The following is a 144,179-nucleotide window of genomic DNA, read 5'->3' as shown; positions in this document are numbered from 1 at the left end:
AAGAATTACATTAACAGGGTTGGAGAGATGGCTCAGTGGTTAAGTTCATTAGTTTATGAGTCCTTTTGATATTTCCACTTCTCTTTTCAAGGACTTCTTTATTTCCTGGTACCTCAAGATGTTTCAGGTTCAATATGTCCCTCAAATCAAGTCCTTTTAATTAAAGAGCAGTATTGAGGAACCAAGGTCTGGGCATGAGGTGTGCTCATTGCTATAAGTTCTCACTATTCCTGGTCTGTCTTAGTGAACAGAAATAGTGAATTATATGTATGTATTAGTTAACATACACACATACTCACATTTATATTTCAGTCATGTTGGATATTGTGGCTCACACTGAGTAGGCTGAGACAAGAACATTGCCTCAGGCTGAAGGCCAGCTTGACCTACACAGTGAGTTCCAGGACAGCCTACCAGACTTTAAAGAATTAACGTCAATATTTCTCAAACTATTCCACAAAACAGAAAGGGAAATAAGACTATCAAGCCAGTATTATCACACTACTAAAACCAATTAACCAGACACCACCAATAACAAAAGGAAAACTATATAGTAATTTCACTGATGAACAGACACAAAATTTGTCAACAAAATAATCACAAACGAAAGGCATTGGGCAACATTTACATACCTGTAATTCTAGCCCTTGGCATGTAGAAGCAAGATCAGGAGCTAGTTCAAGGTCATTTTAGGCTACTTTTTTGTTTATTTGTTTGTTTTTTGAAACAGGATTTCTCTATGTATACCTGGCTGCCCTGGAACTTGTTTTGTAGACCAGGCTGGCCTCGAACTCACAGAGATCAGCCTGCCTCTGCCTCCTGAGTGCTGGAATTAAAGGCGTGCACCACCACCACCTGGCTATCAGTGTTGTTCATCCAGCAGCATGCTAGGGTTTTCTTCGTCTTCTCCAACATCATCTTTCATCTTTTGACAGAAGCCAGGTGGCATCTCATTGTGGCTGGGCTTGCACTTCTCTGATGATTAGTGATGCGGAGAATTTTTCACCTAGCTCTTTGCAGTTTGTATGTCTCCTTTTAGAAATGCCTGTGCATATTCTTTGGCCGTTTAAAAAGTCACGGCATGTGCTGCACCTTTGACGGTGTACACATAGAGGTCACAGGACAGCTTGAGGGAGGTGGTTCTCTTCTTCCAAGCATGAGATCCCAGGGTCAAACTTGAGTCACAAGCTTGGCGGCAAGTACCATTATCCATTGAGCCATCTCATTGGCCCTAACCTTTTCTTTCAAAAACTTCCCTGAAACACAACCCAAACAAACGGAAACAAACCTCCTTTCCATAAAACTAGGAGCCATGTGTACCCAAACACAGAGGAAGGGTAGTTACTAGGAGAGCAAAGGAAAGCCACACGTCCCAGGAAGACACGGCAACTGAGTGCTGGAAGATGTGTTAGGGATGAGACACTGCAAACAGCCAGCGGTATGCTGGGAATGGTGGGTGCACCTGTAACCCAACACTGGGGAGGCCGAGGCACCAGCATTGAGAGTTTGAGGATAGCCTGGGCTACGTAGTAAGTTCGAGCACTGACCACTAAGGAAGGGAGGGAGTGAAGAAAAGAAGCCTGGGAGAGAGGGAAAGAGGGAAGGAGGGGGGGAGAGAAGAGAAGCGGGGAGGGCCCTGCATCAGTTACACAACCTTCCCTCCCCACAAATCCATTATCTAAGGGGAACCAAATGTGTGGCCTGAGGCAGGTGGGCAGATTCCCTACATCCTCCCTTCCGTCCTCTCCCTGGACTACAGCCCCAGAAGTCAGGGTTATTCTTCCTGGCAGGAGGTTAGAGACTCTCTCGCCTGATTAAATTGCCACAGAGAAAACACCTAGATGAACAGGCACGTGCGGGGGAACACCCCCGCCCAAGCTGGTTAGCTATCTCATCGATCTAAAAATAATCTCACGAGCAACAAGACCGGCCTCCTCACACCCAGCTTCCAGTTAGATCTGCCACAAGTCCACTGAAAGCCAAAACAAACATCCGTGGATCAACAGACCTGGAAGGCTTAGAGGAAAGCTTCCAACAATAAAGATGGACACCAAGACAAACAAGCTGGAGGAGGAAAACTATCTAAGAGATCACAAAGATAATCCAGGGAGCTGAGGAAAATTTTGAAAAGTAAGTTAATATGGTTCTACACCAGAGGACACACATCCTGTAAGGAGAAAAAGAAACGGGGGATGGAGGGATGAGGAGAGAGAGCTAATGAAGAAAGGAGAAAGGAGGAAATGGGCTGAGCTCCTAGCTCAATTGGTAGAGTGCAGGTCTAGCCTCCACTAAGCACTGAGTAGAGTCCCCCCACCACACAAATTGGATGTGGAGGCACACACAATGTCAGCACTCAGGAAGAGGAGGCAGGAGGATCAGCAGTACTTGGGTCATCCTCAGGGACACAAAGAAGTGGAGGCCAGCCTGGGCTACATGAAACCCATCAGGGACACAAAAAAGTGGAGGCCAGCCTGGGCTACATGAAACCCATCAGGGACACAAAAAAGTGGAGGCCAGCCTGGGCTACATGAAACCCATCAGGGACACAAAAAAGTGGAGGCCAGCCTGGGCTACATGAAACCCTTCAGGGACACAAAGAAGTGGAGGCCAGCCTGGGCTACATGAAACCCTATCTCAGGGACAAAATTATCTTAGGGGAAAAAAGATACTATCTTAAAGTTTTATTTGGGGAGTGGGAGGGGTTGGTGTTACTTTTGCTGTTTTTTGTTGTTGTTGTTGTTGTTGTTTTTTGTTTTTTAAGCAGGATCTCACTCTATAGGCCAGGTTGACCTAAAACTCACTCTGTGCCCAAGCTGGTCTTGAACTCTTGGCAGTCCTCAGGATTCCCCCTTCCTGGAAGTTCAAACTTTCTAAGCACTGGGTAAAAGGAGAGGGGCAGCAAATCTTTAAAGGGGAAAAAAAGGAGGATAAGCCTGCTTGTGAGTTAGAATAAATTGAACTTCTCCATGACAGAACACAATGGTTCATTGCTCATCAACTGCAGAATTGGGAATAATTTTAACTTAGAGTATGACATGCACATAGCCTAAGGTTTCACTTCTTTGCCCCCCTTTGGGGACGATGCTGAAGGATACATCTGAGTAAAGTAAGAGAGCAAAAGGGGGGGTAAGCCATCAAACCAGGACAGGAAGTGGGGTAGACATGGACACCACACAGGAGTCCAGCCAACCAGAGAGGCCCAGCCGGCTTAGGAGGCTAAAAGGAGAGCTGGCTCCTCCTGCAGGCTCCAACTCCCACCTGCTCTGGCCTCCATGCTCACACACCAAATAAGATACATAAAAGTAATACAAGGTTTTCAACCAGCGGGAGAGATCTGAACGGGACAGGGACCTCCAAGAGGTGGGGCTGTGTGAAAGCGTACAGTGCGGTGAGAAAACGGAGTTCGTGGGCATTGGAAGATGGGGAAAGACTTCTGAATCTGGTTAGAGGATCAATGCAAACAAGAAGGAGAGAAAGTTACTACCATTCTTCTTTAATTGGAGGCCCAGGAACAAACATATAATGTGTATATATATATATATATATATATATATATATATATATATATATATATATATATATATAAATGGTATATATTCCTGAAATTCAAGGAAGTAGGAAGTAGCCCATATTCCAAATTCAGAAACAAAATCTACAGATAAAAATATCCTCCAGGCGGTGGTGGTGCACACCTTTAATCCCTGCACTCGAGACAGAGGCAGGCGGATCTCTGTCAGCTCAAGGCCAGCCTGGGCTACAGAATGAGTTCCAGACAGGCACCAAAACAACATGGAGAAACCCTGTCTCAAAAACCAAAAAGAAAACAAACAAACAAAATCCTATATATGGGGTGGAGAGATGGCTCAGTGGTTAAGGGCACTGGCTGCTCTTCCAGAGTACCCGGGTTCAAATTCCCAGCACCCACATGGCAGCTCACAACTGTCTGTGTAATTCCCATTCCAGAGGATCCAACACCCTCACACAGACATATATGAAAGCAAATCATCAATGCACATAAAATAAATTTAAAATATCCTATGCAGTAATTAATTATAAAATCAGGGTCTGGGGGTTGGGGATTTAGCTCAGTGGTAGAGCACTTGCTAGCAAGCGCATAGGCCCTGGGTTCTGTCCTCAGCTCCAGAAAATAAAATAAAATAAAGGTGTGTGCCACCAAAAAAAAAAAAAATCAGGGTCTGATGTAGCCCAGGATGTCCTAGAACTCACTCCTGATCCTCCTGTCTCTACCTTTTTTTTTTTTTTTTTTTTTTGGTTTTTTTGAGACAGGGTTTCTCTGTAGCTTTGGGACCTTTCCTGGAACTCACCCTGTAGCCCAGGCTAGCCTTGAACTCACAGAGATCCACCTGCCTCTGCCTCCCAAGTGCTGGGATTAAAGGCATGCGCCACCACCGCCCGGCCTGTCTCTACTTTCTAAGTGCTGGGGTTACCATGCCCAGCTTCCTCTCTCTTGCTTAGTTATTTGAATACATGTGGGATTTAGTGTATGCATTTATTTAGGACAAATTCTTAGAAGTGGAATTGGCCGGCCAATAGTCACTCCATTCTGTCCACTTCTGCGAGGTAGTTTTTAAAGCATTTCCTTTACTTTTATTTGTGTGTGTGTTTGCATACGTGTGTGCAGGTGATCACCAAAGCCAGCAGAGGGTATAGCATCTCCCAGAGCTGGAGTTCACAGGTGGACGTGAGCCTCCTGAAGTGGGTGCTCAGATCTGAACTCTCGTCCTTTGAAACAACACAAAGCGCTCTTAACTGGGAGGCGGGGTAGGGAGGTGAGAGGTAGACAGAAAGAAAAAAATCCAGCTCTTAGTGCTTCAAGGTAATAAATGCAGAGTAAAATATTTTTGGAGGAATATGCCAATAACTGGAAGGAATAGTTATGCCTGCTCTGGGAATGCATGAAGATTTCTCGAGGAATCTGGACTTTGTATCCTTCCACTGTCTTTAGGAGTCTGGTGGTAACCATGGCAACTGGCCTAGCACTAGAAGGTGTGTCATTTAGCAGGAATTTAATGTGTCATCTAGGTGGAATTGTGAAGCTCAAGATTGTCGTGGAGAAACTCTGGCAGCCATCTTAGCTCCTACCATCTTTGGCTAGTCCACCAGAACAGCAACTTCTGGCCTCCAGGCACCCTGCCCTCAAAGATAAGAGCAGGGTAGGGCTAACATTCCGCGGTCACTGAGGCAGAGCAAGCACATCAGTGACAGCGCCTTGCTGTTCCCAGCAGCTGCAAGCATGACGTCCTGAAGGCTTCTGTGAGGTCCGCGAGCTAAGAGGGAAGAGTCCAGGGCATAACTGTTAGCAACCCCGCGCCCCAGGGGTTCTAAAGTCAGAACTTTAATCCTGATGCAACAGGGCTGTCAGATGTTTCCATAACTGGTCAACTTTGGGTCTATCTTACCCCATCGCAAACAAGGTAAACCAAAACACAAGGCAAACATAGGTACCAACATCCTTTCCTTTTTTTTTTTTTTTTTTTGTAGTGACGGGGTCTCACTATGTAGCCCTGGCTGTCCTGGAACTCACTCACTCTGTAGACCAATCAGGCCTCAAACTCACAGAGATTTGCCTGCCTTTGCCTCCAAGTGCTGGAATTGAAGGTATGTGCTCCCACCCCCAGATACTTTTAGACAGCCTGGTCTACAGAGGGAGTTCTAGAATAGCCAGGGCAACTACACAGAGAAATCCTGTCTCAAAAACAAACAAACAGAGACAGAGTCTCGTGTAGCCCAGGCTAGCCTCAGATTTTCTCTGTCGATGAGAACAGCCCTGAGCTTCTGCTCCCACTGCCTGCACCTCCTGAGTGCTGGGGTTCCAGGGGGCATCATCTCACCTGGTTTATGCTATGCTGGAAATCGAACCCAGGCTTTCTGTATGCTAGCCAAGCACTCTATGAACCAATCTAAAGCCCTAGCCTCTACCTCGAATTTTCTTTTTCTTTTTTCTTTTCTTTTTTTTTTTTTTTAAGATTTATTTATTTATTATGTATACAGTGTTCTGCCTACATACCAGAAGAGGGCACCAGATCTCACTATAGATGGTTGTGAGCCACCATGTGGTTGCTGGAGTTTTGGATTCTTGTGAGCCAAACCAGGGTCCTCTGCAAAAAACGACATGTGCGCTTAACTGCTGAGCCATCTCTCCACCCCCTTTTTTTTGTTTGTTTGTTTGTTTTTTTTGTTTTTCGAGACAGGGTTTCTCTGTGTAGCTTTGCGCCTTTCCTGGAACTCACTTGGTAGCCCAGGCTGGCCTCGAACTCACAGAGATCTGCCTGGCTCTGCCTCCCGAGTGCTGGGATTAAAGGCGTGCGCCACCACTGCCCAGCTCTGATTCCAGGTTCTTGACCTGTCCATCTTCAAACAGACAGCCTCATTCCACCTCTGCATCTCCTCAGAGGGTCATCCCTGGGTCTACCTTCAAAACCAAGAATTCAACCATTCTCACATGAAAGTAAACAAAGCTTATTTGAATGAGAACAGAAGCCACTTCCTGCACACAACGCCTGCCAAGAGTTTGGCTGTCACCACTTGCTTTTGGCAGAGGCTGAAAGGTGAGCAGGAAGTTATCTAATGAGAGCAGAGAATGCATCAGGTTTAATGAGATTAAACATTAGATTCAGAGAGCATGAGGAAGCTGGAGTTGGGGTGACTAGGAGTGAGACATCCTACATGGTTGGCATAGAGAGCTTATTTAGTTTGGTCTTGCCTTGAATTTGAATGGAGAGACTAGAGATCACTGGCAGAAACCCTGACCCTCTCGGACCAGTTGCCGCAGAGGTAATTCAGCGTTCTCCTGTGGAACTTGGTTTGGCCAATGCTTACATGCATATTCAGTGTTTTACTATTTATTGGCTGTGACTGTGAGTTTTTTCACTTTAGCTTGTGCAGTTATTCACACTGGATGACTCCTTGCCTTTGGACTAATGCCTATCTCTTTTAATGATTTTCCTACTTCTCCATGCCAAGCCTTACCTTCTCTCTATTAGATCTTCTATACCTGGCCTCGTCTTTTCTTTATTAGATTTCCTCCTCCATGTGCAAATAGGATGTAGCCTTTCTCATAAATCTTGGTTTGTCTATACATGTTTTCAGTTGTGAATCTTCTGGAAATCGAATTACCTTCTTCTCTCTCCTTTGGGGTAGTCACTATTCTAAACATTGATGTGTGTCTTTTTCCGTGTGGATGGCTCCATCTCATGGGCTGAGGTTCTACACTGAGTATACGAAAAGCAAGCAAACTGAGTGCCAGCATTCATTTCTGCTTTCTGTTTGTGGACGCAATGTAAGCAGCCACCTCATGTTCCTGCCACCCTGCCTTCCAGTCACGGTAGACATGACATCTATTCATTCACTTATTTATGTATGACATGTATTCATTATTCTTTATTTGTGACAATTTATTCCCTCTTAAAGTGTGAGTCGCAACAAATTCTGTCTCCCTAAAGTCGCTTTTGGTCAGGTATTAGAGCACAGCAAGGGGAAAAGGAACCGCTACCGCCGTGGAATAGTCCTCTGTGCACTGTGAAGATGTGTTGCTGTCATTGTTAATATGAAGCTGATGATTGGCCGGTGGTGAGGCAGGATTTGGAGGCAGAGAGAATGCTGGGGAGAAGAAGGGTAGAGTCTGGGGAGACGATGAGACACAGAGCCAGCAGGATGGAGAAGTACAAAGATGAGGTAAAGGCCTCAGGGCAGCACATAGATTAATAGAAATGAGTTAAAGTTTATAAGAGCTAGCTAAGAACAAGCCTGAGCTATCAGCCAAGCATTTATAATTAATATTAAGTCTGTGTGGTTATTTGGGGAGTGGCTGGAGGGACAGAGCTGATCTGTGGTCTAGGAAGAAAACTGTGCCTACATGCTACCCCATCCTCAAATGGATTTTACCAGTAGATTTAACTATGCAGTGTTTGAATATTTAGTTATCTGGAATTAAAAACAAGCTCATTTCATTCAACTTAACATAAATATAATAGACATTAAATAATAGATCCCTTTTCCATCTCTAAAATTTGTCATTTGAGAAGACATAGAGGCGACTCAGCAGATAAAGGTACGCGCCACCAATCCTGAGTGGAAGGGCTCAATCCCCAAGACCCACACTGTGAAAGGAGAGAAACAAATTCTGTATGCTGCTCCCTGAACCACACGCATTCCCTCAGCACACAAAATAAATAAAATATAATTTAAAATCTGCCATTTTGAGAAAGTTTTATAAATCAAAGAACTCAGTGGATATCTTTTGAACTTGGCTTTCCTGCCACACAATGTCTTGAGATTCCCCCCAAGTTGTTGCTTGTGTCCTTAATTGTTCCAGGGCAGATAAAACAGCTCTGCAGATTAAATGCACTTGTGGAGCAAGCCTGGTAACCTGAGCTTGATCCCTGAAAGTCACATAAAGGTGGAAGAACCCACTCCACAGAGTTGTCTTCCTACTGCCACGTGTGCACTGTGGCATATGTGTTTACACAATACATACATTAATATACACTATATATACATATATACTACTAATAGTAAGTAATAATAGTTGTATCCAGGAGCAGGAAGATTGCTGTGAGTTTGAGGCTAGTCTAGGTTACACAGGTAATTCACAGCCTATCTTAACCTTGGAAAAACAAGAGTTCTTTTTTGTTTGTTTCTTTGTTTGTTTTTAAATATATTTATTTATTATGTGTACAGTGTTCTGCTTGCATGTATGACTGCACGTCAGAAGAGGGCACCAGATCTCACTATAGATGGTTGTGAGCCACCATGTGATTGCTGGGAATTGAACTCAGCACCTCTGGAAGAACAACCAGTGCTCTTAACCTCTAAGCCATCTCTCCAGCCCCATGTTTGTTTGTTTTCTGAGACAGGGTTTCTCTGTGTAGTTTTGGTGCCTGTCCTGGATCTCACTCTGTAGCCCAGACTGGGCTCAAACTCACAGAGGTGTGTGCCACCACCGCCTGGCTAGGAGTTCTTTTTAATAGTGAGTACCCATGGTCTTCCATGTCACCTATTAGGCACACTTTTGATGGTTTCCAGATTAGAGCTATTTCAAATAAAATAATTATAAACATTTATATGTAGCTAGTATGAAAACATGAATTTTCTTTCTCCCATTTGTTTTTTATTTGTTGTGTTTTGTTTTGTTTTGTTTTTGACACAGTCTCATGTAGCCCATACTAGCTTCAAATTCTCTATGGAGCCAAGGATGACTTGAACCTTCTAAATGCTTGGATTTTGTTTGTTTGTTTTTTGTTTTTTTGAGACAGGATTTCTCTGGGTAGCCCTGCCTTTCCTGGAACTCACTTTGTAGACCAGGCTGGCCTCTAACTCAGGGATCTGCCTGTTTCTGCCTCCCAAGTGCTGAGATTGAAGGTGTGTGCCACCATGCCTGGCTAAGTGCTTGGATTTTAAGAAAATAAGCTCTCAAACCAGTCCTAGAGTGGTTGGCTGTGAACTAGACAATGGTTTATTTCAGGCGGTTGTGACAGGGTCCCACACATCCCAGGCTGGCCTTGAACTTGCTATAGAACTGAAGATGGCCTTTAGCGCCTGACCCTCCTGTTTCTGCCTCCTAAGTGCCAGGCTTGGATTGCAGGCATATGCCAACATGCCTACCTTTGTATTCCACCCAGGTAATTGTATCCACTTGCACAGCTTCAGATGTCAAATTTTATCTCTATGCACAAGATTAATCTTCTGCTTTCCAGACCTTTATCTCTAACTCCAATCTCAACACCTCCACTCCAAGGCCACACACTTGGACATCTCAAAGCTTAATATTATCAAACATGTACTTCTGATAAGACTTGCAAACCTAGGCTGGCTCCTGTGTCCCATTCCTTGGCCAACAACCTCACAAAATCAACTGTTTCGTGCCAGAACCTGGGATTCTACTTCATAATGCTTTCTCCTATGTCCATCCTGTAAGTCTTGCTTTGTTTAGTTATTTGCCTTTTTTTATGAGACGGGGGGTGGGGGTTGGGGGGGTGGGGGTGGGGGGTGTCTTACAAAGTACAAGCTGGTCTTAGACTGGTTGTGTGGAAGACAATGACCCCCAACATGCAGTTACTGTAGTAACCCTCAGTTTAAGATGCTGCACCTATAGAAACAGAGTGTATGTGTGCATTCATATGTATGCTCAATTGTGAAAGTACATATATATATATATATATTCCATTTATATATATACATATATACTTTCCACATATATATATATACATACATACATATATACTTTCCATATGTATGTATGGAATTCTAAAAGGCTGTTTATTGATTGGCTGACACCATCACTGGGGGCTGAATGGTCTAACAATGACAGTCTGGACAGTGAGAGGCAGAGACAATGGTATCTGCTCAATCTGAGACGCGGAAAGCCTGAAGACAAGGAGGAAGTACTGCTGATGCTGGAGGCCTGTTGGTTTCCTGATGGTCACTAGTTCAAGGCCCACTGAAAGGCTGAAGAAGTCCGCAGTGTGATGCCCAGACAATGGCAACAGCAATAGACGCACTGGCTTAGGGGGAATGGAGCTTCCATTATACTCTGGCTGGCTTTCTCTTCCTCCACTTGTGTTCCAGCCAGGCCCCTGACTTGGTATTGCCCGCTAGATTCAGGGACTGGAGAGTGATTCTCCCCTCACAGCCACACCCAGAAGTGTGCTTTCCTGATCCTCAGCATCTCAGTCCATTCAAGGTGACAGTCGGTATTAAGTACCTGGAGCCTGAGGCAGTTTTGCTTGAGCCTAAGGAGTTCAAGGCTAGGGCTGAGCAGTGTCGCAAGACCCCACCCTATAAATAAATAAACAGATATAAATAAATAAATAAATAAATAAATAAATAAATAAATAAATAAATAAATAGCATACACCTTTAATTCCCACACTCCTGAGGCAGAGGCAGGCAGGATCTCTGTGAGTACAAGGCCAGCCTGGTTTCCATGACAACTTCCAGGCCAGCTAAGGGCTATATAGTGAGAACGTATCTTGGCGGGGAAGGGCAGAGAATTCGACCTTGGCTACATACCACTTCTTAGCCCAGTTCTTCTGTTCCCTCTGAGCCTGGCCAACTCCTCCAATGGAGACATCCTCTTTTCAGGGAGAGCTTCTCTGAGCCCACATGTTGGCTAGCTCCGAGCACATCTTTAACCGACGTTTTGGCATAATGATCCTACTTACAAATCAGTCATTATAGACTATATGATGCTTCATCTTAACTACCAGCTTGAGATGATTGAGAGTCCTAGAATCACCTAGGAGACGCAGCTGTGTGTGTCCAACGTGAGCACACTTCTAGAAAGGTCTAACTGAGGAAGATCCACAGGCCAGGGTCCTGTACTGAATGATAATTTAAAATAAGGTGAAAGCGAGCTGAGCATCAGTATTCATCTCTGATTCTGGGCTCTCGAGGAAATGTGACCAGCTGCCCATGCTCTCATCACTGCGTTCTCCCCAGCATGGTTGATTGTATTTTCAGTACCATAAGCCAAATGAAATGTCTTCTTCTCCTCTTCTCCTTTTTCCTTCTTCTTCTCATTGTTTCTGTCCTTTCTTTTTTAAATTACCATCATTTTAAATTATGTGCATTGTGTAAATATGAATATGTGAGTGCAGATGCTCACAGAGGCCAGTGGTGTTAGATCCCCCTGGATCTAGAGTTCCAGGTGATTGTGAGCCACCTGACATGGATGCTGGGAACTGAACTCAGGTCCTCTGGAAGAGCAGTGCTCTTCCCTCCCTCCCTCCAGACAAGGTTTCTCTGTGTAGCCCTGGCTGTCCTGGAACTCACTTTGTAGACCAGGCTAAACTTGAACTCACAGAGATCCACCTGCCTCTGCCTCCCAAACGCTGGGATTAAAGGCGTGCACCACCACGCCTAGCTTGCAGTTGTTGCTCTTGAACCCTGAGCTATCTCTCCAGCCCCAGTTTCTTATTTAAACTGCTTTTGACAGATATTCTGTAACTGCAATAAGAAAAGTAGCTGTTGGGCTGGAGAGATGGCTCAGAGGTTAAGAGCACTGGCTGCTCTCCCAGAGGTCCTGAGTTCAATTCCCAGCAACCACATGGTGGTTCACAACCATCAGTAATGAGATCTGGCGCCCTCTTCTGGCCTGCAGGAAGAGAGTGTATACATAATAAATAAATAAATCTTTTTTAAAAAAAAGAAAAGAAAAGTAGCTGTTAATACAGATAGTGTGTGTTAGGGGCCTACTCCATCTTATTTTGAGAGCACCATACTGTCACAGATTACTTACACCTATTTAGTGTTCTGTTACCAGCCTTCAGTTCAAAGTATAGTCTGAAGCTTTCCTGTGGACATGGACGTTCCAACATCCCTCTCCTGAAAAAGGCTTAACATTCTGTTCTCTCTGTCCCTTTCCCAGGCGCCCTGGGCATTCCCTGTAGGTCAGCTAGTTGCTTTTGTTCTGTTGCTCTGTGGTAGCTGTTGAAGCTTCCAGAACTACCATTAAAGACACACTAGTAATGCTTTAAAACATAATTTCCGAGGCATAGTTTTCATATAATAATATGTGCCTTTTTGTTGTTGCTGTTGTTGTTTGTTTGTTTTTCGAGACAGGGATTCTCTATGTAACAATCCTGGCTGCCCTGGATCCTGATTTGAAGACCAGGCTGCCCTCGAACTCACAGAGATCCACCTGCCTCTGCCTCCTGAGTGCTGGGATTAAAGGTGTGCGCCACCAGAGTCCGGCTAATATATGCCCTTTTAAAAATTTTTTTAAAGATTTTAATGAAAGTGCTGAATTGTGCAACCAACAAAACAAAACAAAACAAAACAAAGTATAGTTGGCAAGTGATACATATCTGTGGACTAAATGAATAATTGAAATGGACCACTGTATATTCCTATAGTTTTCAAAACTCTGGTGATCTTTAAGCACCCTTTTAGATGACAATGATTTCATAATATTATTTCTCTTGGAGATACTGAGGATAACCCAATCTCTAATCTTTATATTTTTGATGAGTTTTCTCCCCTTATTGCTAGCTTCTCAAAATTTATAATGACTGCCGGGGGCCATGGGAATATACAGCAGGTGACAACTAGTGTTTGACAAGTTGACCCCCCGGACATATAACTCCCCGATGGGGAGCCCCACCTGGCAAAGCTGTGGGGTCACTGACTGTGGAAACTGGTTGTTTTCTGTCTGTAACTTTCTCGGGTACCACTGTTATGCCTCCCGAATAAGAACAGCTGTAGGGTTCCTTCCCCAGCCCTTTGGTAGTAGTATGTTTTACATCTCTGGGCACACATTTAGCTGTGGATTTCTGTTTAAGCTGTATAATTCTGATAAACAGAAATATTACCAGAATATTCTTCACTGACACAGGAAAGTAACAGCATTCTCAGTCTCAAAGACAGCCTTTTACATATTTTGCAAAGACCTTAGAACTAGTCCAAAACAGACTAAACTGCCCCTACAGAAAATATGCAAAGATTAATTCCCAGGTATTGTTTATTGCTAAATCAAGGCCGGGCTGTTTACACTAAGATTGGCTCCTTGCAGTAGCTCCTTCTGCGTGTACCCTGGCTGCTCAAGGTTCAGCTAACTGTTTAATGTCTGGGACCGCTCACCAACTTAGAGCTATGTGCATGGGTCAATGTGACATTACTAGCCTAAGAGAAACTGTGTGACTTATCTTGTGTTTTGAGAATGGGTAGGACCCTGGAAATGTAACCTATAATTGTCCAGCGTTTGGCTATGAGGGAGCAGCAGTATGCAGAGAAATGTCTGTATAGAGCTATGTGAGAGCTGCTGCAGAATGTGAGTGAAGTGTGTGTGTGTGTGTGTGTGTGTGTGTGTGTGTGTGTGTGTGTATGCTGAGTGAGAGATGAAGAAGCATGAGAGAAGTGTGAGGGCGTGAGTGGGTGAAAGAGTGAGTGAGTAAAGAGTGAATAATGTAAAAGAAAGATGTATGAGTGAGTGTGAGAGAGAGAGCGAGCCCAGCCAAAGAGCTGCTGCTATGGAGAGGCGCTGTGCCTAGGAACCGTGTAAAGTGCTGTATGGTGAGAGAGCTGTGTAAATGAGACGTTCAGCTGTGGCCGTGTGGAGATTTGTAACTGTGTGGAGACGAGGAAGATGAAGCTGTATAGAAAAGAGATGTAGAAGAGAAATGTATGTAAAAGATAGATATGTAGCCATGTGAAAACTGATGGAACTGTATAGAGACGTATGGCTGTAAACATGTAAAGAAAGATACATAGCTGTGTGGAGACAGAGTCAGAGACCATCTTTAAGATGAAGTAAAATCCTTAAGATGAAGTAAAAGAGAAAGTTATCATCAGAAGGCATGTGTGTTTCCTTATTTCACCAGTCATAGATAGATTGAAACTTTTTCCTATTTACCCTCAGATAAAAAAGTTTCCTATCCCCGGCTACTCTGAGGCATTCCTTTTATTACCCTGAGCTGAGCTGGTCTCCCATGGGCCACGTTAAATGACACTTCAACTTGTTTTAGTAACATCCGATAAACTTTTAGGATAGTTGACAAGGTTGGGAACCACCCTCCACCCCACCCCAAATCAAGTTTCCCTCATGTATAAGATATAAATTTTCAGTCCGGTAGTGGTGGCGCACGCCTTTAATCCCAGCACTCAGGAGGCAGAGGCAGGCGGGTCTTTGTGAGTTGGAGGCCAGCCTGGGCTACTAAGTGAGTTCCAGGAAAGGTGCAAAGCCACACAGAGAAACCCTGTCTCGAAAAAAAAAAAAAAAAAAAAATTAAAAAAAAAAAAGATACAAATTTTCAATGCTCAGTCTTGAGGACAGCACAAACAAATGTGAAAATGTTACATTGAGAAAAAGAAGCCCTCCACAGGGAACAGAAAGATGGCTCAGCCTTTAAGAGCATTTGCTGCTTTATCAGAGGACCAGAGTTTGGATCCAAGCACCCACAGCTGGGCAGCTCATAAATGCCAGTAACTCCAGCTCCAAATGATCTGATCCCCGATTCTGACCTCTGTGGGTACCTGTGCGTGCGTGCGTGCGTGCGTGCGTGCGTGCGTGCGTGCGTGTGTGTGTGTGTGTGTAAACAAATAATAAGATAAAATATCTTTTAAAATAAAAAAATCTTTTAAAATTAAAAAAAAAAGCCAGCCAGGCATATTGGTACACACCTTTAATCGCAGCCTTTAGGAGTTCGAGGCTAGCCTGCTCTACATAGAGTTCCAGGACAGCCAGAGCTACAAAATAAATAAATTAATAATAATAATAATAATAATAATAATACCTACAGGAAAATGTGTATGTTTCAAAATCTCTTGGGTAGCAATAAAGCTTAAATACTACGTGTTGCTTTATTTTGTATCTGCAGTGCTGGAGAAACCAAACCCAAGATCCTGTGTAGGCTAAGCTAGTGCTGTCCTATTAACGTTCATTAGTGAGTTGCTATGATATAGTTCCTGGAAGCCACTCCCACGCTGGAATAAATTTATGTCATAAGGAAGCAGAAAAGTGAATGTAAACTACACAGATCTACTCCATTGAATCCCAAATAAATGTATCCGAAATTCCACTTCTCCACAGCTAACTCCCCAAATGTCTAAGGGCTTTGTAATGTTGCCCCTCATAAGGGTCATGCTAAACAGGGGCCTGTTGCAGAGTCTTTGGTGTGGGTGAGGGCTTGTTCCAAGTTTATAGCTGTTGAAGTCACTTAGTAAATGGACCCAGCTGTCATTTCCTTTTAATAAAAACATGAAGTTATCAGTAGTGGTGGCACATGCCTATAATCCCAGCCCTTGGGAGGCTGAGGCAGGAGGATCACAGCTTGGGAGTAGCCTGAGTTATACAATGAGATCTTGACTCAAGAAACAAAATAAGAGGTTGGGGATTTAGCTCAGTGATAGAGCGCTTGCCTAGCAAGTGCAAGGCCCTGGGTTCGGTCCTCAGCTCCGGGGGGTGGGGGAGACGACAAAATAACAAGAAACAAAATGAATGAAAAATTTCAAAATCCTTATACATTTTTTTTTTAAAAAAAGTGGGGCCCAGAGAGATGGCTCAGCAGCTAAGAGCACTGGCTACTCTTCCAGAGGACCAGGGTTCAATTCCCAGCTTCCACATGTTGGTTTACAAATGTCTGTAACTCCAATTGCAGGGGATCTGGTGCCCTCTTCTCACCTTCTCAGGCAACAGGCAAGCACATGGTGCACATGCAGGCAAGCACGCACACACATGAAATAAAAATATATACATATTAAAAAGATGAAGCACCATATACCTAAGTTGTTGCAAATAACTGGACTGCATCCTTTCTATAGGTACACAGTGTTCTATTCTGTGTACTGTGTTTTTCTCTCTCATTCATCAGCTAGCTGGTGGACACGTCTGTTGTGTGCAGCTCTCATCTATCCTGAGTAGTGCTGCATTGAACACTGGGATATAGATGCCTCAGCACAGCGACTTCATTTCCTTTGGATATACATCCAGTAGTGAGACTGGATTAAATGGAATGTTCTATTTTTAATTTTTTGAAGAACTCCCATATTGTTTTCCATATGGCTGTACTTATTTAATTTCCATTCCCACCAATGATGCTCTTACACATCCACATCCTCACCAGCGTTTTGTGTCTTCTGTCTTTTTGATAATAGCCATTCTCGCTGGCAACAGACTATTTTGATTGTTGATTTGACTCTGCTATTTATATATAGTGGCTCAACCTACCTCCCCTTTGGTGATCCAGTGCCACTGCTTGGCCACTGCCACCCTGGCATCTAGTCACTCCCATTGCATTTTGTTTTTCTGATTAAATTGTGTAATTACAGTTCCTGAAATAAGGTCTGGCCTGCAAGAAGAGTAATCACAGAGCTCTTCAGGGATGCTAGGACTCCTCCCATACAAACGTAATTTTCCAAGAATTTAATTTCTCAAAAAAGGGTGTATTTGGTGGAAACTTAGGCTGAGATCACATGGAACAAAGATTTGCACCAAGATATCATAAGCAAAGACATGTGTTCACTCTCCTAGACAGAGAGGGGCCAAGACACTAAGGATATTGGACCTCCGTTGCTAGAGGCTAGAGTCTGTCTAAGGTTGACAAAGTTAGTAGCTGCTTCCTAGAAATCGTCCACAGCGCAGTCAGTTGCTGGGCTGGTTCCAAGAAGCCGCCTGCAGGGTGGTAGGATTTCCCTCCTTTGTCTCTTATCTGGCTAGCAGACAGATGTCTCAGGGTGAACACAGTACTTTTCCACTCAGCTAAGACTCAAAGAAAAGGCAGCTTAAAGGCTGGGGGGGGGGGGAGCCAGTTTTGAACTTACAGACATAAGAAGTTTGGCTCTTTCAGCACTTCTTGGCTCTCCCAGTAAAAAGAAACAATGTTACTGGAGTTAAAGTCAGAGCTGGCAAGTCTGGGCCACTGTGCTGGCTACTTATGTGTCAACTGGACACGGCTAGAGTCATTTGGGAAGAGGAACCTCCATTAAGAAAATGCCTCGGCCGGGCGGTGGTGGCACACTCCTTTAATCCCAGCACTCGGGAGGCAGAGCCAGGCGCATCTCTGTGAGTTCGAGGCCAGCCTGGGCTACCAAGTGAGTCCCAGGAAAGGCGCAAAGCTACACAGAGAAACCCTGTCTCGAAAAACCAAAAAAAAAAAAAAAAAAAAGAAAGAAAGAAAAGAAAAAGAAAATGCCTCTACCAAACTGGCCTGTGGTACGTTTTCTTAATGAGTGATGGATGTAGGAAGACCCAGCCCATGGTGGGTGGTGCCACCCCGGGCAGGTTGTCCTGGGGTATATAAGAAAGCAGACTAAGCCAGCCCCAGGAACAAGCCAGCGTTCCTCCATGGATCTGCTTCAGTTCCTGGCTCGAGTTTCTGCCTCGACTTTCCTGGATGATGGATTACAAGATGTAAGATGAAATAAATCCTTTCCTCTCCAAGTTGATTTTGGTCATGCTGTTTGGTTTTAGTTGGTGTGTTTTTTTTAAGACAGGGTCTTATGTAGCTCTGGCTAGGACTCTATGTAGACGAGGCTGACCTCGAACTCACAGGGATCCCAGAGATGCACCTGTCTCTGCTTCCCAAGTGCTAGGACTAAAGGTGTGCAGCACCACACCTGGCTTTGGGCCTGCTGTTTTATCACAATAGAAATCCTAAAATAACCACCCATGCTGAATAGGCCAATTAAATGGACAAGAAATGGTGAAAAGCAGAAAAAGGGGATCTATTCACTGAACACTACAAGTCCATCTTTGGGGTCCTGATAGGAGGTTTAGGTCTATTTTGTTTTATTTTAATTAATTAATTTATTTTTGAGGCAGAGTCTCATGTAGCACTGGCTGGCCTCGACTGGATATATAGCCATAGACGACCTTGAACTTCTGATCCTCCACCTTCCCAGTGTTGGTATCAGAGGCATGCTCCTCCTTACCCATTAATTCCGTGCTAGAACTAGAACCCAAGACGAATGATCTACCCACTGAGTTACATCCCTAGTCCAATTATGACAGGTTTATTATTATTATTATTATTATTATATTATTATTATTATTATTATATTTGATTATTTGTGAGAAGGAGCACATGTATCACAGCATGCATGTGGAGGTCAGAATATAACTTTTGGGGGTTGGTTCACCCTGTCTACCATTTGTGTCCTGGTGGTCGGTGCAGGTTGTCAGGCTTGGCAAGTTCCCCGACCCAGTGAGTTCTCTCTCTAGCCCAAGTTTAGGTTTAAATGGAGGGCAAGAAGTGTGATTGACCAGTGCTGCTCAAGGTGTGGCTGGCCTCACCCACCATCATCTGCAAAGCGACCTGAAAAGTTGTCAGCCTGAAGTCTTCCTGCCAGACATGTTTCTCCTATGGCTGTCACCAGGCTTCAAAGACTTTTCCTTCTCCCAACATGAGATTTCTCGAGAAATTCCAATTTTTTAAGGGAATATTCTTTTAAAAGTCTAATAGCCAAAGGGAAAGGCACACGTATCTCTTTAGAATATCTTCAATTCTTGGTCTAGAGAGATGGCTCAGTCTTTGAGAGGATTTGCTGCTCATGTAAAGGACCCAGGTTTGGTTCCTGGCACCCACAACCATCTGTAACTCCAGTTCCAGGGTATATGACACTCTCTTCTGGCCTCCCTGGGCACCAGGCACACATGTGGTGCACATACATACATACAGACAAAACACTCATCTAAGTATATATATTAAAAAAAGAATATCCTTGACTGGGTATAGTGGCCATCCTGGTCTACATAGTGAGATCCAGGACAGTCACAGCTACATAGTGAGACCCTGTCTCAAAATGAAGAAAGAAAGAAAGAGAGAGAGAGGGAGGGAGGGAGGGAAGGAGGGAGGGAGGGAGGGAGGAAGGAAGGAAGGAAGGAAGGAAGAGAAATAAAAAAAGAAATTGTAGACCAGGCTGGCCTTGAACTCACAGAGATCCACCTGCCTGTCTCCTGAATGCTAAGATTAAAGGTGTGCACCACTTCACCCATCTGAATAGGTACCAATACCATGAAGTCATCAAAATACATTAAGTCCATATAACCATATGGACATATTAAAATATCAGGAACAACCAGGCCAGAGAACTTATCAGACCCACCAGACTGAAAAAAAGACACAAAATTGACACCTAAACTCCACAAAAAGGAGGCACCAGAGAGTAGGGGAGATAGGAGATAGCTTAGCAGGTAAAGTGTTTGCCATGCAAGCATGAGCTCATTTCCTAGGCACCCATATAAAAAATCCAGGCATGGTGGGTCACAACTGTAAGCCCGGTGCTGGAGAAGCCGAGACAGGAGCTTTGTGGCCAGGTAGCTGAACTGGCAGCTCCAGGCTCAGTGAGAGACCCTGCTTCAAGATGATAACAACAACAATAATAATAATGAGAGTAACTGAGGGAAGCATCTGACATCAGCTTCCGGCCTCTGCTTGGACACACACACACACACACACACACACACACACACACGCCTGAACACAAACATACACACACTAGGGAAGACACCTAACACTGTATGGTGACTGTCCCTACTTAGCTGTCGTAGGACCATACAGTTTATGTGTCCCGTCATGGGACCAACAGGCAGAGGACTGACAGGTAAGATCTGACTCTCCAGTCTCTTCAGCTCAGCTTGGTCTCCACTGCTGATATGGCCTATTCAAACTGCCGTGCATCTGTCTGCCTGTTTGTCCTACTGCACTCAGTCCTGAACCTCAGATAAGCAGCTTCGCTCAAGCCTGAGTCTTGTCTTTTTGTTTTGGGTTTGTTTGTTTGTTGGTTGGTTGGTTGGTTGGTTGGTTGGTTGGTTTTGAGACAGAGTCTCATAATGCTGCCTTGGTTGGCCTGGAACTTTCTATGCAGTCCAGGCTGGTATGGAGCTCAGAGATCTGCCTGCCTCTGCCTCCTAAGTACATCACCATGCCCGGCTCAAAATGGAGTCTTGGATCCACCCTGTGACTCTGGCTTTACTCCGTGGAGATACCTTCAGCAGCTGGTCGATAGACTTTGTTGTCTAGCAGCCTCCGAATCCTGAGATGCTCTCTGCATCTGTCAGCCCGCTGTCTTTGCCTCTGTGAACTTGAACTTTACTGTGGCCTCCTTAACCCTTTTTGTTTGCTTGTTTTTGTGTAACAGCCCTGGCTGTCCTGGAACACCCTTTGTAGACCAGGCTGGCCCTGAACTCACTGAGCTCCACTGGGATTAAAGGCATGCGCCACCACACCGGTCTGTCTTTAACTCTTTTATAGGCATTCTGTAACCAATATATATACACAAATACAATTAGTGTGTGATATGTAATACGTGATATGAGAGTTAATATTAGTAGTTAAGATTGAAATAAAAGGGATGGGGAAATGGCTGCCTGGGGAATGGAAAAAGTGTCTGCCACATAGCACAAGGACCTGAGTTTGGACCTCCAGAACACACACAAAAAGCTAGGTGTAGGGGGCTGGAGAAATGGCTCAGAGATTAAGAGCACTGGCTGCTCTTCCAGAGGTCCTGAGTTCAATTCCCAGCAACCACATGGTGGCTCACAACCATCTGTAATGAGATCTGGTGCCTTCTTCTGTCATGCAGGCATACATGCAAGCAGAACACTGAATACACAATAAATAAATAAACCTTAAAAAAAAAAAGCTAGGTGTGATAGTGTCTCTGTAACTTCAATCCCCTCAGTGTGGAGACAAGCAAATCCCTGAACCTCATGGGCCAGCCCACCTAGCTGAATGAATAAGCTTCAGATGTAGAGAAACCATTTGTTGATTTGTTTTATGTTATCTTGACACAAGCTAGAGTCATTTGAGAAGAGAGAACTTTTTGAAACGGGGTTTCTTTGTGTAGCCCTAGCTGCCCTGGAACTAGCTCTGAAGCCCAGGCTGGCCTCGAACTCACAGAGATCTGTCTGCCTCTGCCTCTTGAGTGCTGGCACTAAAGGCATGCTGCTTTTAACACCAATCCAGAGGACCTGAATTCAGTTCTCAGCACCCACATCAGACAGAACCACCTGTAATTCTATCTCTATGGGATCAGATACCTCTGACCTCAGTGGGTCCCTTCACTCACTCATAAATACATAGATACACACACGTATACCTAATTAATAACAAAATATGTTTGGCCTGCACTCATGTCTGTGCACTGGGGGTCTGGTGCCCAGGGGGGCCCATTGGATCCCCTGAAATTGGAGTTACAGATGGTTGTGAGTCACCACGTGAATCCAGGTCCTCTGCAAGAGCTAAGAGTGCCCTTAATCACTGAGCCATCTATCCAGCCCCAATAAATTTGTTTTTAAAAGGTGGAGAGTGATGCAGAAAAACAACCAGCTTCAGACCTCCACACACATGCATATGTGTATATACCACAAACATACATAATACCACACACCAAATTAAAAATAAATACAGATTGGGATGAAAGAATTTGTGTTCGTCACCATCATCAAGGGAAATTGGGACGACTGGCAGTTTTCAGCCAACAAAATCACTGTATCTTGTAAACTTATTGTTAATGAATTCTGACGTTGTAGAAAGACACAAACATGTCCATCTATGTTTCTAACACAGCAAATTCACAGTACCCAGGCTGGCCTAGAATTCTCTGCCACAGAGAATTCTCCCAGGACTGTGCCCATCTGTAAGGGCTTTGGGGACTCCCACGGTGACTACATTAAATGTAGGCTCTCTTAGTGGGTTCGCATCGACGGACTAGCCAGATTCAGTTTTGTGGTCTCTCACCATCATTCAACACCTTTAATAGCCACTCTTTCACGTGTTCCCTGGATCTCCACGCACGTGAATGTGTTTATTCACACGCTTCTTGCCAAGCCCAGGACACCGCCTCATGGGCCTCACTCGGTACCTCACTTTAGGGGACTGCTGGGGCTTGAATCTGGCTACAGCTCTAGAAGCAAAGAGCGGTGGTCGAGGTGGGCCTTGAGATCTTGCCTGACTGTTGCCCGGAGAGTGGCTGTGCTGGGGGGGGGGGGGGGGGACGGAGGGGAGGGGGCCCGCAGTTCTGCTAGGGAAGGGGAGATCTCTCACCAGCAAAGAGGATTCAGCAGAATCAAGGAACCCAAAGCCCTGATGGGCCAGGGGCAGTCTTGTCCCTGTTTTCTTGAGGGAAGAACAGACTTTCTGGAGGTCTCTTGAAAAAGTAAGCTGTAGGAGAAGAACTGGACTGCCTTCCGGATAATCTTTCGGTTCCTTCTCAGTTCCCTGTTGAGCTGTAATTTTACCCTGGTGGTGGTGGTGGGGTGTCTCAGAGGCACCAGGGTGTCTGTCTGTCTGTCACTCTCTCCCTCTTTTGCTGTCTGCCTGCTTATCTCAGTAGCTTGCTCACACTAGTTACTTTTCCTTTGTTCCTTACAAAGTGACCCAACAGCAGTGATGGTGTTAATACTTACGGTGGGTCAACATACACTTAAACACACAGTGGGTACAGGCACTGTGTCTAAGTACTTTAGGTATTTTATCGCATTAGACACAGATTTTTGTCTAGCAGGTTTTTTTGGTTTGTTTTTTGTGGTGTTGGGAATTTAACTCAGGACCTCAAAGATGCTGAGATCTGCCACAGAGCTACATCCTCAGTCCACTGTCTGTCACTTTCTATTTGTCTGTCCGTCCCTGTCCCCATGTCATGCCCCACCCCTACCCCATAGACTCTCTCTGTATCCCTGACTGGAACTCGCTCTGTAGACCAAACTGGCCTCAAACTCAGAGATCCACCTGCCTCTGCCTCCCAAAGCATTGAGATTAAAGGCATGTGCCACCACCACCCGGCTACTTTTTTCTTTTTTTTCTTTTTCTTTTTCTTTTTGGTTTTTCGAGACAGGGTTTCTCTGTGTAGCTTTGTGCCTCTCCTGGAACTCACTTGGGTAGCCCAGGCTGGCCTCGAACTCACAGAGATCCGCCTGGCTCTGCCTCCCGAGTGCTGGGATTAAAGGCGTGCGCCACCACCGCCTGGCTACTTTTTTCTTTTTTAAGAGGGGTTTTGTTATGTAGCTCAGGCTAGCCTTGATTTCACTATGTAGTCCAGGATTGCTTCAAATTTACAATCCTCTTACCACCATAGACATGATCTATGACACCTAGCTGTCACATTTTACTTACTTATTTTTATTTTTTAAATAACTTATTTATTATTTAAATTTTATATGCATTGGTGTTTTGCTTGCATGTATGTCTGTGTGAGGGTGTCCGATCCCCTGAAACAGGAGGTATAGACAGTTGTGAGCTGCCTTGAGGGTGCTGGGATTTGAACCTGGGTCCTTTGGAAGAGCAGGCAGTGCTCTTAACTGATGAACCATTTCCCCAGCCCCTACTTATTTTTATCTTATTTTTGTTTATTTATTTGTTTTTTGTTTTTTGTTTTTTTGTTTTTTTGTTTTTTCAGGCAGGCCTGAAAATACCCTGTGAAGACCAATGTCACCATGAACTTGCAGGAGTCCTTCTGCCTGTGACTTCCTCATACTGGAATCACAAGCCTGATCAACCACACCCAGCTCGTCTGACATTTTTTTCCTTTTCTTTCTTTTTTGAGACAGGCTCTCTCTGTATACCTCTGGATGTCCTAGAACTCCAGACCAGGCTGGCCTCGAACTCACAGAGATCTGCCTGGCTCCGCCTCCTGAGTGCTGGGATCAAAGGCAGGCACCCAGCGTGTCTGTCACTCTTGGGCCTGGCAGCGTGCACGCACACATCTGTAATCCCCTGGCCGCTGGGGTAGATGCAGGACTGCCCTAAACTGGAAGTAGCCTGATCAGCATAGTTTCAGGCTAGCCATAGCTACACAGCAAAATCTTTTTACCGGAAATGACAGCAAGAGCTGGGACGTAGCTCAGCTGGCAGAGTGCTAATGCTTGACTAGTATGCATAAAGCCCTGGGTCTGAGGCCAGGCGGTGCTGGCGCACACCTTTCATCCCAGCACTCGGAAGGCAGAGCCAAATGAGGCCAACCTGGTCTACAAAATGAGTTCCAGGATTGTTACACAGAGAAACTCTGTTTCGAAAAACAAAAACAAAATTAATAATAATAATAATAATAATAATAATAATAATAATAATAATGCCCTGGGTCTGATCTCCAGTATAGCATAAAAATCTAACACATGAGAGGTAGAGGTGTGAAGATCAGAAGTTCCACTACATAATGAATTCAAGGCCAGTGGGGATACACAAGAGATTTAGAGAGAGAGAGAGAGAGAGAGAGAGAACTTATTTATTCTAGAATTCATTGCACAGCCAGCAAGACAGACCAGAAGCTGTTAAGGCTGACCCTTGAGTTCGATCTCTGGGACCCGTGTTGGGGAATGAGAGAACTGACTCCCAAAAGTTGTCCTATGCCCTCCACATTCATGCTGTGGTATGAGTCCCCACCCCAACCAATCACTCAACTAAATGTAATTTTAAAAATTAAGAAACAGAGCCGGGCGGTGGTAAATGTAATTTTAAAAATTAAGAAACAGAGCCAGGCGGTGGTGGCGCACGCCTTTAGTCCCAGCACTCGGGAGGCAGAGCCAGGCGGATCTCTGTGAGTTCGAGGCCAGCCTGGTCTCCAAAGCAAGTTCCAGGAAAGGCGCAAAGCTACACAGAGAAACCCTGTCTCAAAAAAACCAAAAAAAAAAAAAAATAAAAATAAAAAAATAAAATAAAAATTAAGAAACAGACCATTGGTGCACGCCTTTAATCCTAACACTCAGGAGGCAGAGGCAGGCGGATCTCTGTGAGTTTGAGGCCAGCCTGGTCTACAGAGTGAGTTCCAGGAAAGGCGCAAAGCTACATAGAGAAACCCCATCTCGAAAGAAAAAAAAAAAAGAAAAGAAACAGAAACAGAACATTAAAGAAGCAAATAATACTGATAGGTGGTGGTGCACTCCTTTAATCCCAGCACTGGGAGGCAGAGGCAGTGGATCTCTCTGAGTTCTAAGCCAGCTTGGTCTATAGAGCAAGTTCTAGGACAACCAGGGCTATACAGAGAAAGAATCCTGTCCTAAAAAAACAAACAAAGGAGGGTTGGGGATTTAGCTCAGTGGTAGAGCGCTTGCCTAGCAAGCGCAAGGCCCTGGGTTCAGGCCTCAGCTCTAAAAAAATAAAATAAAATAAAAATAAAAATAAAAAAATCCAACCATATCATCTGCCAAAATGCTCTAAGTAATATTTATAGAGCAGTGCAGCTAAGACATCAGAATAAAAAGGGGCAAGAAGAGCGTTACAAACCCCACCTACTTCTGGAAGACCCAATAGCCCTCGTTAGGTTTCCTGCTCTGTTTGATTCTTTAGCCTTGAGGCAAATCTGCAACAAATGAACTCTGAAGTCTTTTCAAAACCATGTTTTTCTAGGCAGCCCGTATTTTAAAAACTACGTAGTTTCTGCAATTACCTAAAAATACCCAGGAAGCAAAGCCTGTGCAATCTCTGGAATATTCCTTGGATAAATCGTATGGTGTTGACTACCACTTCTAAAACGGCTAGATCATGCTGGGTGGTGGTTGTACACACCTTTAATGAGCTAAAGTGGTTGTACACTCCATGAGCTAAACTGCACAGTGGTTTAAGATTCTGCTCAGACAAAAAAAGATTACAGATTCACAGTAAAGCAGGTTCAGACAGAAAAAAAAAAAAAAAAAAAACCTCTAAACAAGTTATAGTGTATTGAAGAATGTTCATAGGCTTAAAACAAGAAAATGAGCTGGGCAGTGGTGGTGCATGCCTGTAATCCCAGCACTCGGGAGGCAGAGGCAGGCCAATCTCTGTGAGTTCGAGGCCAGCCTGGGATACAGAGTGAGATCCAGGATAGGCACCAAAACTACACTGAGAAACTCTGTCTTGAAAAACCAAAGAAAGGGGGCTGGAGAGATGGCTCAGAGGTTAAGAGCACTGGCTGCTCTTCCAGAGGAACCAGGTTCAATTCCCAGCACCCACACGGCAGCTCACAACTACCTATAACCCCGGTTCCTGGGGATCTGGCATCCTTACACAGACTTACATATAGGCAAAAAAACCAATGCTCATTAAAAAAAAAAAAGTACCCTTCAGAAACTTCACAAGTCAAAATAAACTTTCTTTAAAAACGGAAACAAAACAGAACAACAAAACCACAGGAGGCTAGAGAGACAGACGGCTTGGTGGTTAGGAACACTTCCTGCTCTTGCCAAGGAAGATGGAGTTCTGGTCATGGTCATTGTGACTTGGAACTGACTATGACTGCAGTTCCAGGGAACGCTCTTCTGGTTTCCAAGGGCACCAGATACAAAAGTGGTGCACAGTACACATGCACACAAAACACTTATACACATAAAAATAAACAAGTCTTAAGTAAACAAAATCATCTTCAAAAAAAAAGGAAGGAAGGAGAGGAGGGATGCAAGACTTATGGAAAAGAAAGAGAAAGGGAAAAAAAATCAGAATGTACCTAAATTAGCTCAGGTTGGGCATGGGGTTCCTCACTGCAGTCCTAGCTACTCAGGAGCTGAAAGGAAAAACAAAAACAAAACCTTGAGATTAGGAGTTTGAGGCCCACTATGGCAACACAGTGCACCCTTATCTAAATAATTAAATAAACAGATAAGAGAGAAACAACTCCGACTGAATCTAAGGACTGAATCTGTCTGAACAAACACAAATGAAGGAACTCGGGTTTCCTTGGCCTGTAGATACAAAGCGAGCTGGAGAGTCTGGCTGTAATTCATCTGACAATTCCCCTGCCTTTGTTAGCTTGTTATCGTATTGGGGGTTCAATCTAGGGCCTTGTGCCCTCCAGGCAAGCAGAACACTTCTACTGAGCTACATCACCCGAATCCTTTTTGCTTTTTTTTTTTCCTATTGTTTTTAGTCATGTAAAATTACTTATTTCAACTTACATTTTAAATGTTGTCATTAGATGCCAGATGCATGCTAGTACTGATAAAAAGCTGCAACAGAAAGGCACCTGGAAAGTAGGCACAAGTTACTCTCCGTGTTACTGTGACCAAGTTTTTGAGACACTGTCTTATTTAGCCCAGCCTGGCCTCCAAATTACCACGTATCCAAGGCTGAACTTGAACTCCGATCTTCCTGCCTCTACCTCCCAGGTTCTGGGATTGTAGGCATGTGCCACACCAGGTCTGGTTTACTCTTTCCACTGTTGATGTTGAGACAGAGTTTCACTAAGTTACTGCCCAAGCTGGCTTTGAACTCACATTGTAGCTCAGGCAGGGCTTGAACTTGTGATCCTTATGTCTCAGATTCTCAGAAGCTGCCAGTACCATTTGGCACCAACAGGCCTGGCTAAAAGTTCCGTTGTTGAGGAGTCTTAATTCAGAGCTCCTCTCACTAATACGCTGTTTCTCAGCTCAGCCTATTAACTGCATTTTCTCTTTCTGCTTTTCTTTCCCACGCTGGCCAGCGTCCGGCATGCTTTCGCGGTCACTCTGGGCTTCCTCTGAAATTCTCCTTCCGCCAGCCTCTGCTTGCTGATCTGCACTGTCAAGATTCACAGCTCATCTTCCCTCTTGCTTTCTCCCAAACTCTGTTAGTAAAACTCTCCCCAAGCTCAAGAAAAGCAAAGCAAAGAAACCAAAATACAACTCCAAAGAATTCCTCATGCTAACTAGCATTGTTTAGAAAAAGAAGTGGTCGTAATGACAAAATGTCTTTGGCTTGAGGGAGATAGAATTTTTTAATTCTTTTAAATAAAAATATCCTTTAATTTTTATATGGATATGATTTTTTGAAAATATTAAATTATATTAAAAGTTTTGCAACTCTTTTGGGAGTGTGGGATGTGTTCCCTCCAGCCCTTATCCCAACACTGGAGTTCCAGGCACTCGAGGCCTAGTCCATTTTTACGTGGTACTGAGAATTGGAACTGAGGTCTTCACACTTTTACAGAAAGCGTTCTTGCTTACTGATTCATCTCCCCAGCCCTTGTTTTAGGTTTTGAGACAAAGGCTCAAAATAGCCCAGGCTAGCCTTGAACTTAATAAGTAGCTGAGTATGACCTTGAACTTCTGATCCTCCACTATCTCCCTCTCAAGTGCTGAGGTTACAGGCATGACCTACTACTCTCTAATCTTTTTTCCTGAACTCCACCAGCTGAGGATACCGCAAGAACTACTCAGTCCCCTGAGCAGTGCTGAAGAACTGGATTCCACCTCTTGAAGGTCCTCTTGAAGGTCTCATCAAGAACTATGTCTTTACACAACAACCTTGGAGGAATCCACACTGTCACAGTCAGACTTAAAAAGTGTTTTTTTTTTTTTTGGTTTTTTTTTTTTTTTGGTTTTTCGAGACAGGGTTTCTCTGTGTAGCTTTGCGCCTTTCCTGGAACTCACTTGGTAGTCCAGGCTGGCCTCGAACTCACAGAGATCCGCCTGGCTCTGCCTCCCGAGTGCTGGGACTAAAGGCGTGTGCCACCACCGCCCGGCTTCAAAAGTGTTTTTGAGACTGGCCCCCTCAATGCTGGAGTTACAGAGGTAAAGCGCCATGTCTTACTCTGCTTCCCATTTTATGGGAGGTGCACATAGATAAAACACTATTGTGTACAATTACGTAGTCTTTAAATAACTATGCGCTGGGAGCCATCCCCTGACGAGGACAGGTCCTAGCAGAGGATGTATGGAGTTGGCGGGGGAAGGAGAGAGCCACGCATCATGGTCGGGAGAATCTTGCAGCCTGACGGACTAGCAGCCAGAGTGCTTTTTTATTTATACAAAATTTAGTAAGTAGGGATAGATTCACGTTGTTCCAAAACATAGATCCTATCATATTTGGTTTTGGACATGTGTTTCACTTTTTCTTGCTCATCTTTTAGTCATCATTGGTAAATTATGACAGAACAGAGTTATCATTTCCACTCATTTTCCCTCAAGTTTTGACATCATTGGTGAACAGAGTTATCATTTTTAACTCATTAAACCATAACCCAGTTTTTAACAATCTAGAGGCATATGACAGCCTGTGCTCAGGCTGGTAGCTTTGGTTGCTTCAAGGATGCTAGACCAAAACAAAATCTTTTTTTTTTTTTCCAAAACAAAATCTTGAAGCCAGCCCATACATATTGCCCTGTCCCAAGCAGTGTATTATTAACTCTTAAAGGTCAGAGTGCCCAAGAAAAATCCTCAGGCCAAAGCTGCTGCAGTTATTCAAATTCTGACATGGTAATTCCAGCTAATCTAACTTGGTTGCTGTATATGCCACGTAATTGTCGGAGTGTACAGTGGGAAGAGGCTTGCAGTCTGAACTGTGGCCAACTCCTCTAGCCCACCAAATCCTGTTAACCTTTTTGAGTGTACCTTTTTGATTATCTTGTTCCTGAGTAAATACAGGGACAGATGTTTCAAGAATGTCTCACAGCCTCATAAAGGGACCTCTGGCTTCTTTATGTGTCACAACCTCCAGGGTGTGAGGAAGACCTTCAAGTAGATAAGGGTATCTCCCTAAAAGTGGGAGGTGTAGTGTGTGAGGACTTTCCTTGGGAGTCTTAGAAGCAATACTCCTGGAAGAATGCATAAATGATTCATAAGAAATTTTCCATCAGCCAGACAGTGGTGGCACACGCCTTTAATCCCAGCACTCAGAAGGCCAAGCCAGGTGGATCTCTGTGAGTTCCAGGCCAGCCTGGACTACAGAGTAAGTTCCAGAACAGGCTCCAAAGCTACACAGAGAAACTGTATCTCAAAAAAAAAAAAAAATGTCCATCAATATCCCCAAATTGTACAAATATTAAAAGTCTCCCAAGTATGCAACAGGTGGAGATGAAAACCAAAGGTGGCATGGCGGCCATCATGTGGCTCGGCTCTGCTGGGTCCTTGTCAAGCAGCTCTGCTGGCTTTATGACTTTTTTTGGTTTTTTTTTTTTTTTTTTTTTTTTTTTTTTTTTTTTTTTTCGAGACAGAGTTTCTCTGTGTAGCTTTGCGCCTTTCCTGGAACTCACTCTGTAGCCCAGGCTGGCCTCGAACTCACAGAGATCCGCCTGCCTCTGCCTCCCGAGTGCTGGGATTAAAGGCGTGCGCCACCACCGCCTGGCTAGCTTTATGACTTTTGCTGTTCCCATCAGATACAGCTGTGCCAACTATGACAAAAAAAATTAATTATGAAAAGCGTGATCACGCCAGGCACAGAGACACATGCTTGTAATCCCAGCATTCCCAAGGCTTAGGCAGGAAGATTTATGTTTGGGGCAGCCTGGTCTGCATAGCCAGTTCTAGGCCAGCTAACACTACAGAGTGAGACTTTGACTCAAAAAAAAAAAAAAAAAACAACAAAAATAGTGTTACATTTGAGTTCCATCCCCAGCAGTATGTACACCTAGCATTGTGGCTCATCCCATTATTTACCATTAATCCTAGAATTTAAGCATCGGGAGGATTAGAAGTTCAAGGTTGTTCTATGCTACATGCCTAAAACATCAAACAAAGAGAGCCCCAAGATGGCTCAGAGGGTAAGGCCATGCAAGCCTGGTGACCTGAATTGGACCCCTGGATCCACCTAATGGTAGAAAGATAGAATTGACTCCCAAAAGTTAGCCTCCGACCTCCACAGGAGTTCTGTAGCGTGTACACCTCTCTCATGATGCATACACAAACAATAAGTTAAACAATATTCAAACAAACAAAACCAAAAAGGAATGGAGTCACAGGAAGCCTCAATGATTCAAACTCCTTCTATTTGTCTTTATCAGTCACCAGCAAAACACAGGCACACTACAAGGCTGTATTTTAACACGTAGTCAGCTCTCTATACCTGCAGCCTTTTATACTCACGTTCACCAATGTAGATTGAAATACTCAGAGAAATATATGTGTTGGGTGTGGCACAAGCCTATAGTCATCCCACTTTGGAGGGAGAGGCAAGAGGAGCAAGAGTTCAAGGCCAATTGCAGGCATGTATTGAGTTCGAGGCCCACCTGAGCTCCATGAGGCTGTGTTGAAGGAGGAGGAAAAGGAGGAGAAGAGAAAGGATGCCGTGTTGCCATAGGCCTGCAGTCCCTACCCTGGGGAGGGTGAGGCACAGAGACACTCTGTCTTCAAAAACCAAAAGAGAAAAACAGCTGTAGCAGCAGCAGCAGCAACAACATGGTGTCTGCACTCAACATGCAGTCTACTTCTCTTGTTATTATTTCCTAAACAACGCAACAGATATTTGTATGACAATGATACCATATTAGATATTATAAGCAATCTAAACATGACTTAAAGTACGGGGGAGCCAGGCATGGTGATAAAACTGTAATCGCAGCACTTGGGAGACACAGGCCGGAGAATCCACAGAAGCTCAGGTGACCTACAGCTTGGGAGGTAGAAGCAGCATGTGGTCCCTGTGTTCAATAGCCTGGCCCATAGTGAGTTCTGGCACAGCCAGGGCCACACAATGAAACCCTGTTTCAAAACAACAGGGCCGAAGAATGAATCAGAAAGTAGAAGCTGTAGCTACACAAGCCTTATGACCTGAGTTCAATCCCTGGAACCAACATGAGAAAACTGGGAGTCCGGAGAGCTGACTCGGGAGTTAAGAGCCCTGTCTGCTCTTCCAGAGGACCAGCACCCACAGGGTGGCTCACAACAGTTTATAACTATATTCCAGGCTACCTAGTCTAAGAATTTCACCATGATTCTGTCTCCATCTCCTACCTCGTGTAGGAGTGATGGGATTGTAGATGAATAACACGTCTACTTATTTTTTAATTTATTTATTTTTATTTTATGTGTATGGATGTATTGCCTGCATGTATGGCTATACACCATGTGCATGCAGTACCCAAGGAAGCTAGAAGAGAGCATTGGGTCCTCTGGGTCTGGAGTTACAGACTGCCTCTCAAAACAAGGTGGAACAACAGGGTTGTTCTCTTACCTCAGTATCATGCTGTAGCACAGGCATGTCCGCACTCACACACACACAAAATAAACTAAAGCAACAATATAGTATACAAGAGAACACGCATGGATGTAAATGTTACACACTTTTACGTAATGTGTAGAGAGTGTGTACAAACATTACATCATTTTATATAAAGGTCTGGCATGTTACATCTGCAATGATCCATCTCTCAGGTTCCCTATTTGTTTAGATTTGCTTTACTGGTACCAGGGATGGAACCCACAAATGCCAGGCAAGTACCCTGACAACTGAGCTGTATCCCCAACCCCCATGCTTTTAAAATCTAAGCCACGATTTTAGAGATATCTGAAAAGACACAATTAAAGTCTCACTTTTTTTAGTTTGATGGTGTTTGTTACATATTATTAAAGGTTCTATATAACTAGAGATATAAGGATAACCAGGTCTCCATGAACCAAACAGACTAAAACTGAATAAACCAAAGCTGTGTTCAATAGCCTGGTCCACATAGTGAGTTCCAGCACAGCCAGGCTACACAGTGAAACTCTGTTTCAAAGTAACAGGGCTGAAGAAATGAAACATCAGGTAAAAGCTGTAGTTCTATATAACTAGAGATATAAGGGTGATTCCTATTTATATTTGTGAAAGTACACAGGATAGATTTAATTAGTTATATTTCAAATTCAAAGGCAACTTCAAATAAAAGAATCAATACATTTCTGCTCTGGGCGTCTTTTTTTTTTTTTTTTTTTTTGAGACAGGGTTTCTCTGTGTAGCTTTGCGCCTTTTCTGGATCTCGCTCTGTAGACCAGGCTGGCCTCGAAGTCACAGAGATCCACCTGCCTCTGCCTCACAAGTGCTGGGATTAAAGGCATGCGCCACCACTGCCCGGCTGCTCTGGGCATCTTAAACATCTAGTGTTTTTATTTATTTGGTTGTATTTCACCTCCATTCACTTTCATTGTAACAGGTCTAGTCTCCTGTTATCTTAATTCATCCCTTTAAACGTGCTCAATATCTTCCTTGGCATCCTGTTAAGAACAGTATATCTTCGTCAAAAGACAAAAATCACAACAATTTTTATTTCAGACTAATAGCTATTTTGATGGTTTAGGAATTGAGGCAGACTTCATCCTACAAAATAAAAGGAGAGCTTCCACTAAACAATAGACTAACCAAAAGTTGCTTGTTTTGTTTTGTTGGTTTTGAGAGAGAGTCTTGAACAGCCCAAGCTGGCCTTGAACATCTGATCCTTCTGTCTCCACCTCTCCAGGTGTTGGGATAACAGGCTTGCACCAACGTACCCAGCTGGTTTTTGAGATAGTGTCTCCCTATGTAACTCCAGGTTATCCTCAAACCGGATCTTCCTGCCTCTACCTCCCTAGCTGCTGGATTACAGGCCTGAACCACCTTACCGGTTTGCCCTGTATTTTGTTTCTAGAGACTGGCCTCAAGCTAAGTGATCCTCTGTCTCAGACTTCAGAGTAGCCAGGACTACAGTTGTGTACCACCACACCCATCAAATATCGAGAATTTGAAGTCTCTACAACCAGGGTCTCCATGAACCAAACAGACTAAATCTGAGTAAACTAAAGCATGAAGATAGTACCTGTTTGCTGTGGTTTGAATGCCCACCCTAAAAGTCTTCTTGAAATGTAGTCTCCATTGTGAGGTGTTTGGAGGTTGGAGTATAGGGCTAGGGAGATGGTTCAGTGGATGAGACACTGACTGTGAAAGCATAAAGATCCAGGGTTCAGATCTCTAACACCCACATAAAAGTCAGGAGGACGTGTAGAACCACCTACAACCCCAGCGCTTGGGAGGCACTGAGGCAAATGGCTAATGCTCTAGCCGGACCAGAGACTTTTCCAGGTTTACTGAGAGACCCTGCCTCAGTAAATAAAGAGGAGCGTGGTGAAGGAAGACACCTAGTATTAACCACACAAATGTGTATGTGCACTCCCACAGTGCACCCCAAAATGAGAACAGGCATACAAAACATGTTCACCACATACACACATACACGCACACACACATAGAACCACACAGAACCACGCAGAAGAAAACAAAAAAGAGGGTGGAGTCCTAAGCTCACTCTACTTGGGAAACCTCTGGGAAGTAATTAAAGTTAAATAAGGCCTTTATAAGAGAGACCTGATATAGGGCACTCTGTATCACCACGTGATGCCTTGTAGTGCCTTTGGCCTTTGAAGAGAGGCTCTACCAGAAAGAAGCAACCACCGGATGTAGCTTCCAAGTTTTAACCAGGCTTCAGAACCCTGGGCCAAATACACTTTTCTTCTCCTTTGTTTCCATTTTTTGAAACAGGGCATCTCTATGTAGTCTAGGCTAGCCCTTAACTCACTTTGATCCTCTTGCTGATTTACAAGCATAGGTCATCATACCCGGCTCCTTTTTTTCTTTAGAAATCGGTCATTCTGTGACGATACTTATTTATACCAACAACACATGAACTGATGCCCCCATTTTTGAGACAGGGTCTTGGGATGTAGCCCAGGTATGGGGGCCAGGAGTGGTAGCACACATGTGTAACCTTAGCATTCAGGAGGCGAAGGCAGGAAGATCACAGTTTGATGGTAGTCTGGGCTACATAGTAGTTTGAAGGTGTGGGGTAGGACTTCTTAAACTTTTTCCACTCATGATGTCTTTTCATCCAAGAAATTAATTTATTTTGAGACAGGGATCTCTGTATGTAGCCCTGACTGTCCCAGAACTTGCTAGGTAGAACAGATGATAGACTTGAACTCCCAGAGATCCTCCTGCCTCTGCCTCCTGAGTACTGACATTAAAGGTGTGCACTGCCACCACACCTGGTTTGCTTAAGAAATTTTTAAATGACCCAAGTATCTAGCTCTATCAAATAAGTATCCAAATTAAACATTTACTTGCAATATTTCATGAAAAAGTTTAAAAATTAATTTTCTTTGGGATATATCTTTTAATTATATACTTATTTGCTTATTTATTTATTTATTTATTTATTTATTCATTTATTTGCTTTCTTTTGAAATAGGGTCTTGTGTAACCCAGGCTGGTCACTGTGTAGCCAGGCCCTGGTGACGAATGCCTTTGTTCCTAGCATTTGGGAGGCAGAGGCAGGCAGATCTCTGTGAGTTCAGGGTAGCCTGGTCTACAAATTGAATTCCAGGACAGCCAGGGATCTGTTACACAGAGAAACCCTGTCTTGAAAAACCAAACCAAAATAAATAAATGAGTAAAATAAGTCCCTGTGTAGCCAAGGATAGCTCTAAACTCCCGATTCTCCTGCCTCTGCCTCCCAAGTGCTAGGATTACAGGTATGTGCCATCGTGCCCAGCTAAACTGAACATTTATTCAAACTTTAAGCCGTTCCCATTCAAGGCTCAGGGAGGATTGAGGAGGAGGTGGGAGCAGAAAGAATGTAAGAGCTGGCAGATGGGGAGGAGACCTGTGTGAGATGCTGACTTCTGGAGATGGCATGGCTAGTGCACACATCAGCTCACAGCAGCCAGGGTCATCTACACGATACCAAGCGGTCAACATTCCATCGTGAATGAGGGAGGGGCCCCAGAGGCCCACTCTGGAAGGAGAGCCACTGGCCATTGATGCTGCTGAAGGAGAGTCACTCTTTGTGGGAACGTGGCCCAGTGGGTGGCTTCATATTCATGCCCATATGGGCAACACTAATTAGACTCAGGGGGTTATTAATACCACACCAAAACAGAGACATTTGGGGCATTTAGAGGGAGTTAAAGGGAAGCGGTGGATGGATATGGTCAAAATACATTGTGTAAATGTGAGGGCTGGAGGGATGGTTCAGCTGTTAAAAGCACTTGTTGCTTTTGCAGAGGACCTGGGTTCAATTCCCTGCACCCACATGGTAGTTTACAACCATCTGCAGCTGCAGTTCCCTGGGGTCCAATGTCCTTTTCTGGACTCCAAGGGCACTAGTCACACATGTAGTGCGCATAGGCCAAACACACATAAAATGAATAAATCTAATAAAATAATACATTGTATAATACCATGTATATACTTTCAATGTATATATATTTTCAAAGAATAAAGTATTTTTTTTTTGAAAAAAACAAACAAACACACACACACATAGAGTAAATGATAACCTAACTAAAATCTTCTTTGCTTACACTTCCCCCACTTCTTTTCGGTTTCCTTATTTTTTGTGGGTGGCGGGATTATGCATGGTACAGCACATGTGTGGAGATCAGGAGACAATTTTCAAAAGTCTCTTCTCTCCTTCCTCCATGTGGGGCCCAAGATGGAATTTGGGTCTTAAGGGTTGTCAGTTTACCAATTTGTTTTCTTTTTCTTTTCTTTCTTTTCTTCCTTCCTTCATATCTCTCTCTCTCTCTCTCTCCCTCCCCCCTCCTCCCTGTCTCTCCTCCTCCCCACTCTGTGTCGCCCCCCCCCCACCACCACACTCCAGGTTCTCTCTATATAGCCCTGGCTGACCTAGAATTTGCTATGAAGACCAGACTAGCCTCAAACTCGCAGAGATCCACCTTTTTCTGCCTCTGCCTCCTGAGTGGTGGGATTAAAGGTGTGAGACACCATCCCCAGAGGTTTGATTTCTGAGATGGGTCTCATGTAGCTCAGGCTGGACAGGAGATCACTATGGAGCTGGAGATGACCATAAGCTCATGATCCTCCTGCCTCCACCTCCCAAATTCTGGGAATACATTTATGCACAGCCAAACCTGGATCTTTTGTTTAACTCTTATTTATATTTGTTTTAAATTTTATTTTATTTATTATAGGATAGCACCTCACTTAACAGCCCAGGGTGATCGTGAACTCACAATCCTCCTGCTTCAGCCTCCTGAATGATGGGATTATAGGTGTATTTCTGCTCTTACAACTCCCACCTATGCAGGTAATTAGAGGCACAGGACTTAGACCAAATACCCACCACTGTCAGTGACAACATTGCTGCTCTCTCAGGTACTCCGCTGAGCCTTTTATCCATCTCTCCTCTTTCCTTGACCTGTGTGGTTATATTTTATTTGTGCTGAAATGTGGTGATATTTTATTTGTATGTTAATAAAGTTTGCCTGGAGATCAGAGGAAACAGCAAGCCATTTTAAGTAAACACAAAAGTCAGGCAGTGGTAGCACACGCCCTTAATCCAGTCACTTGGCAGGCAAATTCTCTGTGTGTTCGAGGCCACACTAGAGAACAGAGGCAAGTGTGGTGACACATGCCTTTAATCCCAGTACCAACCATAGAGACCTGGAGGTCTGTACAGACAGGCAGAGACAAGAAAGTGAGGTAGCTGGGCTAAGATAGCCAATGAGAGGGCAGAACAGCAAGGCAATAAAGGCATAGGTAGACAAGAAGTAGCCCACATTTGGAAGCTGCAGAGTTGGTGAGGTAAGGTTGGCTGGTGGCTTTTCCTATTTCCCTGATCTCTCTAAGGCTTTTACCCCTATATTTGGCTCCGTGCTTTTTATTTAATAAGACCATTTAGAAATTCATCTACGCCCCTGTCCATTCTTCCCCTCTGCCCAGCACCTAGGAACAGAGGAATGCTGCTGCGAGATGAGCAGTAGGGCAGTCTCACCTGGCCTTTGTTACTAAGATGTGGCTTTGGGTGTCTCAGTGCTACATTGCTCACAAACTCAACCTCAGGAGTCTGGGACCGACTGTGGCCCAGCAATCCCCAGGATTATAGACATTAGCCACCATAACGGGCTTCATTATGATCTCTTCTCTTCTCTCTCTCTCTCTCTCTCTCTCTCTCTCTCTCTCTCTCTCTCTTTGTTGTTTTTTCATGACAGGGTTTCTCTGGCTGGCCTGGAACTCACTTTGTAGACCAGGCTTGAATTCACCGATATCCACCTTTGCCTCCCAAGTGCTGGGATTAAAGGCTTATGCCACCACTGCCTGGCTTTCATGATGATCTTAAAAGTATCAGAAACCTGGGTTTTTCAGAGTTCTTCCTAAGAATTGCCTTAAATACACAATATTTTCATGTTATAGTTGTCTATAAAGTGACTGGTATTTTGTTTGTTTGCTTTTTGGCTTTTTGTTTTGGGTTTGTTTTGAGACAAAGGTCTCACTGTGTAGACCTGGTTGGCCTAGAACTCATGAGATCTGTCTGCCCTTGCTCAACACATTCATGATTTCTAGACACATGTATTTCCTCATAGAACAATTCTATTCTATCCATGTTCACTAATAGTCTTAAATGTTGTGGAATATTAGTTTAAGATTTGTTACATGTGTTTATGCTGTGGGATATTTGTTTAATGATGCATTCTTTTAGGTTGCATTTGTTTAACTCTGTAAAGCTGTGTTGCTTTGTCTGCCCAAAACACCTGATGGTCTAATAAAGAGCTGAACGGCCAATAGCAAGGCTGGAGAGAGAAATAGGCAGGGCTGCCAGACAGAGAGAATAAATAGGAGAAATCTAGGGAAGAGAGGGAGGAGCAAGAAAAGGAGAAGAGGAAGACTCCAGGGGCCAACCACCCAGCCACACAGCCAGCCATAGAGTAAGAAGGAAAGAAAGGTATATAGAAGAAAGAAAGATAAAAAGCCCAGAGGGAAAATGTAGTTAAAGAGAAATGGGATAATTTAAATTAGAAAAGCTGGCTAGAATCAAGCCAAGCTAAGGCCGGGTATTCATAAGTAAGAGTAAGTCTCTGTGTTTTTATTTGGGAGCTGGGTGTCAGATCCCCAAAGAGTACAAAAAAACCAACTACACCAAACTTATTTCGTTTCCTTACAGTAATTTAACTTAGAAAGTTGAGCCCAATGGCACACTCCTGTAATCCCAGCTAGTAGGGAGGCTGAGGCAAGAACCTTTAAAGTTCAAAGCCAGCCGAAGCTTCAAAGTGATTTCAACTTAGTGAGACTTTGTCTTAAAATAAAAAGCAAACAAGAGAGCTGGACATGGGGCATACACCTTTAGACCCAATAGAGGCAGACGCAGGAGGATCTCTGGGACTTTTAAGCCAACATAGTGAGTGTCAAGACAGCCAGGGATCCATAGAGAGATCTTGTCTCAAACAAACAAACAAACAAACAAAAAACAAAACCAAAAACCAAAAACCAAACCAAACCAAACCAAAACAAAACAAAACAACAACAACCAAAACAAAGGGGCTGGGAGATAGCTCAGCAGTTAAGAGCACTTGCTGCTCTTCTAGAGGACCTGCGTTCAGCCGCTAGCACCCACATAGCAGCTCACAAACACCTGTAACTCCAGTTCCAGAAGATCCAAAACCCACTTCTGGCCTCTTTGGACACTGCACATACATGCACACAAAACACTCATACACATAAAATAAAAGTACATAAAATGTAACAAAAAGACAAAGGGGATTAACAGTGACGCTGAAAATGTCCTGTCACCCAGTGACAGCAAAGCCATCACCCATCACCCTGCAGCCTCACACATCCTCACATTTGCCGAGATGTTCCTGTAAAGTCACAGCACTAAGTCACGGCACATTTGTGAACACACAATTATGTGCAGTATATAATACTTGATAATGACCATGTTATTTGGTTTACATATTTACTATGCTATGGTTTTTATTTATTTATTAAGCTATACTTTTTATCATTATCTTAGAGTGTATTCCAACTTACTCCATTTTATTTTACTTTCTTGTTTTTTTGAATTTTTTTTTTTTTTTTTTGAGATAGAGTCTCATTTTGCCTAGTCTGCTCTTGGACTCCACCTCAAAGTGCCAGGGTTATAGGAGTGTGCCACATATCTCATCTCCTGGTTAACAAAAGTTTGCAGTGTACATCATGTCACACTGGCTGCAATCTCATAGATCTCACATTTACCAAGAGTCATAACTACATCAAGAGGCCACGTCAGCGCTGTGCACTTGGCTTAGCAGGTAAAGGTCCTCGCTGCCAAGCCTGCAGACCTGAGTTTAATCCCTGGAATCTACAACCTGATAAGGGCAGAATAAGGGCAGAACTTATTCCCAAAAGTTGTCCTCTGGCTTCCACATGTCCCATGCACGTACATGCCCGAACACACAGTCAGACAATAAAAAAGAAAAGTCCGTGTCAAATAACTGAACTATATCATCTGGGTTTGTGCAAATATACAATGTTTGAATAAACATTTAACGACATATTTCTCGGAAATTTTCCTCATTAACAAGTGACATGTGGTTATAGTTTATTTACCAAAGTTTTACCCAAGTCACAGGAAGTAAAATATAATTCAGTCCATTTCTATTTTTCTGGGATAATGACATCACTGTTTTTCTTCACCTTTATTCCCCCCATTTAATTGTTTTGTAGTGGGAATGGAAGCAGTATTACAGAGGCTTATGTAGCCTAGACCACCTCCTAAGTGCTGGATCATGGACATGGATCTCCATCCCTTATTTCTTCTTTAAACTGATGTTTTGTTTGGCATTACCGGTGATCAAACCCAGGGCCTCTGGATGCTAGGTAGGAGTTCTACCACTGAGCTACTTTCTGAACCTGCTTAAATTTCATTTAAATCCAATAAAATAGTTTTTTTGTAAGTTTTTCATCATTAAGGTAGAAAAATACCATCTATGTAATACGTATATTAGACATATCAATACCAACAGCTCTTACAGCAGTCATTAAGATTTTTTCATTTACTGCTTTCCAAGTAGTTTCTCTTCACCTTTCAGGGTATCAACCTTCCAATCACCCGTTTGTTTCCCTAAGGAATTCTTAGCTAGGGAGGTCTAAATTTGTACCTCCAAATGGATGACTCTGAGGTGGAGGAGCATCTACAACTCAGAGACTCAGAGAGAGAATTCATCCTTTCTAATAAAGCACATAGGGCACCTTGCCTGCTACCAGAGGTCAAGTTTACATAGGCTTTGGCACTAACTCTTAGGTCTAAGTGGCCCAAAGGTCATGGGGGGACAAAATATCCATTTCCATTCAAACTGGATCAAGAGATTTTCCTGATGTCCTTGAGGTTTCTCTCCTGGGAGGAGCTCTGAACTGGAGTCCTGCCTTGAAGTGAATCCAAAGATCTGGTACCTGTTTCTAGAGGTCTTTTGAAGAACACTTCTTCATCCTGGTGGTCATGTATGACCATTATGTGGCCAGCCTAATGTCTAATCCCATAACCAGCGGCCCTCTTACAGGACGTGTGTTGTACTGGCAGATGCCCTTGTGGGGTAGCCTGTGTCTGACTTGTTCCTATCATGACAGCTGAACTCTAGGAGAGTTTCCAGTAGGAAGAAAGGTCAGTTTGTATGTCAGTCAGTCCAGCCCAGCCGCAAGAGAGAATTCAAAACGGACACAGAGACAACAGAAATCAACTTCACTACAAATTTACAAAGGAAGTAAAAACGGATGGGCTTCAGAGAAAATTCAAAAGCCCATTCAAAGAAACCAGCTGTGAAGCCATATTTTGGAGACCAATTTAGTTAGATATGTGACTTTCCAGTTTGGCTTGTTTCTTTTCTTTTTTTAATTTTTTTATTTTTCAAGACAGGGTTTCTCTGTGTAGTCCTGGCTGTCCTGGAACTCGCTCTGTAGACTAGGCTGGCCTTGAACTCAGAGATCCGCCTGTCTCCTGAGTGCTGGGACTAAAGGTGTGCGCCACCACCACAAGGTGGCTTCTGTTTCTTAACAGGATTATTACTGAGTTCATGGTGCATGGAATCCATTAAAGAATAGGGCACATGAAGTATTTTCAATGCCTACACTCAGCATGGAAATTTCTGGAAAAATCTAGGGCACACAAAGCATTTTCAATGCCTGTACTCAGCATAGAAATCTCTGAAAATTCTGCATGAACAGAGGGCCTAATGTGCTTGTGAGGGTGCCTTCCAGGGCTAGAAGAGGGAGTTGGATCATCTGGGGCTGGAGGTGGTTGTTAATTGACCAAAGTGTGTGCTAGGCACTGAACTCAAGTCCTCTGGAAGAATAGTAAGTACTCTTAATCTTGAACTTCTGATCCTCCTCCTTCTACCTCCAGAGTGCTGGGATTACAAGCCTATGTCACCATGTTGGGTTTACATGGTGCTGGGTTCAAACTCAGGGTTTCCTGCATGCTAGGTGAGCACTCACCCTACCAACTGAGCTGCATGCATTCCTGGCCCTTAAATGCACTTATTTTATGTGTTTGGGTGTTTTGCCTGCATGTATGTGCAGTGCTCCAAGTGGTACCTACAGAGGCCAGAAGAGGGCATCGGAGCTCATGGAACAGGAGTTACAGGTGTGAGCCACTGTATGGGTACCAGGTATTGAACCCAGGTCTTCTGTAAGAGCAGACAGTGTTCTTTATCACCCCTTTGCACGTACTTATTTTGGTTTTGGTTTTTGGAGACAGGGTTTCTCTATGTAGCCTTGACCATCCTAGCACTTGCTCTGTAGACCAGGCTGGCCTCAAACTCACAGAGGGATTAAAGGTGTGTACCACCAATGCCTGGCATTTTTGTTTTTGTTTTCAGACATTTTCTTGAGGCTGGCCAGCACTATCTGTGTCCAACTTATCCTCACATGGTGATGGTGGGTAGCAAAGTGTGAGGGGATGATGGAGAGACCTCCAACCAGAGTACTTCTAGGTTTTTGTAATTTGTCAGAGAAAGAATTCAGATACAATTCAAAATAAGGAACTGGGAAAATTTATTACAAAGCTAAGATGCATACTCAAGAGGTGAGTGTAGGCATTCTGTGTAAGTCACACTCAACAGAGTTTGAGGCAATTTTATTTGTTTTTGCCTTTTGGTCTTACTGTATAGCTCTGGCGGGCCTGGAACTCATTATGTAGACCAGAGAGATCCACCCACCTCTGTCTCACAAGTGCTGGGATTAAATACATGTGCTACCACACCAAGCCTTTTTTTGCTTGCTTGCTTATTTTTCTTTTCTTTTCTTTTTCTTTTTTTTTTTTTTAATGGTGTCTCACTTTGTAGCTTTGGCAGACCAAGAAATTGTTATGTAGACCAGGTTAGCCTCAAACTTACGTTGTTCCTTCTGCCTCAGCCTCCCAAGTAGTGCTGGAATTACAGGCATGTGCCATCATACCTGGCTTGGGGGGCAGCATTCTTCCTAGATCAACTTAATGGTGGAGAGGATTCATTAGTAATGGTGGTGAAAAGGTGGTGCATTTCCACGATACGAACTACCCCTCTTTTGGTCTTTATATGGGGGTTTTCAGATGTTTCATAGAGTTAGATGTGTAGCGTGTGATGGGCACATTCACAACTGTTACATTAATAAAAGATGGAACACTATTATAATGAAGCAAACAACAGTCCGTAGTGGACCACTATGTTGTTGTCAGCCGGTGTTGGCCAGAGCTGGTTTTTTGCGTTTGAGTCGTTACCTGCTGCCCCGCTGTAAGGCAGCTCGGCTGTTGCATCAGCCTTGAGCGGCTAGTTCTGCAGCTGCCTCTTCAGGCTGGCGCGCCGGCTTCAGTGGTAGTCTTGCCCTCGGCCTCTGAAGGCATCGGGCGTGCAGGTGGTGCGCACGTGTAAATGAAAATAAACCCTTTAAACAAACTCTCCAAAAGCAAAGAAGAGAGGAAAAGAGAGAAGAGAGGAGAGGAGAGAGGAAGGAAGGGGAAGAGGGGAATAAAAAACATCAAAGTTACCACTGAGGTAGGGAGGGTTGTGCCTAGAGCACAGTAGGACACCAGAGATATTCAAAGATTAACCTAACAGTTCTGGGGCTCCTGGCAGGACAGTGGGCAGAGGGCACTGTACTGGGAAACAGTCTTGTTTTTATTTGGAGGCAAGTCTAACAGCTCTTAAGCGCCCAAACTGTGCCCACCAGTCCAATTGTAGCTTTGGTTCTGAGATATTCTTGACCACCTTAGATCATTTCCCCTCACCGAAGCAGATAAGGAGACAAGAAGGGAAAAAGGACAGAAGATGGATACAGAGAAACTGGGGGAAGACAGGGAGGAAGTGGGGTGCGGGGAGGTGAAAGGAGCAGAGAAGAATGACTTTTCAGCCTTTTGGCCAAGGTCAAACGGAGGGGTTTTCACCTCGTACAGCAATGCCAGTTACTGACAGTTTCTTTACTGCCTGTCCTGCTGCAGACATCGGATTCTGCCAGCAAGACTCGTTCCTATTTCTGCTGTCCCTTTTATTCTCGCCTGTGACTTGTCAGCCACCCAGAGCCCTCACAGCACAAAGGAACCCTCAGCATATAATATATATGCATATAATCTATGTAAAATGGTGTCTAGTGCAAATCAGGACAAACCCCTGCATTCTACACATTACTAACCACAATTTACTAGTTTCTTACAGGAATTTGGGTGAGGGGTTATCCATAGGAGCGTGAGAGATCCTAGCAGGACTGTTCAATAGAAACTTGCAACAAAAGGAAGTTCTAATTTTCTGTTGTTCAGTATAGTCGCCACTAACCATGATCCTATAAAAATAATGACTTTTGCCGGGCGGTGGTGGCACACGCCTTTAATCCCAGCACTCGGGAGGCAGAGCCAGGCGAATCTCTGTGAGTTCGAGGCCAGCCTGGGCTACCAAGTGAGTTCCAGGAAAGGCGCAAAACTACACAGAGAAACCCTGCCTCGAAAAACCGGGAAAAAAAAAATAATGACTTTTATTTTTATTCCTTTTTGTTTTTTTTTGAGACAGGGTTTCTCTGTGTAGCCCTGGCTGTCCTGGAATTCACTCTGTAGACCAGGCTGGCCTCAAACTCAGAGATCTGCCTGTATCAATATACAAAATGTAAAATATTTGAGACTAGTGGTTGTTCAAAAGTAGACCCAACAATCTACCCTTTTATCCCATCATTTCTATACTATATTCCCCTTTTTCTCTTCAGAAAGAGATCCTTGCATCTGATCTTTGTTCAGTTATTTTTTTATGACCATGACCAATAACAATTTGTAACCAATCCCCCTAAACAATGACAAACATCCATAAACCACCAAATGACCAAAAACCACCCACCCCCCTTTTGCAGTGTGGGCATTGTGTTCTCTAGATTGCTTCCTGTTGGCTGGGGGTGCTGGCCTCTTTGTGAGACCCTGAGAAAATTAGGGTAATGGTCAAGTCCTGGCTAGCATAGTCTGTGAGATTGAACCCTCTCCACCAGCAGCCTTGAAGCTGTTCTGAATACAGAACTCTGAGGAAACTAACAGAGGCACTCTGAGAGGCTGACTCACCTGGGCCACCCGTTTTCATTGGTGTCCGGTCCCCTTGCCCTCAAAACACATAAACTTTCAAAGGTAACAAACATATCTGCATTAACACAAGTATGGAATGTGTGGTGTGCACAAGTCAGTTAAAGATGATTTTTTTGTTCTATGTTTGAGCAGGTAAAAGGCATCTGTCGACTTTATAAGCCCTTTGGATTGTTTAACCAAACTGTAATATAAATCTCTATCCACACCATATGAAAGGATGGCATGTAATAATAAATCACGAGGAGTCTACAGCCAGTATGTCTCATCCAGTCTCAGAGCTGTTCCCATGTCAAGGGATCAGCATGTACATCACATGTCTTGTAGTCTTTCTTGGCTTTTTCCTCTCATGTCTGTAGCCAAGATCCTCAGGATATCTCTCCCGATCAAATCTGATCTCTATTAACTTTGAAGGAATCCATAACTTTTCATTTCCTATGGAAACAAAAACACCTCTCCCCAAACACAACACATTTTTCATTCTGAACTTCCATTCTGAAGTCAAGACATCCCTAAAGTGTATAGGCTGGTTTAACTCAGCAGTCCCTTCCACAGTTGAATGTTTCTCAGGAGCTGTCATTTTCCGTTTATTAGCATTCAAAAAATTTAAAACTAATACACCACCATACAAGATCCAGACCCTCTGTGTATTTTCCATCTTTACATGGCTTACCTTTTTAAGGTTATTTTATTTTCTCTTTAAAGACTTTATTTTCTTATTTATAAACTATTTTCTTCTATGCCGGTTTATACGCATTTTCTTTTCTTTTTTTTAAGCCTACACGTATTATTTAAACACACTGTGACCTGTTTAGAGTTTTTTTTCCGTCTGGATCTGTCTTTACTGAGCATCTGCAGCATTCTCTGATAGAGTAGACAAATTTTTTGTTTTTGTTTTGGAGCTGAGGATCGAACCCACGGCCTTGTGCTTGCTAGGCAAGTGCTCTACCACTGAGCTAAATCCCCAACCCCGAGTGAGACAAATTTTAAACTGCTCTGTCAGCCACCTACACAGCTCAGTTTAGTGCATGCTGCTGGCACATGCTGCTGGCCACTGGCTCCAGCCAACAGGCAGTCTCTGTATCCTAAACCTACCTGAGAGATCTCAGTCACCAGGAAGCTGTGTTTGACTCTGTGTTTTGAACTTTTTAAAAAAGTGTTCTCAGTTCTTATGTGGATATATGGCTGGACTTTGAGTGCCATGTGTAGACAAATTTTTCCTTGGGCCACCAGCTCACAAAAAATGACAAAGAGACTTATTATTATGAAAGCTCAGCCTTTAGCTTAGGCTTGTTTCTAACTAGCTCTCTTTTGTTTGTTTGTTTGTTTGTTTGATTTGAGACAGGGTTTCTCTGTGTAGCTTTGGAGCCTGTCTTGGAACTCGCTTTGTAGACCAGGCTGGCCTTGAACTCACAGAGATCCGCCTACCTCTGCCTCCCAAGTGCTGGGATTAAAGGCGTGCGCCACCACCGCCCAGCCTAACTAGCTCTTATAACTTAAATTAACTCATATCTTTTAATCTACGTTCTTCTACATGCCTGTTACCTCATCTCCATCTTGCCCATCCTGCTTCTGTAGACAGAAATTTCTCCAGTCTTGCCTTGCTCAGCAGGCCTGACAAATCTTTTCTACCCATAGTCCCATAGCCGCTTATAAAATAATCACTCAGAGGCTTATATTAATTACAAACTGTAGGGCCTATGGCTCAGGCTTCTTGCTAGCCAGCTCTTATAACTTAACTCAACCCATTTCTATTAATCTATATGTTGCCACTTGGCTGTGGTGTTACTGGTCTGCTGACATCTTGTTGCTCCTTGGGCAGCGGGCTTTGTGTCTCTCTGACTCCACCCTTCTTCTCTCTCTATCTCTGCTTGGATTTCCCACCTGTGTAGCTAGAGTTTTCCTGCCTGGCCCACAGTCAGGGCAAATCTCTCTCACCTGCCAGTCCCACAGCTACTCAGACCCGACCAAGTAAACACAGAGACTTATATTGCTTACAAACTGTATGGCCGTGGCAGGCTTCTTGCTAATTGTTCTTACAGCTTAAATTAATCCATTTCTATAAATCTATACCTTGCCACATGGCTCGTGGCTTACCAGCATCTTCACATGCTGTTTGTCATCATGGCGGCTGGCAGTGTCTCTCTGACTCAGCCTTCCACTTCCTAGCTTTTTTCTCCTCCTTGTCCCGCCTATACTTCCTGCCTGGCCACTGGCCAATCAGTGATTTATTTATTGACCAGTCAGCAACACATTTGACATACAGACCATCCCACAGCACACCTGGCTGTAAGCTTTATTGCCATAGGCCAAAACAGCTTTATTTATTATCCAATGGGAGCCACACATATTCACGGCATACCATCCCACAGCACTTCCCCTTTTCTGTCTAATCAAAAGGAAAGGTTTTTAACTTTAACATAGTAAAATTATATATAACAAAACAGTTACCAAGGGGCTGGAGAGATGGCTCAGAGGTTAAGAGCACTGGCTGCTCTTCCAAAGGTCCTGAGTTCAATTCCTAGCAACCACATGATGGCTCACAACCATCTGTAATGAGATCTGGTGCCCTCTTCTGGCCTGCAGGGATACGTCCAGGCAAAACACTGTATACAAAATAAATAAATATTAAAAAAAAAACAAAAAAAAAAACAAAAAAAAAAACAGTTACCAAGTGAGAATTACAGCTACAATATCTAGTCTATTTGTATTTGGCAAAATTAAAGAAAGTAGTCTATCATCTATCCTGTTTTTGTGAGTCTAAAGTTTCATATATAATTTACCTTTTATCATGACTAAGGAAAACTATAATTATAACTATCTAGTCTTCAACTCCATCAAAGACCCCAGCAGGATATAATATTATCTAAATGAACAGGAAGTGCATTGCAAGCAACTTCCATAATTCTAGAAATGACAGAGACATCTGGCTGCCTGGACAGTTACCCAAAGTTCCTCTATAACATTGGGACATCTATCTCCAGCCTACAGGCCTAGAGTCTCTGGCATAGCTTTCAGTGAAGCAGGAAATTTTAAGAACTGTTCTGCCCATTCTGGCAAAGTTCGTCAGTCGCTTCTCCCCATGTCCTGTAGAATGTCTGGCAGTTTCTTCTACGAAGCAGGAACCTGAAGGACCATCTTGACTTGCAAAGTTCAGTGGTCACCTTCCTATGGGTCCTGCATGTCCAGTTTATACAGCATCCTGTCAAGCAGTTGAGGCAAGGGCACCTTTTTGCCTAGTGGCTAACTTTTGCCACAAAGGAAGCAAACTCCATAATGAGTTTTTTCAACGCCCATCATCCTCTTAGGATCAGATTGGTGCTGCCAGGAGCAAACGTGTCTCACGTCAACAGAATTCTAAGCTATCAAAACATTTAAATGCCATATTCTCTACGTCTATGAAGTGTTTGAAGATTACCTATGCATCTGACATATATTTCTGTAAATCTGGAGAACCTAATTAACGTAACTAGAAATGACAAGCATAGGTGAATATAATTCTTTAAGTCTTATCTATCTAAATAACCTAAGGATTAAGGCTTCACATTAACAAGGTAAACAGTCTGTAAGCAGATGTACTGTATAGGGACAATGACCTCAAATTTGTGACAATACACAAAATATCTTAAACAGAGGTAGAAATATATAGTGCAATATGCAATATGACAACAATATCCTTAATATGTATCAATATACAAAATATTCTAAACAGAGAAAACATACATATAGTATAATGAATATAATTTTACATTTGTATCAATATACAAAACATTTCAAACGGGAGTAGAAATATATGTACAACACTTATAGTTTTGTATTTGTATCAATATACAAATTATTTTTGAGAGACAAGATTTCACTATCTTGCCCAGACAGACCCTGAACTCAGACTCAAACAATCCCTTTGTTTCAACCTCCTTTAGCAGCCTGAACTACAAAATGCTTTACTGATTATTTTAAAATATGTTTAATATAAAGTGTGGGGGATGACAGTTGATATAGTGCTTCTCTAACATGCCCAGCACCACATAAATCAAGACTGGTGGCCTAGTCCTACAATCCCATCACTATAGATAGAGGCAGGAGGGTCAGAAGCTCAGAGTCATCCTCACCTACATTTCTAATTCAAGGCCCACCTGGGCTATATGAGACTCTGCTTGTTGTTATTGTTGTTGTTTTTTCCCCGAGACAGGGTTTCTCTGTGGGTGCCTGTCCTGGATCTCGGGCTGTCGACCAGGCTGGCCTCGAACTCACAGAGATCCGCCTGGCTCCGGGATTAAAGTGGTAGGATTAAAGGCGTGCGCCACTGCCACCCTACATGAGACTCTGATTCAAAACAAAACAAAAGACAAAAAAGGGAAGGAAGGAAAGAATAAAAAATCGCTAGTTTATCTTCTCCCTACCAGTCTTGTGTGTATGTATATGGATGTACACCTATATGCACCCAATGAGTTTAATTAGGGTTGCTTACAGGTGCATAGATGAGGGATAGTTTACAGGAACCAGGCCAATTTATTTGTGCCTGGACTACTGTAGCAAATGTCTCTTTCCCCTGGAGAATATTAACTACCTATAGAGATCTTCGGGAAGAGTGAGGCTTTGTGATCACCTCTCCCTGAAACAGGATGATTGGAGCTCAGTGGTTCTAGACCAGCCTGTACAACATAGACTATCTCTAGGGAAACAGAGGAGGAGACTAACACAGTGATTTGTATCTTTGATCCCAGCACTCTGGAAGCTGGGGAGAAGGACTACAGGGAGTTTGTGGATAACTTGGAATACATAGTGAGTTTCAGGCCAGCCTGAGCTAGAATGAGATCCTGTCTCAAAACAAAACAAAACAAAACAAAACCAAGCCAGGCATGGCAGCAGACACCTTTAATCCCAGTATTCATGAGGCAAAGACGGGTGAGGGATCTGTGACTTCAAGGACAACCTGGTCCTAGAAGTTCCAGTCAGCCAGGGCTACATAGTGAGACCCTATCTCTAGAAAACTGCTACAAGCAGCAAAAATGTACAAAGTAGGATTTCAGCTGATTATGACAAAGCCAATACCTGGAAGAAGCCAAGGGCCTTCCAGAGGCCAAGCTGAGGCTCAAGGAGCCTTGGTGATATTAGCTTTTGATTATTAGCTATGATTTCCTGCTATGAGTTTCTTGTGTGCTACTGTAGCTTTTCCATCATTTATTGGGCACCATTTCCCCTCTACTAAAGGAATATTTAGATAACCTGAGCTGACAGCTATGCACAGCCAGAACCCCAGTTCAAGCCTCCCTGTAGTTATTGTCATTGGCAGCATCCGACCAGGACTATCCCAAGACAGTGGATAGTACCTTATCAGATACCTCTGTACTCTCTAAGAACAGACTTAAGTGTCCAGACTACCATGTTTGAGAAGGCCTGGCGGATGTGCCAATTAAGCTTAACTTCCTCCTTTCCCAAATCTTACCTCTAGTTCCAGATTTCCCTTTAACTATCACCAGAGGCATCCAGCTGTACACAGGTTGCCTAGCGACCAAGCACACTTTCCCCCACCCTGCAGAAAAAATGGCAGATAGCTTGGACAGATAGGAGCCACAGGAAAAAAGAAGGCAGTTTTATTTTCTCCCATTGACTTAGCAGCTTATAGATTATTAACATTTTCTACCAATCACGTTTAAGATTATAGTTGAGGTCGGGCAGCGGTGGCGCACGCCTTTAATCCCAGCACTCAGGAGACAGAGCCAGGCAGGCAGATCTCTGTGAGTTCGAGGCCAGCCTGGTCTACAGAGTGAGATCCAGGACAGGCACAAAAACTACACAGAGAAACCCTGTCTTGAAAAACCAAAAAAAGCCGGGCGGTGGTGGCGCAAGCCTTTAATCCCAGCACTCGGGAGGCAGAGGCAGGCAGATCTTTGTGAGTTTGAGGCCAGCCTGGTCTACAGAGCGAGATCCAGGAAAGGCGCAAAGCTACTGTCTCAAAAAACCAAAAAAAAAAAAAAAAAAAAAAAAAAAAATTATAGTTGAGCACATAAGATCCCTCTTAGATATTACCCGAATTTAGTCTTTAGTTAATTCATTTCCCCATTAGTCACTTCCCTTTTGGGTTGCGATAACCCAAATGATAATGAACAATTACTGCCCCTCTATGTGATTCTTATCACCCCTCCGTTTGACCCTGGAAGCCTGGCTTTGCACTGCCAAGGGATTACTGCTTGTAAGTGTATATATACCGGGACTCCCAGGGCACAGGAGGACGAAGAAGATTTGGAAGAATAAATGACTGGACTAAGAGCTGGGTGTGCTGAGATTCCATTTCCTGAAAATAGTCCTTTCCATTCATAGTTCTCTCTCCTGAGCCCTGGGATGTATAACATTAAGGCTGCTAATATTATACAAGAGAAAACAAACACAAACCAATCAAGCAAAATTGTCAGAGGCTGGCAAGATGGCTCAGCAGGTAAATGGCACTTTGTGCCAAGCCTAACAACTTGAGTTTAATTCCCCAGTTTAATTCCACATAGTAGAAAGTGAGAACTGACTCCTGCAAGTTGACCTCTGGCCTCCATAGGACTGATGGTTGTGGTGTGCTCAAGTCTACTCCCCACAATATAAAATGAATGTTTAAAAATATGTAAAAAGGCCGGGCGGTGGTGGTGCACACCTTTAATCCCAGCACTGGGGAGGCTGAGGCAGGCGGATCTCTGTGAGTTCGAGGCCAGCCTGGTATACAAAGTGAGTTCCAGGAAATGCGCAAAGCTACACAGAGAAACCCTGTCTCGAGAGAAAAAAAAAAAAAAAAAAAGCAAAACAACAACAACAAAGTAAAAAGACAGGTGTCCTGGGGTATGTATGTAAGGCTGAGGTAAGAGAATGGAGAACTGGAGGCTGGCCTGGGCTACATAAATGAGACAATGTCTCAAAAAAAACTCAGCAGAAGCAACAACAAAATAACAACTTTCAGATGGAGGTTACTTCTTTTTTTTTTTTTTCTTAGGATCTCCTTGGAACTTGTGTTCCACCTGCCTTGGGCCCCTGGGCAGCTAGGATAACAGGCCCGCCCAAAACCAGACATTCTAAAGAGGATTGCGATTTGTTTTAATTATGTTACAAATCCCAGCGTTTACCATCTTTTGAATGCTTACAAAATTATATAATAGTACAATGTCTGAATAAGAATAGCCCCCTGTGCTCAGCTGTGGTGGCACACACCTTTAACCCCAGCACTTGAGAGGCAGAGGCAGGCAGATCTCTTGAGTTCAAGGTCACCCTGGTCAACAAAGCGGAAACCCCGTCTTTGGGGGGAGGGGGGAAAGAATGACCCACATAGAATCACATATTTGAGGGAACTATTTGAAAAGATCAAAAGGATGAGGAGGTGTGGCCTTGTTGGAGGAAGTGTATCTCTTGGGGTGGGCTTTGAGGTTTCAAAATTCCACGCCAGGCCCATTGTCTCTCTTCTGCCTGCCAAGTCTGCCTCCATGCTTCTCGACATGATGATAATGGACTAAGCCTCTGAAACTGTAAGTCAGCCCCTAATTAAATGTTTTGTTAAGAATTGCCTTGGTCATGGTGTTTATTCACAACAGTAGAATAAATGCTGAGACAAATCGTAGCAAAGTAATAAATTTTTAAAAGTTATATTTTTACCAGCACATAAAAAAATAACATTCAGTAAGTGTGAAGCTGCTGGGCATGATAATACATGAGAGTGCCTATCTGCAATCCCAATACGCCAGAGGTGGAGCCAGGAGGATTGAGAAGCCAGCCTGGGCTATACAGTAAGTTCCAGGCTGGCCTCAGATATATGGAGGGACCCTGCCTCAAACAAATAATACAAACATTCCCCCCCCCCTTTTTGATTCTTTAGGTCTCCCAAATCTACCTCAACCTCCGAAGCACGGAGACCACATACATTATCTAAGGAGATCTGCCTCCTCCCTGCCTCGTGTGTTACTAGTCTAGAAGTCTTGAGCTCAGGAAATCCTCTTGCCTCAGTCTCTTGAATAGCTGCAACTATAGGCTAGTTAAAAGGCGGGTATTTCAATATTTACCTTAAATTGCTCAAACACTGCTGCCCTGAGTTTTCCTTGGCCATCCTTTTCTTTGGATGAAAAAGTTAAGCTTTGGGGTAATTACAACTTAAAACAAAAAAACCCCGAGGTCTCACAAATTCACAGGACTCACCCCGGTATTTGTAAATCTGTAAGGACCCCCCCCCCCCTTTTTTTTTTTCTGGGTTCCACTGTCGGAAACCCTGCTGTGTGTTTTCAGCCCGTACCCAGGATGGCTGGGAGACCAGAAGCCCAGGCAGCCCTAGCTTGAGAGCGTCCCAATGCTAACTTCCGATTTTGCAGCTCGGCAACCTCCTCACGTTAAGGAGTCTAAGGTCGCTGGGTGCTTCCAGGGGCGAAGACACAGGAACCGGCAGCCCACGTTGTGCCCGGCTGTAAAAACTTTGCCTCGGCTTCTTCCAGAGCTCGGTCGGGAGGGGAAACCGGCCATTAACCATCTGTCAGCCAGCCCGCTTCCACCGCCCCACCAGACGAGCCTCGGGAGAGCCTCGAACTCCGTGCGGGCCGCCGGCGTCCCCGGGCCGCGCGGCGCCTCCCTCCCCGGGGTCCGCTTTCCCGCCACCGGGGGCTCCTCCTCCTCCTCCTCCTCCTCCTCCGCGCGCCCGCTCGGCTGGCCGGCCTCCCCGGGTCTTTGGCGCCAAACGGGTGGCGGCGCTGTCCGACCCCGCGCGCGGCCGCGCCGGGGCCCGAGGGAGGCGGGGGCTCGGCCGGCGGAAGAAGGGGGCGGGAGCGAGGCGCGCGGTGCTCTCGCGTGCTCTCGCGCCGCTCGCGTGACGGGGCCCTGGGCGTGCGCGAGGCCGAGGCTCGGGCTCCGCGGGGGCACGGGCGGGCCGGGAGCGCGCCGCGGTGGCGAGAGGGCGTCGGGTGCGGGTGGGCGCGAGGTGCGGGCGGGCGAGCGAGCGGAGCGAGCGAGCGGAGCCGGGCGGGCGGGCGGGCGGGCAGGCGCGGGGGGCGCGCGGGCGTGCACCCGCGCGCGGGCTCTCGGTAAAAGGGAGTCGCGGCCGAGGCTGCGCTTCCTCAGCCCGACGGAGAGCGGCAGTGTCGCCCCGGCCGGCGCACGCTCGGCCCCGCGTCTCCCCCCCTCCCCGCGGCGGCTGCTCCTCGGCACCGCCAGCCCCAGCGCCGCTCCGGGGCGGGCGGGCGGCGGCGGCGGCGGCAGCGGCGGGACCCGCGGAGCCGCTTTTGTGTGCAGGCCGACGAGGGGCGGCGGCGGCGGCGGCGGCGGCAGCGGAGGCAGCGGCGGCACAACCACCTGACAGAGGCCCGGCGCTCGCTGCACCGGCCGCCCGCATGAGGAGGAGGAGGTAAAGCGGCGGCCGGGCTCGCGCCCTCGGCGGCGGCGGCGGTGGCGGCGAGGGAGGGACGGAAAGGGGGGGGGGGGGAGAGACCGCAGGGGGAGGGAGGGCGCGCGCCGAGGCCCGCGGGGCTCGTCCGGAGCGGCCGCTCAGGCCTCGGCGGTGCCGGGGTGGCGCCGGGCGGCCGTGGGGCGGGAGACGCCGCCGGGCTCGGTGGCTGAAGTTACGGAACAAAATGTGAAGTGCGGAGCCGCGTCCTCCGCTTCCTGGCGCGGGGCTCGGGCCGCGGGCGGCTGGCGGGGGTGGCGGGCTCGCTGGGGAGGGGCGGCCGCGCGGCGGGGACGCCCGGGGGGAGCCCCGGGGCTCGGCGCGGCCAGGGCAGGGCGTTCGGCTCCCGGGCGCCGGCGCCGCGCGTGGGTCCTCTTGGGTACCTAGTTTTTGCGGCCTAAGCTGAACCCTCTAGGCCTCGCGTCTCCTTTCCCGGAGGGGACCGGCCAGACGGGGACCCGGCCGCTTCTCCGGGGCCGAGCTGGGGTCTTGGGGTCCTCGCCGGTCCCCCGAGGCCACCAAACTTCCGACCTAGGTGCTCGGGGGTGCATTTCATTGTGAGAAGAGGGCTAGGAAACTCCGGGCGCTGTTGGGCACCTCCCGCGGCCGCGGCGGCTGCAGCCGAGAGCCGCCGGGTGGTTCCGGGGCTGGAGCGGGTGGGGGCGGCGGACGCCCAGCGGGATCCGAGTCCCAAGAGAAGGAGCGAGTGGCGGGGGGTCCCCGGCTTCGGGGGGGAAGAAAGGGTTCTTCCCAGATGAGAGATTTTTTGAAATGAAAAAGAGGTTACAAAGTCGCCCCTTTTCCCGCTGAACTTTGGTTTTCTGACCGATAGAGGCCGGTAGAGGACTGTGAAAGAAAAGTTATCCCCCAGGATGGACTTCTCGCAGCCGAAGCCTGCCGCTGCCCTCTGTGGCGTCGTGAGTGCGGACGGGAAGATCGCTTACCCTCCGGGAGTAAAGGAAATCACCGACAAGATCACCACCGACGAAATGATCAAACGTCTGAAGGTAAGAGTCTGGGTCGATGCGCTGCACTCCGGATAGCTTGCTGACTCGCGTGGTTTCGCTGGACGACTCAGCCTGGCCTTGGGAGTTTTTAAAGATAGTTTATCGTCTTCTCTCTTGAAAGTATTGTTCCAAGTTGGAGACATCTTTAGTTCTGAAAGGACATAAGTATCATGGGAAATTTAAAAGGAGTGTGATTATTTCTATCCTGTTAAGCATAAAAAAAAAAAAAAGGAAGAAAGAAAAACCACCCAAGTTGAATTGCTTCCCTTCTCCCAGTGATCCATTTCATTTAATGAATATTATTTAAGTGGCTTGTACCCTTAATTGTAAGCAGTGATTTGCCTTAGAAGGTTCCTATTTTCATCAACTACAAGTAAGACTGTTGTGAGCACAAGCAACCTTTTTGTTTAATGTTTGTTTTTTGTTTTATGTGCCTTGGTGTTTTTTGCCTACATATATGTCTGTGTGAGAGTGTTCGATCTTTGGAACTGGAGTTACAGACAGTTGTGAGCTGCCATGTGGGTGCTGGGAATTGAACCCTTGGTCCTCTGAAAAAAATCAGCCAGTGCTCTTAATCGGGGAGCCATCTCTCCACCCCACAAGCAACCTTTCCTCCCCACCGCCCTAGTTTCTTACAATTTCCGAATATCTGGAAGCTTAACCATGTATACCATGTGGCTAAACTTTATAGAGGGTACAGATTTTTCGAAATTGGAGCTTAAAGTGAAATGATTTTAAGTACACATTTCCAAGAAGTTTAAGAACTGTATTTTCGTTATTTCTGTGAGGTTTATCTTCCTTGATGTAAATGTGGTAGTCCTCAACATCATTTTATGTTCCAATCTTGCATTGGTCAGTTTTGGGCTTTCTTTTTTGTGGACGTAGATTGTGGCCACAGCCTTACCAAGTGAGGGCAGTTTTTGTTAGGGAGTCAGCTTCAAGCAGTGATTGTCACTTTGGGGCAATTTTGATTCACCGGGGATGTTGTAGGCATTTTGGATGTCAGAGTTGGGGCTTGTTTGGAATAGGGAGATGGGGAGGAATAAGTCCTGCTAGGAAACCTGCAGTAGTTGAGGTGGAAGATCTAAAGCTTTTGAAGTAGGGCCTTGACAGTGGAACTAGAGACAAATAATGGGTCAAGTGAGCTGTTAGAGAGAGGTCTCCTATAGCCTGCTGGTCTTGAACATCTTCCTGCATCCACTTTCCAAATGCTGGAGTTATACCACTTCCTGGTAAAACAGTGATTCTTAAACTGGGGGTTGTGACCCCCTTTAGGAGTTGAAACACCCTTTCACAGGGGTCTCATCAGATATTTACATTACAGTTATGAAGTAGCAACAAAACAATTTTATGGTTGGGGTTACCACATGAGGAACTGTATTAAAAGGGTCAGCATTAGGAAGGTTGAGAACCATTGTACTAAAAGATGCTTCAAAGTTAAGTCAGACATGGTGGAAAACTAGGCAAGAAACATTGTTGGCAACTTTTCTGCTTTGTGCAACTTTATTTTTTTATGTGCATTGGTGTTTTCCTGCCTGTATGTCTGTGTGAACGTTTTGGATCCCCTGGAACTGAAGTTACAGACAGTTTTGAGCTGCTGTGTGGGTGCTGGGAATTGAACTGGGGTTTTCTGGATGAGCAGCCAGTGCTTTTAACCACTGAGCCATCTATCCAGCCCCTTTGTGCAACTTTAAAAAATGTATTTTTAGGGCCTGATCTTAGAACTGAGTATAGTGTCTAGTAAGGGTTGTGTTTAAAGTATGTCTGTGGTTTAGTTTCCATTTGTTGCCTTTTTGAAAGAATCAGTACTTTAATTAAAACAGATCTTTTCTGTTTTCTTTCCATTCCTTTTTACTGGGGTGGGGAGAGTGCATGTGTAAGAAGTGCATATTAAACCCAGGCCCTGCGCTACCACTGAGCTACACCTCAGCCTAAAGCAGATAAATCTCTTTGTTGTTTCCGAGGCAAGGTCTGGCCTAAAACTTGCTATGTAGAGATGAGGTTGGTCTCAAACCTCTCTCAGTTCCCTCAGCCTTGGAAGTGTTGCCATGCTCAACTTTTTTATTTTATTTATTTATTCCCGAGACAGGGTTTCTCTGTGTAGCCCTGGCTGTCCTGGAACTCACTCTGTAGCCCAGGCTGGCCTTGAACTCTCAGAGATCCACCTGCCTCTGCCTCCCGAGTGCCTGGATTAAAGGCGCGTGCCACCATTACCTGGCAATCAACTAAAATCTTTATGTGAGAATGTATATATTGCCATGTGTGTATGTGTGTGTGTGTGTGTGTGTGTGTGTCTATGCCTACTTGTATATGAAGGTACATAGGTCCTTTTGTGTATGTTTGTGGAGGCAAGAGGACAGACAATCATCTTGGGTATTATTACCCTCTGTCCTCTGTCCTTTGAGAGAACACCTCTGATGTCCACCTCCTTTGAGACAAGGTTTTTGGTTGGCTTGGAGTTCACCAATTAAGTTAGGCTGGCTGTCCAGTTAGCCTGGAGAATCCTGCTGAGATTACATTTGTTATGGTCATGTGGAGCTTTTTATGCTGTGCTGGGGATTGGAGCTCCAACTCAGGTCCTTATACTTGGAAGGAAAGCACTGGTTACTTAGTATCCCGCCCCCCCCCCCCCCCCATGAATCTCGGCTACTAAAGAATGTACATGTACTGATACTTTGTTAATGTTTCATAAGATTATATGCCCCACGGTGGTGGTGCAGGCCTTTAATCCCAGTGCACAGGAGGCAGAAGCAGGTGGATGTTTGTGTATTCAAGGCCAGCCTGGTCTACAGAGCTAGTTGCAGGACAGCCAGGGCTACACAGTGAAATCCTGTCTAGTAAGGTATATATGTATATGGTATTTTGAGTATGACTCTGAACAACTAAGAAAAATAAAGCTGTTCAATAAAATTAGCATTGTACCTGTATGTGTGTTTTTGTCCTGTGTATTTCACCCCCCCACCCCAGTTTGTTTATTTTTTAGTGTTTTTGAGACAGGGTCTCTCCATGTAGCATCAACTGTCCTGGAACTTATTATGTAGACCAGGCTGGCTTCCTCTGCCAGAGTACTGGGATAGAGACACGTGCCACTAAGATTGGCGACTCACTCCAGGTTTGACCAGGTTGTTTTTTTTTTTTTTTTTTTTTTGGAGACAGGCTTTCTCTGTGTAACAGCCCTGGCTGGCCTGGATCTTACTTTGTGTAGACTAGGCTGGCCTGGAACTCACAGAGATCCACCTGCCTCTGCTTCCCAAGTACTGGGATTAAAGGTGTGTGCCATCACTGCCTGGCTTGAGACGGTATTATGGTTTAGGTCAGGCTAGTCTTAGATTCACAAATCTTTCTTTTTCTTCCTTGGCGTCCTGATTGGAATGTGCTGGGGTGACAGATGTATGCCACCAATCCTAGCAATCATCTGGTTTTGATTAAGTGTTTAAAGTAAGAATATTGAAATAAGTCTGCTGGTAGTGGTACAGGCCTTAAATCCCAGCAGTTCTGGAGGCAGAGGCAAGTAGATTTCTGAGGTCAAGGACAGTCTGGTCTACAGAGCGAGTTCCAGGACAGCCAGGGCTACAGAGAAACCCTGTCTCAAACAAAACAAAAATTGAAATAGCCAGGCATGGTGGTGTTCACATTTAATCCCAACACTCAAGGAGAGGCACTTGGATCTCTGTAAGTTCCAGGCCAGCCTGGTCTACATGAGTTCTAGGCCAGCTAGGAGTATGCAGTGTGACCCTGTCCCAAAAAATAAATGAAATTAGATAAAAGAATATTAAAACCTTGAATTCTTAGGGGTGAACTGAACAGTCTTAAAAAAAAAAGAAAAAAAAGAAAAGAAATTTTGGGGCCAGCTAGATGATTCATTAGGTAAATGTGCTAAATCTGAAAGCTTGAGTTTGATCCCTGGGACCCTATACACTGGAAGGAGAATGGATTCCCACAAGTCCTCAGACTTCCACATGCAAGCAATGGATACTGTGCTGCCCCGCGGGGCCCCCCCCCCAATAAAATGCAATGAAAAATTTAAAAGCAGGAAGTTAGGAAATTTTCCACTTAAGGATGGATTAAATATTAGAAGTATTACTGACTGAAAGGTCAAGGACAACATTGGCTTAGCTATCCTTTTTTTTTTCCTTTTCTTTTTTTTCCCGGAGCTGAGGACCTAACCCAGGGCCTTGCGCTTGCTAGGCAAGCGCTCTGTTGCTGAGCTAAATCCCCAACCCCAGCTGTCCTTTTTTTTTTTTTTTTTTTTTTATGAATTCTTTTGCAAGTTAAAGTTGGCCTCTGTCTCCCAAATGCTGGGAATTGAAGGCGGTCATCTTTTTTGTTTGTTTGTTTTGTTTTATTAATAAAAACAAAAATCACATAGCCCGCCTGGACTTGAACTTAAGATCTTCCTAACTCGACATCCGAAATACCATCACACACACACACACACCCCACCATGCCTGAGGATTGAATTTATTACTTCATGTATGCTCAACTGACTGATACCCTACCAGCTGACCCCATATCCTCAGCCTCTGTTTCTTTTTCCCCCTTCATATTGTCTATTTTTGAGAGAAGATCTCCTTATAAAATTCTGATCCTCTTAGATCCTAGGGGTTACAAACATGTACCACTACACGAACTCCATAATTGAAAGAAAAAGTGTGTGTCTATGTATAGGTGCACTGTGCCTTGATGTGCATGTTGAAGTCAGAGGACAACTTGAAATAGTTCTCTTTTTCTACCCTTGGGTCCCAGGGATTGATCTCAGGTTGTCACACTTGGTTGCATTTTGTTGCTAAGTACTTACACTTACTACTAGCTCTGTAATTTTAAAGTTAGAAGGATCCTAAAAAATTTCTGGAACCCCCTTTTAACAGACAACAAAAATTATGTCCGTAGCACTTATCAGGATCAGTTATAAAGCTGATTAGTGGCAGATCCAGGGCACTGGCATTGTATTTGTTTTGGTTCTGATGTAGCTTGCATCTAAGGCATCTTTACTAGATATGACTAAAGATTTGTGACTAACAATTTAGTTATATTTAATGTTTTAAATTATTTAAATTTAAATGGGGGGGGGCATTCCACAGCACATGTGTGGAAAGGTAGGAGGACAATTTTGTATAGTTGGTTCTCTCTTCTACCTTTATGTGTTCTGGGGATCAAACTGAGGTGGTCAGGTTTGGCAATCGCTTTTGCTCTCTGAACCATTTCACCAGCCCAAGAGTTGTGATTTGAGAGAGGGAGAGGGTGGGCAGGTAGGCTGACTCATCTGGTCCCAAGCTTGTTGGATAGCTGAGGATGACCTTGAATTTCTCATTCTCCTTCCAAGGGATTATAAAGCAGGCACACCTCTTTGCTGGGTTTATGCTGGGCATTTACTCAGGGCATCCTCAGGTTTGTATAGTAAAAAGATTTTTTCGAGACATAGTCCCTCTACATAGCCCTGCCTGCCTCTGAAGTGCTGGAGTTGAAATAGTGCACCATAATGCTTGGCCATAGTAAAATTTAATTTCCATTTTTGAAGAACTACTTTATTTTGTTAGGTTCGGTTACACTTGGTTTTCTTTTGTTCCCCTTGAATATACTGGGTTCAATTTCTGCTTTACTAGGTTGTTCACATTATATAGCCCAGTACATCCTTTGGTTGTAGGTGTCAGTTTTCACTAAGGGAAGTGTCTTAGATTTCTTTCTTATTGGGTAGTTTGTTTTGTTTTGTTTTGTGGTGGGGGGGGGGTTGTTGTTTTGCTTTGTTTTTTGGGACAGGGTTTCTCAGTACAGCCCTGGCTGTCCTGGAACTCACTTTGTAGACCTGGCTGGCCTCAAACTCAGAGATCTGCCTGCCTCTGCCTTCCTGTGCTAGGATTATAGGCGTGTGCCAACTCCTTCAGGTCCTATACCTGAAGTTTTGACAGTGTACTGGACATTTGTTTCTTTGATTTGTCTCTGTGCGAGCTTCATGAACACAGGCGCTAGATCAGATTGGTTTACTTTTGAGTCTCACAGCCTAGTCTTCCATCTTAACGTGGCCCACAGTTAGATACATGACAGATAATTGTTAAATGATTAAGTACTTTCATGTAGAGGTTTTTAATCCTTCCTACTCTTAATTTAAATTTTTAAGAAAATTATATGCATGTGCTCACTTGCAGATACCAGAATAGTCTTGGGAGTCCGTTATTCCTTTTCACCTGTCGCAGCAAGGTCCCTCTTTCTGCTGTCCTGAGTATGCCACGCTAGCTGGCCTGCAAGTTTTAAACAGTTCTCTTATCTCCCATTCTGTAGTAAGAGTACTGGAAATATGTTGTTTAGGGAGGAAATTAAGATGTTAAAGGTTCATTTCCCCCTCTACCTTAATTCTAATATAGAAGTATAAATATTTATAATTTCTTTTTGACTTCTTTTAATTTTGTTCATTTTTCCTTATCCTCCTTTGATTCTAGCCTTTTATTCTTTCATACTTATTTTAAATCTTTTTTCCATGTACTGGGGTTTGAACTCAGGGAGTTGCTCATGCTTGGCCAGTGTTTTATCACTGAGCTACAGCCTCAGCCCTGACATAACCTTTTTTATTTTTAGATATATTTATTTTACGTATGTATTTTGCTTGCGTGTATGTCTTTGTACCATGTGTGTGCTTTGTGGCCTCATAGGTTAAAAGAGGGCATTGTATCCCCTGGAACTGGGGTAACAGATGGTTGTGGACTGCTGCCATGTCGGTGCTGAGAATTGAACACTGGTCCTCTGGAAGAGGAGCCAGTGCTCTTAACTGCTGAGCTCAGCCATAACCTTTTTAATGCATTCGTGCAGTGTGTCTTAAGGTTCTGTTTTCTGGTTCTCTTATTTCTTCCTGCTTAGACTTAGTTTAAAGTTTTATGGCAAGTATACTATTTCAGGGAGAGCTGCATAGACTAGTCCTTTGTTGCATTATATTGGGAAACACATGTCATTTGTTCTTCTAGATATGTTGTTTAATATTTGGTCAAATTTGGCCAGTTCTCTGCATTGTGAAGATAAGTTTCTTTTCCTTTGCAATTAGTAAGTAGTACTTTGAGAAATAACTTATTAGGATAAATTGTTTTCTAGCTTTTTCTTTTTCTGTTGCTGTGTTAAATGACTGACCAAAAGCAACTTAGATGAGCAAAGGATTTATTTGGATCATGGGTTACAGTTCATCTGGGGAAGCCAAGGAAGGAATGAAGCAGAGACCAAGTATGAACTCTGCTTACTGAGGTGCTCTCTATGGCCTGCTCAACTTTCCTGTATAACCCAGGACTACCTGTCCAGGAATGGCACTCCCCACAGTGGGCTGGGTGCCTGTAAATCAATCATTAACCAAGAAAATGCCCCCAATGAGGCAGAGGCAGGCAAGTCTCTTGAGTTCCTGGCCAGCCCAGTCTGCATAGCATTTTACAGGCCAGCCAGAACTACACAGTGAGACCTTGTCTCAAAAAACACAAAAAGCGCCGGGCGGTGGTGGCGCACGCCTTTAATCCCAGCACTCGGGAGGCAGAGCCAGGCGGATCTCTGTGAGTTCGAGGCCAGCCTGGGCTACCAAGTGAGTTCCAGGAAAGGCGCAAAGCTACACAGAGAAACCCTGTCTCGAAAAACCAAAAAAAACAAAAAAACAAAAAACAAAACAAAACAAAACAAACACAAAAAGCAAAAGCCGAGAAAAGAAAATGCCCCATAGGTATGCCTATAGGCCAGTCTGATGGAGGCAATGCCTCAGTCGACTCTCAGGTGACAGTTGACAAAAACTTACCATGATTAGAAACATTTCAAACTCAGTGTTTTCTGAGTTGAGGTTCAGACTGTCTGAAATGAGTGTGTTGGCCCTGGTATAGCCTTTTTTTTTTTTTTTTTTTTTTTTTGAGACAGGGTTTCTCTGTAGTTTTAGTTCCCGTCCTGGATCTCGCTCTGTAGACCAGGCTGGATTTGAACTCACAGAGATCCACCTGGCTCTGCCTCCCAAGTGCTGGGATTAAAGGCATGCACTACCGCCACCCGGCTGGTTCTGGTATCCTTTTTAATATTAGTGTCCTTTTTTTTTTCTTCTTTTGAGATAGTGTCTTGCTGTGTAGCCGTAATTGGTACTGGAATTTACTGTGTAGACCAAACTGGCCTGGAACTTGTATTAATTCTCCGGATTCTGAGATTTCTTGAACCACTGTGTTAAGCTGAAGGAAGAATCTACCTTTTCCAAACTGTGTTGAACCAAGCAAGTGCTCTACTGCTACTGAGCTGCATTCCTCAACTCCAGCCCCTACTGTCCTTACACTGGCCTTCTACCTCCCCTTTGACTGGACACAAGTCTGTATTGGCCACAGCTCCTTCAGGGGATGAAGTGGGAGGATAGGGTTGCACTGATGGAGTCCAGCCATGCTTCATTGAGTTGGTGTAGGTGATGGAAATGGTTGAAGGGCTTGTTGTACAAGTCCACTCTACTTCCTGTCACCTCCAGCAGGCTGATCATGTCCCAAAGGTAGATCTTCACCATCTCTGGCTTCTCCGTGAGTGGTACCTCCTTGGCCTTGCTCAAGCAGCTGAATAGTGAGCTCAGCATCCACTGCAGGTCTTTGTTCAGGGGTCGCCTCTGGCAGATGCTGTACAGTTGCAGCAGCTGCCCGTAGGACATGTCCAGCAGCTAGTTCAGGTCCATGACATAGTAGGTGGACTTAAGGAAGCTCCACTTCTGCTGCTTCACTTCCTCCATCTTGCCAGGTGCTCAGAAAACAATGTATCACCTCTACCTGTGCAATTGTCTTTTTTAGGAGTGAGCCCTTTACTTGTCTAAGGTGTTGTTATCGTGTACTTCCTGGCCCAGATTTGGATAGCTCTTTTATTCCAATGGCCCTAGTTCCAGTTTTAGTAGAAGGTGGCATTTATAAATAAAAATCTAGGCTTTGTATTTGCTCATAGGATATAATTTCTTTAAGTTCTTTCAATATACAGAGCTAGGAAATAAACTTAAGTTTATTTAGTTAGTAAGTCAAATGCCTGTTTTGATACCTCCAGTTGAAACTCACCACATAAGCTTCCTCCATTTCATATTTAGGATTTTTTCTTTTTATAAAGTGGACCAGATTTCTATAACATTGATAAACATTTATGCTCTCCTACTGTAAGCACAAAAGTAAGTTCACATCTTTATTTATAAGGTTTATAAGGTATAATTTATAAGGTTTCTTTTTTTTTTTTTTTTTCTCGAGATGGGGTTTCTCTGTGTAGCTTTGCGCCTTTCCTGGAACTCACTTTGGAGACCAGGCTGGCCTTGAACTCACAGAGATCTGCCTGCCTCTGCCTCCCAAGTGCTGGGATTAAAGGCGTGCGCCACCACCGCCTGGCTAAGGTTTCTTTTGTTAAAAGTTGGAGTGCTAGGGATTGTGTCCAGGGTCTCAGGCTCATTCTGCGAGCCAAATACCTACGGCTGGTAGTGCTCACACCTCAGCACTCGGGAGGCAGAGGCAGACGGATGTCTGTGAGTTCGAGGCCAGCCTGGGCTGCAGAGTTCCAGGAAAGGCGCAAAGCTACACAGAGAAACCCTGTCTCGATAAACCAAGGGGGAAAAAAAAAGATTTCCCTGCAGTTTGCTTTGCATTATTATTACTGTGTATGTATCTGGTGTATGTGCATGGGCACACAAGTTCCCTGCAGTTTGCTTTGCTTTATTATTGCTGTGTATGTATCTGTGGTGTATGTGCATGGGCACACAAGTTCCCTGCAGTTTGCTTTGCTTTATTATTGCTGTGTATGTATCTGTGGTGTATGTGCATGGGCACACAAGTTCCCTGCAGTTTGCTTTGCTTTATTATTGCTGTGTATGTATCTGTGGTGTATGTGCATGGGCACACAAGTTCCCTGCAGTTTGCTTTGCTTTATTATTGCTGTGTATGTATCTGTGGTGTATGTGCATGGGCACACAAGTTCCCTGCAGTTTGCTTTGCTTTATTATTGCTGTGTATTATCTGTGGTGTATGTGCATGGGCACACAAGTGCTATGGCATGTGTCAGAAGATAACTGTGGATTGGTTCTCTTTGACCTTTATGTGATTTCCTGACTTCGAACACAGGTTGTGGGGGTTACATGGCAAGTATCCTTACTCACAGGGGCATCTTGCTGGCTCTGCAGTTTTGTTTGCCCCATTAAAGGACATGTAAAATACCATGTTGTTAGTTAATTGAAATTGAAACTTTTTAGCAGCTTTCTGATGTGTGTTTCCATCAAGTTATTTAGAATATGTCCTCTTGAAGAAAATTCGTAAATATCTTTAAAGAAAATGGTAAAAATTAGGCAGTAATGAAATTGCTTTTAGACCCGTGTAGAATTATTGTTTACCATTTTGTCTATTCAGTTTTCATTACTTCTTTAATTGCAATTTCTTAATTTTTTTTGTTCCATGTCTCACCGTTAGTGTCTCAGTTTTAGGTTCACAGCAAAATTAACTGGAAGGGACAGAGTTCCCAGCTAACCCCTCATCACAGTCTACCCTACTGTAATACCTGTGTTCAAAGTGGCACATCGTTATCACTAAGTTCATATTCCTTTTTTTTTGGCATATTTATTTATTTTTCCTTGACCTCATTTATATTTACTCATGTGTTTATGCCTTTAAACTAGCTTTTTAAATTGATTTGATTTGTTTGTTTGCGTGTCAGAAGACATCTCGTGGCAGTTTGTTTCTTTTTCTGCTGTGTTGGTTCTAGACATTGAACTCAGGTGGTCAGGCTTGGTGGCAAAGCCACTTACCCACAGAACCAACTTTCACTAGCATTTTAGTTGATTTCTAAGTTTAACGATTGGAAACAGTCTGGTTATGCAGCCTTAGACTAGCCTTGAGCTTTTATAGGTTCTTGCCTCAATGCTGGGATTACAGTTAAAACTCATTATGCCCACCTTCCTGTATATTCCTCTCTCCCTCTCTTTTGAGACAGCTCATGCTATCTAGGCTGGCCTCCAACTGATTATCCAGGATGATTTTGAACTGCTGATCTGATCCTCTTGTCTCCACCTCCCAAGTTCTAGGATCACAGGCATATTGTGCTGTTCACTACTTTTGTGTGTATGTTTGTATTGGCTGTTTTTGATACTGTTTGTTTGTTTAAACTTTATATACATTGGTGTTTTGTCTGCATGTATGTCTATGTGAGGGTATCAGATCCCCTGGAATTGGATGGAGTTACAGACAGTTGTGAGCTGCCACGTGGGTGCTGGGAGTTGAACCTGGGTCCTCTGGAAGAGCAGCCAGTGCTCCTAGCTGCTCAGCCATCTCTCCAGCTCCTGTTTGTTTTTATCTGTTTAACACAGACTAGAGTTATCTGGAAAGAGGAACCTAATTTGGGAAACTGCCTCTCCATCAGATTGCCTATAGGCAAGTCTGTAGGTATTTTTTTGTTTTTCGAGACAGGGTTTCTCTGTGTAGCTTTGTGCCTTTCCTGGAACTTACTCTGTAGTCCAGGCTGGCCTCGAACTCACAGAGATCCGCCTGGCTCTGCCTCCCGAGTGCTGGGATTAAAGGCGTGTGCCACCACCGCCTGGCAGCATTTTTTTGATTAATGATTGATGTGGGAAGGCCTAGCCTGCTAGTGGTGAGTCTACTTCTGGGCAGGTAGTCCTGGGTAGTAAGCAGGCTGAGCAAGCCATGGAGAGCAAGCCGGTAGCTCCCTTGTGGTCTCTGCTTCAGTTTCTGCCTCCAGGCGCTTACCTTGTTCTTGCCCTGACTTTCCTTGATGATAGACTGTAAAATGTAAGATGAAATAAACCCTTTCATCCCCAAGATGCTTTTGGTCATGGTGTTTACCATTAGTCATAGAAACCTGTGACTGTAAGTGTTGTATGGCGGTATGTGTATACCTGTATGTCCATATATGTATATCTGTATATAGAGGCCAGGATTCAGTGTCGAGTGTCTTTCTCTATCACTCCTCTCTCCCTTCCTTTGAGACATGATTTCTCACTGAACATGGAGGTCACCAAATAGCAAGATTGCCAGGTCAGTGACACTCTTCTAGCCCATCCTAATCTTCCAGTCTCTGCGATTATAGGTGTGGACTGCCATGCCCAGCTTTGGTGTGTGTGTGTATGTGTGTGTGTGTGTGTGTGTGTGTGTGTGTGTGTGTGTCTGTCTGTGTGTGTCTGTGTGTCTGTGTCTGTTCTGCATCTGTTTGAGCATATGCCCGTGTATGTGAGTGCCCATAGAGGCTATAAGAGAGACTTGTATCCTCTGGAGCTAGAGTTACAGGTTGTTTGGAGCTGCCTGACAAGGGTACTGGGAACCAAACTTGATCCTGGAGGAACAGCAAGTCAGCACGTGCACTTCTGAGTCATCTCTCCAGACCCCCAGCTGTTTTTGTTTTTAATGTGGATGCTGAGGATCTGAACTCCAGTCTTCATGCTCACCCACTGAGCTGCCTTTCAGCCATTTCCATTCTCTTCCTTCCTTCCTAAAAAGATTATTTATTTATTTATTTATTATGTATACAGTATTCTGCCTGCATGTATCCCTGCAGGCCAAAAGAGGGCGCCAGATCTCATTACAGATGGTTGTGAGCCACCATGTGGTTGTTGAGAATTGAACTCAGGACCTCTGGAAGAGCAGTCGGTGCTCTTAACCTCTGAGCCATCTCTCCAGCCCTGTTTCTTTCTTTTTTTTAAGAAAGGGTTTCCTCTGTGTAGCCCTGGCTGTCCTGGAGCTCACTCTGTAGCCCAGGCTGGCCTCTAACTCATAGATCCACTGCCTCTGCTTCCCGAGTGCTGGGATTAAAGGCACAAGGTGTGTACCACCTCCTACAGGCGCCACTTTATTTCTTAACATGAGAAATCCTGAACACTCTACACTTACGTATTGTTTATACTATCTTTGAATCTAAGTAGTGTATCACCCAGTTTTAAAAATCACGTTTATTTATTGTGCTTGTTTGTGTGTGAGTGCACATGTGCCATGGTGCACGTGTGGAAGCCAGGACAACTTGAAGGAGTCCGTTCTCTCTTTCTACCAAATAGGAGTCCAGGGATTGAACTCAAATGGAGTCAGTTACTTTTTCTACCTAATATGAGTACAGGAATTGAACTTAGAAGATGGTCAGACCTGACAGCAAAGTGCCTTACCTGCTGAATCATCTTGCTAGCCCTAAAGTGAGCATTTAAGTACCAATTTACTCATTTTAAATGAATATTAGAGGATTTTTATTTTTAAAAGATTTAAAATTTTTATTTATGTGCATGAATGTTTTGCCTGGATGTGAGTGAATATGTGTACTATATGTGTGTCTGGTGTCTACAGAAGCTAGAAGGGGGCATCAGATCTCCTAGAACTGGAGTTACTGATGGTTTGAGTGACCATATGGGTTCTGGGATCCAAAGCCAGATCAGGAAGTGTATGTAACTGATGAGCCGCCTTCTCCCCCCCCCCCCCCCCCATGCTTTAAATACTCATGATAAACAGCATGCTGTAAAGTAGATTGGTTGTTGTCAGGTTTTTGAGTTCTTAAATAGCACCTGGTGTTTGTGTGCAGGTGTGTCATTGATTGTGCGTGACGTACACATGAGTGCAGGTGCCTTCAGAGGATCCCCCTGGAGCTGGAGTTACATACAGGTGGTTGTGAGCCACATGCATTTTGGCAACTGAACTTGGGGCCTCTACTGGATTAGTACGTGCTTTTGACCACGAACCATCTCTTCAGCCCTCCTTTGTTTTAGATTTTTTTTTAAACCTTCACCCCTTTAATTTTATTTGCTTGTTTATTGAGAGACAGTCTACCCAGGCTGCTTTTAACTGGTGATCCTCTGCCTCTGCCTTCTGAACACTTGGCTTTCCTCTCCTCTTTTGAGTGATCATGCCACCCTTATTAAAAATTTGAGGTGGATGTGGTGGCACACAGCTGTGATCCCATCACCTTGGATGCAGAAAACTCTCTCAGACTAAAAGTAGGGCTGGAGAGATGGCAGAGTTGGTAGAGTGCTTTCCAGCAAGCACGAGAACCTGAGTTTTAATCCTCAGTGAGAACCCACAATCAAATGCCAGCCGGGTGTGGTGGTGAATGTCCTAATCCGACACTTGCGGGGCTGCGGCTGTTTTATATTTTTGTGTTATGTGTATCAGTGTTTTGTCTGCATGTATGTATGTGTACCATATTCACGCAGTGCCTGTGGTCAGAAGAAGGCATTGTATTCCTGGGGACTGGAGTTACAGGCAGGATGAAGCCATTTCTCCAGCCCCTCCACCTTCATTTAAAATAAGCCCCTAAGTGATTTTTGGTTTTTTGAGACAGGGTTTTTCTGTGTAGTTCTGTCTGTCCTGAAACTGTTCTGTAGACCAAGCCGGCCTCAAACTCACTGAGGTCCGCCTCCCTCCCTGAGTGTTGGGTTTAAAGGCCTGAGCCACCACTGCCGGATTGGTGATCTTGATATAAGGAAAATACTTGAGAGTTCTAGAAATATACTGTATAACTCTAGAAAATATTCTTTCTAGATATAATTTTGTATATTTTTGGTATGTGTCAAAAAGTGTTTAAAAGGTGGTGGTGCCGGCCGGTGGTGGCACATGCCTTTAATCCCAGCACTCAGAAGGCAGAGGCAGGCGGATCTCTGTGAGTTCGAGGCCAGCCTGGCCTTCAAAGCGAGTTCCAGGGAAGGTGCAAAGCTACACAGAGAAACCCTGTCTCGGGAAAAAAAAAAGGTGGTGGTATTATTATTATTACTACTTATTATTAATATTATTATTTTAATGGTTATATACCCCAGGATGGCCTAGAACTCACAATTATTAAGTACAATTTTACTAGTGATTTTAAAAAATGTTACTTAATAAAAGTAGGTTATTTACTTGTGAAGGCAGATGTTGTGGGTTTCCAAATGTTTTTCATGCTCTCCTGTTCTCATTTAAACTGATGGCTACAAGGACAGCACCTTAGCATCTAGAAGGAAGGTGAGGTGGCAGTTCCTACACATTGTGCTAAAGGAGCTTGACTTTCTGTTTTATTTGACATAGGGTCTGATTGTGTAGTGCAAACTGGCTTTAACTTTAAGCAGTCCTCCTGCCTTAGCCTGCTAATATATGATTAGTGTTGGGATTGTCAGTCTCAGTCTCACTGTTTCTAAAATGGGGGTCAGCAAAGCTGGCCTGTTCTTTACTGGTGTGTGTCATTCCAGAAGGAGTCATCCTTATTTACATATTAGAAGTGATCCCAGTTGGACTTCTGAGTCATCAAAAATAAAATCTAGATGGTTTTATTTTACTTCACTTTTTTCATTTCATGTTTTCATTCATTTTTTTTTATTTTTGTGTGTGTATGCATTTATGTGCACATAGCAGCAGGGATTGTGAAAGCTTGTATGCACACAGGAGTGGGGCCAGAGGTCACTGTTAGTATTGTCCTCATCCCATCTCCACTTTCTTTCTTGAGACACGGAGTCTTTCACTGAACTTGAGACTCAACCTTTTTGGCTTGATTGGCTGGCTGGCAAGGCCGTGAGGTATTCTTCTCTCTACCAGTTTCCGCCTTTCCTTCCTCTGATGATAGGTATGAGCCACCACACCCCAGCTTTTACGTGGGCACTGATGATCTGAGCTTAGATTGCCATGCTTGTACAGTAAGCACTTGACCAACTGAGCCATCTCTCCAGGTCCTGTCCCCCCACCCCACCCCACCTTTGTTTTTAGTAATAAGCCCTGGAACTTGCTGGACTCTAAGATCATTGCTTCTGCATCCTAAGTGTTGGGGATCAAAGGCACTCACCACCACACCTAGCATCACTGATGAGCTTTTTTAAAATTTTATTTAATGTGAATAGATGTTTTGTTTGCATGCATGTCTGTACATCATGTGTGTGCCTGGTGTCTGCAGAGGGCATTGGGTCCCCTGGAACTGAAGTTATAGATAGTTATGAATCCTAGCGTGTCTGCAGGGAGTCAAACCCAGGTCCTCTGGAAGAGCAGCAAGCGCTCTTCACCACCAAGTCATCGCTCCAGCCCCCTGTGAACTTTTTACTCTGTGTTATACATTAGCTCTTGAGAGTTCGCTTATTTTACAAATGTATTAGAATTAAAAACAAAATACCTCCCCTGACCACTTAGGATTTTCTAAATGTGTCTGGGTCATCTGATTTCCAAAGCTACAGTCTCTCGCTCCTCTTCCAGAGCCACCTGGTGTTCTTACAGTACCAGGGGTCACTCAGCTGAGCCCTTACTGTGCAACCCTCCTCAGCTGCTTCATCTGCTTCAACAGCTCTCAGTGGTTGGGTGACAATCTGAATTTCAGTGTGTGGAACTAGTGTGTATTCTATGGTAGATACATTCTTCTCACGAAAACCAAAACCATAAATGAGCTGACCAAGTGTGAAGGTGGAAGCACAACAGTTGACTACAGTCTTAGTAGAATAGTGGAAGGGGCACTCAGATTTCTACCCTTCAGTTTGTCACTAGTCCAGAGCATCCATCACAGTTTAAAAATAGAACTGACTTACTGTGTCATGGGTGAGGTCACACAGCTGACACTGACTGAGCCGTTCTGCTGGACTTGTTTCACCAGTGGTTACTGGTGTAGGGTGCAAAGATCACAGGGTTCTAAGACTTAGAGCTCCTCACCAATTAAATTAAATCCTAGCCTGGTGGATTTTAACATTTAGAAACTCCTTTTTGGTTTGGTTTTTTAGGAAGAGTCTTGCCATACAGTAGAGGATGACCTTGAGCTCATGATCCTCCTGCCTCAAGTGTTTGGATTACAGATAAATGCTATGTTTAGCAACACAAGGTTTTCATAGTAAAATTTGTATAAAGATAAGCTACAAGTTTTTTGTCCTTGCTTCTGCTGCCACTTACTGTGATTTTGTAAAACACATCTCGACTCAAGAGGTATGAAAATAGGAGCCTTAGAATTGATGGAGTATGGAAATTTTTGTCTGCTAATAGTAGAATTGGCGCTTTGTTCTATTATGTCTAAGTAACCAGTTTTACATAGTTATGTTTCTGTCTTTGTTTTACAGTCACAGAAAGGATAAGTAACATATATTTAATTTAGGTCACCTGTTCATGAAAAGCAGACCTGAATTCATAGCTGGTATCTGATTAAACCCAAAATACAACTTGTGTACTTCTGTGCTGTAAGGAGGAGGTTAGCTGTGGAGATTGGAGCAGAATGAGTATCTGTGCACTGCATGGTGCCCTGGTCGGCATGATGTATTTAACCAGTGGGATCTCTCCACTGCCGGAGATCAATGAAGTCCCGGGTGGTGATGTAGGATAATGTTAAGTCATGATTGAAATGGCGCGTCTAACTCCTCATTGTTAGGCAGTACGTGAGGCAAGAGTGACTACACAGTTTGATTGGAGATTTAGAGTTCCTATGGAAGGCAACAAATGGGTTTACTAAGGACAAACAGAAGAGTGCATAGGTAGACTTGTTCTTGAAAGGAAATTGTGCAGTTAAGGATGCTGGAGGTAAAACATTTTTGAAATGTGAGTTCCAGATTCTACTAAGGTCTGATGGAAGTGAACGCTGATGAGATAAATTAACAAGAGTTGCTTTCAGTAATTAAGATGAGACCACACGTATGAATTTGGTCTTTCTGGAGGAGATTGAGGCATATGGTCTTTCTGTGAAGTTATGAAAGCCAAAGTATTAATTGGGTTCTTGATCTCCAGTTAATTGGAAATCTGAATTCTTAGTTTAGGAGCTCTGGATTTAGAAATTTTCTGAGGATTTGTATATATTCCTGGATTCAACAATAGAAGATGTAGATAAAATTCTCTTTCCTGGAGTTCACTTTTTTATTCAGTTTCTCTCTCCTTTTCACATTAAGGGTTATATAATGTTTACACATAACCTACTGTTTATTATTTGTGCCTGAGTTTTGTGGTATTATAATACTGCTACCTAGAGAGATGGCTCAGTGGTTAAAAGTGTTTACTGATCAGTTCCCAGCACCCATGTTGGTTTACAGCCACCTGTAAACCCAGCTCCTGTGTAGCACGAATCCTAATTGGTCTTATAATAAAAACCCGGAGCCAGTTATCAGAATAAATGCTGAAAGATCAGAGGAAACAAGCCACAGCCACTTCCAACTACTCAGCAGAAAGGGGAAGATCCTGTCTCCATGAATCCGCAGGCTGAATGCCTCTGAGTCCTGTCTCCACTTGCCTTATACTCCTTTCTCTGCCCTGTCATATCACTTCCTATCTCAGCCTTCCTAGTGTTGGGATTAAAGGTGTGTGATTCCCAAGTGCTAGGATTAAAGGTGTGTGCCACCACTGCCTAACCTCTATAGCTAATTCTGTGGCTGGCTCTGCCCTCTGATCTTCAAACAAGCTTTATTTGTTAGAGCATATACAAAATATCACCACACTCCTGGGCATGTGACACCCAAGTTTACATGAATATACCTACACAGATACACACACACACACACACACCACACACACACACACACACACACACACACACACACACATAATTAAACAATTTTTTAAAAATCCTTAAAAAGTACTGATACTTCTTTGGGCCTTTTTATTTTTTATTTATTTTTTATTTTTTTTTATTTATTTATTTTTTTTGGTTTTTCGAGACAGGGTTTCTCTGTGTAGCTTTGTGCCTTTCCTGGAACTCACTTGGTAGCCCAGGCTGGCCTCGAACTCACAGAGATCCGCCTGGCTCTGCCTCCCGAGTGCTGGGATTAAAGGTGTGCGCCACCACGGCCCGGCGGGCCTTTTTATTTTTAAAAGGAATGTACAGCCAGGTGTGGGGGTACATTCCTGTAATCACAGCTCTTGAGAGGTAGTAGCAAGAGGACTAGGAGTTCAAGGCCAGCCCGGGGTACATGAGACTCTGTCTCAGAAAAGGAAAGAAATGTATACTCATTTACTAAAGGATTATCCTGTCTTTGAGCTTTACAGCCCCCCCCCCCCCCAGTTCCTTAAGTGGCTTTTGCTTCTCTTTTTGTCCTATAACAACTCATTAGAGTGTGCTGGGGATGTCACTCAGTGAGGGAATTATTGTATTATTGAGGCCTTAGTTCAATCCTTAGACACTGAGGGGAAAAAAAGAAACTTGCTTGTTTATTGAATGATATATGCCAAAGAAGTCAGGCTCTAGGGGCTGGAGAGATGGCTCAGTGGTTAAGAGCACTGACTGCTCTTCTGGAGGACCTGGGTTCAATTCCCAGCACCCACATGGCATCTCACAACTGTGTAATTCCGAGATCTGACACTCTCAGATACACATTCATGCAGGCAAAACACCAATGCACATAAAATAAAAATAAATTATTGGGGGAGTGAGGTTCAATTCCCAGTACTTGGTAGTTCACAACCATTCATAACTCCAGTTCCAGAAGGTCTGACCCCTGTGGCCACCAGGCGTGCACACAGACACGGTACACATTATGCAAGCAGAACACTCATACAAATAATTAAATTTTAAAAAACAAAAGTCAAGCTCTAAAGCTTATATAGATATCATAGTATGAATTATTTTGCTTATATGTTCCAGGACAATTATACCTTATTTTAGAAAACTATTTGTTTACTTATTTTTATTTTGAGGCAGGGTCTCACTAAGTAGCCCTGGCTTTCCTGGAACACTCTCTGTAGACCAGGCTGGCCTTAAGCTCAGAGATGTCTGCCTCCCAATTGCTGGGATTATAGGTGGGCGCCACCACACCTGACCTCCCCCGCTTTGTGTGTGTGTGTGGGGGGGGGATGACATGTGTTTATTTGTGTGGTGCAGAGGAGGGTTGTACGTACGTTACAGCACACGTGGAGATCCGAGGACAACTTGACCTCCTCGTTCACTCCTTCCACCAAATGTGTTCTGGGGATTTCACTCGGTCACTAAGCTTGTCAGCAAATGCCCTCACACTCAACACCATCTTGTAAGCCTTCCTTGCCCATTTTACATTTTTTTATCTTTTTTCTTTTTTTTTTTCTTTTTTTTTTCTTTTTTCTTTTCTTTTTTTTTTTTTTTTTGTTTTGTTTTTGGTTTTTCGAGACAGGGTTTCTCTGTGTAGCTTTGCGCCTTTCCTGGGACTCACTTGGTAGTCCAGGCTGGCCTCGAACTCACAGAGATCCGCCTGGCTCTGCCTCCCGAGTGCTGGGATTAAAGGCGTGCGCCACCACCGCCCGGCTTTTTTTATCTTTTTATTATTAGTCACAAGTTTTACACACATACATAATGCAAGTACCTTAATAAAAACATGATTTCAGTTAACTGATTAAGTCTATTTTCTGTTTTGAGTCTAGTTTCTCTGTTTTCTTTCTTTATTGGTTTTTTATCTAAGAAATCCTCACTTTAACATAGATTTATGTATGCCTTTGATTCTAATATTTTTGCAGGGTTTTTTTTTTTGTTTTTTTTTTTTTTTTTTGAGACAGGGTTTCTCTGTGTAGCTTTGCGCCTTTCCTGGAACTCACTTGGTAGTCCAGGCTGGCCTCGAACTCACAGAGATCCGCCTGGCTCTGCCTCCCGAGTGTTGGGATTAAAGGCGTGCGCCACCACCGCCCGGCTATTTTTGCAGTTTTAATTTCTCTTTTTAAAGATTTATTATGTGTGTGAGTGTTTTCATGTATGTATGTATGTATGTATGTATGTATATGTATGTATGTGCACCGTGTGTGTCTGGTGCTCGAGGTCAGAAGATGATGTCCCCTGTAACTGGAGTTACAGATGTAGTGACCTACCATATGGATGCTGAGAATCGAACCTGAGTCCTCTCCAAGAGCAAGTGCTCGTAACTGCTGAGCCATCTTTCCGGCCCTAGTTTAACATTTTAGACATTTCTGTATATTTCAAGTTAAGGGTCTAATTTAATTCTTTTGCATGTGGACATTTCAATTTTTCTTAAACCATTTTAAAGATTTTTACTTTTTCCTTAAACCATTTATTGAAAAGCCTTTTCTGTCTCTTTGTTTTGGTACTATTGTTGAAAAATAGTTTCTGTTGAATAGAATTCTCATTCAGTTCCATTGAACTGTATGTCTTTATTTGCATCGTACCACGCTGTAGGAGCCCTGAGCTTGCTTTACCCAGCAGGGTTGCATAAGGGGATGGATTGACCACATGTGTGGTTACAGGTGTTTGGAAGGGTCTGCACTTGACTGTGCTAGGGGGAGGTCTTTTGCTCCACCCCTTGCCATTCCTTTAAAAAGACCTTTGAAAAGAGACAGAAGGGCCGGTGGATAAGGATCCAGGCCCTCCTGAGGCTATCCTGTGTTTCTGTCTGTCTGTCTATCCATCCTCTATATTTCTATCTAAATCTCTTATCCCCCACTCAAGAGTACCCTGGGGAAAAAAAGTGGGGGCAGGCCCACCACACCACACTATCTTGATTCCTGTTGCTTTGTAATATGTTTTGAAATCAGTTTGAATCCTTGTACTTTGCCTTTTCCCCAGAATTCTTGTGGCTCTTCTGAGTTCCTTGCAGTTCCTGGTCAATGTGTCAGTTTCTGGAAAGCAGATAGCCAGCTCAGTTCTGCTGAAGACTGTGTTGAATCTGTAGATTGGGAGACAAGGTCTCACTCCATAGCTCTGCTAGTGTAGAACTGTCTGTAGATCAGGCTGGCCTCGAACTTGGAGATCTGCTGCCTCTGCCCCTGGAGTTCTGGGGTTAAAGGTGTATACTACCAAGCCCAGCAAAAAGACATTTTTTCCTTCAGTTTACTCTTGTGACACCATTGTCAGATTACTGTCATTGGACTGGTTTATGTTTGGTCCCTGTCTTCTGTTCCACTGGTCATCACATCTATTTTTGTGGCAGTGACCTGGTTTTGTTTGTTTGTGGTTTTGAGGTATAATTTGAAATCAAGGGTTGTAATACATCTACAGTTACTCTTTTTGCTTAGACTTGCTTTGGCTGCAGGGGGCTTTTATAGTTTCTTATGAATTTTAGGATTATTTCTTCTATTTCTGTAAAATCAGTCATTGGAATTTTGGGATTGCATTGAATAACATGACCGTTTGTTTCACAGCATTGATTCTCTGATCCCTAAGCATGGAAAGCCTTTCCTCTAGGGCATGTTCTCAAATGTCATTTCAGTGTTTTATAGTTTTTATTGTAGAAATCTTTCCACTTTATTATGTTTATTTGTAGGATTAAAAATACATTTTTTTTACATTAAAATTTTCCCCCCCAGAGACAGGGTTTCTCTGTGTAGCTTTGCGCCTTTCCTGGGACTCACTTGGTAGCCCAGGCTGGCCTCGAACTCACAGATATCCGCCTGGCTCTGCCTCCCGAGTGCTGGGATTAAAGGCGTGCGCCACCACCGCCCGGCTTTATATTAATTTTTTAAAGTGTGTGCTCCTGGAGGGCAGAGGACAACTTGTGGGAGTCTATTCTCCCCTTCCTCTACATAGATCCCAGGGATAAACTCGGGTCCCCAGCTTGGCAGTACATGTTCTCACACACTGAGGGAAGTCAGGACATGAACTCAAGCAGAAGCCAAGGCTGAAATCACAGGAGTGCTGCTTACTGGTTGCTCTCTCTCTGGCTTGCTCAGCTGCTGTTATTCTATGGCTCAGTCTACCTGCCTAGGAATGGGCACAGTGGGCTGGGCCCTCCTACATCAGTTCACACCTAAGAAAACCCCGCATAGGCTAATCTAATGGAGCAAATTCTTCAATCTTTTACCAGGTAACTCTAGTTACTGTCACGTTCACAAAAATCACCTAGTTAGTGCAACACCCCTTGTACTTTTTAGTTACAGTCTTTGCAGGCTACATTAACTTTAGAAATTTCTTTGCCACTGGTTTGGTCAGGTTCTCACTGGCTCCTGAGGTCTACTAGCTTGTTCAGGGAAGGTGGGGGTGGGAGGCAGTAGATGCCCAAGTTGAGGGGTGTCCTGAGTACATTAGAGTGGTCAAAGCAAACAGTGCTGAGCTTTGCACTGGAGCAGATCTGAGGGAAGCAGACCCTCAGTTTGCTGGTCTGGTGTTTTCAGATATTGTCCAGCTGTAAGCCATCCCGTGAAGGGAAGAAGCTGCAGTCATCTAGATTCACCAGGCTTGGGCTTAAGGGTCTCAGTCCTGCCTTGCAGCAAGCTGTACTTGGTAGTGAAGTAGTGCCAGAGACTGGACAATATTCTGGACATGGCTCAGAGCTCAGAGTCCATGGGTGGTTGGTCTTGTCTCACTCCTTGACACAAAGGGCAGGATCACCAACAGTCTAAGGTCCTGAGCTCTGCTGTTCCAACTTCTCAGTGGGTCCACAACTGCTACTTATGTTTCTCCCCTAGCTGTACATTGTGACCTGGTGTCCTTAGGCTCTCTGACTTGTCTCTAGAGTTCTAGAATAGCTCAATCCTCAAAAACAGAAACAGAAGGTCCCCTCTGTCAGTGGTGCCAAGCTGACACATTCTGAGTAGAGGAGGGTGTCAGGAAGTTGATTCTTCTCCAGTGCTAGTCAGCCATTGCAGGAGGAGGATTGTCCCACAGTCCCGGCACTGGGTTTAAGGCTTCGGAGAACTGTGGGGCTCTCTGGTAGGCAGGACTGTCAGTTTTTTGTCACCAGAGCTGCAAACCTGAGCTCTTTTTTGGTGATCAGAATTGGAGTAGTAAATGACAGACTGCTTCCTTAGATTTCTTAGATGCCTTTCTGTTTTCCCAAGCTTTTGAACTGTCTGTCACTTCCTTGTTGATTCCAATCCACGCCTTGGAATATAGTTTCTCATGTTTGATCTTGATTCTTCTCACTCACAGAGTCCCACAAATGAATCATCTGAACCCTCATAGTTTTTGAGTATTTTTCATCATCAAAAAGCATTAGATTTTGTGAAATACTTTTTCTGAATATTTTCATGATGTATGTTTGTTTTGTTTTTGTTTTTGTTTTTGAGACAGGGTTTCTCTGTGTAACAGTCTTGGCTGTCTGGGAACTTGCTTTGTAGACCAGGCTGGCCTCAAACTCACAGAGATCCAACTGCTTCTGCTTTCCAGTGCTGGGATCAAAGGTGTGCACCACCACCTCCCAGCTGCATGATTTTGTTTTATATTGTAATAGTATGTATATATGTTGCTTGGTGTTTTAGATATTAAACTAACCTTGCATTCCTGCTATAAATCCTACTTGGTCATAGTAAATAATATATATTTATATATTTTATTATATGAATTATTTATATGATTTAGAATGCACACACACATACACATATATATGTCTCTCTCTCTCTCTCTCTCTCTCTCTCTATATATATATATATATATATATATATATATATATATATATATTTTCTATTCTAGTTTGCTTTCTCTTGGTGGGGAAAGGGGCGAATAGATTGATTTGGCTTACATGCCCATCATTGAGGGAAGCCACGGCAGTAGTAATTCAAGCAGAGCAAGAGCAGAGGGCACAGAAAGGTGCTGCTTGGCTGTCCTGCTCTTCATGGTTGGTTTGTTTTTGAGATAGGATCTCCAGAGTGTTGGGATTAAAGGGTGTGCCACCACTGCCCCCATACTAATTTTCTCACTATGTCCTTATTGTATTTAAAGTCTAATCTATCCCTCATATTGGAAGAAGTTTTGTAAAATTGGCACTCAGTAAGTAATATTCAGCAACCTGGGCCTTTTCTTGTTGTACAGGTTTTTCATTACTATCTGTTCACATTTTCTGTTTCTCTTGTTAATTTCAGTAGTTTGTGTCTAATTAGGAAACTATGCATCTTATCTCAGTTATGTAACTTGTTGGTATTTTATAATCTGTTTTATTTTTGTACAGTCAGAAATATCTTTCATTTGAATCTCAATTTAGGGTTTTTTTTTTGTTTTTTTTTGGTTAATCTAACCAGAGTTCTTCATTTTGTTGAGTTTTTTTTTTAAAAAAACTGGCTACTAAGTTTCCTTTTTACTGGCTGTCTGTGGAATTGAAGTTGGTGTGGGAGAGGTTTGCTTCTGTTTCCCTTTCCTGGTAGTCTCCTTTTTATCTTGCTTCTAGGGAATTTCCCTGTGTTGATTTTTTTTCCCCCCGGCTGTTACAGTTTACAACATAATTAATTCCATCTGTCTTTTTCTACATAGACATACTTGTCTACTAGAATCTTAATTTTTTCCTTCTAATTCTTAATCCGTTTAATAACAACAAAAGAAATTAAGAGAAAGAAACTAACGAATGTTTTCATTTCATGTATGAGCAAAAAGACTTTAAATAATGATTATTCATTTTACAAGTAGAGCAAATGATATACCATTGTCAAGGACAGACAGTTACAAGACTCTCAGAAAGGTAGCAGACTCCCAGCACCTGGGAGACAGGTAGGAGATCTTTGAGTCTGAGGCAGCATGAGCTATATATACATCGTGAGTTCCAGGCCAGCCTGTCTCAAAACAGAAGGATTGGGGATGGAGGGAGGGAAACTAAGTAAGCCGCCGGCAAGCTGCTTTCTTCCTTGTTCTTGCTTTAGCTACCACCCTGACATCCCTCAACACTGGACTGTGACCTGGAAATGTAAGCCAAATAAAAATCAAACCCCATCTCCCCCAAATTGGTTTGGTCAATGTTCATCACAGCAGGGGGGAAGCAAACGAATACCCGCAGGAGCACTTGCAAGGAGATGTTCAAAGCCCTCATTGTAGTCTGCCTTAGATTACCAAAGGGCTTTGTTCATTTTTAACAGCCTTGCTCAAGATTCTCTTCTGCCTTAGCTTCCCAAATATGCGGACTACCAATATGTACCACCACTCCTCCTGGCTTCTAAGACTAGGCTTATTAAGGTATAACTGAAATACAGTGAATGGAACATTTTGATACTGTTTGATCTCTTCGCAGATCACAGGTCAACTAACGGAACTTGTTCTGAGACCAGGCTGGCCTCAAACTCAATAGACCCGCCTGCCTCTGCCTCCCAAGTGTCGGGTTAAAGGTGTGTGCCACCACTGCTCTGCTCTTGCTGCCCTTTTCATACTGTTTTTATTGACATACAGTAATTCCATTTTTCCTTTTTACATCTTTATCTGTTCTTTTTCTTTTCCAGTGTATCTGTGATCATCTTTATGTGAATATTCCATTAGAAATATTGAAGCTGCTTTAGGGTTCACTCCTAGGTAGAATTATTAGGTCACAGGACATGCAGATATATTTAATTGAAAGCACCAAAGTGGGTTCTCTGAGTTATATTCCAGTCAGCAGCAAAGTCTGAATTTTCTTTGGACTTACAAAATCTCCCTGAGTGGATTGACTAAGTTTTTGTAGTTTACATTTTGCGTGAGTTCATGCTGGTCTTGAACTCATGATTCTCTTCTGCCTTAGCTTTCCAAATATGCGGACTACCAATATGTACCACCACTCCTCCTGGCTTCTAAGACTAGGCTTATTAAGGTATAACTGAAATACAATGAATGGAACATTTTGATACTGTTTGGTCTTTGTCCTTGTTTCTGGGAGATTAAAACAAACTATAGTATTTCCCAGTGAGGGCAGCTTTTGACAGTATGGGGAAAGGCCGAGCACATGGTACAAGGGCTGGAACTTTTAACTTCCTGATCTGCCAGGACCAGGGAGGCTAGAGATGAAATAAGAATCTCACCCATTCAGAGGGACCCTGATACATAAAGCTGGACATGAAGGTTAAAGGAACTTCCTGTTGCTGAGTACACTGCTGTACTAGAGAAGAGTGTCTAGGTTCCCCAGGAACACGGGAGCTCTGCCTTTTCATTTAAATCTTACTTTATACCAAGACCTTGCCTTCATGTCCCTTCAGCTTGACTGTTTCTGAGTTAAATCCTTTAAGGTAAAACTATAATGATTCCTATTCATTTGTCTAGCAAATTTTTGAACCTGAAGGAGTTGTAGGAAACCCTACATTTGTAGTTGGGTTTGTCAGAAGTACTGTGTTCCCACAAGACTTGTGGCTGGTGTCTGAAGTGTGGCAGAGGAGAGTCTGGTGAAATTTACCCCCCCCCCCCCCCCCCTCGACAGAGTTTCTCTGTGTAGCTTTGCGCCTTTCCCGGAGCTCGCTCTGTAGACCAGGCTGGCCTCGAACTCACAAAGATCCGCCTGCCTCTGCCTCCCGAGTGCTGAGATTAAAGGCGTGCGCCACCACCGCCCGGCTCTTTTTTTGTTTTTTAAAGACAGAGTTTCTCTGTGTAGCTTTGGAGCCTGTCCTGGATCTCACTCTGTAGACCAGGCTGGCCTCGAACTCACAGAGATCCGCCTGGCTCTGCCTCCCGAGTGCTTCATTTACTTTTTTGATGAACAGATATTTCCAATTTTGAGATTTAAAAATTTTTATTCTTTTTAAAAATTATATGTAGAATGTTTTGCCAGCATGTATGTCTTTGTACCACATGTGTGCAAAGCCTGTGGTTGCCTATAGAGGACATTGGATCCCTGTTGGGCAATATTATTTTAAGGTGTACTACTACTTTTGTTTATGTTGCATTTGTTTCACTCTGTGAAGCTGTTACTGTGCCTGTCTAAAATACCTGATGGTCTAATAAAGAACTGAATGGACAATAGCGAGGCAAGAGGAAGGATAGGTGGGGCTGGCAGACAGAGAGAATAAATAGGAGGAGAAATCTGAGAGAAAGATCAAGAAACGAGAGACGAAGGAGGAGGGCATCAGGGGCCAGCCACCCAACTACACAGCCAACCATGGAGTAAGAGTAAGATTTACAGAAGTAGGAGAACAGGAAAAGCCCAGAGGCAAAAGGTCGACAGGATAATTTAGGTTAAGAACAGCTGGCAAGAAACAAGCCAAGCTAAGGCCAGACATTTAAAATTAAGAATAAACGTCTATGAGTGATTTATTTGAGAGCTGGGTGGCAAGCCCCTCAGAAGAGTAAAATCATCAAACAGCAGACAAACTCCCTATAACTGGAGTTACAGATAGTTTTGAGCTGCCACGTGGGTGATGGGAATTGAACCCAGGTCCTCTAAGAAGAGTAGCAGTGTCTTAATTACTGAACCGTTTTTTCCAGCCCTGATTTTTAGATAGTTTTAATCTGCTGTTAATAAAAATTTGTTCATGAGGTTTTTGTTTTTTAAGATAGGGTTTCTCTGTGTAATAACCCTGGCTGTCCTGGAACTCTCTTTGTAGACCAGACTGGCTTCAAACTCAGAGATCTCCCTGCCTCGTGCTGGGATTAAAGGTGTGCACCATCACCACCCAGCTTGTTCATGAGTTTTTATGTGATAATAGTTTCAGTTAAGTATTTAAAAGTGGCCTGGGTATAGTAAGATGCCTATGTAGTTCCACAAACTTAGGAATCTAAGACAGAGCAATGGCTTGAGACAGGGTGTACAGGGTAGACTGGAATAAGTCCCTGTTTTATAATTTAGTTTTGAAAAAGGGTCTTGTGTACCTGAGGCTAGCATAACTGACTGGTTATGTAGTCAAGGATGACTTGTAATGATTCTGCTTCTACTTCTGAAGAGTTAGGATTACAGGTATGCACCACCCTATGTAGTTGGATTTTTCTTTGGGCCATAAGCTCATAAAAAAAATGACACAGAGACTTAATTATGAAAGCTCAGCCGATAGCTTAGGCTTCTTTCTAACTAGCTCTTATAACTTAAATTAGCCCATTTTCATTAATTTACTTTCTGCCTCATGGCTTTATTACCTCATCTCAATAGTGCCCATCCTGTTTGCTTTTGTCTGGCTGGCTATTCTGCCTTCTTCCTAGAGTTCTGTCTGTCCAGAAGTCCCTGCTATACCTCCTATCTAGCTATTGGCCATTTAGCTATTTAGCTATTTATTTATTTATGTTGGTTTTTTTGAGACAGGGTTTCTCTGTGTAGCTTTGGAGCCTGTCCTGGAACTCACTCTGTAGACCAGGCTAGCCTCAAACTCACAGAGATCCACTTGCCTCTGCCTCCTGAGTGCTAGGATCAAAGACATGTGCCACCACTGCCCAGCTTAGCTTTTTATTAAACCAATTGCAGTGACATATCTTTACACAGTGTAATCAAATGTCTCTCAACATTTCCCCCTTTTTGTCTAAATAAAAAGGAAAGGGTTTTAACATAGTAAAACCAGAAGAACAATTATCAGGTAAGGATTATATTTATAATGTCCTACCTTGTCTTGGCAAAGTTCGGCAGATACTTTCCTTTGTGACCTGTTTGTGCAGTTTGGACAGCATGATGTCAGCAGTCGAGGCAAGGGCAGTTTCTTTGCCTAGTCGCTATCTTTGCTATAAAGAAAGCAAACTCCATATGGAGGTTCTTTAATGCCCATCATCCTTTTTTGAAGTAAATTGGTGCTGCCAGGAACAGATGTGTCTCACTGTCAAGAAAAGCCTTAGGTTATTAAAACATTTTAAATGTCATATTCTGTAAGTCTTTGAAGTGTTTGAAGAGCACCTATCTAAAATACATCTCTGTATGACCTTGAAAACATACCAAACATGACTAAGTTTGATGGTTAAAGATGACTAACTACTAACCTGTATTTCTTTATTATCCTAAATAACTTTCAAGGACTAAAACTTTACATTTTTAAATAAGCTGCATAGGTATAATACCTTAAATAAGAATAGCAGTAAGTATAACAAAAATAACCTAAATTTTTACCAAATATACAAAAATCTATACCAATGTGAAATATTTAAGACTCTAGTTGCTTTTTTAGCTTAAAAGTAGATTCATTAATCTACCCTTTTATTCCTAGCATTTCTGTATCACCCCTTTTTCTTTTCAGAAAGACATCCCTGAATCTAATTTCCTTTGTTCATCTTTTTCCCTGACCATGACAACAACAACTTTTTTTTTTTTAAAGATTTATTTATTTATTAGGTATACAGCATGTATGACTGCAGGCCAGAAGAGGGCACCAGATCTCATTACCAGTGGTTGTAAGCCACCATGTGGTTGCTGGGAATTGAACTCAGGACCTCTGGAAGAGCAGTCAGTGCTCCTAACCTCTGAGCCATCTCTCCATTCCCCAACAACAACAACTTGTAACCAACCCTGCTAAACAATGATAAACATCCATAACCCACTGAATGACCAAAAACCATACACCCCACCTCTTGGGAATATGAGCATTGTATTGTCTAGACTGCTTCCTGTTTTCTGGGGGCTCTGGTATCTTTAGGGGACCCTGAAAAAATTTAAGATAATGGTCAGGTCCTGGGGGTGGCTAGCTGTTGTCCAGTCTTGGTGTGATGGGATAATGCAAGGATTATCTGAAATTCTGGCTGGAGTAGTCTCTGAGACTGGACCATCTCAGCCAGTAGCCTTGAAGCTGTTCTGCATACAGAACTCTGAGGAAACTCCAGCAGAGACACTCAGAGAGGCAGCATCACCTGGGCCACACATTTTCATTGGCATTTGATCCCCTTGCTCTGAAAACACATAAACTTTTAAAGGTAGCATATATATCTGCATTAACACAAGTATTGACTGTGCATTAACAAGCCAGCCAAAGATGATTTTTTTTGTTTTATGTTTGAACAGGTAAATATACATCACCTGCCATGTAGTTTTTCTAGGTTTGTTTCTTTATGTCTGTAACCAGGATTTTCAGGGGGTCTCCCCCAGTCAAATCTGACCTCTATCAACCTTGAATGATTTCACAGTCTTTTGTTTTTCTGTGGAAACAAAAGCATAACTTCTCCAGTGCAACATAATTTTTGACTTCCATTTTGGAGTTAAGCCATTTTTAAAATAATATAGGTTGGTTTAATTCGGCAGTTTCCATAATCCAGGTCTCACAGCAGCTATCATTTGCTCATCAGCAGTCAAAAAATTCAATCAGTACAGCACCTTACAGGATCGAGACTCTATGTGTATTTTCCATCTTTATGTGGCTTATTCTCTTTATTTTTTATTTAAAGACTTTATCTTTTCTTTCTATTTTTTTCTTTTTCTTTTTTTGGTTTTTGAGACAGGGTTTCTCTGTGCAGTTTTGGTGTCTATAGACCAGGCTGGCCTTGAACTCACAGAGATCAGCCTGCTTCTGCCTCCCAAGTGCTGGGATTAAAGGCGTGTGCCACCACTGCCCAGCTCATTTTCTTTTTTTAAGCTATGAGCATTGTTCAACACACTATAACTTGTTTAGAGGTGGTATGAGAGACTGTGGAACTAGGAAGCCATGTTTGGCTCCGTTTTTGTGTGTGTGTGTGTGTGTGTGTTTGGAACCTTTTTTTTTTTTTAAAGCTTTCTCGGGTCCTATATGGAAATATGTGCCCCATGTTGGGTGCCATATGTAGTCAGACTTTCCTTTGGGCTACTCACAAAGACTTATTTTTAATTTATGAACGCTTGGCTAATAGTTTAGGCTTGTTTCTTTCGTCGTCTTCTCCTCCTCCTTCTCTCCCCCCCTCCCCCCCCAGACAGGGTTTCTCTGTGTAACAGTCTTAGCTGTTCTGGAACTCGCTTTGTAGACCAGGCTGGCCTTGAACTCATAGAGATCCACCTGCCTCTGCTGTCCAGGTGCTGGGATTAAAGGCATGTGCCACCACTGCCCAGTCTTAGGCTTGTTTCTTAAATTAAGTCATTTTTATTAATTTGCTTTCTATCTCATGGCTTTATTACCTCATCTCCATATTGCCCAACCTGTTTGCTCTGCATCCGGCTGGTGACTCTGCCTTCTTCCTAGAGTTTTCTCTGGCCAAGTCCCTGCTATATCTCCTGTCTAGCTGTTTGCCATTTAGCTTTTTATTAAACCAATCACAGTGGCATATCTATACAGAATGTAATCAGATATCTTGCAACGATCATGTTTGGTTTATGTGTGCTTGACATTGAACCTAGAGCTATGCATGCTAGGCAAGCTCTCTGCTGGCTGAGCTATATGTCCCTAGCATGATGTTACACATCCTTTTTTCTTTTCTTTTTCCTCCCTCCCTTCCTCCACTTCTTGTTTGAGCTTAAATATTAACTGTATTTCATAAAATCATTTTTTAAGTTTTATGTGTATGTATGCTTGCATGTATATGTGTATACCATATATGTGTCTGGTACATGCAGAGGCCATAAGCTGAGCAGTGTGGGTGCTAGAAGCCAAACTCAGGCCCTCTGCAAGAACAGTAAGTGCTTTTTTTTTTTTTCTCCCGAGACAGGGTTTCTCTGTGTAGCTTTGCGCCTTTTCCTGGAACTCACTTGGTAGCCCAGGCTGGCCTCAAACTCACAGAGATCCGCCTGGCTCTGCCTCCCAAGTGCTGGGATTAAAGGCGTGCGCCACCACCGCCCGGCTCAGTAAGTGCTCTTAACACTGAGCCATCTCTAGCCCCTGTGTCTTCCCCTTACTGAAGTTATCTACAGTAATACCATTTTACTTTTGCCAGTGTATGTTTCCTTTGGGAGTAGGGGCTCGAGACAGGTCTCTCTACATAGCCCTGGCTTTCACTCACTGTGTAGGCCAGGCAGGCCTTGTATTCACAGAAATCCATATGCCATTGCCTATGTGCTGGGATTAAAGGTGTGGGCCACCACCCCCAGCTCTTTGTTTGTTTGTTTCTTTTTTCCTTTTTTTGGTGTTTTGACACAGGGTTTCTTTGTGTAGTCCTGACTATCCTGGAACTTGCTCTGTAGACCACCAGCCTAGAACTCAGAGATCCCACCTGCCTCTCAGAAGTACTGGGATTAAAGGCGTGGTCTACCACTGCTGGTCCCATGTTCATACTGAATAGACAACTCACATACTACCTGCTTTCAAAGTGCACTGTAAAAACCCCAGTAATCAAACCTGGGGACGGGTTCAGTGGTTAAAGCACTTGCTGGGCAATGGTGAAAACTGGGAGTTTGGATCCCCAGACCTCATGTGAATGACAGCCTGTCATTCCAACTTCAGATATCAAACCTTGGGATCACCAGAGCAAGCTGGCCAGCAAGACTAGCCATATCAGCAAGCTCTAGGTTTGATTGAGACCCTGCCCCAATGAATAAGGTAGAAGAGCAATGGAGAATGATTCTCAATGTTAACCTTTCTTTGTTCAACAAATGTATATGCATGGACCCCCATATATGTGCACTCACACATACCCCCCCCCCCCCGAAAATTTCCAGACATGCATACACATGCATAGTACACCCACACATGGAGAAAATAACAAAGTTACAGTAATCAAAACTATGGTGCAGACACATACATCACAGGACTATAATAGTTTAGAAAAGTAGTCCTGCCATATCACATTACCATCAGTCTTTTTAAACAACAACAAAAGGTCAGAACAACTCAAGGGAGAAAGAATGGGTTTATAGATGAGTGTGGTGGTGGTGGTGGTGTATGAGTGTGTGTGTTTAGCAATGTTACCATGGTGCTTGACAAAATACTTTCAGTACATATAGAAATTAACCCCAAGACAAATGTAGAGCCTAAAACTATAGAACTTAATAAGAAAAGAGCCTAAAACTTAGGAAACTTATAAGAAAACTTTGCAACTTGATTGGTCAAAGATTTCTTAATACAATAAACAAAAACCTTTAGAAAGGAAGAAAGTATTAGCTTTCTATTGAGTCTATGCCTGATGTGGTGGTACAGACCTTTAATCCCAGTACTGTAGTTCTGGGCTGTTTCTCCAGCTGTCTCAAAATTTGCTGAGCTTTTCTGTTCCATGTATAACACACCCACACACGGGAAAAAAAATAAAAAAAGGAAAACGAAAACCAGCTACAGTAATCAAAACTGTGGTACAGATACATAAACCACAGAACCACAGGAGGAATATAAGAGGATGCTTCTTACAGCTCAACTTTAGATGGATGGGCATCTAGGTCAACCTGTTGTCCTGCACATGGTCTTTGTGAGGGCTCATTTCCCAGGGTACTGCATGTGGCTTTTTCAGTTTAGACAGCAGCTTTCTAACATGGGAGTTGGGTTGGCATAGGGGACATTGCTGCCTCAATATACTAGGGCTTACAGCTAGCTGAAGTCCCTCTAGTCAGTACCTCATGGCTGTACCCAAACTCATTGTGGGAAAGAACTACATTAGATTGAAAGATGAAGAGGGAGTATTTGTGTCTTAGAGTTTCTGTTGCTGTGATAAAATAAAACACCATGGCCAGAAGCAATTTGGGAAGGAAGCTTACAGTTCCGTACCGTAGTCCATCATCAAAAAGTTGGAAGGGCAGGAATTTAAGGCAGAAGCAGAGATCATGGAGTAATGCTGTTTCCTGGCTTTCTCAGTCTACTTTATTATATTATCCAGGACTACCTGCCCGGGGATGGCACCTCCCTCAGTGAGCTGGGTGCTTCCACATCAATGAGGAAAGTGCCCTATAGACTTGCTTACAGGCCAATCCTTTGGAGGCATTTTCTGGTTAAGATTTTCATTCCTGGGTTAGAGAGATGGTTAAGTGGTTAAGACCTCTGCCTATTCTTGAAGAAGACCTAGGTTCAGTTCCCAGCACCCACATGACAGCTCATAACCGCCTGTAGCTTCTCTTCTAGAGAATCCAATGCCCTCTTCTGGCCATTGAGGGCACCAGGGACACATGTGTACAGATACATGTACAGGCGAAACACTAATACATGCAAAAAGTAAATAAATAGAAATTTAAAAAATTTAATATTCTTCCTAGATGAATCTAGTTTGTGTCAAGTTGACATAAAATCTAACTAGTTCAGTATGGTAGTTAGTCTTCAAGGTTGCCTCAAATGGTATCTGTTTCGTTATATTCTGTGTGTAGTGTTTTCTAACACAAGAGTAGGTCTGACCTCAGTAACTATGAGGATATTGCAGAAGTCACAACACTTGCCTAATTTACAGCTACCTAGAGAGGCCATGGAGAGAACCTCACTTGTTTTGTGCAGTTAGAGCCATGTGGATATAGCTATTACTGAAAGATCATGCAGACTCATTCAAGGCTTCAGATGACATTCTTGTCATAGTGCAACCCCTTGAGAAATTCCAAGCTGTGAACCACTTGGCTTAAGCCATGTTCCCAATACTAACTGCATGATAAATACATAGTTATCGTTTCTAGGTGCTTCATGGGAGGGAGGGTATATTTTTAGATAGCAATAGATGAAAATACACACCTTTCATATGTACTTTTAAAAGTAGAAACAAGATTGAGTCTTGCTATGCAATTCAAACTGACTTTGAGTTATCTCTGTAGCTCAAGTTGGCCTCAAACTCAGCATAAGTTATTTATAATTGAAACTTTCCATCAGAAATACAATATGAAACATTTAAATATGGTTTTGTATTATACAAAGGCTAATAAAATTTCAAGCGAAGGTTTAAGGAGCCTGTAACATTCAACTTTGATTATAAAAATGAAAATGATGGAAAGATGCTAAATATTTCATCAGTTGTATATATGGGGGTCAAAACCTTTTTAATTAAGTTACATTTGAGTAATGAAATCAAGCATGTTGACGTATATGTGTAGTCTCAACTGCTTGAGAATCCAAGGAAGAAGTTGGGAGAATCACTTGAGGCCAGGAGTTTGGTTCTGCTCTGACAACTTAGCAAGATGTAATCTAAATAAGTAGTTCAATACGATCACTAGTGGATGCTTTCAAGTTTTTATAAGAAGATATGGTGTAAAACAGATAAAATGAGTAATCTACAAGATGATTCTTGTTTTTTTATTAGTTTCTTTGTGACTATACTTTTCATGATTATGATCCTTTTTTCAGTGTGTGGGTGTGGGTGTGGGTGTGGGTGTGGGTGTTTATGCTTCTGTGGTGGTTGGGAATGAACCCAAGACTTTGTGCTCTACCACTGACATACACATCCCCAGTTCCCTTTTCCCAGACTTAAAGAAGGAGAGGAGGAGGGGCACCTCTTACTGATTACTAAGTATTGTGGGTTGATTATTTTATTTTTATTTATTTATTTTTCTTACAGATGGTAGTGAAAACTTTTATGGATATGGATCAGGATTCAGAAGATGAAAAGCAACAGTATCTCCCTCTAGCCTTGCATCTCGCATCTGAATTCTTTCTCAGGAACCCTAATAAAGATGTGCGCCTTCTCGTAGCATGTTGTTTGGCTGATATATTTCGAATCTATGCCCCAGAAGCTCCATATACTTCCCATGATAAACTTAAGGTAAATACGGTGTTTACAAAAACGTTACTTTTATTTTTGTCACATGAGCATGGATTTTTGACCACAGGTTTTATATAATTATCACCTACAGACATGACTAGTACAGAATGAGGCCTTGAAAGGTAAAGACCGGAGCTTGTCCTGGTCTGTTCATATTTAACCTTCTTGTTAGTCCCCCAGAAAACCCAGTTGGATAGATGGGAAGCATAAGTAGTGGCTTAATGATAATTTGTGAAACAGTAATATACTAGAATTTACACATTGAAATAACTTTTCCCCTTACAAGTCATTAAATACTGGATATTCAGAACTGCTTGTTTTGATGGTTCTACTTTTTTTCTAAACAATTAAAAATAATTATTAAAGTGAACTATTGAACTGATTTTATATTATTTAAATTCTTGGGGAATTTGTAAACTTTAGAAAACTGTCTTTTTATTATTTATGTGTATGTGTCTGCATGAGTTTATGTGTACTGCGTTCATGCAGATGTCGGCAGAGATAAGAGGAGGGTGTGGGATTTTCTGAAACGCATTGCAGGTGGTTTGAGTCACCAGATGTAGGTGCTGGGAACCAACTCAGGTTCTCTAGAAGAGCAGCAGGTGCTTTTATCCGTCAACCCATCACACCTTTTTAAGTATAGTCAGCATCGCCCTCTCATCCCTGTGGTTTCTCTTCCCATACTTTCAATCACTTGTGATAAACCCAGGTATTAGATGGGAAATACCACTGATAACCGGTCACAAGGTGTCGGTTTGATAGAACCACAATGAAGTTCGCGGTCACGCTTTATTCCTCTTGAGACATATGCCGTCTGCCTGTGAGGCACTCAGTGGCTGCCTTTGTTAGCTGAGAACTGGAATAGTGTCCTAGTGTTTATGTTTAAGTCATCTATTTTTTAGTAATGACCCCTTTTATAACTTTGTAACTTTTATAACTTGGTTTATAGAATAAACTATCATGACTATGTATGTAAGGAAAAAACAAAATGCATGTAGATTACAAGAATCCACTGTAAGGATTACAGCAAAACAAGTCATTTTGTACCATACTAATGCTCCTTTGAATGGATGAAAACGTCTAAAGGAAATGTACTAAGGAATAAAGCACCACCATCAGTCCTCAGCTTAATGTCTTGCCTTTGTTCCAAATAGCTTTTTGTCACACATCAGATTCAAAACCATGGGCTGAAAACTACTTGGTTACATGTCAGAAGTAGTAATGAAAAGACTCATTAAACTTCTTTAAAAAATGAAGATAGTAGTTTTCCATGATGCGACATAGAGACAGTGAGTGACCAAAAGCTCTACAATTAGAAGAGAGTGTAGTAAGATAAAAGATGGACGTTCTCAGATGAGATGTCCTAAAATAGGCAGAAGTAAGTCTTTAGCTTTACTTCCAAAGAATGTTGGTTGTTCTAATCTTTTCCAGTCATTTAAAATAATGTAATGGGCTGTCCCATAGCATTCAAATAAAGGGAAACGTTCTTTATTGTAGTTTGTAATTACTTTTATATATCTATACCTCTATATGTAACTATAGATATGCACTTAGTGTTTTGCAAAAATGATAAGTAATAGTGTCTAAGCTAATATATTTTTCATTTTTTTATTTCTCTAACAGGACATATTTCTCTTTATTACCAGACAGTTAAAAGGTTTGGAGGATACAAAGAGTCCACAGTTTAATAGATACTTTTATTTATTAGAGGTAACAGTAATACTTTATTTAATAAATATAATTTCATGTAGTTGCAAATTCTTAAAACTATAATATAAAGTAAAACTTTTATGTATAACTTAATAAATTCTTAAATTTCATAAGGAAAATATCTCTATGTTTCCTCCTGTCTTAAAAAGATAAGTATATCCAGTGGGGAAGAAAATTGATATTTTACTTTCATTCCTAATCTAAAAATGAATTTTCACTACTTCTGAAATTTTGTAACTGTATATATATATATTTGTAATAACTCCTAACTATTCAGTACTTTTCAACTTGAGAAAGTTGATGCTACCAGATTGGAATGATTTATAATTTATAATTGTGTACATTGAATCTTTGTAGACTTTAAACAATTCTACTTGTAAAAATTAAATTGTACGAGTGTGCTTTTGTATAACAGTTCTGCATATATGTGATTAACCAATTATTTTTATTTATTGATTTAAGAATTTAGCTTGGGTTAAATCATATAACATCTGCTTTGAGTTGGAAGATTGCAATGAAATTTTTATTCAGCTTTTTAGGACTCTCTTCTCAGTAATCAAGTAAGTTTTTTTTAAAGCTTTTTTTTTTTTTAATTGTGTATGTTCTATATATAAATGTACTCTAATATGTAAACTAAACTCTTCAGAGTTCTAGGGATTTTTTTCTAAGACTATTACAAAGGAGGGAATAAACAAGTCCTGTTATTTGAAAGCTGTCCTTACCATTGTTTAATTATGAGACAAGAGCTACTTTGTATCTCTGAGAGACCTTGAACTTCTGTAGCCAGGTTGGCCTCAAACTTGTAGTAGTCCTCTGCCTTAGCCTACTGAGTGATTGGATTATTAGGATTGAGCCAGCATGCCTGATGTTACACTACCTTTTAAATTTATGGTATAGATTAATTGGTTGACTTTTCTGTGTCTTTTTATGTGTTTGAGGCTATCATTAGAGGATCATAAAACAGTCCTTGGAGTTTAAAAAAAAAATTGACAGTTGTGTACATATATACACTGATCATATTCACCCTCAGGATACCCACTTTTTGTCGTTTTTTTTTAAATCCCCCCTCCCCATAATCCCATGAGTCTTGCTAGTACTTCCTGCTGGAATATTTAAGTCTTTTGTTGGCATGATCTTGTGCTGGTAACCATAGATAGTGAGTTCATTGGTGCAGTGGCCGTGCCGTGAAATTGTCGGGATGGAATCTAGGGTCTCATACTTGCAAGATACTAGGCAAATGCTTTACCACTGAACTATAGCTCTGACTCTTGAAAGTCATATACATTGCTTAAATCAACTTTTCAGTATAGTTACTGGTCAGGAGACAGGTGAGTCCAAACTGATTTCAGTGTAGTAGTTTGATTATTTGTTCATACCCAACGTCTGTGAGATGTATCTTAAAGTATTATATGCAAATATGTCTTATGTTAATTTTAAATTCTCTACCACATTAAAATATGTAGGAAAAAGCAATTGAAATTCATTTTATTAATTCATTGTATCCAAAAAATTAACTTTTCATTATATGGCTTTGCAAGGTTGCATATTAGAGAGTGTATTTCTAGAACTTTTTCCTTTCTCCTTTGGTATTAACCTAAAGTAGACAGATTTGGTTAGTCCAAAGTTAGAAGCTAAAACATTTAGATCTTAAGAGCTTCCTGTCTCATTTTTACTGCCAGCAAGCCATTGGAATAAGTAATAGAAACTTTTATATTAATTAACTTTTTATGTATAACAAAACATACTAGGAACTTGATAGTATGAGAAGTAATTTCCAGCCCATGATTCTGCTTGGCAGTTTGTCTGGTCTGGATTCTCTGCTGTGTCTGTAGTTATTTAACAGGACACCTGGCAAGTGGTTGAAATAATGGAACAATAAAATCACATTTTCATCACCCAGCAGGCTGGCCCCAGCATCTTCATACACTGACTAGGCTTCAGAATTGTCAAGAAAGGCAAGCTCTACATAGTAGAACGTGGTAATCCTTTAGTAGCTTCTGCTTGAGTGGCTAAGCAAGTTGTATAGGCAAACCCAGATGAAAGGATTGGTCAGATAGTCCATCCCTGGTTCCTCATGGATGGAACATCATTGTAATGTGACATACAGGAACAGTTTGTGGGGAGATGACTCGGGTGGTAAAGTGCTTGTTGCACAAGCATGAGGACCTGGGTTTGAACCCCAGAACCTCTGTAGAAAAGCCAGGCTGCATGGCACATGCTTGTAATCTCAGCGCTGGACACGTAGAGACAGGCAGAATTTAGTGCTCTCTGGCCAAGCAGCCTGCTTGGTGAGCCACAGTGAGAGACTCCACTACCTCCCTCAAAAGTTAGTGGCTCTTGAGGATTGACACCTGAGTTTGTCCTGTCTTTAACACATGCTCAAATAGGTATTTGTACACCGTGAATATATACACATAGACACACCAAAAAAAGAATAATAATTTAAAAAGAACAGTTTATAACCACTGTTTGCATTGTACCAGCATTTCATAGGCTTTCCTTTTGAAATTTGATTACTATCTCCAACAACTTGTGAAGTTACTGATTTGTTCCTCCTATAATCTTCTCCACACAAAATCTACTCCAGCTACTTCAAAGCCTTTTTTTTAAATTCACTTCAGGAAATTTGGTTAGGATATATTGTAGAACTTTTCTTCGGGCTTTGGTTTGGTTTGGGTTTTGTACTTGGGGCCCCTTGAGTTTCTAGACTCCGGGCATATCTTCTTTTGATTACTCTTCCAAACTCTCATAGGAAGTCCAAAGGTTATTCATTCTCCAGATACGAGGAATTTTTTCACCTTCATGTGATGATCATCAAACACTTGATTCTTTGAGTTTGATTTCTGAGTAATTCTTTGCTCACTGATTACTCCACTCTATAAGCCTTATTCTGTGTGCACTCCAGGAAGAGCCATTAGGGTCTACTAGGGCTGTCTTCCCTGGGCTAACCGCCTCTTAATTTACTGAGAACTGGGAAAGTTATAAGGTGCTGTTTTTTCCTTCATCAATATATGCATGATAACCAATAGCAGAACACTATTGTTTATATATTTTACTCAGTTTTTAGTTGTTTCAGATACAGGGCACATCACTCTTGTTACTGCATCCAGCTGCAAGTAAAGTTGTAAGTTTACTGACCCGGATTGGTGAAATCTTTAAAATAATTTGTTTTTGAGACAGGTTCTTACCAGGTATCCCTGGCAGGCCTAGCATTCATTATGTAGCCCAGGTTGGCCTTGAATTCACAGAGATCAGTCTGCTTCTTAGCACTAGAGAGGCTGAGGTGGAAGGAATGTCACAAGTTTGAGGCTAGCCTGGGCTACAGCAGTGAATTCCAGACCTGGACTACAGAATGAAATTTTATCTTAAAAATACAATAAATGCTGGGCATGATGATGCATGCTTTTAGTCCCAGCACTTTAAAGGCAGAGGCAGGCAGATCTCTGAGTTTGAGGCCAGCCTGGTCTACAGAGCTAGTTCCAGGTCAGCTGGGGCTACACAGAGAAACCCTGTCTCAGAAAATAAAACAACCACAACAACAAAACAAATATTGGACAGGAAAAAGATGGCTCAGTAGTTAAGAATGCTTTCAGCTATATCAGAGGACTCAAGTTTGTTTTCCATCAGGTGGCTCACAATTGCCTATTGTTGTGTTTTAAAAACAGTGGGAAGGAGTCACATCATACAACAGGGTTTATAGGAAGAGGGGCGAGAAGGGGCAGAGACCGGTCCCTGGGGATGAGAGAGAAGGAAGAGAAAGAGACGGAGGTGCCTTTTATAGTGAATGCACACAGGAGGTGCTCTTAGTGGCTGCAGCTGAGAATATGTCCTGTCAGGACCCTAAGGACAGGCCAGTATAGATGCCTAAATGCCGACACCTATAACTCCAGCTCCAAGGAGATTTGACATCGTTTTCTGACCTCTATGAGTGCCCACACACGTGGTATGCACTCACACATATACATGTAAACAGACCTAAAATAAATTAAAAAATGAAATGAATTTTTGGATAAGTAAATAAATGAATGCCTCCCAAGTGCTGAGATTAAAGGCATGCATCGCCAAGCATTTTTCAGTCCCTTTCATCTGTCTTCCTTGTACTCTTCCTTTCCTTCCTTTGAGGATATATGGATCTGAGAACCAAGCACTCAGAGGGGTGTGTGTGTGTGTGTGTGTGTGTGTGTGTGTGTGTGTGTGTGTGTGTGAGATCAAGTTTAATATCTATATTCTTCAACTCATTTCCCTGCCACACACACTAGACAGACACATTGAGAATTATGCCAGTTAGTGTTTTGTTATGTGTATAAGATATTTTGGAGAGTACACACGAAAGGACTGTCTTTCTAAACATTGTAGAAAACTATAGCAGTGTGACAAATATCTCCCCCCACCCCCCCCACCCCCCGAACTTTTAAAAGCTTATATGTTTTCATCATTAAATGCTAGATGAGTTAATTATTTTTTGTTGTTGTTTCAAGAAAAATTTTAAAACACTTTAGATAATTCAATCTTTCAATTTTATTTTAAACTTCTGTATTTATACTATAGAATATAGTTACATCATTCTGTAGACTATACATTTTAAAGGGATTTCTTTATTATGATTATGTGAGTGTATATGGGTAAGTGACTTGTAGACAATACTTCATTAGAAATTAGGGTGATGTTTGTTTAGAGTACTTTATAATAATATGGTTCAGTTATCACAGGAGGCCTTGAGGGGGAGTAAGTATGACAGCTGAAATTTCTTTGCCATTGTCAGCATGGTTCCCTCAAGTAAAAATCCTTTAACACCTCAGATTGTTTATGTTGTACTGTGATTGAATCTGGGGCTTTCTGTGTGCTAAATGTTCTGCCACTGAGCTGTATTTCCCATTCTTACTCTCTCCCTAGAGAGATTCTTGCTTATTTTTATTTGTTCAGCTAGCTTTAAGCTATGATTTACCCTTCCCAGTCTCCCGAGTCACGAGGATTATAGGCCTTTTGCCTCTAGGTCCTAAGATTATTGCTTTAAACTGGAAATTTTAACTGTCATGGTGGCACTTAGGGTGAGGAGGTGCAACCCAAGTTTCGTAGGTTACATAGCAAGGCCTTGTCACCAGTAAACAGACAAGTATATGAAAAAAAAAATAGACCCCAGGGAACTTTGTCTTTCTATATGTCTTAATTATTTTCCCTTCTTTTTAGCAATAGCCACAATAAGAAGGTACAAATGCACATGTTAGATTTGATGAGTTCTATCATCATGGAAGGTGATGGAGTTACTCAAGAATTACTGGATTCTATTCTTATCAACCTCATTCCTGCACACAAGGTCTGTATAGTATCAAGATATTAAAGATCAGTTTACCTAAATAAATCAGTTCCTGGCTTTTGACCATTAGCAATTTTATATAATAATTCCTATTCTGACGCTAGAATGAGTCACAGTCTTACAGCCATTATCTTTAGATACGTTGTTTAAAATATTTAAAAGTTTTTTATTTGCTTTTTTTTTACGTGTATGAATGTTTTAACCTGCATGTATATCTGTGCACTATGTGTGTGCAGTGTCCACAGAGGCCTGAAAAGGGCCTGGAGTTAAAGACAGTTGTGAGACACTATGTGGGTGCTGGGAATCAAACTCCTATCCTCTGTAAGAGAGGCTAATGCTGTCAACCATGGGCCTCAGAAATGTGTTTCTAGTTTCTTTTTGAGAGATAATAGATGAATAAGATTGAATCTGTTTCATACTAGAGAAATGTTGACAAGTGTTCTTTAAAACAATTTTCTCAATAAATTTTTAAAATTTAAATATATGCCATGGCCACCATCTTTCTTAGATCCTTTAATGTGTTGTAATACATTAGGACTTAGGGAAGCATAGTAATCATCATTTCAGAAACATGATCTGGGTGTGAGACACCTTTACTATACTTGCTTGGGAAACAGAGGCCGGCAGATCTCTGAAGCCAGCTTGATGTATAAGTTCCAGGCTAGCCAGTGCTTTCCCTACCCTTTCCTTTTTGTGGTTTAGGAATTTGAATCTAGGCCCTCATAAATGTTAGATGATTGGTCTACTATACCACTGAATCACATCCCCAGGACTTTTCTTCAAAGACACGTTGATTCATCAGTGAACAAGTTAGCATTTGGGTTGGGGAAGGAGCATGTATTTAGGATAATATGTGTAGTGAGTTCATGTTGGTTAACATATCAACTTAAAAGCCTTGACATCTGTTTTACTTCAGGAAAGCTTTATATAGGTTGAACCTTTGGCTGCCTGTCTAATGTATTATAGTGTTTGATTTGTTGAGTTCATTTGGCTGGCACCTTCTGTGTAAAACCTGGAATGGAATTAACTTTTTTCATATTTTGGTAGAGTTGAAGTACTTAACTGTTCAAATGATTCTGTCTCATCAGTTCACCAATTCATTTGTAGCTTTACATGATTTGTTTTCCAGAACTTAAATAAACAGTCCTTCGACCTTGCAAAAGTCCTGTTGAAAAGGACAGTCCAGACTATTGAAGCGTGCATTGCCAATGTATGTATTTCTGTGTACATTTGTTTCAGAACTCTATGATTCTTGGGGTATTATGTAGATTGATTAGAATCATTCATATACAGATATATTTCTTATGTAAACAGTTTTATTCAAATAAAATATAAAAACTTACATGTAAATGTGACCACAATTAGAGAAATGTAGCAAAACTATAAAATGTCTTTAAACTGGCACAAGTGATAGAAATGACTTTAAAATCTGACTACATTTTCACCCCTTCTTCTGCATTTGTGTTCAGTTGTCATATCCCTCCCAAATATGTGAAACTTTCAATTTGTTTCTGTATCTTTTCTCTTCCTTTGGAAAAAGGGTCTCATTATGTAGCAATGGCTGGCTTGGAACTTTCTATAGAGATAGATCAGGTTGGCCTCAGAGATCTGTGTCTTTATCTGTATACATTTTTCTCTTTGTGTCTTCTGGGCCATTCTTCTAAAACTCTGTTTCTTCTTCAGTAGATGTTTATAAATATGTGTTTTAAAAAAAAAATGTATGTTGTGGGGAGCTGGGGTCAGAGGATAACCTGTAGGATCAGTTCTGTTCTTCCATCATGTCTTGGGAAATCAAACTAAGCTCATCAGGTTTGAGAGCAGCTCTTAGCCTTATAAATAGTATTTTTAAAAGTTTATTGATAACTGGGTGGTGGTGACGCATGCCTTTAATGCCAGCACTTGGGTGGCAGAAGTAGGCGGGTTTCTGTAAGTTCGAGGCCAGTCTGGTCTACAAAGCAAGTTCCAAGACAGCCAGGGCTATACAGAGAAACCCTATCTTGGGGGAAAAAAAACAAAACAAAAACGTTGACATTCACCCGCCTTTCCCACCACATGCACATATACAAGCATGTGCATAAGTTAATTTCTGTAATGGACATGCCTTTAATCCCAACACTTTGGAGGCAGAGCCAGGCGAATCTCTGTGGTCTACAGAGTGAGATCCAGAACGAGCACTAAACCTCATAGAGAAACCCTGTCTCAAAAAAAAATATATATATATATATATATTTTGCTACCTTAAAATAGTAATTCTTTTACAAATTTACTCATGCACATCTATTGTCTTTTATGTCTAGCTCTATATTTTAGCTTTTTATTAATAATACGAATAGATATAAGTTGACACATACTCACTTCCCTTATTGCCTTATATTTAAAGGTTTTATCAGTGTTTTCCTTTACAGGTCATCTTTGAGAACGCAACACTATTGTGGAATTACCTCATTATAAACAAAAGAGAGATTACTAATTTAAATTGTATAAAATTGCTATGTCTATTATTAAATTAAGACTTGATATGTTACCTTTAATGTCCTCTTCTCAGTTCTCAGAAATAACCATTAGTAGGTTCAGATACACTTTCATAAGTATCATCCCATGCATATTTGTGTGTATACATATATTTTATTTTCTATGTATAGGTGTTTTGACTACATGTATGTCTGTGTACCATGTATGTACCTGGTACCAGTAGGGATCAAAAGAGGGCATCAGATCCCCTGGGACTAGAGTCACAGATGGTTGAGTGCTGCCCTGTGAGTTCTGGGAATGGAACCTGAATCCTCTGTAAGAGGAGCCAGTGCTCTTGACTGCTGAAATGGGGCTTTATTTTAAGACTTTTTATTCTTTTCAAAGATCCCATATTAAACATGAGATTTTTTTTCTGACTCATAATTTATCTTGCTTTCTAAAGAAATACATATAACTTTGTGATATCAGAAGCAAATGCTGATTTGCATAGAACTGTGTTTTTAACATTTTGAAATCTAGTTCCTGTCTGGAGAGATGGCTCAGTGGTAAAGAGTGCTTGCTGCTCTTCAGAGGACCCAAAATTCCCTTCCCAACATCCATGTCTAGCAGCACACAACAACTGCCTATAACTCTAAATCCAGTGGATTCATGCCGTCTTCAGGCCTCCATGGCCATATATACACACAATGAAATCTATAAAAAGTAACAAACATTCACATATATATATATATATATATATATATATATATATATATATATATTCTCATATATATATGAGGTGTATGTGTACGTATGTGTGTGTGTAGGTCACTTGTGATATTTTTTGTACTCTAGATATTAAATATTCTTTTTCTCCTCCACTATTCTTTTAGTGTATCCAAGCCTCTCTGGGGGTGCTCATGAGTGTGATTAATTTCTTTTGGAGAAGGTCAGAAAACGGCATCACATCACCTGGAAGTAGAGTTACAGGCAGTTATGAGCCACACTTACAGAGTTTTGGGAAGTAAATTTGAGTCCTGCAAGAGCAGTGCATTCTTTTAATTGCTGAACCATTTTTAAATTATCATCTAACTTGTGTCTTCAACCTTTATTTTTATCCTAGTCAAAATATATTTGACTTCCACTAGATATATAAAACAAAAGAACACACAAACTTAAAGCCTACCTTAAAATATGTATTACTGAACTCATAGGAAAAAAATAGAATAAATTAGAAATCAGATTGAGACTTTAAATTTTTTTTCACTATTGAGTGATTGCTTTTTAAGTGTCCCTATAATGAATTATACATGATGTCTAAATTGTTTTATTTTAATGAAAATGAAGGTTTTCAGAAATGTCATCCTTATTTGAAACACAGTTTTAATTCATGATTTGGTAATGTTTGGAAGTTTTTTATTGTTTAGATGATTGTCGTTACATGTTAGTAATGCAGTGGCTAATCTGTCGTTCCTTTCCGTTAATACGTGTAACACTGAGTCACAGTTTTCTTTGCATGTCTATCTATGGAAAATTGCCTAAGTTTTTGTTTTTTTGTTTTTTCAAGTAAAATAACACATTTTTTATTTAATATCTCCTGTAGTTTTTCAATCAAGTCCTGGTGCTGGGAAGATCGTCGGTCAGTGATCTGTCTGAACATGTATTTGATCTGATTCAGGAACTTTTCGCTATCGATCCTCATTTATTGTTGTCTGTCATGCCACAGCTGGAATTCAAACTGAAGGTACCATTAGGTTTATAGGAAAAAGTGTGTTTTGAAGATTTTTTTCACTCATTAGAAAGGAAAGAGATAGGAGTTTAGTTTCTCTTGGTTAGCTTCATGACATCACAACATGCATATTTGTTATCTACTGGTGAACATAGTGACATGGAGATAGAAAAGTAGTGCTGTTTTTGAAGTTTATACTAGCCAGCGCTTTGATATCAAATAATACTCATATTTAAGTAGATACTGAATTAATTTTACTTATTGTATAAGTAATGAGTTTAATCATTGTTATGCCAAATCAGTATATTAAGATGCACATACAGTCATACACTAAATAAATAAATAATATTAGAAAGATAATTGATAAACTATTAATGTAGAAAATTTTAATCTTTGTTCCACTCATTAATTAAAATGGATATTGTCAGTTCAACTTATATCCATGAGATATTTTACTGTGACTTAGATCATTCTATGTATCAGCAATAAGAAACCATTTTACACCAGAAGGCCATTTCAAATTCACTTGACGAACATATGAAATTTTACAGTAAGGACTTTAGGTCAACTTAGCAGTTTGGTGTTAGTAGTTTATAGTTGTAGAATTTCACAACTATGGATCTTTAAATGTAGTCACTCACAGGTAATACAAAATTTCCTTCTACTCCACTGTTTGACATTAATTTTTTCTTAAAAGGTTAAATTGGATTAACTAGTAAGTTTTGGATGTTCTAAACACTGTTATTGCTCAATATTTTATTTTGCTTGAAGTCTTAGACAATGTAAAGATTTAATACAATGCTTATATTTGTACAAAGTCTTTATAGTCAATGTATAATTTGCAAATAAGTTGTAAAGTAGGCATAAATTAGCAATAGGGAAGATGTAAGAAGGTCGAGAGCCACGTAATCTAACATAGAATCAGACGAAATTTCTCAAGTAAACAAAAGCTTGTACTATTTCATGGAGTTCATTATAATAGTTGAAATATAAAATTGTTTCTGTTTGGGAAGTAAAGTGCAGCCCTCCCTTCACTGTATCTTCTCTCTGTAGAGCAACGATGGTGAAGAGCGGTTAGCTGTGGTTCGGCTTCTAGCTAAACTGTTCGGCTCTAAGGACTCAGATTTAGCAACACAGAATCGGCCTCTTTGGCAGTGTTTTCTCGGGCGGTAAGAAAGCATAACTTTCAAGTTTTGTATGGTCTCAGAGTCCACTTGATTAAGATTACATATACCAAAACTTTAATTGATATTTGTTGGCTCTGTTGATGTCTGTGTTGTAATTTTCCTTTTAGAATAAATTGTGGAGCAAAGTATTTATGAAGGAAGCTTATTTGTTCATTGTAAAACTTTATGCATGAATGTGTCTTGTGGAGTGTGTGGGTGTGTTCTGAGTATTTTTTATTCTGTAGCAAAATTTCAAGTTTAATAATTTTTGGTGTGCAAAGTCTGTTGTCTGAGTTGGGTAATATGTTTATGGTAGTATTTGTTTCAGCATGGTAAGCACATACTGTTTGCAAAAATGTTTCTATAGAATTATGTATCTTCTGTTTCTTTTCTTTGAGACAGAGTCTCTGTTATGTAGCTCTGGCTGTCTTAAGCTCACTCTGTAGATCAGGCTGTCCTTGTCCACCCTTCTCTGCCTCCTGAGTGCTGAGATTAAAGGTGTGGGCTACTACGCTCGGTTTTCTGTGTTTTCCATAAAACACATTAGCTATCAGTATAATTAACACAGTTTCTACTCAGTAATCATTGTCATTAATAAACACTTTTGTGTTATTTATTTGAAAATAATTAATACTGCCTTATTAACATTTAGCAATCTTTTTCTACTTAGCTTTAATGATATTCATGTTCCTGTGAGATTAGAAAGTGTGAAATTTGCCAGTCACTGTTTGATGAACCACCCGGATTTAGCAAAGGATCTCACAGGTAAGCTCCCTGGTTTATTACACATATTGCTCACAAAACATTTCAGATGTGGCCAGTACCTAACTCTAGTTTCCGAAAAGGATTTGATTCTAGGATGGCTTCATGTCTACTTTGTGGACTAGGAAATTATTTCCTGTTAATAAGATAAAATTTTGTAAAATAAAATAAATATTCATGTATTGGTCATTTGTAATTTATTTAGAAGTCATATGTTGAGATATGTAAGCCTTATGGCATTAGAGTTAGATACAAAACACACCTACATTATTAAATATAATAACATACCTAATGTTTGCAGAAAAAAGAGGCTATTTTCTAGTTTAGATTGTAAGTTTTCATTATTCAATTTAAAGTATTTAAACCTACCTATTTGGCAGTAGCACATAAAAAGCTTTCATGAACATGCTGTTATTTATTAAAAACAGAAGAAATACCTTTTTTGTTTTGATTTTATTTGTATTATAATTGATTTAGAAATTTTAAAGGTCATTCTATGTTTTTTATTATTTGATTTTATATATATCATTTGTCTTATGAACATTTGTATTCTTTTTTTAAGTCTTTTAATTTATAAATGAAATTCCATGCTGTAAAATTGGTACTGTGTTGTCATTTGACCTTCTACCAAAAAAAATTATTTAAGATGTGCTCTGAAGTAATAAGTATAGTTTTGTGAGTAGTAAAGGCTACTTAGTGATGTCTTACAGGTAATTTTACTCCATCCTTTATTTTTTAAACATTAATACAGACAAAGCTTTTGTCTTTTTATCATTTTGAATCATAAACACTTTTATAACTAACATGTAGCTTAACTCTTCCTTTTTAATCATAGAATATTTGAAAGTTAGGTCACATGATCCAGAAGAAGCCATTCGTCATGATGTCATTGTTACTATAATAACAGCTGCCAAAAGAGACCTTACCTTAGTAAATGATCAGTTACTTGGCTTTGTCAGGGAAAGGACACTGGATAAACGGGTAAGATCTGGGAGTGTTGCTCTTTCCTGATTTTCTGTCTTCAAACTGTTTGACACGTGTGTCTGGTATTTAAATACCAATTGCAGCTTTTCTTTGGATATCAGAATAACACTAAATGTACAACTGTGGGTTTTTATGTTTCGTGTACACACACTTCTTTTGGAGACAGGTTGTCACTGTGTAAGTCCTGGAACTTACTTTGTAGAACATGCTGGCTGCAGACTTGTAGAAATCTGCCTGCCTCCATATGCATAGTCTTTGCTTATCTTTATGAATAAGTATGTTGGATCTTTTTTCATATTATGGGAATGGATTTTTCTTTCTTTTAATAATTTATTTTTATTTTATGTGCATTGGCGTTTTGCCTGCATGTATGTTTATGTGAGGGTATTGTGTTCCTGGTACTGGAGTTACAGATAGTTGTGAGCCGCCATGTAGGTTCTGGGAATTGTACCTGGGTCCTCTGGAAGAGCAGCCAGTGATTTTTTTTTTTTTTTTTTTTTTAAACTGGTGAGCCATCTCTCCAGCTCCAAGGGAATGGATGTTTCTTATAGTATTCTTATGTAAAGAAAAAAATAGGTAAATGAAATAATTTGATTTTCTGCACATTTTGCTTTGCAAAAGGCAAGTCATTGGTTATGTACATTTACTTGTTACTTGCATGACTTAGCTGGATCTGTCATTTATGTAGTTAAAAGAAAATATTTCCTAAGAAAGTACAGTTTGCACAGTGCCTGCTATGCTAAGCAGAAATGGTTCTGTGGTTAGTTATTTTGCTGTTTCTGCCTTTGGATGCAGTTAGAAATGTGGGCTGCCAAGGAAGGGTTGTGCTGTGAACGGTTACAGTAGTTACTGAGGAAGAGTTGAGTCAGCCTTAAGACAGAGCCAGACTTAGCCAGGTGTGGTGTCGCAGGCCTTTAATTGAGGGAAAGAGGCAGGGGGATCGCTGAGTTTAAGGCCAGCCTGGTCTACAAAGTGAGTTCCAAGACAGCCTGAACTACACAGAGAGACACTGTCTCAAAAAACCAAAAGAAAAAATCTTGTATAATATTAGAGGGACCAGCCTTAATATTATACATCCCAGGGGCTCAGGAGAGAGAACTACGAATGGCAAGGACTATTTTCAGGAAATAGAGACTCAGCACACCGAACTCTTAGTCCAGTCATTTATTCTTCCAAATCTTCTTCATCCTCCTGTGCCCTGGGAGTCCCGATATATATATATACATACATACACTTACAAGCAGTAATCCCTTGGCAGTGCAAAGCCAGGCTTCCAGGGTCAAACGGAGGGGTGATAAGAATCACATAGAGGGGCAGTAATTGTTCATTATCATTTGGGTTATCACAACCCAAAAGGAAAGTGAGTAATGGGGAAATGAATTAACTAAAGACTAAATTTGGGTAATATCTAAGAAGAGTGATCTTATGTACTCAACTATAATCTTAAACATGATTGGTAGAAAATATTAATAATCTATAAGTTGCTAGGTCAATGGGAGAAAATAAAACTGTCTTCTTTTTTCCCGTGGCTCCTATCTGTCCAAGCTATCTGCCGTTTTTTCTGCAGGGTGGGGGAAAGTGCTTGGTCGCCAGGCAACCTGTGTATAGCTGGATGCCTCTGGTGATAGTTAAAGGGATATCTGGAACTAGAAGTAAGATTTGGGAAAGGAGGAAGTTAAGCTTAATTGGCACATCCGCCAGGCCTTCTCAAATGGGTAGTCTGGACGTTTAAGTCTGTTCTTAGAGAGTACAGAGGTATCTCTGATAAGGTACTATACTCCGTCTGGGGATGGACCTGGCCAGATGCTGCCAGTGACGATAGTTACAGGGAGTCTTGAACTGGGGTTCTGGTGAGCATAGCTGTTAGCGCAGAAGGTTATCTAAATATTCCAAGAAGTGGTTAGGTAAGGAGTTAGAGGTCTATAAAGTTAGTAAGGCTGTAAGAAAGGAGAGTCCGAGCTAAATTGTGTAAATCTGTTACTTAAGGTCCACTTGACCTGGATGGTGTCTCCTTGTGGAATTTACCTTAAGTCAGGAGACTAGCATGTGGTAGTCTGGACTGTTATTTCTTTTTTAGATTTATTTATTTATTATGTATACAGTATTCTGCCTGCATGTGTCCCTGCAGGCCAGAAGAGGGCACCAGATCTCATTACAGATGGTTGTGAGCCACCATGTGGTTGCTGGGAATTGAACTCAGGACCTCTGGAAGAGCAGCTGGTGCTCTTAACCACTGAGCCATCTCTCCAGCCCTGGACTGTTATTTCTGTTAGTTCTTGAATGTGGCACTGATTCCAGTGCTGAAAGGGGAGAAATGGTTCGGCTGTGGGGAAGGAAGCCTTTCCTGAGGCTGTTCTCCAAATACCTTGAATGTATATGTCCAAAGAGTGATCAGTCCACACTGTTAGCAATTCTTAGGGAAAAGTCAATTGGGAAAACTTGAAGGCACACATGATTTTCGTAACAGAAGACAGCTGATATATAACAAGCCAAATAACACCAAAAGCTCCCTGGAATTTGGCTTCCTCTGAAGGAATTCCTTGATCCCTTCAGGTAGTGACTTTGCCATAACCAGTTCAGTTCTTAAAATATATTTCTGTAGCCTGTAGCAAAAAAAAGAAAGAGTGAGTCTTTTTTTTTTTTTTTTTTTTTTTTTTTTTTTTTTTTTTTTTTTTAAACGTCATCTTTCTTGGAGCCCTGGCTGTCCTGGAAAACTTGACCAGGCTGGCTTTAGACCTACAGACATCAGTCTGCCTCTGCCTCCTAAATATTGGCATTAAAAGTGTTCACTACCATGCATGGCCTCTTTTTTTTTTTTAATTTATTTATTTTTTTTTATCTTTTAAAGACAGGGTCTTGAGGCTGGATAAATGGCTCAGTGGTTAAGAGTATTGGTTCCTCTTCCAGAGGTTCTGAGTTCAGTTCCCTGCACCCACATGGCAGCTCCCAACTGTCTATAACTGTAATCCTATGGGATCTGATGTCCTCTTCTGGTATGCATACATACATGCAGACAAAGCACTCATATATGTAAATAAATAATAAATAAGGACAGGTTCTGCTATAGCCCAGCCTAGCTATCACCACTAAAGACATCTAGAATTTCTGGTTCTCTTGTTAAAACATTGGACAGAGCTGCTGATGAGAGGATCCACTGTGCTGCTGTGAATGCACACAGCAGCTACTGTGTAGCCTAGTGCGGCCATTGCAGGTTTGTGGATTTGAAGATAGCTCTGGTGTCTGGCTCATCTCAGAAATGCTGTTTTTCTAGTGGCGAGTAAGAAAAGAAGCCATGATGGGGCTGGCTCAGCTTTATAAGAAATACTGTCTTCATGGGGAAGCAGGAAAGGAAGCTGCAGAGAAAGTCAGCTGGATAAAGGACAAACTTCTTCACATCTATTATCAGAATAGCATCGATGACAAGTGAGTCTTCATTTTTAAATACTTCTATTTAATTTTTATATAATTCATTTCTAAATATAGAAATAATTTTCTGTATATTTGTACATAGGGTGTTTAAGTATGAGTCTTCCCAAGATTGTAAGTAGCATTATAGTAGTAAAGTGTGTGGACTTGGGAGTGAGGCAGAACAGATACTGAAATGTGCGTTCTGTCTCTTTTTATATGTAGTTCAGCATTATAAAATGAGGAGGAGCAGCAGTGCCTCCTTAAGGGTTATCATGTGGATTTAGGTACTGAGTGTCTGAATAAAGCAATGTTTGGGAGCCTCTCCCATTAGGTTTCTTTTTGCAGAACTGCTGCAACCAGTAGAGAAATTTTTCTCATTTCTTGAATGTTACTTATTATTCTATTTTTAAATTATGCAAATACTTGGTTTTTGTGAAATATTTTGCAGTATTTTGTTGAATTAGAGTGATGACTTATGTATCACTGGATATATGTATTGCATTGGTTAATGAAGAGCTCTTCTGTTACTTTATTCTAGCGATATTGAATAATAAATTTAGACTGGAGATAAGAAAAGTCAAATGTGCTTATTTTCAGGAAGTAATATGAGAAATCCTCTTGTTTTAACTACATGACAGCATGGCAAAGGAACTGAACTACAGTCATAGGAAGTTAATTATTTTCTTGAGAATTAGCAAAAAAAAAAAGATTAATAAAAAAAGGAAAGAGAATTAGCTATCCTTGATATTATAGCTTTCTGTTGGTGCTACTTATAATCTGTAGTTTCAGCCTTCTGAAGATGAACTGGGACAGCCAAAATACCTGTGTTTAAGAATGACATTTAAGAAAACAAAGCTGATAGTACCCACCTATAATTCCAACACTTTTAAGGCTCAGGCAGAGGTTTAAGGCAAGCTTGGCCTATGCATAGCAAGTTTGTGGTCAGTCTGGGATACGTGAAACTTGGTCTATTTTTTTAAAAAAAGAAACAGTACCAATCTCCCCTTTCCCAAAACTGACAGAGAATAATAAGCAGGACCATTGTTCACACCTGTAATCCCAATCCCAGCACTAGGAAGGGTAGGTAGGAGGATCTCCATGAGTTCAAGGCCAGCCAATGCTACAGTGTGAGACCCTTCACTTTGGAGTAACATTCAAGCATTCTAGAACAAATGTTTTATGACAAATAATGAAAAAGGCCCCAAATACAAACTAGATGTAAAGTAACTTACTGAGTCTCCCAAGGGAAAGAGTGACTGTGTACTGAAGATTTTCATTATTTATGTGCACATAGCTCTCACCAGTGGTGTAGTAACTTTATACAAAATGGTTAAATTCAGTTATCACCTCTTAAATAGCGTACTTGTTTTTTTGTGTGTGTTTGTTTTTCATAGACTCTTGGTAGAGAAAATCTTTGCTCAGTATCTTGTTCCCCATAACCTGGAAACTGAAGAGAGAATGAAATGCTTATACTATTTATATGCTAGCTTGGATCCAAATGCTGTAAAGTAAGTTATGTTTCAATGTCTCATATATTTCCTAGGTGGGGCTTTTTTTAAAAATATATAGCATGTCTGTGTCGGTATGTGTGTGTTTGAGTGTTCATGCACTTTTCATAATGATGTCAGTAATACTGTTTCAAGTATTCAGTCAGTCGTGTCTAGATTGATGTGTATGGGTATTTAAACTACCAGCCTTGGCTACGTATTGAGTTTAATGCTAACTAAAATACTCCATCTTGACTGAAAAGAGACAAGCATACAAGTGGACTAGGGTGCCAGGCATGGCGGCTCTATCCCAGCACTCGAGAGGCAGAGGCAGACGGATTTCTGTGAGGACAGCCTGGGCTACAGAGCAAGATCCAGGACAGCCACAGTTCTGTAGAGACCCTGTCTCAAAAAACTAAAACAAAAGAAAACCTACAACTGACTTGGGTTATAATTCATTGGTAGAGATCTTGCCTGGCATGCTGGCATGCACAAGGCCTTAAATCATCAGACACAATGCATAAAACACTGCAACTTCAAATTTATGAGAAAGTTGTAGAAATTGTGGAGTACATGGTAATGTCATTTTTGACCCTTGTCATTTGTTCATTCTATCTAAACTCACATGGTTTTTTCTTAATGATTGGAGAGACATTTATAGATTACAGTGCTCTTTACCTCTAAATGTTTCAGAGTTTACTATGACAAAAATATTCTCTTACATAACTTTACATGACTAAAAGTTTAAATTTTGGGACTGGAGAGGTCGCTCAGTGGTTAAGAACAGTTGTGGCTCTTCCAGAAGTCCTGAGTTCAGTTCTCAACACCCACATCTGGCAGTCAACAACTGCCTGTATCACACGGCATATATTTACACAGACATATATACAGAAATAAAATCTGTGAAAAAAAGTTTTAATTTAATATTATATAATAATCTACTGTATTTAAATTTCCTCAGTTTTCCATGTATTCCTCAGGGATGAGTTTTCCACCATCTGTGATTACATATTACATATTTAGTTTTTACATTTTTTAGAACAGTATTGCATAAATATTGTCTAGTTATTTTGTACAATTTGGCCTCAGTTTGGGTTCTTCCAGTGTTTTCTTGTCGGATTGAGATTATGCCTTTCCATTAGAAATTCCACAAGCTAATGCTATGACCTTGAGACATTTCAGCAGTTATTCATCGTTCTTTGAAAGCTTAATGGTGGAAGCTAAGGCTCCTTTAGGTGGCTAAATTCTGCTATTCATTGATACAATTTATGTTTCTTTATCCTCGCTTCCTTTCATCAGGATCTTTTGTAGCCCAGGCTAGGCTTTAACTTGCTGTGTAGCTTAGGATGACCTTTAATTTTTAACTGTAATGCCGTCATTACAGCAGACACTTTGAACACACAGTTTATGTAGTGCTAGGGAGGGAACACAGAGCTTTGCGCATGCTAAGCAAGTACCCCACTGCCTGTCAGTCCTCTCCATTTATCTTTATTTGTAAATATCTAAGTCACACAATAATTCTTAGAAGTGTTCTTGACAGCTGGAATAAGGAGGGGATTTGTGTGAGGTAGGGAATCTTTCTTTCCCTGTCTGTCTTGACAGGGTCTCTTGTAGCCCAGGCTTACACAGAATAACAGTTATCTGCTTTGACACTAAGTGCTATGGTTACAGGCATGCATACCTGGTGACGCTTGAATTCTTCATTTTTGAGTCTTTGTATGAGTGTGTGTGCATGTGTTCAAGTGCAAATGCGCAGCAGCATGGATGTAGGCCTTAGCAGACAGTGCCAAGGCTCAGTGCCTGCCTTCCACCTTGTTTGAGACATGATCTTTTGTTTACCTAGCATATGCCAGGCTAGCTAGCCCTCCAGCTTCCAAGGATTCTTCTGTTTCTGCTTCCTGTTTCATCATAGGATATAGAGGCATTTCTTAACGGTCTTATTAAATAAAAAACACAGAGCCAGAAATTGGGGTTAAAGCCTGAGAGAGATCAGAGGAATAGGAAGAGCCACCAGCCAACCTCACCTCACCAACTCTGAAGCTTCCAAAAGCGAGTTACTTCCTGTCTACCCACGTCTATATGCCTTGCTGTTCTGCCATCTGATTTTCTCTCTGTCCAGCTACATCACTTCTTCTTCCTGTCCAGCTCTGTCACTTCCTGTCTGTCTGTACAGACCTCCATGGTTAACTAATGTTGGAATTTAAGGCTGGTGTGCCAGCACACCTGTCTCTGTTCCCAGTGTTGCCTTGAACTCACATAGATCCAGACAGATCCCTGCCTCCCAAGTAATAGGATTAAAGGCATGTGCTAACATTGCATGACTTTTGTGTTTACTTACAATGGCTGGCTTTTTCCTCTGATCTCCAGGCAAGTTTTATTTATTAGAGCACAAATAAAATATCACCACAATAGAATGTTGGGATTATTAACATGGATTAATGCTTTCCATGCATACTGGGATATGAAGGCAGGTCTTTATTTATATATAGCAAATATTTTCCACTGAGCATTTCCCTAGCCTGGCATTTAATTTTTTTTTAAATCATGATTACATGATTTCCTCCTTCCCTTTCCTCCCTCCACCCATTTATTTACCCCACTCTCCTTACCTCTTCTTGAATTCATGGCCTCTTTTTTTTTTTTTTACTTCTTATTGTGGGGTGTTATACTCACATGCACACATGTGCCTAAATATATAAATACAGCCTGCTGAGTTTGCTTATCGTTACTTATATGTATATGATTTTCGGACTGACCACTTGGTATTGGGCTCAATCCTAGAGAAGAGTGTTTCTCCCCTCTCAGCATTTCCTTAGTTGCTTATAGATCTTTGTCAAGGGTAGGCCTCTTGAGATTTCGCTCTTCTATGTTAGCATGTCTATTAGTGGTATCCTTTTTCAGGTCTTGTTTAGGCAGGCTATTGAGGTACTGTTGGTAAAGCTTCCCTGCTCATTCTGAGAGGTACAATCTCCCCAGATTTCCTGGTCCTCTGACTCCTAAGTCCTAGTTACCATGATTATGTTGTAGATGTGTGAATTAGGGCTGGTCACAATAATCACTTGGTCTTTGCATTTTGATTGATTGTTATTTTTCTGTAATGGCCTCCATCTGTTTCAGAGAGAAGTGTCTTTGATGAGGGATGAGAGCTACATTTACCTGTGGAATAAATATTTAGAATACAGTTAGGAATTATACCAGTTTAGCAAAATAGTGATACTATTTTTATCTCTAAGATTTATGACCTCAAACCTGGCTAGATTTCTAGAACCAGGCATGATTGTCTTTCCTGTTGAAGGATAATGATAGTTAGAGAGCTGTTGTTTACTAAAAAGATATGAGTGCAACTATTACACCCTTGAGGATATTGTGCCTTGTTAGTTGTGGTTCATAGGTACCACAGCTGTCTAGGACTATTGATTTGTTTCCTTCCCTTGGAAGCTTGTGTAGCACGTTCTGGTACTAAGAAAGCTAGTCCTTAGGGAGGAAGCTTTCAGCTAACTCTTTTAAGCAGTCTTCATCCCTCATAGGTCTGTTTTTCTGGCACTCAATAATCCTTTGTCATTTATTTATCTGTGGTGTACTCCAGTTTCTATATGCCACCCACTTAGGCTCTGTACACCAGGCTTTAATACCTTTCATTAGACCAGTACTTTCTAGCTCCCTCTGCTTAGAATTAAAGCTTTTCTTTCAGTCAATTTATGACTGCCTGGCAAGATCAAATTGATCCTTTGAACCCAGACATTCCCTCTCAGTGGTAAAATACCTGCCCAATATTAAACCTCCTTAAGTTCCAATAAACTGTTGCTTAACATTTTTATATTTGAATATAGAAATAGCATACTTAAGTCATGAAGTTGAACAGTTTGCAGTGTTGTTAAATGTGTCTTTTCATGTTTATAACTATGTACAGAGCTCTCAATGAAATGTGGAAGTGTCAGAACATGCTTCGGAGTCATGTGCGTGAACTATTGGATTTACACAAGCAGCCTACAGTAGGTTTATGATTTTTGTTTTAATTCACAGATTAAAAGTCAGTATTTATTTGTTTATTTTGTAATACAACATATGTAATGAAAGTGTCTCATGGTATTTTAATTTCCAAATGTCAGTTACGTGGTTTTCAGAGCTAAATTGCCTTTTTAGTTTGTTTCTTATGTGTTTTTTGCTTGTTTATGTTTTTCAGTTTTGTTTTTTTTTTTAGCTTAAGCTGGTCTAGAAATCACTATGTTGCCCAGGTTAGCCTCAAATCCCCGACAGCCTGCCTTTCAACATTTGATAGCTGGGATTTTAGTCATATTTACTTTTCTTACTGTGGTGACAGAATACTCAACAAGATCAAAAGTAACTTAACGAAGGGGGAATTGTTTAGCTTGCAGTTTGAGGGCACAGTCCACCTAACCAGGAATGTGTGGCAGGCAGCAAGAGTATAAACCAGCTGGTCATGGTGTTGAGGCTGATTGTTGGTTCTGGGCTTAAGCAGTCCTCCTACCTTAGGAGATGAGATGACGAGAACGTTGCTACCACACTGCTCTTCAGTCTGGGAATGTTTTCCTGCTAACGTCTCCTTTTCTTCTTTCTTGTCATAATATTTGGTGCTTTTCTACTGTTCTTTGCTAATAACACACACTCACACATTCTCTCTCGCACATGCACAAACCCACAGGCATGGTGAAGAGGGAGATTAGCCATAAATTTATCATAATCTAACTATGGAACTTTATACAGTGTTTTAATTTCTCTTACAGAAAATTGTTAATACAAATGACTGGTTGTTGTTTTGTTTTTGTTCTGAATTTCAGTCAGAGGCTAACTGTTCTGCCATGTTTGGGAAACTGATGACCATAGCAAGTGAGTATGTTTATTTACCCAGTGAGCATTTAATAAATATCAAACTGGGCTTTTTCATATTTTATTTATGTGTATCAATGTTTTGCTTACATGTATATATGTGCGTCATCTTGTGTGCCTGTTCATAGTTCCTTGGAACTGGAGTTAATCACAGATGCTTTTGAGCCAACATGAGGTGGGAGGAATCAAAACTGGGTCCTTTCCAAGAGCAACAAGTTCTCTCCCCATCTCTCCAGCCCACCTAAAACGGGTTATTAATTTAACCAATGGAACTATGAATAAATGGTAAAAGATAATCCTTAATTTTGTCTTTAAGAGCCATTTGTCTAGCTTTCTTTTAATTGTTTACTAATATTTATTTTATAATATTTTGTTATTTTTAATTATATGTAAGTATTTATATATGTCTGTGAGTACATTCTGTATGAAGGCAGGAGATCTCAGATCCTCCTGGAGCTAGTGTTACAGTTTTGAACCACCTGATTGTGTGTACTGGGTCCTTAGCAGGAGCAGTAAAGACTCTTTTTTTTTTTTTTTTTTTTTTTTTTAAATGTGCATTAGTGTTTTGCTTGCATGTATGTCTGTATGAGGGTGTCGGGTCCCCTGCAACTGAGTTACAGACAATTGTGAGCTGCCATGTGGGTGCTAGGAGTTGCACCCAGGACCTCTGGAAGAGCAAACAGTGCTTTTAACCGCTGAGCCGTCTCTCCAGCTGCATCCCACCCCAGTGAACACTCTTAACTACTAAATAATTTTTTCAGCCCCTCACCAATGTTTTAAAGATACTTTTAATGTAGTTATCTTTCTTTTCTAATATTTATTCTCTTCATTTTATAGAGAATTTGCCTGACCCTGGGAAAGCACAAGATTTTGTAAAGAAATTTAATCAGGTTCTTGGAGATGATGAGAAACTGCGGTCTCAGTTAGAATTACTAATCAGCCCAACCTGTTCATGCAAACAAGCTGACATTTGTGTGGTTAGTGAACTATGCTTTTATAATAGTTTCTTCTAATAACTGGGAGAAATCTGTATTTCATTACATATATATTTGTGTGACTTTTAACTATAAGGTAGATACTAAATTACTTAGTAATATATCCAAATGTAACTAAATTCTCCTTTCCTAACACTCTCCAGCCATATTCCAAGAAAGAAAAAAAAATCAGATCTGAGCCAGAAAGACTGGTCCTAGGAAATGACTAAGATAAAATACTTTTTATTTAATGTGTGTTTCTTCATTTAAGAAATGGAAAGGAATTTTCAAGATGTTTTTATGCATGCACTTCCTTCTGTTGTCTCTGAACATGGACACAAAGTGTGACACTAATTGAGTTATAGTCATGTCGTCATCCAGGATTTCATTTGTAGAAGAAGTAAATTCTATGTAGACTTCTGTCTTTCACTCCTTATTTTGTAGGAAACAGTATCACAGAAACTCGGGGAAGACAACGGTATTTGTTCGTGTCTTCAGTATTTTGCAGATGATATACATTATGCTAAGACTAGGCTTAAACATGAATAAAAGATTAGCATTTTGGATACTTATTTTTACCTTTTTTCTGAATAGGATTAGAGCTGATAATTATTTAAATATGTAAAGAGGGATTAAAGATTATAATAGATGTTCTTAAAAATTGGTCTAGGAGCATGAAACAGTTTTTATTCGCTGTGGGGAATAATCTAAAGGATGCTTATGTAAGAGGGTGTGCTGCAAGGCCCACTTAGAGAAGAGAGTTCTTCTTTGCCCAGGTTTATTCCTGGGCCAAGTGTTTTGATATTTTCACCTATGCACTTACCTGAATAATTTATTGCTTTAAAGATTAAATATATTCCTTTGGTCATTAGAATTTAGTAGTAATGTATATTGCAGAGGATCTGCTGATACAATTGAAGTAATACAGTGAAATGATTTAAATACTCATGAGAGCTTGTGATTTAAAGTTTTGCCTGTAAGGACAATGAAATGTTAAAAGAACATTTTTATGCTTCAAAGCAGGTTATAGTGGCTGACCCTATATCTCATAAATGCCTGATAGTGTCATTCATTGGGAGAATAGTGCAGGAGCTCATGATTATGAGGTGGCTTTGATTAAATTTCTTTACAAAGCCCAGAACCCATGTGAAACATGGTGCGTGCACCTCCTCTCAACACTACAGAGGAAAAGACAGATCGTGAGGGCTCACTGTCCTACTCACTGTCCTACACATGCACATCACACACACACAATACAAAACAAACAAAATACCACATACACAAAATGGACCTGGAATCAAGGGATACTTTTGATTTGGAAAAAAAAAATAGGGATATAACTTGAGTTTAATAACAGGGAGTAGTATGAATCCCTTGGTTATTACACCAAAAATATTTAATAGGTTTCAAAAATGGATATCTATGGGCCGACTTCATGGCTCAGCAGATAAAAATTCTTACCCCTAAACCTGAGAACCTGAGTTCAATTCCTGAAACCCACATGTGGCCAAGAAAACTTGAGTTCCACGGTTGTCCTTTGAACTCAACATATATGTTCATTCATATACACACACCACGTATGCATACACAAGGGCACACAAGCCCACACAGTAGATAAATGAATATGTACATGTAAATCTTAAACACCAGATGTCTGTAATTAAAATGTCCTGGAATGCTCTGAGCAGGCAATGCATGCAGTCAGTGCTTCCAGCTTTATGAATCAGGAAGATGGAGATCAAGACTGCATTTGTGGAAAAATAGCTCGCTAGGTAGGCATGATGTTCTTGTCTGTAATCCCAGCCTTCAGGAGGTAAGGGCAAGAAAATCAGCATGAGATCATGATCAGTCTGCAATCCAGAATGAGATCCTCTTTGTTTGTTTGTTCGTTTTCAGTAAATGAGTACGACAGAGACAGTCAGATGGCTTGGTGGATAAAGGTACTTCCTGTGAAGCTGCATGATCAGACAGTAGAATCCCTCAAATTAGCCTCTGACTTCCACAAGCCCTCCATGGCATATGCCCATACACACACACACACGCACGCACGCACGCACGCACGCACGCACGCACGCACGCACGTACACTAAGGAGGTAAATGTAATTTTAAGAGCCTGCTAATGGTTCCTGCTTTTCTCACCTTTCTATTAGCAAGCACTGTGTAACTTGTATATATTATTTAAATCACCCCTGTTCTTATATGTAAAATAGAAACACAAGATCCTATAAGCTGCAGGGCTCAGCAAGGTGAGCATTGTACTATGTAACACTGTAGAGACAAGAGGGGAGAGTTATTAGAGGCCCACATTAGCTGTGTCTTACACAACAAACACTAAGCTTATGACCCTAGCACTTGGGAGGCCGAGGCAGGATTGAGAATTGGAGGCTAGTCTCTTAAAACCCTTTCTCAACAATTAAAAAAAGAAAACATTAGAAATCTAAGTTTATTTTTCCCTTGATCAAGTTTACACTGATTTAATTTATTGCTAATTTTAGTAATTTGTTTTATATTTGATCTCTTCTTACCCAACTTGTAGATTAAGTGACAGAAATAGGTCACTGTTTTGATAGTGTACACAGCACCGTAAGTGTTGGAATAGAATTATATATGGAAGAGCAGCACTCACCCCAGGTAGGGGTAGAAACAGGTCAGAGAATGACTTATTCTAGAATAAGTGACTCCCGAGTTGAGTTTTAAAGGATCTGTAAGAAATAAATCATTGTTTGAAGAATAGAGTTAAATTTCTAGTTTGGGAAAATGAAAACTTCTTTGTAAAAGTAGAAGATAACTAGGTCCAGTGCTGTTACTCAATGGCAAGCTCCCATCTCAATTCAATTCTGAAACCTAGAGTGAAAGGGAAGAGCTGCTGCTGAAGGTTTTCCTTGGTCCTCTGCATGCAGGCTACAGAATGCATGCACCCACATAAAACACACACACTAGTAATAATAAATAAATGAAAATTTAAATAAAAAATAGGAGATGACATGTTATCTGTGAGTTGTGGTTTGAAATCTGAGTTTGGGTGGTTGGTGTGTATTAACACAGTTAAATCACCTGGAAGGCCTAGAGAACAGAAGGTTCCTTTCTTTGTCAGAGATAGTTGATATAATACTGCCATCTTTGAACTGAAATAGCGACAGTTACTTTTATTCATGAATTCAGAATAGTGTAAAATAATTCTGATTTCACATTGTTAAAATTTTGGAAGACTACATGTTTCTATTTATCTCTTTTCTTGTGTTTTTCCAGAATTGAAAAATATTGCCGTTCACCCACTTTTGAATATAGCCACTCTTTCCCCATTTTGTGTGGTTTGCTTTTTAGACCAGGTCTCCCTGGCCTAGGCTGCACTGGAGTTCCTGTGCTTGGTGCTTCTGGAGGGTCCATAGTAGCCCACATTTATGTATGTGCCATTGTATGTCTGCTACATAATCCTCTCTTTTCAGAATTTTTATTAATTTTTTTTGTGGGGGCAAGAGGTCGAGTAAGTCAAAGCAGTCAGTTTTCTCCTTCCACCATGTGGATCCTGGGGATCAAACTCAGGTTGTCAGGCTTGGCAGCAAGCCCCTTTATGCTCTGAGTCACCTTGCTGCGCTGTCCTAGAAAAGAGAGAGAGAGAGAGAGAGAGAGAGAGAGAGAGAGAGAGAGAGAGAGAGAGAGAAAGGAAGGAGAAAGAAAGAAAGTAAAGAAAGAAAGAAAAAAGAAGAGAGAGAGAGAAAGAAAGAAATTAGGGCTGGATTGATAGCATTTATGAGCTCCTACTGCTCTTGCAGAGGATTAAAGTTCAGTTTCTAGAACTCACATAGAGCAGCCCACAACTTCGTGTAACTCTAGTTCTTGAGAGAAGTAGCTCTGATACTATCCTCTGACCTCTGCGGGCACTCCACTCAGGTGCACAAACCCACACTCACATACATACATATACATGTGATGTTAAGCATGTAGTATTAAAAGAAATTAACTGAAAGAAAACCCAGTATTCTATTAAATTATGAAATAATAAAACCATTTATGCATAACTGTAAATGTAAATTTTTTTTCAATAGAGCATTTATGTTATTACAGTAAATAGAAATTCTGTAGTGGAAGAATAAGCCAAAATCAAAAATCCTTCAAAACTAATTCATCTTTTCTTGTTTTTCACTGTCTAGATTTTATAGTGATTGCTTAGTATGTACATTTTAGGGCGTAAAACGGAAATTGTTTTCATTTCTTCATGCTTTGGAATTTTTCAGTTGTCTACCTATAGTCACTATAAAGTGATTAACTTACAGTAAAACCTTTTTTCTTTTATAGAGAGAAATAGCTCGGAAACTTGCAAATCCTAAGCAGCCAACCAACCCTTTTCTAGAAATGGTCAAGTTTCTGTTGGAAAGAATTGCTCCTGTGCACATTGATTCAGAAGCCATAAGGTAAGCCAGAAAACGTTTGCGAAATGAATAGATGCTCATCCAGAGTACGTGGTTGTGAGCTTGAGTGCTGGACACACAGAGATCGGTCCCTTTAATGATAGAAGTGTACCCACCATTCAAGTACAAAGAAGGATGGCCATCTTAGCTTTATTTATTTATTGCCTTTTACTTTTTATGAGTTCTTGCGTTTAGATCTATTCTGTATGTGATAATTTTAAAAATCCTAGAATATACACACACAACAAAGAAAATTTTATTTCTATATGATTATTTACTAACAGCCAAGCTTTCTTAAGAATTTTGGGGGTCACATTATATTCTGTTACGTCTTGTTTTATCACTGTGCAATTGATGTATGAGAACAGAATGGCATTTTGAAAATGAGGATGTGTTTGTTTGTTTAAAAATCTCACATTTTATTTCTAATGATTTACTGTTCTGAATTTCTATGAATGATTCTGTCTTGTAGTGATCATTGTTTTCCATGTTGACATACTTAGTAGCACTCATTGTTTCTTAATCCATATATATCCAGAGATATCTGGAGACTTAGTCATGGTACTCAAGAAGGCACTAGTTACTCCATCTCTGTGAGTCACTGCTGGGGTTGTATTAAAAGGCATGTTATGCTCGTTCTCAAGGGTTATCATAACAATAGCACTGGCTGGCAGGGTGTTAAATAGAATTTATTTTGACATGGTTCTGGAAACAAAGTCTCAAGATCAAGATGTTAGCAACTTTTACTTTTTTCTTACTGGGAGCCATCCCTGCAGTGGACGGGTCCCAGCAAAGGATGTAAGGAGTCAGCGGGGAAAGGAGGTGAGCCAGGCCATGGTGGTCAGGAGAACATTGCAGCCTGACTGACTAGCAGCCAGAGTACTTCTTTATTTATACAGAAATTAGTAAGCAGGTATACATTTGTGATGTTCCAAAACAGATAAAATCATTTTAGTTTTTGGACCTGTATTTCACTTCCTTGTGTTCATCTTTTAGTCCTCATTAATAAACTATGACAGTACAGAGTAATCATTTCCAATTATTATCTCCCAAGTTTTGACATCAATAATAAACAGTTATTTTTACTCATTAATCCTATAACCCAATTTTTAAGGATGTAGAGGTATATGACAGCCTGTTCTCAGGCCACTAGCTTTTGTGGCTACAAGGACATTGGACCAAAACAAAAATCTTCAGGCCAGCACGGTGGTGGTGGTGGCACACACCTTTAATCCCCGCACTCAGGAGACAGAGGCAGGTGGATCTCTGTGAGTTTGAGGCCAGCCTGCTCTACAGAGGGAGTTCTAAGACAACCAAGGTTACACAGAGAAACCCTGTCTCAAATATATTTTAAAACCCCAGCCGGGCGGTGGTGGCACACACCTTTAATCCCAGCACTCGCAGAGCCAGGCGAATCTTTGTGAGTTCAAGTCCAGCCTGGTCTACAAAGTGAGATTCAGGACAGGCTCCAAAGCTACACAGAGAAACCCTGTCTCGAAAAAAAACAAATAACAAACAAACAAAAACAAAACAAACAAACAGCAACAACAAAAAAAAACGCTGTCAGAGTACCCAAGAAAAATCCTCAGGCCAAAGCTGCTGCAGTTATTATTCAAATTCTGGCACAATACAGTGTTTATATCTATATAGAATTTTTCTATATGTCTAATCCTGGCATTCTGTTGTTCTTTGGCCATAAGACATCACAGTGACTTTACATGAGCTAAGAAAGGGAGGTCCTGACACCACATTCTTCTATCATCTTTCCATTTCATTCTTTGCTCATCAATATGTCTCTGTAGTGCTGAGGTAACTTCAGCTAATCTAACTGGTTTTTTTCGAGACAAGGTTTCTCTGTGTAGTTTTGGTGCCTGTCCTGGATCTTAACTCTGTAGACCAGGCTGGCTTTGAACTCACAGAGATCCACCTGGCTCTACCTCCCAAGTGCTGGGATCAAAGGCGTGCGCCACCACTACCCGGCTGCAGCTAATCTAACTTTGTTGCTGTGTATGCCATGTCATTGCCTCAGTATATATTAGGAAGAAACTTGTAATCTGGACTGTGGCCAACTCCTTTAGCTCACTAAATCTTGTTGACCTTTTTGAGTTTACTTTGTTTTGACTATTTTGTTCCTGCATAAGTACAAGGACAGATGTTTCAAGAACGTCTCACAGCCTTTAAAAGAGACAGACCTCTGGCTTCTTTGTGTGTGTGTCACAACCTCCAGGGTGTAAGGAAGACCTTGAAGTAGATAAGGGTGTCTCCCTGAAAGCAGGAGGGGTAGTATGTTCAGGAATTTCTTGGGGAAGCTTAGAAGCAATACTCGTGGGAGAAGGCATAAATGATTCATATGAAAATTTCCGTCTCTCCAATATCCCCAAATTGTACAAATATTGTCTCCCAAGTATGCAACAGGTGGAGATGAAAACCAAAGGTGGTAAGGCGGCCATCATGTGGCTCGGCTCTGCTGGCTCTATGACTTTTGTATTCCATCCCATTATTTAGATATGGCTGTGCCATTTTCTAAAGTTGTCCTCCTTTTCTTCAAGACAGTTACCAGCTTCTCGCTGTTTTCAAATGGTCTTTTCTCTGTGTGCCCAGGAGAAATCAGTGTCCTACTCTCCTTATCTTTTAAAGATAGCAGTCAGCCTAGGTTAGCCTCATCATATGACTTCACTTACATAACTAGTCTTTAGTGCCACATCTCCAGTGTAGTCACACTCTGGGACTGGTGGCTAAAATCTGAGTTATAGAGCAGTTCAGCCCAGAACATAATTTTTACTATTATCAAATTAATAATTCCTGATCTATTTCTTCTTTATAAATTAAAAAAAGAAACAAAAGTTTGGATCACAAAAACATTTGTCCATAATTAGTTTAAAAAATGCAGATATATTATTTGTCAGTAAGTATCCTTTGATCTGTACCATTTACTTCCCACCTACCCTGCCTTCTGTACAGCTCTGAGTGTGTGTGCTCACACACACTCAGCACAGGCCTGTGTGCTGGGGAATGAATTCAGGACCTTTCCAGTGCTGAGTGCCATGTCGTTATTAATCAATTCACCCCAGCTCTGTAGCATCATGTTTTCATGGGTTAGATTAAAGATACAATGTAGTAGGAATAGGATCTCTTGACTGTGCATGTTGACTATGAAAGGGATGTGCAGTGGCATCAGGAAATTTCGCAGGGGTTTGTTATGTCAGCAGATGACTATTGTTTGAGTCCCAGTGTTCAGAGTCTTCTGAAAACTCATTTCAGTAGCATCAGGAGTTGTTTGATCTCAGAAGAACATCTTAGTTACGATTTTTAGCAGAGTAATTTTGTAAGAATACCAGTGTTATTACTTTTTGTGAGAATTTTAAAAGTGCCTCATAGCTGGGAATGGTGGCCTTTAATCTCAACACTTAAAAAGCAGAGGCAAATAGACCTCTATTAGTTTGTGACCAAACAGATCTATATAATTAGATCTGGGCAACCAGGAGTACATGTAGAGAACCTATCTCCAAAAAGAAAAGGCCATATTCCTTATATTTCGCCAAATGTTCACAGAATACTATATTATAAATAAAAGGCTTATTGTTTTGACTTAGTAGGTTTGCTTTAAAAAAAAAAAGTAAAAGCTATGTTTAAAGTACATTGTGTAACTAGTGAAGAATAAGTTACATAACCCAAATTGTGTGAGTGGGTTTGTTGTTGTAGAAGACTCCAAAAGTAAGCTGTACATCTGATGAGAGGTAAAAAGAAGTAGAAATTATAGGGATTAGCCAAGGAAGGACTACCGGGAATATAATCCAGGTCACTGGCCTGGAGTCTGTGGGTTGCTTAGGTGCTCTGAGCTTCAGTTTCTAGATCTATAAAATTATAGCAATGCTAATTACTTCTTACTTAAGTTATGCAGAGGTTTTTATGCATGTAAATATCATTCATATTAATAATACATAAATCAGTTTAACACGCTTAACATGTCTCATGTATTATATGCTGGCTAATATTGATAGTTGTTTTAGGGGAAAAATAGCAAAGAAAAAAGAGGAAAGGAATTAAATATTTAGATAGGCCAGCACTTAACTGAGTAGTAGGTCGTGGGGGTGGAGGGAAGAAGAAGAGAGAAAGAAATGCATATAGCTGTCCTGGAACTCAATCTGTAGACAAGACAGGCCTCAAATTTAAGAGATCTGCCTGCCTATGCCTCCCAAGTGCTGGGATTATCTAGGCATATGACATCAACATCCAGCTGTTTTGGGCTCTTGAGGCAGGATCTCACTATATGTCCATGGCTGGCCTAGAACTTGGAACTTGCTATATAGTCCAGGCTGGTCTTCAATTTGTTAGCCTCCTGCCTCTGCCTCATGAGTATTGCAATAATAGACTCAGGCCACCCAGTGGGAATCGTTTATAATGTAGGGTTGTAAAAGAAAAGTTTTGGTTCCAGATATAGTTTAACACTCCTTTAATCCCAGCACTAGGGAGCAGAGGCAGGTAGATCTCTGTGATTTGGGGGTCTAGCCTGGTCTTCATGATGAGTTCCAGGCTATCCAGGGTTACATAAACCCTGTCAGAGAATGCAAATAAAAAGGAAGAAAAAGAAAAGATTGAGAGTAGCAGAAAATTATCCATAATGAAATTACTTAAAAATGTTAACTACAAGCCGGGCAGTGGTGGCGCACGCCTTTAATCCCAACACTCGGGAGGCAGAGGCAGAGGCAGGTGGATCTCTTTGAGTTCGAGGCCAGCCTGGTCTACAAAGAGAGTTCCAGGAGAGGTGCAAAACTAGACAGAGAAACCTTGTCTCTGGAAAAAAAAAAAAGTTAACTATAATAGTCATTGTAATAATGATTGGAACCCAAGAATGAAAGTAAATTAAAGTGGGGAGAGGTGAGGAGAAAGAACTGAATTGTGAGGAAATAATGATGTCCTCAAATTTTGAAAACTATTTTTGTAGGAGGATTAGTTAAAAGTAGAAAATTAGGAATGATTTTTATGTAAGCCATAAAGGTTAGGTTAATGTGTTGACTGAGCATATAAAAGTGCTTGCCACCAACCCTAATAATTGAAATTGGATCTCCAGAATCCATATGGTAGAAGAGAACTGACTCTTCCTCATATGTGCCATGTCGTGTGTGTGCATACACACAGATATATAATAAATAAATATGTGTAAAGTGCAAGAGTGCTGGAAAGATGGTTCTGTTCTGCAGTTAAAAACACATACTGTTTTTTTTTTATATTTTATTTTTTCTTTTTTTATGAGAGGGTCTCTACATGGCCTGGCTGGCCTCAAATTTACAGAGATTTACCTGCATCTATCTCCTGGGTACTGGGAATTAAAGATGAGAACTACCACTACAGGCTTTGAGCATATACTGTTCTTGCAAGAAACCCATGTTCAGTTCCTTGCACCCATAACAGGCAGCTGATCACTGCCTATCAGTACTTGAAGCACATCAAAGTCCATCTTCTGGCCTCTGTAGGGACCACATACACACACACACACACACACACCAAAGACCCCCTCAATCTTTAGAGAGAGAGGAGACTGAAGGGCAGAGGGCTCACAGGAGTCAAATCAGTCCTGAAAATTCTTCCATAGCTTAAGAAAGGGAAAATACCATGGCCAGTGCAGTTTCTGTGGGATACCAAAGGTGAATCTAGGGCTCTGTGGATTCACAAAGACTCAGGACTTGCTCCCCAGCAGCAGCTGCATCCTGTGCTACACAGAATGGTAGGAGCTGAGCAGAGGAGACTGCAGAAGTGCGGGCCCCTCAGCTGCACTGATGTTTGAGAAAATCAAAGGGATAAATACTTCCCACAGTTCTTAACTGCTGTAGGAGGTAAGCTGGAATGTGAGACCAGTACAGGCACCTTCAAGGAAAGGAGGAAAGGAGTGTGTGGCCAGTGAGTATGTTTGGAGAAGAAAGTTTGGATGTTTTTAATTGAAGACTTGAATATTTAAGGATTTTATATTTTATTTTAATTGTGTACCTGTGTTGGGTTTGTGCAGGTGAGTAGTGCCCTTAGTGGCCAGAAAAGGGTGTCAGATCCCTTGAACTAAAATTACAGCTGCTCTGGAGACACCTCACAAAAGTTCTGGATACCGAACCTTGGTCTTCCACAGGAGTAGAAGTGTGTGATCTCTCTCACTGAGCCATCTCTCCACACCCTCATAATTGTACTCTTTTGTAGTCCATGCTAGCTCTCTGAACTTCATTTCTATTCCCAGTGCTAATATTTGCAGTTGTCTACCACGCAATTCAGGTTCATACTTTGAATTAAAAAAATCCTTTATTACTAGAACCAGAAATGGCAACATAAGCCTGTAATTCCAGCTCTTACCATGTAGAGCTGAGACTATCTTCTGCTACACATTGAATTTAAGGCCACCCTGGGCTATATGAGACCCCTGTCTCAGCAACAACACAATTCTTTGATTTCTGTGAGTGGTGTACATTAATCCCAGCTACTCAGAGTGAGATGGGAGGATCACTAAGACTGAGTTAAAGGCAGGTCTGGGCAATATGCAAAGACCCTATCTGCTAAAAACAACTCATAATAATTTGATTGAAGCAGTTATGGCATCAAAGGAAAATAACTTTATTCACTCTGTCCCTCGCCCGTCTCTACCTGTTTTTGAGACGGCATCTTGCTGGGTAATCTGAGCTGACTTGGTGTTCGTTGTGTAGCCCATGCTGGCCTTGGGCTGTGGCAGGCTTGAGCTTCCCTCACGCAGGAATTACAGGCGAGCACCACCATACCAGTTTTGTGTGGCATAGAGGATCAAACTCAGAGCTTGACAAGGTGGGCAGTCTTTCTACCTAAGAACTGCATTCCTGGTCTCATATTTGTTTTTATTTTAAATGCTACCAGTTTAGTCAGTTACTAGACACCTGTAATCCTAGTCTTGTGCAGTCCTACTACTCAGGAGACTTGAGTCAAGAAGGACCAAGAGAAGTCAGCCTAGGATACATGTGGGGTCTTGTTTCAAAAACAAATAGGTCAGTTCTATTAGATAGTGTGATTTTAGTGATCAGGTAATACTCTGTTTTGTGGTAGTAAATATATTGAAAAGATAACTAGTTTCTTACAGTTACATGATATCTAATTGTATCTTTATGAGTACAGCATGTTTCTGATTAATTGCATCTTTGTTAATAATTTCTTAAAATGGAATTACTGATTCCATAGATTAATTTGATTGTGCAGTTAATATCACCTTCCCTGTATATGTTCACTGCTGAATCTTTAAATTACGTTTATTCATCTATAAATTACACACACATGTAGCACATTTTTGGAGGTCAGTGAACAACTTTCAGGAATCCTTGCCTTCCATCGTGTGGGTTCCAGGAATCAAACTCGGCATCAAGCTTGACAGGAAGCCCCTTGATCACTCACTAAGCCATCTTGCCTGCTGTCTGAATTTTGTCTGGAGTGGCCTTTGGCCCAAATGTCAACCTTTTTTTTTTTTAACTGTTTTTACTGTTTTTAAGTTATTTACAGTCTCTTTATATGTAGAAATGAATATTGAAATAGCTAGTATTAATAGTTCAGTATATCATTTGACTGGCTTATTTTTTTAGTCAGATTGTTGTTGTTACATTAAGTTTTGGGGAGGGTATCATAAAAGTAAGCTCACCTATCAAGTGAGTGGTCAACACTTATCCTCATGCTATAGAAACTTCTTTGACCATTGTCTTTTTAGCTTCTCTATGGTTATCATATTTCAGTTGAGATCCAGTTACTAGTGTAAGCAGTTTTACTAACTTACATTTCCTTCTTTTAATAGTGCACTAGTAAAATTGATGAATAAATCAATAGAAGGGACAGCAGATGATGAAGAGGAGGGTGTAAGTCCAGATTCAGCCATTCGCTCAGGACTTGAACTTCTTAAGGTATTTTTAAAACAATATTGTCTCCATTTATTTCTAAAAATTCAAAATGGCATTTCCTTTAGGGTGTGCAAGAGCAGGCTTATTTTACTTTAGATTATTCAAAAGATTAAAATTTTCTGGTAGAAATTACATCTTTTTTTAGATTTAAAAAAAAACAAAACAAAACAGAGTCTTGTTCTGTAACCCAGACTGGCATGGAACTCTCCTCTATCCTTCTGCTTTTCAGCCTGCCGGGTACTATGATTACAGATGTCTGCTACCATGCTTGGCTAGAAGTCAGACCTTATAAAAATAATTTTTGCATCACCATATAATTATTTTACACTGTACAGTAGCATCTTTTAAAAAAGATCTATTTCTGGGGGCTGGAGAATGGCTCAGTGGTTAAGATGGGAAAGCATTTGGCCAGTCCTCCAAAGGACCCAGGTTCAATTCCCACCACCTGCATGGCCGTTCACAACTGTCTATAACTCCAGTTGCCAGAGGATCTGGCACCCTCTTGCAGACATATATGCAGGCAAAAGCCCAATTCATATAATAAATAAATCTTTTTGAAGGAAATATATTTCTGATCGCCTTTGCATTCCTGCTGTACTTGTCACCATGTATGCTGAGTAATCCAGTCTTTTCTTTCAAAGAAACTGTATCTGAGACAGTTGACTGACAGTTGGCAGTTGTTGTTATATGACATCATCTGTATGTCCGGGACATTTTAAAGCTATTCATGATCTTTTTTGCGGGGAGGGAGGTCCAAGACAGGGTTTCTCTGTGTAGCCCTGGTTGTCCTGGAACTCTGTAGATCAGGCTGGCTTTGAACTCATAGAGATCCACCTGCATCTGCCTCCGGAGTCCTGGAATTAAAGTTGTACACAACCACCGCTGCCCAGCATGTTATTCATAGTCTTAATGAATGCAAAATAATTCAAATTACCTATAAATAAGAGCCAGGTATGACTCAAGATTTTTTACTATGACTGCAAGTAAGAATTGTTTTCAGTACTAGTGAAAGAAATGATTGGTTCCAAGTTACAGGGTCACATGTGAGCAGGGCAGTGTTGTCTTTGTCCAACCACAACACTGGATGGAGCTCTCACTGAATCTTGTGCGAAGAGGATGAGGCAAAAATACATTGAAATCCCAGCAAGACAAACTGAAGAAGAGGCAAACGAGTCCTAGAGAGAGCATTGGAGGCGCACACGCTCAAACCCAGGGCCCTGCTCATCTATGCCCAGCCCAGAGGCACAGAGTTTTAATCTGCTTTTTGTCCATTTTAAAAATGGAATTCTCCAGTTTTCTATAAATAAAAAAACCTCACTGAGCCCATTTCTGTACTTTATGATGTATGTAATGTTTAATTTTCAAGAACACAAAAATGGACTGCTCAATTTTCTACCTCTTTACTTGGCTATTTTATCCAATAGAGGCTAGCCTAATCATTCTCACATTATAAAGGTTGTAGCCATTGATTGTATAAGCTGGTATAAGTTTCTTAACGGTAGAGACAGGGTAGGGCTCATATCCAAACAAGCTAATAATTCCATGTTTGTAATTAAAAATTCACAATAATGTCTTCATTGTTGATAGTTATGATATATGAACTTTCTGTGAGTATTTCCCTTGATATATTCCTATACAGATTATCATTTTGACAGCCAAAGCTGTATTTTTTTGTTGTTGTCGTTAACATCAATAAATAAACCTGGAGCTTTGATATCAAATAAAAATTCCCATACCTAAATATACTTATTAAACTGAGAGTATTTATTACTATTGGAAGATCACTCTCTGTAAGAAATGAGCCTTTGAGCTATAGAAATGGCTCAGTGGTTAAGAGCACAGGCTGCTCTTGCAGAAGACCCAGGTTCAATTCCCAGCACCTACATGGCAGGTCGCAACTGTCTATAATTCCAGTTCCAGGGGACCTGACAGACATGCATACAGGCAAAACACCAGTGCACGTAAATAAAAACAAGTTTTTTAAAAAGAAAGAAAGGAACCTTTCCAGTCTGTTAAGAACTTGCTTTGCAAACATCAGCACCTGAGTTTGATCCCTGCTACCCAAGTAAAAATGCCTCACTTGGTAGCATGCTTGTAACCCCAGCACTGGGAGGATCAGAGAGGCTCACTGGCAACCAAATCTAGCTTAGTTAGCAGCTCCAAGGCAATAAGAAGTCCTGTCTCAAACTCAACTGTGTTCCTGAATGTGACTCGCACTTGTTTCTTTTTTTTGTTTTGTTTGGTTTGGTTTGGTTTTTTGAGACAGAGTTTCTCTGTGTAGCTTTGCACCTTTCCTGAACTTACTCTGTAGACCAGGCTGGTCTTAAACTCACAGCCATCTGCCTGCCAAGTGCTGGGATTAAAAGCGAGCGCCACCACTGCCCGGGCCAATAATTTTGTTTTTATATATTAGTGCATCGGTGTTTTGCCATGGGTGTTGGGTCCCCTGGAAGAGGAATTACAGACAGTTGAGAGCTGCCATGTGGGTTCTGGGAATTGAACCTGGGTCCTCTGAAAGGGCAGTCAGTACTCTTAACTGCTGAGCCATCTCTCAAACTCACTTTTTTTTTTTTTTTTTAAAGAAAACATTCTTTATTCTAAGTTGTAATATGAACCAAGAGATGAAGTGATTGGTCAAAGGTGGCATATTAGCTATCTTGGGGAAGTGACTTTAAGCTACCATGCATTATTTCCTTCAATGTCTCATGAGTAAAAGTAACTGTAAAATAAGTAATCCATATTCCATGTGTTGTAGCTAGCATATGTACACCAGAACTTTACATTTTGTTTAGCAAATTCTCCTTTTTTAATAGATTAGAACTGTTGTCTGTCCTCTTAAAGGTGTATCTATTTCTCCAGGTTCTGTCTTTCACACATCCTACCTCGTTCCACTCTGCAGAGACATATGAGTCCTTGTTACAGTGCCTACGGATGGAGGATGACAAGGTAGCAGAAGCTGCAATACAGATTTTTAGAAACACGGGCCACAAAATAGAAACAGACCTTCCCCAGATACGATCGTGAGTATGTTTTTTAACTTGATAAACATAAAACCTCATGTGTATGGAATCAACAGAATCTTAATTTGTCTTTCATGGACGAAGATAGGAGCAGAAAGAAAACTTCACTTTCATGCTAACTATCTGTCTCCCTTGGTCTCTCCGTCTCCTCTCTGCCCCCATCCTATTTCCATTAGGATACATATAGAGCAACAAACTACAGCTGTTTGTTGAGAAGGACACGACTTGAGAATTTTAGTAATCAAAAGTTATCACAGAATTAAATATTGCATTATATTTATAATTAATGTATCTTTCTAGTCTATATATTTGTATTTTCTTTCAAATTGGCTATAAATTCAGTAGCTGTACGACCTTCCTGTCCCAACAAAGAAAAATAGGGCAGCTAAATAGTGTTCATCATAAATAGTTGCTTGATATTTGATAATGGTGACAATGATCTTGAGAATAAAATACATTCAAGTGTATTTTCTTTAGTTGTTCACCAGTATTATTAGTAGTGGCCTTGTGAGCAAAAGATGATGCTCGGGCTAGCAAGGCTATTTAGACATGGAGCTCCTATCCTGTAGTTCAGATCTCCATGGAGACAGGCTTGAGATGCTCATGAACATGTCAGATTTATACTGACTAGCAGGGTCCAGGCTTTGGTTTTTGGTTGAGAGGTATGGCTGTGGTCTTGAATATTGCTATTAGACTCTTAACTATTATAAGTAGGCCTTTGCATTTGATGACATCAACTTTTTTGTCTAATTGTATTGAAGGTATAACAAATATTTGCTGTTGAGTTTTGTTGCGATACAGATTTACTCTGATTATAAAAGTATTTATATATTTGTCATGAAAGCTGAAACTAAGGCTGGGTGTGTGCCTCCATGGTAGTGTTTGCGTAGTATGCATAAGCCTGTGAGTTGTCCCCAGAATTTGGAGGTGAAGTGTATGTGTGAGGCTAGGAAGATAAAAGGAAGAAAGTTGTTACTAGTGTTTGAAGAATAGGTGCCTGCTTCATATATGTGCCTTTTAAATAAATTTTTACCTTCAAAATCCAGTTTCAAGCCGGGCGGTGGTGGCGCACGCCTTTAATCCCAGCACTCGGGAGGCAGAGCCAGGCGGATCTCTGTGAGTTCGAGGCCAGCCTGGACTACCAAGTGAGTCCCAGGAAAGGCGCAAAGCTACACAGAGAAACCCTGTCTCGAAAAACAAAACAAAAAAAAAAAAAAAAAAATCCAGTTTCATGTTTGAATCCAGATTCACCCTTTCTTCTCTGTGTTTCCTTTGGCAGTTTCAATACATCTTTATGTTTAGCGTTCTTATCCTTGGTAGGGCTATATTCTTGTGGGATGCTAATGTTTATTAGCTGAATTAATCCATGTTAAAAACACCTTGAATGATAGCTACACATACATGTACTGGATGATTATTAGAACCCTTTAATTTCATTTTACCAAACTGTATGTAACTGCATCTTGTGTGCTCACTCTCTCGGGTATCATTTCAGCTGTTTTAATAAAACTTGGCCTTTTACTACTTTTTTTCCATGACTGCTTTGAAATAAGTGAAGGGAATTATAAAAGGGAACTGGAAAATTAGCAATGTCTACTTAGAAGGTAAATGTGAATGTGCCCTGGGGCAGGTTGTAGGTTATTAATTAAGGGTAGCTAGTGTGTTATTTTTCTGTATTCATAAATTAGCTTTTAAGTGAAAATTGTTTGCTTAAAATAGCCTTTGAGTGATTGTATGTCTTATCAATCAAATAATTTCTAAGAAAGCCTTATCTACCAGCACAGATCTAATTAAGTAGGGGAAATGATGAATAAGAAGAAACCTGGGGATGTGCAAGCTTCAGAAAAATACAACTGTATTATTTTTTGCAGAACCTTAATTCCCATTTTACATCAGAAAGCAAAACGGGGCACTCCACACCAAGCAAAACAGGCTGTGCACTGTATCCATGCCATCTTCTCAAATAAGGAAGTCCAGCTTGCGCAGATTTTTGAGGTATACATAGTACATAGAATATGATTCCATTGGTTTGTGTCAGTCTCTAATTTGATAAAACTAGAGTCTAGGTTTTTAAGTCTGTTTACATGTATTCTTACATTAAAATGTAACTCCTCAGAGCACTTGTCTACTCAGCACTGTATTTTCAGCTGTTAGTCTAGGTTCACATATTTCATATTGGAGGATGTTTTATATTTGAGAGTATTCTCCTTACCTGTAGTCATGTCCGATCTAGCTTATATTCACAGAGTGTTGATAGACGGTTGAACTGCTTGGTAAGTACCTACAATCATACCTGAATACTAATCTCTTGTCGGTCTGTGTATGATCTGTGGACGGACTGCTTCTTGAAAGGCATTCCTATTGTTGAAAATTGGAGATGATATGACTCCATGAGTTTTACTTTTTATTATTCAAAGTTGTTTAAAATGTCTTCTCAGCATAGGAAAAAAAAATCCACAAACATAACAAATTAGATGCAGAGAAATGGAAAATAATGCAGAATTGGTAAAAGACAGATGTCCTGATTTCTGCTTCTTTTATTTGGGCTTTATTTTTCCCCTTTATCTTTTTTCTGTATTTTTTCAATTTTATTATTGTCTTAGTTACATTTTTATTACTGTGATGAGACACTATGACCAAAGCAACTTACAAAAGAAATCATTTAATGGGGAGTTGCTTACATTTTCAGAGGGCGAGTCCATCACCATTATGGTGGGGAGCGTGGCAGCTGGCAGACAAGCGTGGCTTTAGAGAAGTAGCTGAGAGGTCACATCTTATCTGCAGGTTGCAGGCAGAGAGATAGAAATGTGGGCTTTTGAAACGTCAAAGTCCACCACCAGTGACTGACCTCTTCCAACAAGGCCACATCTCTTAACCCTTCCCAAAACAGTTCATTAACTAGGGACCAAACATTCAAACGTGAGCCTTTGGTGGCCATTCTCATTTGAACCACCACAATTATATTTCAGTAGCTGAAATAACCAAATTGGTTAAATTTAATTAAGTATGATCATATAAGTAAAACAGATTGACTTGGACATGGTAAATTTATGTACTGTAGAACATCTAAATGCTTATAAAAACCATTTGGTGACTTTTTTTTTTTTAATTTTTATAGCCACTCAGTAGGAGTCTGAATGCTGATGTACCAGAACAACTTATAACTCCATTAGTTTCACTTGGCCACATTTCCATGTTAGCACCGGATCAGTTTGCTTCCCCAATGAAATCTGTAGTGGCAAACTTCATTGTTAAAGATCTTCTGATGAATGACAGGGTAAGTTTCTCAATTATTAAATTACAGGTCATGAGTTTAAGGCTGTCTATATCTTTATCACAGAAACATTTCTGTGTGTGTGTGTGTGTGTGTGTGTGTGTGTGTGTATGTGTGTGTGTGTTAGTTAAGCCTAGGCACGTGCTTTATATGTTAGATATGAGGTGAGTGATGTGCCTACTAGGATCTAACCCTTAGTCACTATGTATAAACTTTCACACTGTACCCTATTAATGTAACTGTTTGTCACTTTTAGTTTCTTTTTTTAAAGATTCATTTTTTGGTTTTCAAGACCGGATTTCTCTGTGTAGCTCTGGATATCCTGGAACTAACTCTACAGACCAGGCTGGCCTTTAACTCGCAGTGATTTTGACTGCTTCTACTTCCTGAATGTTGAGATTAAAGGCGTTGCACCATCACCACCTGGCCAGTTATTTTATTTTATGTGTTTGGGTGTTTTGCCTGCATGTATGTCTGTGCACCACATGCAATGCCTGTGGAGGCCGGGAAAAGTCTGGGGATCCTCTAGAACTGGAGGTAGAGACAGCCACTGTGTGAGTGCTGGGAATGGCATCTACATGTCTGCAAGAGCAGCAATTGTTAACCGTTGAGCCATCTCTCCAGCCCCTACAGTGTGTTTTTTAAAGGGATCAGCATAGAATTAGGGTAGGTTCAAGCACAAGGCACACTTATAAATACCTTTCTTTTTGGTGTAACATTGAACACTCTTAGACTACATTTTCATGAAGTTAGATAGGATAGGGATTAAGTTAACACCAGATCATTCGCAGTGATCCATCATGTTAAGAATGGTTGGTGTTCTTGTTCAGAATGGTAGGATCTTGGCTACCCTACCTGACTTGAGAGAAGTGGATAATATGTAGTAACAATAAATAGTAGCATGTGTCTGACTTAGCTTGTGTTTCCACCCTATTGCTGAGTCACTTCCTCTGTCCTCTGTCCATCTCCCGGGCTAGTTTTCTATTCTTTGGTTTTTCAAGACAATGGTCTCACTCTGTAGCCCTGGCTGGCCTGAAACTGTGTATGTAGACCAGGCTGGCCTTAATTCATAGTGATAATCTATCTGTCTTTGCCTTCCAAGTGCTGGGATTAAACCTCATATTCAACCTGACTTATTTATTTATTTATTTATTTATTTATTTATTTATTTATTTATTTATTTATTTAATGAGGCATGGCTTTACTATATAAGCTTGGGTGGTCTGGAGCTTACCTTGTAGATCAGTCTGGCATCAATCTCACAGAGATCTGCCTTCCTCTTGCCCTTGAGTGCTAAATTAAAGGCAAGTACCACCGTGCCCGATCATTTAAAAAGCTTTTATTACATGTTTTTATTTAGTTGAGGGGTGCATCACAGTGCGTTTGTGTGCTTGTGAAGGCCAGAGGGCATCTGATGGAAATCAGCTCTCTCCCTCCACCATGTGGGTCTTGGAGATTGAACTCAGATTGTCAGCATCGGCAGCAGGTGTCTTTTCTCCCTGAGCTATCTCACTGGCACTCATGATATATTATTATCCTCCCAAATAGAAACACTCTTCTGCCTGTTAAGCAGTATACTCAGATTCCCCCCAGCATAGCTCCTCAGAACCTTTACTTGCTGACTCTATGGATTTATTCTAGATATCTTACTTTCCATACTTGTCCTTTTATAATATAGCTTGTTTTACTTTGCATTTTTCCAAGATTCATTTTGTTGTGGTATTGATCAAAATTTCATGTATTTTCTTTCCTGTTGAAACATACTCTTATATATTCCACATTTTCTTTATCTCTTAATGAACAGTTTTGAATTATTTCCACCTTTTGGCAATTGTAATTAATGCTAATATGTGTAATCAGAACATTTTCTGATTTTTTATTTTTTTTTTTTTTTGGTTTTTCGAGACAGGGTTTCTCTGTGTAGCTTTGCGCCTTTCCTGGATCTCGCTTTGGAGACCAGGCTGGCCTCGAACTCACAGAGATCCACCTGGCTCTGCCTCCCGAGTGCTGGGATTAAAGGCGTGCGCCACCACCGCCCGGCCATTTTCTGATCTTTTTAATAAGTAACTAAAAGTAAAATTTCTGAGTCACATAGTTATTCTCTATTGAACATTTTTAGATAATACCAGACTGGTTACCATAGTGTCTGCCCATTTTTACTCTTTTTCACCAACCTAGTCTGAATGTCCAGTTTCTCTACATTGTTTTTCATTATTGCTGTTTTGCTTTTTGAGAGAATAAATATGAAATATTTTATTATGGGTGTGGTTTGCTTTTTTTGTGATACTGCATTGTTTCTGTGTGTTTACTTGGCATTTGTGTGTCTTTTGGAGAGCTGTCTGCCCAGGTCCTGTAGTATTTTTAGTTGTTTTGTTATTGTGAAGCTGTTAAGTTTTAGTGGTTTAGAGATAGAGTCTCATGTGGTCCAATTTGGGCTCAAACTCTCTCTGTAACAAAGGCCGTCCTTTAGCTCTGCCTCCCTCCCAAGTTCTGGGATTACAGGCATTCACCACTGTACTGGCTAGTTTTGTTCATACATTCTGGGTATTAAATCCTTCTCTAATGTTTGCTAAGTAGAAGGTAACAAAGATTTCTTCCTGTGTTGTCTACTGAGTTCGTAGTTTTAGCCTAGTTTCCTTTTCCTGTAGGTGATGTTTGTCGATGATATGACAGGTTAGCCTCATTCCTCATTTGTTGGTACCCAGTTTTCTTAGCACCATTTGTTGAGAAAATTGTTGTTTCCCCACAACTTGGTATTTGTGTGGCCTTGTCAAAAATGAATTGACCCTTATAATGAAAGGGTATTTTAATAGGTTTTTTCCTCTTCTGTTCCATTGCTCTGTATCTATTTGTGTGCCATGATCTTGAGTGCTCTAAGTTTGTGGTATGTTTTGAAGTTGGAAAGTGACTCTTACCATTTTTTCTCCATTTCTAAGTTCTTTTACCTATATATTTTCACATGGATATTACTCAAGATGAAAAAAGTAAATTTCGTCAATTATCTGTAGTCAACAGGTGAGAAGAATGGAAAATTGTGGTCTCCAGATGAGGAAGTTTCTCCTGAAGTACTAGCAAAGGTAAGTTTGGATAGATCATCATGATCTTTATGTTGAAAAAAGGAATGCTTGTGGGTATCCTGGGCTTTCTCTAGTGAGCTGCTTTATTCATTTATTACTTAGTTAATAAGTGTAGGGTGGGGGGGTATGTGTGTGTGAACATGCACACAAATGCATGTGTCCCCCTGAAGCTACAGTTACAGATGGTTGTAAGTCACCTTATTGGTGCTGGGAATGAACTTAGGTCCTCTGGAAGAACAAATAGTACTTACAACTGCTCAGCCCTCTCTCCAGCCTCAAGGTGCTTTATTTGAAAATTTATTGTGAAATAATGCCTCTCTAAGAATTGTAGTTGCCATTGTTGTTTGTGGATTTTTTTTTTTTTTTTTTTTTAGGATGTAATTTTGTGCTGGGAATTTAACCCCACATGCTGGGTTAGTGTTCTAACACTGAGTACACCCCTGTCCTATGCTGGGTCCGTGTTCTAACACTGAGTACACCCCTGTCCTATGCTGGGTCCGTGTTCTAACACTGAGTACACCCCTGTCCTATGCTGAGTCAGTGTTCTAACACTGAGTATAGCCCTATACTTTTCGTTATATGTGAGCCTATATTATTTTGTAATTGTGTATTTTTGTCAGATGGCCAATAAAATACATGAAATAATACTTGCATCCTTAACTAGCTTTGTGTTTGTTGATATCAGTCTTTCAGTAATTAAGATCACAAATAATTATGTAAACTCCGGTTTAGTCAAGATGTTTTAAGATGAAACAGACTTAATTTATTCAATAGTTTTTCTGATACTCAATATTACAAAAGCCTCTAAATAATTAAATAATTGTTTTTATCAGTTTTTTTGTTTTTGAAGATTTTTAATTGATACTTGACTTTTTTATGGAGTCACATTATAATGCATAGTGATTAGATCAGGGTACTTGGCACATATCATTTCTTTGTATTGAGAATGCCCTCTCTGCTAGCTACTTTGTAGTGTCCAGTTAATCATTGTTAACCATAATTCTCCAATTATGATCATATTTAAAGTTACTACTTTGACTGGGGGCACAGGCCTTTAATCCCAGCCCTCAGGAGGCACAGGCAGGTGGATCTCTGTGAGTTCTAGGGCAGCCAGGGCTTTCTAGGGAGAAACAAAATTTCTTTTGTTTTGTTTTTTGAGACAAGGTTTCTCTGTGCAGCCCTGGCTGTCCTGGAAACCTGACTTGAACTGGTCACACTGTAGACCAGGCTGGCCTCTGACTCCTGAGTGCTGGAATTAAAGGTGTGCACCAGAAATCACTACTTCTCCACAAGTGCATTGCTCTCCCAGTTAGTTCTTCCCTCCCTCTTCCACCCGCCTGCCGACCCTCTAGTCACCGCATGCAGTCATGTGCCAGTTGCCTTCTCCGTTGCAAATAAGAACATGGACAGCTGAGGAAGAAGTTCATCCACAGAGTGAACAGAGAGTAATAGTAGTTCTGAGTGTTATTCTTTTTATCCCATTGCCTTTAGTAATAAAATATTGCTGATAAGGAGAAGTAGTGTCATTTATCAAATTGGTTAAAAACAATCTTCCCTTTAATTAGAATTTTTAAGTTGCTTTCTTTCTTTAGCATGTTAATATTTTATAGGTACAGGCAATTAAGCTTCTGGTAAGGTGGCTGTTGGGTATGAAAAATAACCAGTCTAAGTCTGCCAACTCAACTCTTCGGTTATTATCAGCGATGTTGGTTAGTGAGGGTGACCTGACAGAGCAGAAGAGAATCAGGTAAGTTTTCTTCTTCCTAGTTTCCTTGTCCCTGAGGTTGGGTAAGAGATACATACATAGAGTTCTTTCCCGGACTGATTCCGAGTGTTGTCGCACTGAAAGCTTAGGAATTCTCTCTCTTGAATACATTTAAGGACGTTAGTATTTTTTTGTCATTTCCAAAAACTGTGAACATCTGCTAATAAACTTTTAGTGTAATCAGTTCAGTGTTGGTAAACATTCACATTTGATGACTAATCAAACAGTTATTTGTTGAATTTCTACTCTTTATAACACTATGAAAAGTGTAGCAAAGACAGATCACCCTGTAATGGGGTTGAATAAGTGGAATGATTTAAGGATAATAAATTGACTTTTAATGGTGACTCAAAAGTGAGAATAGAAGCCTTCTGGTGATTCGAGAAAAGTCTATAGATGCAAAAAGAAAAAAACGGGTAAATTTATTTTCACTTTTCAGTATAATGAAATTACTATTTCCTTTTGTTCCTTGAAGAACTTGTCAGTTCCTTATTTCTCTCAAATACTTGATTAAGCACTGATAGATACTAGGTACTGGTTAGATACTGTGGGTTTTTTAAAGATAACATTATTTTCTCAAAATATATAATCTGCTTGTAGAGGTGTAATATATAGACAGTTCATTATGATTAATGCTTTTATAAATTGAAGAGATATGCAAAAATAAAGCAAAACCCAATATTTTTATGGTTGAGTAAGAATTTTTTGCTTAGTGGGAATTAAGAAAATGGATTCTGTCCTTTTTCTCCTCTGAGGTGGTACCATCCTTGTAGAACTGTGAAACATTTTACATCTTACCTTTTAAATATGTTCTTAATACTGACACATTAACTTAATTAAAGCATTCTTGAAACATGATAATCATGTAAAATATACATATAGCCATATTCTTATCTCAATATCTATCTTTTCCTTTGAAATCTCATTCTTTATAATTGACTGCTATTGATAAAATATGTTGAAAATAATGCAGAGTCTTAATTATGTGTATAAATGTATGTGACATAGTAAATGGATTTAAAATGATTGGCTTCTATTTCTTTGATTTGTTTAAATCACGTTTCCACAATGCATCGTGTTCTTGACATCAGGGATACAGATTGTGATGAAACTGGCTTTGCTTAGCATTGTGAGTAGTTTGATTGGTAGAATTGCTTGGTTGGGTGAAAGATTGAAGGTAGAGCATGTAAAAACCACAGTTGACTTGAGCCTTTTCTCTAGGTTGAGTCCATAGACACAAAGTCACTTCCTTTATTTGCACGTTAAGTTACCTACTATCAATCTCACACTCAAAGAGCAACTGGAGAATTTTATGTGTATTAATGTTTATAGGAAATGTTTATTTCTTTTTGTTTGTTTATAGTAAATCTGATATGTCTCGCTTGCGATTAGCTGCTGGTAGTGCCATAATGAAGCTTGCTCAGGAACCTTGTTACCATGAAATTATTACCCCAGAACAGTTTCAGCTCTGTGCACTTGTTATTAATGTAAGTGGAAAACTTGTTTCAAATCTTTGTCTTCAAAGTTGAATACATTTACTTTGCTTTGAGTACAGACCCATTTAATATATGGATATATAGACAAAACAGATTATTTCCATTGCTCCAATATAATCATCATTTTAAGTTTTTGTTTTGTTTTTTGAGGCAGTGGTACTCTGTGTATCCCTGTCTGCCCTGGAACTCACTCTGTAGACCAGGCTGGCCTCATATTCATAGAGATCCACCTGCCTCTGCCTCCTGAGTGCTGGGATTAAAGGCGTGCACTGCCACCCAGCCATTTTAATTTTTTAATAATCGCAGATGTTTTTAAAGTACATGCGTATGTGTAAGCAAATGTTTACCCATCTTATGTGTCTTTGTTTTTGTGCTGATACAGGATGAGTGCTATCAAGTAAGGCAGATATTTGCCCAGAAGCTTCATAAAGCACTTGTGAAGTTGCTGCTCCCTTTGGAGTATATGGCGATCTTTGCATTATGTGCCAAAGATCCTGTGAAGGAAAGAAGAGCACATGCACGCCAGTGTTTACTAAAGAACATCAGCATACGCAGGGAGTACATTAAACAGAACCCTATGGCTACCGGTATGTACTTGATAATTGTCGTAGTTAGGGTTCCTATTGCTGTTAAGAGACACTATGACCACAGCAACTCTTAGAAAGAAAAACAGTTAATTGGGGGGCTTAAAATTCAGAGCTTTACCTTATCTAGCCCATGTATCCCTTGAACTGTTGACCCTTCAGTCTAGTCTTCCTGAGTGCCGAGACTGCTAGCACTTACACCAGGGAGCTGTGGGGCCTTCGTTTTCCAAACTCCTACCCTGTGGCTGTGGCCGGCAACCTTCAAATAAAAGCCTGCCTTACTTGGGCAAGTTTCATTTTCTTGGCCTCTGGGATCTACCCAACTCAAGAAGTGTATTTTAACCCTGCAATTGTAATGTCTGTATGTGTTTTGCTCTTGCTGTCCCTGACTACCCTTATTCCCAACAAGGACACACCTGCTAGTAGGGTCACTCTCTATAAGTTTATGGTGACCAATTCCATTCAGACTACTACAGTAATTGACAGTGTACATGAAAGGGACACTTGCATTTCCACGGTAGTTTATACTAAAATCTGTAACTTACAGAATGTTGTCATTATAGTTGTAGTATGTATAGAAACTGAAAACTTGTATTGGAGTGATACTTACCTTTCCATTGTTTTGGGTAGCTGGGCTGTGGTGGCACACACCTTTAATCCTAACACTGGGGAGGCAGAGGTAGGTGGATCTCTGTGTCTTTGAGGCCAGCCTGCTCTATAAAGCCAGTTCCAGGACAGCCATAGCTGTTACATAGAGAAGTCCTGTTTGAAAGGAAAAAAAAAATTTCTGGGTAACTATTTTCTTATGCAATCAGCAATGTGGTTTAATTTGCACACATTGCTCGGAGGGTAAAGTATATGCTGTTTTCCCCTGACTGTTCCATCATCTGCTGTGTAATTTGTTTATCCTTTGGCTTTGATTTTTTTTAGGATCAAAGTAAAAATACTGCAGTGTCGTCAGATCACACACATTCCCTTCCGTTTGTAAATACCTGAGAGAAAATAGAAGCAAATGGTTACAACTCAAATAATGAAAGAATTTATAAAAGCTATTCTTGTTAAACATACTTTTTTCATTTTAGAGAAATTATTATCACTGCTGCCTGAGTATGTGGTTCCATACATGATTCACTTGCTAGCCCATGATCCTGATTTTACAAGATCACAAGATGTTGATCAACTTCGTGATATTAAAGAGTAAGTTGTCTGTTTCAGAAATTCTGCAAATTATGTTCACTCTTAATCTTTTATATTATTATTCCATTGGAATTTTTATCATTCTGAATTTTTTTTTTAATTTGTTTTCATTTTATGTACATTGGTATTTTGCCTGCATGCATGTCTGTCTGGAGATGCCGGATCCCCTGGAACTGGATTACAGACAGCTGTGAGCTGCCATGTAGGTTCTGGGAATTGAACCCCGATCCTCTGGAGGAGCAGCCCTTAATTTTTCTTAATTTACTATTATAAATTTAAAGAAAAAAGTTTTTTAGAAGTATTTCCATTTAACCATCCCTTTCTTACTCTTTGTTAGAGCTCCAACCCCACATAAACCAAGCATGGTAGCATATAATTCCACCTATAATTCCTATAATTCCACCACTTGATCAGATGTTCAAGGTAATCCTCAGTTAAATAGCCAGTTCAGGTCCGCCTGGGATAGTTAAAACCCTATCTCAAAAATCCAAAGGGCTTTAAAAAAAAAAAAAAGTAATTTTTACATCGCCCTAAAAAAATTCTCCAAAAGGAGGCCATAAATTTGAAAGAGAGCAAGGAGTGATAAGTACATGAGAGGAGTTGAAGGGAGGAAAGGAAGGAGGGAAATGATATAATCATATGATAATCTCAGAAAGATGTTACTTATTCAAATATTGTTTTATCTGTAAGATATAAATAAAAGCTCAAATTTTTAAAAAAATTTAAAAACGGAAATCTCAAGAAGTATGTACTTATGTGTGAAATGTTCTGGGTCAAGTCTGCACATAATTACAAAACACCTGATTGAAGTATTTATAAACTACAGTTTTGTATATGATGCAGGGTGAGTGAATTAAAGGAGGCTGACAACTACATAAAGACCTATGA

At 41.4% G+C, this 144,179-nt stretch overlaps 1 protein-coding gene across 2 annotated transcripts; it reads left to right on the top strand.

Moving 5' to 3' along the window:
• The first annotated feature begins 54,648 nt into the window (after positions 1 to 54,648).
• Positions 54,649 to 143,295, top strand: Pds5a (PDS5 cohesin associated factor A). 2 transcript variants are annotated; one of them, XM_059275917.1, is made up of 26 exons: positions 54,649 to 54,778; positions 55,650 to 55,824; positions 91,543 to 91,746; positions 93,370 to 93,456; positions 93,919 to 94,016; positions 98,644 to 98,770; positions 99,900 to 99,980; positions 102,825 to 102,965; positions 104,004 to 104,119; positions 104,787 to 104,881; positions 105,714 to 105,859; positions 109,134 to 109,285; positions 110,665 to 110,778; positions 114,668 to 114,749; positions 115,557 to 115,605; positions 116,443 to 116,582; positions 120,877 to 120,992; positions 128,776 to 128,881; positions 131,738 to 131,898; positions 133,770 to 133,893; positions 135,017 to 135,175; positions 138,181 to 138,249; positions 139,860 to 139,996; positions 141,378 to 141,501; positions 141,893 to 142,097; positions 143,177 to 143,295. In XM_059275917.1, exons 2-26 carry the CDS (start codon positions 55,690 to 55,692, stop codon positions 143,293 to 143,295), a joined length of 3,087 nt encoding a protein of 1,028 aa, XP_059131900.1. In that variant the 5' UTR covers positions 54,649 to 54,778; positions 55,650 to 55,689. The 2 variants fall into 2 exon arrangements, with proteins under 2 accessions (XP_059131900.1, XP_059131901.1); XM_059275918.1 differs by lacking the exon at positions 54,649 to 54,778 and adding an exon at positions 54,901 to 55,011.
• The last annotated feature ends 884 nt before the right edge of the window (positions 143,296 to 144,179 follow it).

The sequence above is a fragment of the Peromyscus eremicus genome, chromosome 10 (assembly GCF_949786415.1).
Source record: "Peromyscus eremicus chromosome 10, PerEre_H2_v1, whole genome shotgun sequence".
Taxonomy (NCBI): Eukaryota; Metazoa; Chordata; class Mammalia; order Rodentia; family Cricetidae; genus Peromyscus; species Peromyscus eremicus.
Note: the sequence above shows the minus strand (reverse complement) of the source record. Positions and strands in the feature narration are given on the sequence as shown.

Excerpts from the sequence above, each read along its gene's own strand:
- Pds5a (XM_059275917.1), top strand. The coding sequence starts at position 55,690 with ATGGACTTCTCGCAGCCGAAGCCTGCCGCTGCCCTCTGTGGCGTCGTG. Across the intron at positions 91,747-93,369 it reads CTTCCCATGATAAACTTAAG|GACATATTTCTCTTTATTAC; the intron begins GTAAATACGGTG and ends TTTCTCTAACAG. Across the intron at positions 93,457-93,918 it reads GATACTTTTATTTATTAGAG|AATTTAGCTTGGGTTAAATC; the intron begins GTAACAGTAATA and ends TATTGATTTAAG.